The sequence below is a fragment of the Nelusetta ayraudi genome, unplaced genomic scaffold (assembly GCF_046127955.1).
Source record: "Nelusetta ayraudi isolate G7.1 ecotype Tasmania unplaced genomic scaffold, CSIRO-AGI_Nayr_v1 ptg000048l, whole genome shotgun sequence".
Lineage (NCBI taxonomy): Eukaryota > Metazoa > Chordata > Actinopteri > Tetraodontiformes > Monacanthidae > Nelusetta > Nelusetta ayraudi.
This window is the reverse complement of record NW_027466098.1, coordinates 18,308,623-18,452,801: the sequence shown is the minus strand read 5'-3', so window position 1 is coordinate 18,452,801 and position 144,179 is coordinate 18,308,623.

Genomic DNA, 144,179 nt, shown 5'->3' with positions numbered 1-144,179 from the left:
CATGTGGCCCTTAATTAAGCCCTTCGCTAAAGCAAACAAATGGCCAGTGTGTGTTTACGTGTGTTTGGCCAGCAGCCTGAGTTTGATGCTCGCTTGTTTACCTTTTTAGTGAGTTACTGCAACGTGAGCGACTCCTCGTTAGCCAAAATAATCAGGATTTATGAGTCTCGCCGTGCAGTAAGTGGTGGGGCTGGAGGCTTCGCACACACACACACACACACACACACACACACACACACACACACACACACTAGCGTGGGCGGAATAAGTGAGTTTTATCTTTACCGTCTTGATGCTCGTTTATCACAACACACACAAACACGACCTGAAACCTGAAACTTTACTTTTTTTTACCCCTCGTTTTCTGAACATTGACTTTGAAGCCTCTCCTGTGTCCTTGTGTGAGTGCGTGCATGTGTGTGTGTATGTCAGTGCGCGTGCTTATAATTCTGCTCTCCACCAAACTAGCGTGCACGTGCACCCTGACGTCCGCCGAGACGTCTCACTCCTGTCCTGTGGTATCTGTGTCTTTATTACCCCGACTCTTCGTCCCTCGTCTCCAGTTGTTGCGCACGCGTACTGGCTACATCTCTGCCTGTGTGTGTGCGCGTGTGCGTGTGCGTGCGTGTGTGCATTTGAGCACGGATCCCTGTGAAAGTCTGTCTCAAATGCAAATGGACAAAGAGCCTTTCTCATCAATCTGCTCGCTGGGAGAAAAGAAGGGCGCGATGACGGACAGACGGCCGGAGCGCAGACACACATACCAAACATGTCTGAGTGAAAAGAAATGCATTTTAATAGAGGGCCAGCGTGGAACGACGGGAGTGCAGAGATGAAGCCGAGGAGGAGGAGGAGGAGGAGGAAGATGAAGAGGAGACGGAGGAGGAGGAGGAGGAGGAAGAGGACGAGGGAGAGGAAAGCACTTGGTAAATGGGTCAGGTCTGTCTGCTAACCCAGGCACAGAGAGACAGAGAGAGCCAGACTGCACAACATGTTGCTGAGAGGAGACACGGCGGAGAGGAGATAGGGAGGAGGAGGAGGAGGAGGAGAGAGCAGGGACAGAGGGAGAGGAAGGAGGTTTTTATTGACTCTGAACGGACACAGAAACAGACAGTCGGTTATCAGCTTCAGACGTTTGGCTCTGATTCCAGTTCCAGTTCAAGGTGCAGGTCTGACTGGCTGACTGGCTGACTGGCTGACTGGCCCACACCTGAAGCCGCCACCACCACGCAGCTCCCACCGTCTCCCTTCAAAGGAGGGCTGGACAGGTTCGGCAGGTGAGCCGAGTCCCACCCCGTCGACCCGCCTCTCTGACTGAGCCCTCCATCCTGCTGCTGCCGCCGGGCTCGCCGCTCACTTCTGAAAGCGCCGCCGGACTGGAGCGGCTTCAAAGTGAAGGACAAACAGAAAGAAAAAAAGGCGGCCTGTCTGATGTGATGGCGGCGGTGGCGGCGGCGGCGGAGGTGGAGGCGTGGCCTGAGCCCACGAAGGAGTTGATCTCATTTGACAACGTGTGACAGTGAGGAATGACTCCAACAGCCCCCCCGCACCCCCCACCCCTCCAGCCCTGTCAACGCTGTGTCACCCCCCCCACACCCTCCAGCATCTCCTTGAAGCGCCTGCCCTCCGCCACGTTCGCCCATGCGGGTCGCCATTGTGTGCCGACTATGCGCGACTGGGTAAACACGGCCAGCAGCAAATCCATCGGGGGCGTTGGGCTGAACCGCTTCTCCCCAGGGGGCCCTCGGCGTCCCACTTCCTGTCTTTGTAGGCAGGTTCCTGGTTGGTTTGGGGCGGGGTGGGTCACTCTCCCTCTGGGCCCATCGGCAGGTTGAGCACACAAGTGCGTGTTCCGCCACGGCCCCCGGACGGCGCCACTCAGGGCCCTGGGTGGAAGCGGCGTGCCGGTGAGTAACCAGGAAGTGAACACCGACACTCCGTCCTTTTGTCAACACGGGGCTGCAGAAATTCATTTTGATTTCATGAGGTTGTTGAGCACTTTGTGAGTCGCACAAGACTGCGTTGACTCTGCGCTCTGGTTTCGGCGACGCTCGGATCCGCGAAGCTGGAATGCAGCTGCTGTGATCTCATCTCATCCGTCGCTCTTCCCCGGCGATGAGGATCGGAAGAGACAGACGGGATGAGACACACTTCGGTCTGACTCAGACGCTCCACTCCGGCAGCGTGTGCGACTGCGAAGGTGGGACGGAGGAGTTGACGGGTCGTTAGCTTGCGCTGTCGCGACGGCGGGATAAGATATCGCTAGTTTGATCAGCTGCTTCGTCCGGTTGTTGGAGTCTTGGGGACGTTCAGGTCTTGGTGGGATTCGAACAAGCTGCTTGTTTGTGCAATGCTGGGATGAGATGAGCTGGAAAAAGAACAATCTGACACTCTGAGGAGAGATTATTGGAGAGCGAAGGGTCTTCTACAGCCATGGAAGGAGCTGAACTGTTTTATCTTTTATCTTCAGTACAACTGCTGAAGGTAAAGAGGTGCGCCGAATGATATCATGTCGTTCTGCGACTACAACTATTGAAAATTGTTTTTGCGTTTGTCGGAATATGGATGCAAACACATTAACCTCATTGAGATTTCTGAACAACAACGAGAGCTTTATTATCTGAATGACGTCGCTTCAGACCTTCGATGTGCGGCAGACCTGAGAGTAAATGCCATCTCCAGCGCCTTGGCCATCTTCGCCACCACAGATGGCTCTCTCAGCAGCGGGACACCGGGGATTAAAGTTCAGCCGCGTCAACTGTGGGCGGAGTGAAGAGGATGACTGCATCGCCGTCATCGGCGCACAGACGGGGAGGGGGAGGACGGTGGCGGAGAGAGCGGGAGAAAATGGCACAGAAGAAGGGCGGCGTTGTAAATAATGCCCGGCGTGAAGGTTTTCAAAGTTTTCCCCAAGGTGAACAAAACAACTCCGTCACACCACAACCCCCCCCCCCCCCCCCCCCCCCACCTAATGCTCGAGACACGCAGAGAGAACGCGAGCATAAATGAATTGAGGTAAGAGTGGGCCTCTCTGAAAAGCAATAATCTTCCATCAAAGCCGGTCAGGCTAATGGAGCCCAAACAATTTCAGTCTGGACGAAACAAAGAAGCAGAGGAGGACGGCCGCTAATAAGCGACAGCGGCGATGATACTGAGTCCTTTCCAGGTGAACGAGTCCCTCTGAGCCGGACTCACCTCGAGACGACGGCACACAAGGTGAAGATCTCAATCAGAACGCTTCCTTTTCTCACAATTTCAATAATGCTGCGCTTTCCTTCTATTTCCTTCCAATACAAAGGTGATCAGTCTTACAAATTCCTCTTCAGGTTTCTGGGTTTTTTTTTTTGCATTTGAAAGATTTTGACTCAGGAGGCCCTTTTTGCATAATTTCATAAAGAAGAAGGAAGAAGGAGGCGCTGGAATGAGGAAGAATGGTTGAGGTCAGGATGAGAGGATGAGGGAAGGATGAGATGAGGAAGGACAAGGTAGGAAGAATCTGACTGGGTGTCACTCGGTAGATAATTACTATTATTAGTGTTTGTAGTTCTGCTCTACAGGGAACAGAACCGATCACAATCATTCAAGTTGCTGCTGAGACATGAGCATCTTCACACACAAAGCAAATAATGCACCATGTAATTGACTGATAAGCTAATTTGTGCATACAGGTGATTAACAATGTACCTCATAAGTGGCGAGAGGTGAGTTCCAGGACGGTGGAAAACTATTTTTCTTAAAGTTTCCTGTAAAAAACCTCTCAGACTGCCGCCGCCTTCCTTGTGTTTCTGATGCAGTTTTTTTTTGGTTCCTTTTGTTTCTCTCACGTCTGCTGTGCAAAGGTCTCACGACACTGTTGACTTCTGAAACTTCAGACATATTCTACCTCTGCTCTCTCGGGCCCCTCGGTGCTCGACCGCGTTGAACATTTCAAAAAGCAAAAACAAATACTTGTGTTATGTCAGCTTAAAATATGGATTCAGCAACGATAAAAGATAATCAAAATGTCAGAAGACAGAGGCTGGGAAATGGAATAAATTAGGCGAGGGATAAAAAAGTCTCGGCTCCCCTGAAATAAATTCCGATGCTCTTTTCCATTGTTGTTGCCGACGAGGAGCGCGGCGGGGCTCCGCGGTCGATACGTCTCTGAGCTCGACTCCACGGCGCAGATCTATAGCGCCGCTTTGAATTATGATTACAGATCCATTGCTCTTGTTGCCCTCCCCCGACAAACACACACACGCACGCGCGCGCGCGGACAAACATACGCAGACGCACAGTGTCGCCTGCTAAACAGGGTGGGTAGGTTGTGGAAACAATGAGGCTAAATCAATGGCAACAGCAAACAAAGCACGTCCCGCTGAGCCCCTGACATAGGTCAAGCATGGAAAAGCAAAAAAAAACAAGCTGAGAAAAAACACACAAAAAAATGTCGAGCATGACGAGCGCGGCAAGGTCCGATGTTTTTCTCCTCTCTTTGCTCGGGACAGGAGTTTTTACACGCTGCGGCGTCGGTGCAGGAGGAGACGGAGGGATGTTTTCATTTATCTTTCAAGAGGTGATGAAGTCATCGTCCTCAAATAGACGCGTCCTGACCCCGTCGCTTCCTGGCGGTAAGTCATCCCCTCGGTGCACAACCACACACACCACACACACACACACACACACAAACACACACACACACACACACACACACACACACACACACACACACACACGCGTGCGTGCGTGCTCTCCGCCTCTTCTTCCTCCTCTGTCCTCCACAATAAATCACAGTGATGAGACGTAAATGCATTACCGTGGACACGAGCCGCAGGATATACTGCCGGGGAATCAGGAGCGAGTGTGTGTTTGCGTGCGTGCGGAGGTGTTGAGCGAAAACGGTGCCGACGCATGCGGAAGTTATCGCGGCACCACGTGTAGCTCTGATGGTTCCTGCACGACAGATATTTATGCCTTCTCGGTAATCAGAGGCTGGTGGAATTAGAAGGCGAAACAAAGAAAAGCATCATGGATCGGACCGAAGAAGCAGGGGATTGGGATTTTATTTTGGATAAATACTCTCCGACAGGCTTGATGGGTGTCGATTTAAGGTGTTCAACCATATTGTTTGTGGTCCCATTATATTTTCCTTGCAGGTTTGAGATCCCTCAATTTTAAGTTCACGCATCTTTGCCCCGTCACTGCTGAGGATTGTGGGAAAAAAAAAATCAGCGGGCAGCTGCGGATCCCCGTGTGACCCTGGAAGGAGCATGGACACGGTCTGAACGGAGGGCTTTCATGGTGCGCGCGAGCACACACACACACACACACACACACACACACACACACGCTCAGAGGAAGCTGTCAAACGGAACATAAACACATATTAGCCACATCATCTCTCATCGACACTTAATGCGGCGGCGCCGGGGGTGTTAACACGCCGCGAGCTGCGCTAATGCACTCTGGCGGTGCCGAGCGTCAGACCGCAGCGCGCGCGGGTCTCTGCGCCGGGACGAGCGGCGATACACACATTTAGTGTGAGAAACCCGAAATCCCAAAATAGCCGCTCGACACCCTCGGCACTGGAAGCCTAATGGAAATACATGCATGTACGCTTTACGCTCTGCAATGTGGGTTTTGTGGGTCTCCAGCTGGCGACAGCGTGTGTGTCCGCGCCTTCCGATCCCATTTCCTCTCGTCCGCGACACCTGCTTAATTGAGCTGTAGGGTGAAAAGGCCCCTTGCAGGTTTTTTTTTTTTTTTTAAAGGGCATAGGGGGCACACACACACACACACACACAGACACACACACACACACACACACACACACACACACACACACACACACACTTTATCAGCAGCACATCCATCTGCAGCTCAGAGAGACCCAGAGAAACTCTGCTGACCACATGATGCCGCACGGAGGATTTATGGACGTCCCGCCGGGAGGAATCCATCACCCAGCGGCCGAGGAGATGCAAGGATTCGCGCAATGAAAAGCAGAGATAGTTCGGTTTCCCCCCCCCCTTCCCTTCACCCACACGGTGATATCTGGAAGAGCCGCGTGGCCGTCGGCCGGAACTCTCCCCGTCTCTGCTGACCTTCCCTGCAAAGTGTTTTCTGGCTGACAGTTTTTCTTCATTAAGTGAGTTTGCGTTGCTCGTCTCTTTATCTGGCCTCCCCCATTTGTTTTCCTGCCTCCAGACCGATGAAGGAGCCTCGGCGGTGTTAATTGGACGGCTTCGAGGACGGCGCTCGGCTGGCGACGGCGCTCTGATGCGGGTGCTACACCTCTGGTGAAAAAAAAGAGAAAGAGGCAGAAGGGCCGGGGCGGAGCCTCTGCGGATCAGAGCTCGCCATTGATTTTCCTTCTGTTCCCGTGTTTGTTCGTGTTTGTGCTGCAAATGAGGGAGAGAGGAAGAGAGACGGGGAGATAAAGAGCTGCTTTTAGTGGAAGTTTGCAAGTGAAGCCTCCAGACAATTATCAGGACCAACGGTAACCGTGATATTTATAACTGCATGCTTGGATGTTTAACCTATTTTATCTCATCTTATCTATTTATGCTCAGTTTGTCTTCTACAATCTTTTACGATAATTGAAAGCAAAACAAAAATAGTTATTTGTCTTGGACTCCAAAGGAGCAGCCTTGCACCCTGAATTATCCAAAAAAAACAGAACAAACCTTGAGGACCTTTGAGGACCGACAAGTGTGAAGGTCCTGGATTCTACTCGTTTTTAAGATCTGCTTTTAATAGAATGCTTGAATCCAGTCGAGCCAAACAAATAAACAAACAAAAAAAATTAACATTAACGCATTAAGCTTTTGGAAAACCTGGCTGAGTCATGTTCTCCAGTCACTGTCGACAGACTTTTTCAAATCTTTCCAGCCCTGCACTTTTAATCCGCATTTGGTAAACAACCCCGACAGGAACCAAGTTATGCAACTTTTTTCGTGTTGCACGGCGGCCCGAGAGCCCAACCAACCAGCCGGCGTGGCAACGTTCTGCTGATTTTGAGAGAAGGAGCCGCTAATGGAAAGTTGGAGGAAGCAATTATAAGTTTGGCCCCGTCGCTCCGCAGGAAAGCTGCAGGTCTGGCTGGCCCAGTCATCTCAGATGGAGAGATAAAAGCGGGTGAGGAGGGGGGAGGAGGAGGGAGGAAGGCTTGATCTCTGCAGTGGAGGGAAAGTGAGCCGTGACCACAATCAATGGACTCTGAATTAGTCTTCCCACCAACTTCTCCCTCCCTCCCTCTTCTCTCTTTTATATATTTATATGCTGGAGAACAAAGATACGACAAAACCATCAGTGTCATTTTCCAGGCCTGATCCGAGTCGCTCCATTAGATTCACGTCTGCTGCGTTTCTTTAAAGTCGCAGGTTGAAACTTTTCGTGTTGCTGCGGCTGTTTTTGTTGTGTTGCCGCCCTCACTGTCCTGATCGGGGGTCAAGGGTCAAGGGCTGTCTGTGGACGGTTCAACAAAATATAACATGCCAAAGTCTGTAACACAAACACACACACACACATACACGGAGCGTCGGAGTGTGCGATTCACACGCAACCTGTGCCACCACAAGGGGGCGACAGTTTCCTCAAGGCTGAACTTTGAGCTGTGTTTTAAAGGCTGCAGCCACTTTGGTGAGAAACTGGATCGCTTCTTTGTCGACTTTGATCCATTTTCCAAGCTCACCGCTCTCCTCCCTTCCCTTCATTTCTGATCCCTCCCCCTCCACTGTCCCCTCCCCTCCACCCGCCCTCCACCTCTTCCCCCCAGCTGCTATTGACTGGCTCCTCACAGCTTCATTAGGATTCTCCCGCTCACCTTGCTGGATGCAGCCTCGGGGCAGCGAGCGTGCGCCGGGGCTCTTGAGGGGGGAGGCACTCAGGTTCCATGTCAACTCTCCCCCATATTTCTCTGTTAGCCGACTTTGCTCCCCCTTATCTGCTCGTTCCAGACGGCCTAAAGTGCACTTCAAGGATGTTCCCGCCTCGTCTCGCTGTCACGACGATACGTCATAGGCAAAACTGAAGTCGAGGAAGACGTTATAATCGAGGAGGAGGAGGATTGTGTGTGTGTGTGTGTGTGCGTGCGTGCGTGCGTGCATGCGTGCGTGCGCGAGTGCGATTTTTCTGTATTATTTTTAATTCAGCCGTCCGTCTTTGCCCACAGCATCAATTCTTGACCCTGGCCTCTGATTTTAAATTCAATTAGAGTAGATTATTGAAAAGCCTCGGCCAGAGACTGGCGCTGGATTTTGTAGTGTTGCTTTTGCTGAAAACAAACACTCAAGAAGAGTGTTCAGCGTTGCAATGCCTTCGCCTTAGCAACCGTGTCATGACCATGGGGGGAACTGCTGGTGCAGACGGCGCTGGGTGAACGGGTTTTCAAGCATCTGCTTGTCATGGAAATGTAATTTCTGTCGCGTTTGGCGACATTGTTAGGTTTGCATTTTGTGAAAATGTTTTTTTCTTTTTTTAAATATTGCACTACTGAAAACTCTTTAGACTAAAAGGGGAATTATTGTTTTCTTTTTATGTTTCAATGATTTTGTCTTGTAACTATTTAAAACCTGTTTTAAAATGTGTTAATTTATGCTTTGCCATGATCGTAACCAAACAACTAAAGGCAAAACCACTAAATTATTCACGTATGAATTGGATGGATACCAACATCAAATCCCCAGTATGGCCCATCCTTACTAAACACGTCTCTCTAACATGGCGAACGGCGAGCGGCACCGACCTTCACGAGCCGGAGTGGAGCAATTTACATAAACATGCGGCGCTCCGTCCTGTAAATGTTTGCGCGAGAAACTCATTTGAATGTGTGCAAACTGCTCCAGAGCTGAGTGCGGCTGTTTGGACTTTGCTAGCTTTTCGGGGTCCGAGACACGCGACGCCTGGCCGCTGCTGTTTATTTGCAGTCCTTGAGTGAATTCGGGGCCTCAGTGCCGTGCAGCAGGGAGGACGACGACGACAACAGCAACGACGACAGCGGCTCCTTTGGCGGAAACCAAAATGCGACCCTCGATCGCAGCTGTTTTAAAGACCCCGCCCCCTCCCCTCTCCCTCCCCAACATCATGTTACAACCTCGAGGTTTCTTCGTCCTTTCAAGTTAATGTTACGGGCAGCCGATTAGTCATGACTTTGCCTAAATATGTCAGATTGCAGCAGAGTGACACAGAGCAGGAGAGCGTCGGCTGTGTGGGAGTCTCACTCATATGGAGTAAAGACCCCCCCCCCAGCCACCTCCCCCACCCACGATAACGCAGCGATAGCCACGAACGGCCAATCAACATCTGCTTGATAGCTGGTGCAAACACAGCTGCAGGAAGCCGTTCCTGCTCGCGTCGTTGTTGTTAAGCAGCGGTGAGGCGACGGGTTCCCCGCGTCAAGACATCGCCGCTTCATCCCTCACTTTCCCCTCTGTCAGCCTCCTCAGTTACAGCCTTCAGCTCCAGACATTTCGCAGGCCTCTGCGGCTCTGATGCAGCTTTGATTTATGCAACTGTGTGATTTTTGGTATTTTTCTTTCTTTCTTTTTTTTTTTTTTTTAACCGCTCCTGCTGCCGTGAGCCTCCTCCACCGGGTCTGAGCATGTGCTTAATATGAGAACTTTAATATATAACATTAAATATTCATATGATTTTTTTTAGTCCGTGAGTAAGAGTGGTGGTAGAGTGACGACGGCTGCGAATATCAGTTTTTCTCTGTTGCGCACACGAGCTGAGCGTTACTTTGCCTCTGGCTCAATCCAATGCTTTAAACATGAGTGTGAATCTGCAAAAACTGACGTACTAGTGAGCGCTCACAAGCCAAAGAGCCCAAATAAACGAGCCGTGCTTGAAACAACTTTAAAGTTTTAACCATAAGCATCAGTCCGTTTGTACTATAAACGATGCTCATCTTGAGGGACACGTTCATAACCCCCCCCCCCCCCCCCCATCGAGGGCTGCAGTCATCCCAGAGCGAGCGACCTCCATGGCTCCCCAGAATCCAACCTTGTCATCTCAGGTTAAAGTGATGTGTTCTTTACACAAGCTGTCGTCGGGCCTCTCGGCTTGTGGGACTCACACACACACGTCCAACCGTTGGAAGAACCAGCGATTGTGACATCACCGTCACAGACACACACGCGTCCAAACGTTAAAAAACCTCTGAGCTGCGCTGCGTTGTCATCTTTGTGAAAAAAAAAACACACACATATCGCTTAGACCCTTGTGCGTCCGCCTCTTTCCCAGACATGTATAATCGGGCATGTGAGCGATGCCAAGCGCTAAGTGCCTTTCTGTGTCAATCCCCATCTCCTCCTCCTCCTCCTCCTCCCCCACCCTCCCCCACTCCTCCTCCTCCCCCTCTTCTTCCCCACCCTCCCCCACTGCCCCCTCCTCCACCCTGTGGCTGCAGGGAGTGAGTGCAGGGAGGCTGCCTGCCCTCCCCCGGCAGACACGCTGTTTATGTGGCCTGACATTCCTCCGCTGCTCCCGGGAGGAGGAGGAAGATGATGAGGAGGAGGAGACCCGCCGCTCTGCCTCGTCTCATCCCCGACTCCCTGTCCTCCTGAGCCGCACGCAGGAGATTGGTCGAAATAAAACGGAGAAGCGCGTCTCGCACCGTCTTCACGACCCGTCGTAACCCCTGCCTCTGACGCTCGCCGGGGGTCTTCACGGGCTCCTTGCAGGGGGACATTTGGCCCCGACGACAGATTGAATCTTGCGGGGGTCAGACCTCCTCCTCCTCCTCCGCCTCCTCCTCCGCCTCCGTTCTAAAAGAAGAAACTGGCTCGGCGCGTCTGTCCTACCTCAGCTCAATGAGTTTATTTACCCTTCACTTCTCGTTAAGCAGCCGACTTTCGGCCTGCGTTTGGTGGCCCTTCCCCTCCCCCTCCCCCTTTTTTGATTTAGCCACACCCCACAAGGCGTCTCCGCACTTCCTGCTCGCCGCCGCTCACTTGCATAACTCGACCGGCCTCCTGATTGATATTAAGCTGCCGATGCTGCTTATCACTCATAATTAAACCTTCCCTGGCAGCGTGTTCGTGCTCGCCCACGCCTGCGCTGGAAACCGCTAGATTTTTTTTTCCCTTTCCTTGACGTGGAAATTTTCTGAAGCTGCTGCCGTCACGATACGTTCGCACAGCATTGCGGGTCAATTTTTTTTTTTTTTTAATTTTTTAACGTCTTTGGTGCCTCCCTCGGGGAAGCTCAATAACACGTCTCAGGCCAGTGTTGGGTCCGGAGTCGGAGGATTGCCGTTCTCATCAGAAAGGCACTCCAACTCACTGCATGCAAGCCTGTTTATTAATCTTATGTGTGAGAATGTCTGTGTCTGTGTCTGTGTGTGTCTGTGTGTGTGTGTGTGTGTGTGTGTGCGCGTGTGAGAGCGCTCAGCTTGCGGCATGTGATTCGAATCTGTCACGGGCCTGGGCTGCAGCGTGCATGTGTTTCTCTCTTTGCCCCGACCAGTTGCTTCTGGCCTGTCTCACTCGTTACCTTGTCATAACAAGCACTCCGAGCCTGTATTTCACCCAACATTTACACTGCACACACACACACACACACACACACACACACACACACACACACACACACACATGTGCGCACACTGCTTTAACTCAACCTCTGCCGAGCGAGCGGCAAGGGTGCAGAGGAAGAGAAGAAGAAGAGCAGAGCCGGGACACAGAGAGTGAGGCAACGGCGGCCTTCTGAAAACCTGTGTTTTATGTTTGAAGCCTTTCTAGGTCACGCTGCACTGACGCAACCTGTTGAGCCGTCTTGCGTCTTGGAACCAAAGTCCAAAAGTGCCAGTCGACCTGTCAGTGGGCCTCTCAAATGTAGGGCCCAGCAAAAAGAGAAGAATGTGATAGCTACGAGCATGTGCAGGAAAGTTTGTGTGTGTGTGTATGTGTGTGTGTGTGTGTGTGTGTGTGTGTGTGCTCACTTAAACTCCCCATTGGCACTCTGCTCACACACACAGCCATGCATGGATGGATACACATCAGAACGGCGCCCTCTGCTCCTCTCATCTTGCTCACTGCTCAAATTCAAAATAGAGGGACACACACACACACACACACACACACACACACACACACACACACACACACACACACACACACACACACACACACACACACACCAGCCGAGAAAAGATTATGCAGCGTGCACAGTGTTCGATTGGATGCAAGAAGCCAAAAGCCCCCCCACACCTATTCAAATTTTTTATGCGAAACGCTTTTTTTCTCTCATTTTGTTGCTAGGTGAGACGTTTGGCAGTTGTGCCTCCCTGGACAGTGGCGCTCGCCATGGGAGTGGACTGCAGGGATCAGGATAGCGACCGTGTCTTAATGCGTTAAGGCAGCGTTGGAAAAGCAGGAGGGACGGCCGGTCGCTCAGACTGGAGACTCTGTCCCTCTTCTGGCTCTGGTGTGGTTACCGAGTGTGGACCTCAGACACATGAGGGAATAAATTTTGCATTCCCCCCCCCCCCCCAAAAAAAAAAAACCAATCCAGGAAACACAGTCTGGCCCCCAAGGTCGGCCGCACGGCTGTTCGCCCACTTCCCTGTCACGCATATTGGAGGGGAGTTATACACTGGCTTTTATTCCCCAGCCGGGACGGACGTGTAACATTTTGAGGGTAAAGTTCCTCCAGAGGTACGACACGGTGAGCTACCCTGGATTCTTGTGTACCCTGGGAAAAAAAGAAATAACTTTGGCAGCTGGTCAACGCCTCATGACAACAAGACAGGACAGCGAGGGAAACACTCCTCTTAGGTTTTCAAGCTGCAGCGGATTCGCGGAGGACTTTTTAAGATGAAGAGCATAATGGCTCTAAGCTGACGTTCCATGACAAATGACCCCGGATCTAAAGAAGGGCGTACAGTAGGTGGGACGTGTGGTTCTCAGTGTTCTCCAAGTGTTCTTAAACCTGTTGCAGCCAGTCTGGTCGTGAAAAAGCCTGTTCTTAAAAATCTAATAAGGGCCCATATCAGACTGAATTTCACCAGGGTTTTCAAATTTGTCTTTTTGTGGAAATCAGCTCTTCATAATGTCACCCAGAGGTCTCCCACAAATAGCGCAATTCGCCATCTGTTTACTGATTTTTAACCTTTGGTTAAAACTCAGGCCTTTCTCGGACCTTCCACATACTGTATTGGAAGGAGACGGAAAACAAGCAAGTCCCAACGGACTGAATCAGTATTTTCAGTATTTTCCTACAGTAAAACATGTCCCCATCCAGTCAGTGAACTCCCCAGAAACTGGAAAAATGCCATCCATAAGAAAGAAGATCTGAAAATGGAAATAATATGGGACCTTTCCATTTTACTGGACAGCTTCGCTACTACGTTATCGTCCCCGGAGTGAAGTCGCTTGCATGGTTGAGAGATGAGGCGCAATGAAGAGCAATGAAATGCAACTTGTCCAGGTTGTGTACAGCCTACCGGCTCCAGTTCAAACCTCCCAGCTCCAGTTCAAACCTTCAAATAAAAGCAGAGATCTTTGTGACATTTCCCCTCGCTGCCTCACTGACAGCAGCCCCGGTTAACGCAGCCTGAAGCTCCCGGGCTTCTGACACCGACACCGGTTCCTCTGCTCGCTCCACCTGGCGGCCACGACCATGGGAAAAACAACATATTCTCCACTTCTGGCCCAGAGCGAGATAGATCCATCAAGCCCCACGGGAGTTTGGGCGACATACGGTGGGAGCTTCGTCACTGTCACTTTGAGCCGCTTTGATGGATGAAGAGCTTGACGAGTGAAATTAAACGAACCGCTTAATCGTTATTAATGAGCAGCGCTAAGTGGCAGAGATGTCCGACACACATATGGAGACACGCTAAAGACTGAAGGGGAAGTAACACTGGCAGGAAACAGGGGATGATGATGATGACGGTAGAACGTAGATTGCCTAGTTGCTTTTTGTACGTAATGATTGCACAGTAGGTCAAGTTTTTTGTAAACTCTAACTGAGGTTTCAAGAACTACAGCAGCGATGCACATGAATGGCACCACTGATGGCCTGCTCAGATTTATTGCGCACTGTTTAGAGAGGATGTGAAGTCAAGCCAAGCTGAGTTTCCACAAAATTAAGATTTGAAAGTTTTCATTCAAAGCATTCATTCATTCATCTTCCATACCCCGCCTCTTCCTGAGCTCAGGGTCACGGGGGTCTGCTGGAGCCTATCCCAGCTGTCATAGGGCGAAGGCAGGGTGACACCCTGGACAAGTCACCAGTTCATCGCAGGGCCAAGTTTTTTTTCTTTTAAATTAAAAAAATGTAACTTCTTACATTAATTGATTTGGTGCAAATACATTAATACAAAGGGGGGAGTATATCATAGGATATCTGTTGAAATCTTAAATGTGCATATTTTTCCAACCGAGCTTAAAAAAAAAATCACTCTGAATCAATAAAATCTGAATCAACCGAATCCTTCAATGCCACATCTGCATTTTGCTTCTCTCCAGCCGGCAAGCAAAGGAGGAATACAAAGAAAGTCTGCCAGACGTCTCTTTTTAATCTAGTTGTGTTTGAATGACAGATTGGCTGCGGCCATCCAGAGGAGGGGCAGGAGCCACTTTATTCACTTTGCCTTTAAATTCTGGAGAACCTCAGACAGAATCAGCAGAGAAAAAAATGTCTTTCAATAGCGGTTGCTGCTGCTTCGCCCACCGTTTGTATGTGTGTGTAGTGTGTCTGTGTGTGTGTGTGTGTGCGTGTGTGCGTGCGCGCACGCATGTGTGAGCAGAGACTGAGGCGGTCGGCTGCTGGTGTGTAGTTGGGTTTCATATAACCCACACAGTCAAAACAAGGTTATGAAGAGAAACGGCTATTGATCGACTCGGCAGGCAACCGTATGATATCGATAACAACTCTATCACACCCACACACACACACACACACACACCCACCCACACCCACACACACACACACACACACACACACACACACACACACACACACACACAAGCTCCATTCAGCATGGAATCCATCTTTTCTCTGCTATGGAACTCCAGCTGATCACACTGTCGGCACTGATTACGTTCATTTCAGAGTGTGCGTGTGCGTGTGCAAGTGGAAGTGCACGTGCGTGCATGCTTGCTCCAACATTTGATCATGCCGCCGCAAAACCCATTACGAAGCAAACCACATGCTTCCTCTCACTAATTCAGAGTAATTCATAGAAACATTTGATTAGTGAAGATTGATTTTCTGCTGCAGAGTTCGAGTCACAACATGAGGCTCGACGGAGAGCACAAAATAAACTGTTGTGCTGGGATTCTCTATATGGCAAAAACAACAATAATAATAATGCAGAACAATACAAATTAAATAAAACACATTTTAAAATGAAACATGAAAGCAACGTGCAGACATTTTGAAATGTCCAAACAAGAGAAAGATGAATTAATAGATCAAGGTGCAGGAGTCACAGAGGCTTTAATAATTCATTGAAAATAATGGACTCATGTCAGCGTTGGACAGAATCTTTCAGGCTGGATTCAAAACGTGACATGCTCAGTGTTTGGTGTGCACGGCGCCTCCTGGTGTGGTCATTCCTGACAGCTGGAAACACTTCAGATGGGATTTGTTCGCATATTTGCTCCAAGTGGACAATAATCTCCCCAAATTACAGATCTGAGTGCCCCTCCCCTGCTCCCAAACTTCCCCAGCTGTTAAATTTCCACCACGATCGATTGCAAACCGCCGCTGACGAGTCGCGTGGCCTGCAGTCAAAGATGCCACTCGGATTCGCTCGTCTCCCGGCTGCGGAGACGCCGCGCTGGGGTTGAGCGTTTTCGCAGATGCGATCGGATTTCGGGAGAGTCGGCATAATCGCCTCTGAGGCGTTCTGTCCCCGACGTTCTGTGCAAAACACACCCCACCGGGCGGTGCTGGCCTTTGTGTTCAGATTCTCTAAACACACAAAACTTTATACAGTTTTGGATGCAGGCTGAAGCCGCCGGCACACCTTTGGCGCTAATAGCAACTCCAGATATTCAGCCGAAAGGAAATATCACCTAAGACATGTTTTTCTCTCCCCCTTCTCCTTCTTTCTTCCCACAACTGACTTGTTCCTCTCCTCCTCCTCCTCCTCTATTTAATGCCTCCCACCGTGCGACCACCTCCTCTCCTCCTGCTTTCTCAGATGAGATTCTGCAGGTCTTGATTTGATCTCCAGGCCTTCATTTCTCTCCACGCTGTCTCCCCGAGCGCCGTCCTCTCCCAGCTGCAAACTCAGCTCTTTAAGTTGCTGCGTGGCCTCCCCCCGACTCCTCATAATTCATAAAGTTTGTTAAAAACACACACACACACACACACACACACACACACACACACACACACACACACTCGTGTTCAACCTTGGGATTACTAAGGGAAGCAGGGAAGTAAAGATGGAGGCTGAGGGAGGGTGAGGAGAGGATGACTGTTCTCCTGTTCTCTCCCCGGGTTCATAATTACCTGGTGGGCAGGGTGAGTGTGTGTGTGTGTGTGTGTGTGTGTGTGTGTGTGTGTGTGTGTGTGAGTGCGCGCGGGTGTGCGTGTGTGTGAAGCAACCCATTGGGGTGGTCCTGGAGCCTCTGCGCAGATTAAATGCTGATGCAGAGTGGAGACAGCTGGGCAGAGAGGAACTCGGGTCATTAAGGTTCTACTGGCAAGAACAAATACAAACACACTTGTGCGTGCGCACACTCACGCACACACACACACTCACCGCAGCAAATCAATGAGCCTTTTATTTTAAAAAACAAACTAAGCCGGCCCCTAGAATTGAATGTAGGAAAACAGAGTCCCTGACAGGCGCTGCATGTGGTCCGGGGCCGGCGGGGAGATGAAGGGAGTGAGGACAAACCAACAGAAGAGACTTCAGGAGGAGGTGAGAAGTCGTCTCGGAGAGCCAGACGGTCGGAGGAGGAGTGTTTATTTGTTTAAGTGAGAGCTTTCGAGTGGCTCCACAAAAGCAGAGTGGTGTGTGTGTGCGTGGGGGGGGATCGTGAGAGATGCCACCTCCTCCTCCTCCTCCTCCTCCTCCTCCTCCGCCTCCTACTCCGCCTCCTTACACTCTGCCCCGTCAGAGCTGACGTCCCGCATGCTCTCGCCCCCCCGGCACGAACTCTGGGCCTTTGTGCTGGGAGGGGAAACGCCAGCTGAGCGCCGGGGGACACCTGAGGGAACTCTTTCAGAGAGGTCGCGACCTCAGCTTTTCCATTCCGAAGGACGAGCGCTGATCCGTTCCTGGTGCATCCAGAACAAGGATATAAGCTGCGAATGCAGGAGCTGCTAGTTCATATTGGATGTATGTGGGATGGCACTGAGGGAGACGGACGGGGCGCCCGGGGGAACTAATGTTTTCACGTCGGAACTTTTTCCACGGCGGAACAATTAACAAAAAGTGTTCAGTAGGTTGTAGCTGAGAGAAACGCTACTCAGGTACACAGGACGGACAAATATTTGACAGGGACGAAAAGAAGAAGTCAGGAGTCCGGCGGTGGCCAGTGTTCTTTGTTGTTGGCCACTTTTGGCTGTAGAATCGTTCCACGAGTAGCTGCGGAATGATGGTGTCGTTCACGCCAGACTTGAAGCGGGGTGCACCTCTAGTTTCTTTCTAATGCGCGAGCAAAAAAGCCAGAGGACAATGAACAGTTTTCCAGCGCTGGTAGAACGTAATCAAACACCTTTGCATCAGTACGTGATCTACGCCGTGACTGGCGCCATATTATGACTTAGCGCACGCAGCGCTCAGCGTCGTCCCGTGTGGCAGGTAGAAAATGTGATGTTTTTGCATGAATGATGTTGTTGATGTGGTCAATTTCATCAAAACAAGAGCGCTGAAAGCGCGGCTATTCTCTGCACTTTGTGAGGAGATGCGAGCACAACATGAAGCTGTGTTGTTTCACAGTGAGGGCAGGATGGTGGATGTTACAAAAGTGGTTTGCCAAAAAAAGTTATTTGCACAGCAGAAAAGTGAAGAGAGTATTCTTGTTTAAAAAGTAATGTTGAGGATTGACTTCGCCCTAAGACAGCTGGGATAGGCTCCAGCAGACCCCAGTGACCCTGAATAGGAATAAGCGGGTATAGAAGATGAATGAATGTTCAGGATTTGATGTCACAAAGAGTGATTTGCCAAAGTTGTTTATTTGTACAAAATAAATGATTTCATAAATGAAGAGAAAAGTGAAATTCAAAAGTCAGATTTGCAGCTTCTAGTACATGAAGAACACCAAAACCCTAATCCTATTTCCAGCAGTAATCCTAACCCTAACTCCAGCCTTATCGCTAACCCTAATGCCATGCAAGTCCATGGGGTCAAAAGTCAACTTTGATCTAGAGACATGGGACCACTTGCAGGTTCAACGGGATCCCTCAAGACACAGCCACGTCAAATTTGGGGCTTCTAGCCCCATGAAAGATTTTCTTCCTCCGAGGTGGGCCGTGACAGAGAAAGTTTAAGAACCACTGGTCTAACTTAACAAATGTGCGAAACTGGAGGTGAGAGATGAGAGCCCCCAACAGCAGGATCTCTGATATTTGGGCCAATTTGCCAACTCCAATCGAATAGAACTAAATCATCCAAACTTCAAATGAAGACAGACTGGACTTCTGTCAGTGGCTTAAATCTCCAACGCCGCTAGAACGTCTGCTGCAAAGCTGTGCAAAGTCTTCCCTGCTCCAAATATTATCTTGGAGTGTCTTTCTCTCTCTCTCTGTTGCCATCTCAGAGGTTCTTGGTAAAAAAACAAAACAAAAAAAACCCCATTGAGGCAGTCACAATGGCCAAGAATCAGAAAAATAAACTAAAACGGTGACATGAAAAACTGCACCGCCCCAAGACGCCGCACGCCCCAACGCCCCCTACGTGCACGCTGCTAGGCTCACAGCCGTCTGCAACACATTATGTCCAAGTGGCTTTTTTATAGGACGGCCCTGGCCCCGCCTTGATTGGAACAAACCACCACACAGGTGAGCAGAAGAGTCGGTGAGCTCGGCTTATTGAAGAAACAATAAAAAAAAACATACACACATGAAATTCTTTGTGATTCATCCATGGGTTTGACTCAAGGTGTTCACAACAGGAATATAACAGTAGGAATATATAACAGTTGAATTGGCGGAGCCTCTGCATGATGCCTTCTCCCTCCATATGGCCAACGAGTTGCAGGTGTGTCCGCCTGAGCCACCTGATGCTGATTCGTGTCAAAGTGGTTGAACCTGAACAGCAGAAACCTTTTAATACTGCTGATAGTTAGTTAGATAAACTGATTAACGCAGCTGGCGGTGCCCCTGACACTGTGGGACGCTGCTTAAAAATGTGTTTAAAATAAAAGACTGCTGCATGCACCAGGGTATGCATGACACATGTTCTGTATCATATTCATTTGCATAACAATATACATATTGAGGCATCTGTTTGCAGCCTCCTGAAAAAATAACTACAACAAACAGACTGGGTTTCGCTGTTTCGCTGCTTAATTCTGATACTTGATCGACCAAAAAAGGGTTACAAACATGTGAGCGCTTTCGCTGGCGTCTCACTGCCCATTGTGACATCACTAAGAACTGATTTGCAGATTTCTTTTTTTTAATTTCCCTGTGCTTTTCTCATTTCTGTGGAGCTTAAAACCGAGAAGACAGCAGTTGCTGTTGCTTGACACGTCGGTGTAAAGTGACTACTGCATGATTTGAACATTTCCAGCTGGCCTGTCACAGCCAGACTTGGCTGCAATGCCACATCTTTAATGGACATAATACATTTTTATTGGAACTCCGATAAAGGCAGTTTGTCATGGATTGTCAACTCTGACACAGTTTTGAACAAAAGTCCCTAACAAATCCACTGCAATTTGTGAAACCGGGAGAATTTCCCAGGCTGTGCTCACCGTTTGAGCTGCAATTGCCATTTTTGGCAGCTAGACTTCTTTTTTACTGACACACTAAAACCTTCCTCCGATATGTTGCAACATTCAAACTGCGCCATTCAATATGCAGTGCACGTACTGACCGGACGATCCTGCCGCAACGAAGTCGCTGTGATTTCCAGGATTTTTCACGAAGAGCCAAAGAGACTCTGCAGCTCCTGGGCCGGTGGACTCCCAGCTCTGGGAGCCGCGATGACTCATCGACCCCGAGGGGAAGATCCCGCTGCATTTCTGGGTGCAGCGTTCCATAATTTGATGCCGCCGTCAATAAGTTTCTCAGGTAAAGACGTCACGGTCGGGCACCACTGCAGCTGCTGGAGTCGCACTTCCCCACCACCACCCCACTCGCAACTTTAATTTCATTAAGACTGTGATTTGTTTGTGTTTGTGAGCTTGCATAGCAAGAGGGTGGTGGAGGGTGGCGGCGGTGGCGGGTCGGGATGGAGAATGAGAGGGGAGGGGAGGGGAGAAGGGAAAAAATGGGGGTGGACAAACGAATGAGTGAGAGCCAAGCAAAGTACGTGTGAGAGAAACAGAAGGCATCGGAGGAGCGATTAGTGCAGTGGAATCCATCACTGGAGTGCCGCAGCTCTGGTCGATGGCCGCGGACGCCGAGGAATACTTCATCTGCTCCCCATGAGAGGGAACACACACACACACACACACACACACAGATACCATCTATTATTCTGCAGTGCGAACCTGCAACCCCAGCCCTCCTCTTCTCTTTTCATTCCTTTTTTTTTTTCATCCTTTGTCCGAACGCTGCAACGTTATACCGGCGCCCTCCCAACTTTTTGAACCCCCTGACCCTCCTCCGGGTTGAGAGCCGCGACCCCCCCCCCCGCCCTCCCATCCCACCCTCTCCTCCCATTCCCATCCTTGAAAGCCTGTCTGCAGCGTCGTCGCTCGCCCTCCTCCATTTATTTATGCCAGCATGCATATTGCATCCGCTGGAGTGTGTTTTGCATAGGGGCGCAGATCTTTGGGTGCCTCCCTCTGCGAGTCGCCGCGCGTTTGTTTTTTAGCACGGCGGCGTGCACGCACGCGCGCGCCTGCGTTCACGTGCACGCGTTCAGAGCTGACAGCTGCAGACGGATATGCGCGCGCGCGCACAGTCATAAATATCATTAAAATTACAGCGCGGCACTTTGTGCGGCTCGCTCCAGCCTGTGAAAACAAAGAGAAAAACAGACTCGACCCTGAACTCAGTTCCAGGACAACAGTGTGTGTGTGAGAATGTGCGCGCGCGTGTGTGTGTGTGTGTGTGTGTGTGTGTGTGAGAGAGGGTGAGAGACCTATTTCACCTATGATATTTAGTGGGATTTAGTGTTTTTTGTCTCCCTGCAACAAGAGTGACAATGTTGCCGAGTGTGTTTGCTTTGTGCGGCCGTCGCTGCATGGGAACAATTAGGCGGGTGCCAGTGTGTGTTCAGCTGACTCCTCGGCCAGGGAAACGGAAGGATCAGGCCATTCTGAAGCCATTAGTTGGCTCCCCCTGCTGCTGTTTTTCACCCCGTCTCTCCATCCATCCCGTCCTCTCCTTCTCCTCCCCCGCTCCCCCACATCCTCCTTTCAGTCTTGGCCCTTCGCCTTTCTCGTACCGCTGTTCCAGCAGAGAGAGAACTGGCGACCCACTGCAGTGTGTCACAAGACTTTAGGTATGTTAAAGAGCACATATTGTATACAGATAAACACACGTCTCTTGACATCCGGCAACAAACAGAAGGCTAAGTGTACTTTTTTTTGGATGTCTGTTGACACTGCGAGTGTCAAAGATATCTTCGTCAGATATTTCCTGTCAGATTTCATAGTCCCGATCTAATATCAAAGTGACACATTAAAGTTACTGAACGTAAATATGTGGGTGCAGGGAAAACATTTTTTTTTTTCCAGTTTTCATGAATTTCTTGCTGTGAATAATGAGTTAAGATTCAATACATTTGATTTCAAACCTTCTAGGGCCGGTTTATACTTTCATGATGTGTTTTTTTTCTTTACATCCCAAATGTCTAAAAGCTCAATTTCTGAAGGAAAAAAAAATAACGTTTTGAAAAGTCGCAGCCGAGTTAACTCCTGATAGGGAGACCAGAAAATACTGAAAAACGTACAACCTAACTAGAGGAAAAACTAGAAACGAGGTTATTGAAGCGAAGAAATCGATTAAAAGTTTGTTCTGAATTGTTGGTGATGGCATCTTCCGAAGGATTTATACCCCAAGCAGGCCCGGCGCTGGCAGAGGGGAAATGACAGAGGCTTGGTGGCGCTCCGGGGGCTCGGTGCCACGCATAAATCACCCACCTGGAAGAGCTACAAAGGCTGGCATTGGATGTGGCGCCATGCCACGCGCTGACGAGCCGCTTGTGCGGAACGGAGAGGAAACGGCGGCGGCTGCTAATGGCAAAGAAATCAGACGCGGCTTTGTCTCTGGCGGGGCCGCGGGAAAGAAAAGGGTCGGGGGGAGGCCAGGGATTGTTAAAATGATACCAGAATAAAAAAAAGTATTTGTTAGAAGGGGAAAGGGGAGAGGGTGGTGCAGCCTGGGATCCATATCAGGCCACGGACGACCAACAGCGCATTGCGTGCGTTGTGCTGGAAGTGTGTTTCCTGCAAAAGTGGCCCCTGGAGGTTGGGGGCCGCTGAAGGTGGAGTTGGACGCAGCGGCAGCGGCAGCGGCAGCAGCTACGTGCGGTTTGTTCCAGAGGTTTTTCACCTTCCACAGACCAGGAGACACAGGCACATGTGGAAGACATCAAAACCCTGCAGCAGTGCTGTGGAAGGAGACGAAGAAGAATCAGTGGGGAGGGGAACGGGTGTAGGCTTTGGCAAAGTTTTCCCTCAGCTAATTTCAGTTTGAGTGGCTGATTATCGTGGAGCTAATTTTACAAACGGATGATCTCGTTTGCTAAATAAATCTTGGTTTCCTGATAAAATAAACTGCAGCAAAACCAAAGAAAGAAGAAGAAGAACAAAAAGGTCAAGTTGCTACGTTCAAGCAAGAAAACGGGCGCTTTGAGCACGCTGGGCTGGTTGCGCCGCGATGGGAAAAAAAAATCCCTTCTCGCTTTGGTGCTGTGGCGCTAGCCGCGCTCGCTAGCTCCTCGCTGATGGATGGCGGCAATAATGGCAGTTACGAGGGCTCTTGTGCTGAAAATTGCTGCCGGCTGCACATGGAAACGAGGCTGATGAGGGTTTTGCGACTGTAAAGCAGAACAGCAGAAACGTTGCGACGGAGCAAAATGAAAAGGAGGAGGGGAGAGCAAAGTGAATCCACGGCTGCTTTCCTATTTGAAGCATTACGCTGGTTTGTAAAATAGACACTCTGTCAGAGCTGCTTCTTAAATGTGCTGCATCAATAGCGAAAAATGAAAAGCCTACTAAAAACCTTTCTCTTTTTCTTTCTGACCCGGTAGCCCCAAGTGTGTCGTTTGGATTTATCTCCCTGATCCATCTGGTAAAGAGTGAAAAAGTTAGCTTCACTTATAGCCTTCTGCTGTTCTGAGGGGCAACATTAGCAGCACGGGTCACTCCCGCAGCGACAGTGCTAATCTAATTAGCACCAGCGAGACTTGCAGGCACTTCCTGTTTTTTGTCTTCATGCTGGCAGCAGTTGCTTCCCAGTGCTGTCACAGGTAATGGTGGCGGAACTGTTAAAAGCTTTTCTGACCGGATTGGAGGCAAAATTTCAGGTTTAACGTCAGCAATTGAGAGCTGATTTGTTTTGGCTCCCCCCCCCCCCGCACGCACGCACAAAAACAGTAAGTCACACTGTGTTGGATGCCGACGCCCGTCACGCACGAGCGCAGCATTCACACATCAGACACATCCGCCACCTGCAAACCCCATCATCGACGTCAGAGGGGGATCTGAGTTTCGGGCGGTTCGCGTTAGCGCGACGCTAAAGATCAAAGCGACAAAGGAGGCGGCGGCGGAAGCGTGAAAACAAAGAAAGTGTCGATGGGAGACGCAGGCGGAGGGGAACAAGCGGCGGGAGCTTTCGGAGGCGCTGCTGGAGGAGGCGGCGAGGCGGAGTGACAGTCGGCGATACGGGGGAGGAGGAGGAGCCAAGTGTCAAAGTGACATTTGGATATTTCACCCGCGACAAACTGCAACCCGGGGTGCCGCGGTGACAAGCTCAGAGCGCTTATCACCACCGCCGGCGGTCACACACACACACACGCACGCACACACACACGCGCACACACACACACACACACACGCAGACATCTGCTGGAGGTTTGAGGAGTCGGAGGGAGTAAAAAAAAATCCCCCCCCCCGAAAACATCAGCGTCCTCGTCGGAGTTGCGGCAGAGAAAGGCAACGCTGGGCCATTGGTTCGACTGCTAGCAACGGCTTCTGTCTCCTCCGACATCAAAGTCAAGCACGGCAGCGGCGGCTGTCAGTCCAATTAGCAGCGAGAAAGCTCACGTGGATGGGACTCAGGTCTGCAGCAGTGTTCCGTAACAGGTGTGTGTGTGTGTGTGTGCGTGTGTGTGTGGGTGTGTGTGTTTGTGTGTCCTATATATGACAGCAGACACTCCCGCCCTCCCTCCGCCCCCCCTCCTTCCCACCTCCCACAATCCTCGGAGCCAGACTCATCGTCTCACTGTCAAACTTGTCACCCGGATGACGCCACCTGTCTGTGAGCGCCGCTGTTTGTTTGCACAGGTGAAGACCGTGCATCCCGCTGACTGAAAGAATCAATTAGTGAGGCAGAGGCAAAATCCAAGTGCGGCCGAGGCCAAAAGTTAATAGAATTCTTTGTTTTTTTCTCCCTTTTTTTTTTTTTCTGTGATTCACGCAGAATCCAAATCAGAGGAACTGAGCTGTGACTTTCAGGGATATAAATCAAAAAGGCCGACAACCAAAAAACAACTGCTGGCTACGATTCATCAACAGCGAACCCGATCAGACTTGGTGGGGGCGGAGTCACAGATGACAAAAACAAAATAAGCATGAACGATACTCGGATGCAGCTGACGTCATCCATCAAACCTCCCCAGCGTCCTCTGCTAGCTGCTGGACGGTGCTTCGGCATGCAGCAGTGTGTGTGTGTGTGTGTGTGTGTGTGTGTGTGTGTGAGAGAGAGAGAGAGAGAGAGAGAGAGAGAGAGAGGCAGAGTGGGTGGTTGGGCGGGAAGGATAAGTGATTTTAGTTGGAGGGGCTTTGGAGGCTCAACCAGCACATGTCACACAGGCAGCTGCAGCACAGCGGGGATCCAGAAATCTGTGCACGAAAGTGTGTGTGTGTGTGTGTGTGTGTGTGTGTGTGTGTGTGTGTGTGTGTGTGTGTGTGCATGTTAGGGCACAGACAGACTAAACAGCAACTGATCAGCACTCTCCACTCAGGGAGCCGACGTTTGCGTAACCTGCTATACCAGGCTCAGTCAACAGAGGGCACTGTCACACCTCCACAGCGTCCACTGTCTGCTCCCCATTTCTCTCTCTCTGTCACACACACACACACACACACACACACACACACACAGACACACACACACACACACACACACACACACACACACACCATTTTCTCTCATTTCACGTCATTGTGTGGAGGCATTGTCAGTGTTTTTAGGGTAAACAGACAGCAGAAACAATTACGCCGCGGCAGGGTTGTCAGCAAAGTTTGATATGAACGCTGGCTGCCCTTGTTTTTATTTTTAACAGTCAGACAGACTGATTTTGTTGCCGACAGCTACAACGTTTGTATTTACGTTTGCGCAGCTGGTGATAAGAGAAGCAACTTGACGTGTTTGCTGTTTTCTTTTTCTTCTTCCATTTTTTACCTCCTTTCGGGGCTATAAATAGTGACGCACTGGCAGGCAGCGAAGCCTCGTGTGGACCGACGGGATGGAAACACACTGCTGTTTGCACTTTTGCCATTACGAGCACTTTGTGTGTGTGTGTGTGCGTGTGTGTGTGTGTGTGTGTGTCCCTGCTGCGTTTGTGTCTGCTCCAGTCTGATGCCGCGAGTTGTGTCTCGCCTGCGTCGTTGCATCCGCCTTGGTGTTTACATCTGGGAGGGAATTCCGCAGCCAAAATTTCCTCTCATGCGGCGCAGTATCGCACCACAGATCAGTGGGCCGTGTGTGTGTGTGCGTGCGCGCGCGCGTTTGCAGTTTCTCAAGTGCTAGCATGAAGTGCTGGCGCCCCCTCCTCACCTCCTCCCTTGTTTTTTCTCTCCTCTTCATTCAGCGATTGTGGCTGAGAGGATCCTTCTCCCTTTCCCCCCTTTCACTCATCTTCTTCTTCTTCCTCTTCTTCCTGTCTCTTTTCTCCCCCCACCCCCCCAGCCCCCAGCCCTAATTACCCATACTCCTCGGAGTGGCCCCTCCTTCAGAGCCCTTTGAAGTTATTTTAGCGCAGATTCTACTCGGCTACAGTGAAGACAAAACAAGTGAAGGGCTGCGTTTGAGGGCCTTTTTGCATGTGTGCAACTGTGCGTACACACACACACACACACACACACACACACACACACACACACACACACTCGGTTGAGCGTCGTCTCCAGTTTCACGAGTGTTTATATGGAGGCGAGTGTGTTTTCACGACAGAGCGAAACCCGCCTGGTTTCTGTCTCCGCGTCGCACCGAGCTAGGCCTTAGCTTAGCTCCGCTAGCTTCCGCCAACATGCGATACGTCCAGATCGTAGCCGTGTGCGTTTTGCGCCCGCGTCCGTCGCCCGTGCGTGCGCGCGAATGCGTGTGTGTTCTCCAGCGCCGACATGCATGAATGCAGGCTTTCAGAGTGCCTGCTGAATGGCCCAACTGCCCGTCACGCTTGTGTTGGGCTGAATGGCCAAAGTAGAGCAGCTCAAAGCCACGTGCTGTTTCTCTGTAATCATCTGAAGTCTTTACCCGCTCACACACACACACACACTCACAGACCCACACACTCAAAGATATGCATACACACACACACGTAAATTCCCCAGACTTTTTATGCAGGCTTATGTTTGTGAATTATTTCCCAGCCTTCAAATGAGCAAAAGAGGATTATATACTATTTTTTTTTTTGGGGGGGGGGGGGGGGGCGTGCGAGGGGCGTTCCTTCAGATATGAGTCTTTCCAACCTACAGAGATTTTTTTTTTCCTTTTTCTTTTACAGCAGACTTTGGAAAATACCACAGCCCCCCCCCTATTTCAGAGCCTCTTGAAGTGAGAAAAAAAAAAAAGCCCCAACAGATGGTGACAGATGTCGCAGCATTTTGCTTTATTTTTGCTGCTGCACTCATCGGCACTGACGGGATTCCAAGAGGGAAAGTGACCAATCAGCAGCTCGCAAGGGAAAATTGTGTCAGTGCAGCCAAATGATCATCACCCATTTCTTGCTCCGGGGACTTCTTTTTAATCTTTTGGTAGAGATTTTATAAATGGAGGAATTTCGCAATTGAAAGCGTCTTAGTATCCAAATCGTTTGCACTTGGCAACATTTTTTTTTTTTTTTTTTGGGGATTTGCTCCAGAAAATCACTGCAGCAGCCAGCTGCGGTGCGGCTGCATCATTAGTTACCCAAACTGTTTTCAGTCGGATGTTTTTCCCTCATCTTGCTAAAAAAAAAAGCAGAAGAAAAATAAATACCCCTTTGCTCAAAGGATTTGGGCTGTCAGTTCAAGACAAATGTCACAAATATTTTTTTTTAATAAAAAACAAAAGGAGAGCAAAAAATTTGAAAAAAAAAAGTCACTTGGATGCTTGCCGGGAATGCCTGAGTGCTTTTCTCCTCTCGTGCTCGTCGTTCGGGCATCGTGGGATGTTTCTGACAGAACGTCAGGGTGCAAAACATTTGCCACAATTACCGTCTCATTCACTTTGTCTCTTGCAGGCCGGAGGAAGAAGCCCAACGATGTGACGTTTCCTCCTGCTTCTCCCGCAACGCCAGTGACGTCATCATTGAGGACGAGACTGGATGGAGGTGAGGGCCGGGGAGGACGAGACGGCTGTGGTGAAAGAAAAAAACGAGTCAACGTTGATGGTGAACCATCGGGTGGTGGGGGAGGGGGGCGGGGTGGCTGCACGCGGCCGATGGGTGGTTCAGAATCAGAAACGACACGGCCGAGGTGGACGAAGAGGGGGACACCGTGGATTTATGAGACAAGTGCCGAGGTGCGGCGGGAGTATCCGATATTTCCCATCTGACTCGGCTCCCACCGCAAACCCAGACTCCAATGAGAAACACAAACACTCGCACTGTGGCCCAGAATCTGTACAGTGTAAAACTGGCCAAGGTCCAGCTTCCTCTTTTCTTTTTTTTTCTGTCTCTTCCCTTCCTCTGTGGCACACACACACACACACACACACACACACACACACACACACACACGCGCGCGCTCGCTTGAAGGGGGGACCTTGGTCAGTGGTGATTAAAGAGGACGCTGCGGTTCGCCGCGCTGTATTACTGCGGAACGCTTCTCCGCCGGGTGCGATGATGGACTGAGATCCACCCATGTGTCTGCGCCGCATGGGTCCGCCCCCTCCGGCGTCCTGACGTGCTCCCACGCGGAGCCGAGCGGCGCCGTCGACGCCTTCCACATGCGATTGCGACTCCTCGGCCCCCCCACCCCCCCGCCCCCCTCTCCCTCCCCGGGAGCGCCGGCGAAGCAACTGAAGCCCGGTCCGAACCTCCCCTCGGGCCACATGTGCGTCCCACATTTCCGATACGCCGCTTCCTCGACACAAAGGCGGGCGCGCGCTGATGAGACGCAGATCCGGGCGATTGATGGAGTGCCAGAAAACGTAGAGCACATGGACGAGTCCCACCGGTGACACGTTCACCCGAGCAGCGCAGCGTGTCGTCTCGTGCACGTTTTGTTTACGTCAACGTAGCGGCCAATGTGGAAAAAAGAAACAGAAAAAAAAAAAAGAAGAATGGTGCTAATTATGAAATGAAGACCAGACCGGCTGTCTTTTATGGGAGAAACGCTGGCTTTTTGAACCTCTCCACGTGATGGTTTCGCTGACACGTCGCGTCAACATAGCTGTCAAACTGTATAGATGGATTTCCAAAAATCCAGTATCGATGTATTTTGGATGTGATCAGCTTTTTGGTTTCGAAGCTCGCCATGGTTTTACTTTACGGGGAACTCGTGCTCGCACGCTCGGCAACGTGGTTGACCTCCGCAGTCCAGTGAGAGTAGAATGATGCTATTTCAACACAGCAGAGTTGCTCATGCACGAACACAAGCGCAGAAACACAGCAGGGAGGAGACCTACAGCCAAACACCACCTCCTCGGTGGCATCACGTAATAACAACGACGACTGCTGAGAGCGACTCCAGGTGGGTGACGGCCAAGCCCAAACCCAGTGAAAAAATCAGAGGTAAATAGAACAAACACAAAATATTATCTCTCAAATATTTTAAAATGGAAAAAACAATGTTGAAAAATACATTTATTACTGATGTAAGTCCATCATGCGACTTAAGTTTCATGTCAAATTCACACAATTTTTTTCCCCCCACAAATGAAATGGTAATATTTACAATAATAACAATATTTTGCTTTTCTGAGTTTGAGCCAACGCACGTGGTTATTTTCAAATCATGTCAATCTGGAAAAGAAAGTCAATGTTTTCTCTGGAAAAACATGATTTTTTCCAGAATTTTGGTCAAGAACTTCGATGACTGACAGAGCGAGATTTAGGAGAAACACGTCAGCGACACCTCACTACACATGAGCCTTCGGACCGAATCAAGGATACAAGATTGAACGAGTGTTACGAAGACGTCCCGTAAAAAAAAAAGAAAGAAAGAGAAACCCCGCACGGCTCCCTTCACTGACCCAACGGGACTGTGAGTGTGCGTTACGAGGACCAGGCTCCTCTCGGCTCTCTGAAGTGCTGCCAGAGAGCCCGATAGCATCTTAACGGGGCGACATTTCATCTCTACCAACACTTAATTTGCTCGGCATGTCTGGGAGCCCGAGTCCAGGCCCGCTGGAGGAGACGGACGAGACGGACGAGGAGGGATGAAATGTGCAGATACGGATCCTGGATGTACGACGTGTTTAAGGAACATTTACGCTCCACTTATCTCCCCGTATCGTCGCCGCGACAGACAAGCCGCGTCGGGCTGGAGTAGCAGCCTTCGTCTGGTTCAACTCGGCTGCCTCCTGTCGCTCTCTCGCTTTTCTCCCCCCCCCCCTCTAAAAAAAAAAAAAAACATCGGATTCGCACAAACGCACCGGCGAAGGCGCTCGCCGTGCGACGCTCGCCGCATTTTGTACTTTCAAATCAAAGCGTGCGTCTCGCTGCAGGCGGGAGCTGGATGTCGCGACGCCACTTTTCACTTTTGCTGACAACATATTCATAAGCGGATTCCTCCCACCGTGACTGCACACGGCTGGGTGGGTGAGTCAGAGCGAGGAAAAAAAAAAACAAGAGGAGGGATCCCTCCCGGCCCTCGTCCTCAGCCCTAATTGGCAGACGCGAAACTAACGTGAGCGGCAGCGAGGACGAGCAGACGGAGAGGGCAACGGGTTTCTTCCTCCTCTTCTTCCTCTCCTTCCCTCTCGCTCCGGTTAAATATGCAGATGCAGCGGGGCACGGTGCTGCCAGCCAGCGGGTTTTCGTTGCAGTATTTGGGTCAGCGGCGACGTCACAGCGTTTTTCACAGCAATGCAGGGTTCCTTTAAAAACGTCCCGCAGAAGGTTTGATGTGTCTGTCTGCATCAGAGGAGAGGAGAGGGGGAGGGCGGGGGAAACGTCTGCAGCTCAGCTGTAGTCTGCAATCAGAGAGGATTCTGGTTTTAGTGATGCTCAGCTCTTGAAAAGAAAGAAAGAAAAAAAAAAAGCACGCGCGGGGAATTGGGGGGTGGGGGGGTGGAGAGGGCTCTATCTCCTCAGCAAAGCCTTAAATGCGTAGGTATAGTGCACATGGAAAAAATAGAAATGAAACGAAAATATCGCTTTCATTTTGGGTGGGTAATTAGCCTTCATCAGAAGCCCGGTCGCTCGGATTTCAAGTCTAAGATCTTGCTGGTGTGTCTTTGCCAAGTGTTATTAGGAAAGCATTTTCTGCCCGTCTTTAAATATCCGGGGATTTCTTGACCAATCAGCTTCCTTTCAGCTGTGACAAAAACCGGGGAGGCAGCTGCTTCGGAGCTGCCCGCGAAGGCTCCGGCAGGAGATGAAGACGAAGCTGAGGAGGAGACGCCGACCGCAGTCCCGTCTACCGCTCATCAGATCTGATTTCCCCTTTGAATGTGAGCGATAAGCAATTCAAATTTTCCCCTCTGTGAACAAACACTTATCAGCTTCTTTTTTTTTTTTTTTTTCTTCCAGATGGATATTCGTAATTTTGCTTTGCAGCCACAGAGAAAACACTCCACACACAACTGAGCCATAATCTGATTTTACTGCGGTATTTAAAATACGCTTGAACAAGCTGCGCAGACCTTCCCATGTAGTGCCCCTCTTTTGGTGCGCGACTGCTCAAGTACTGGAAGAATAAAAGAAAACACTGAAAACCTCAACCGGGGTTATAATTTGAAGAATTTTGATTTACTGGACGTGTTTCTGTTTGCCTTTTTAGGGTTTTTTTTTCTCCAGCTGATGTGTCAGTTGATTGACACCAGGCCTCCAGGGTTCAGCCGTAATATATTAAAAACCAACATAACATGAAGGGGATCACACCTTAGATTGCGGTTGGTCCCCACGTGACAAAAAAAAAAAAAACTCTTCCAGACCATCTCTTCAGACAAAACACAATCCCATCAAGCCAGCGCTAATCCATGGACTGCAATTGGATATTAATCTGATTTAAAGTCCAGGTGGTTGCCAAGCCCTTGGTTCTGCTGGAACCTGCTGATGGGCCCACCAAACCTCCGTCCCATCCAATCCAAACTTGAAGCTCCGCTGTACAAAGGCCGGAGTTTAGGGTTTGGTATTTGTTGATTAATTCTAGAATGAATCAATGCCTCCAGCCTTCAGGACTATGTTATACCACACAGATTTGTGCACGTGGGTCCAAGCATGTGTCTGAATTAGGAGGCGACTCTCAGATTGTTCTTTCTCTCTTTCAACCGTCCAAACGGCCGCAGCGGGAAGTCAAACCGGCCGGGCGCTGTTGAAGGCAGCTTCTCCAATGTGTCTGGCTTTGACCTGGTTCAAACTGCTGAAATCAATTACTGTCCCCGTCCACACGTGATGGATGTTGAATTTCCACGAGTCGTTTATCTAAATGATCAGAGCTGGGTCTCCTAACGACGCAGCACATCGAGCGCTTTTTCCCTTTGCAGAATAACACATTTCCCTGCCGCGCTCTCGCTTTCGCAGCGTTTGAAAGACAAAAAAAAAAAAAAAAACGATAAAAAAAAAAACTGGAGCAGAATGAAGTTGCCATGAATCAACCTCACTTGCTGGAAGCAACGGACCCCAAAGAACTCGTAGGTCACCCGTGAAGGGCTTTAAGAAATAGTATTTTTCTGGATATCTGGCATGAAATCAGTTAGTCACCATCACAATGCTGCAGAGGTGAAAGCGGCAGTGATTCTGCTGCGAAGGGGGAACGTTTCCAAGAACAAAAAACAAAAAATCTCACCTTGTTTTGTCATCACCCGCCTCCAGCCGTGCAGCTAAACCCGGCCGGGCTTTAACAGCTCACTCCCCTACCTTGGCGTCTACACCCCACACCTCCCCTGCTACACCCCACACCTCCCCTCCTCCTCCTCCTCCTCCTCCGGAAGAATGAATTATGGAGCGGAGAAATATTTCTGGACTTGTTTTTCACAAGTGCGCAGAGCTTCTGGACTCTGTCCGGGTTCTTCAGAACTGACCTGGGGGACGACCAGATGGTCCAGTGGTGAGGGGCCGGCCAAGCCAAACAGGACCCCTCCGCGCAAAACAAATCCAGGAATATATATAAATAAATACGACTCTGGGATGATAATGTGCAGGAGGGGCCGTGGCCAAAGCAAATAGAGAGCCGAGGTCCATGGACCCGCACCGGGTCGGTTCTGCGGCGGAAAAGTGCAACGCGGCCGTCTCTATTTTCTCTTCTCTCTGCTTTCTCTGGACCTTCGTTGTCAAAGTCGCTCACGAATCCTGCGCGTGCTGATAATCTGGCCGCCTTCTCCTCAGCGGCAGCGTTCTCGCCTCGGCCGTGGCTCCTGGCTGACATTTAAAGCTGCTCAGGGTGTCACCTTGTGCAGCCCCTCACTCAGCGCACCAACCCCAGCTGATCTCCAGAGAAACTTTGTGGTGTTTCAGACTGGAAACAGGTGCCTCCTGAAGCCTCACTCGACACGGCAGGAGTGACGAAGGTTTCCGCACTGAGGTTTTTCAAAGGCCCTCTCTCCTTTTTCCGTTAGTTCAACATCGCGGTTCGAGCGAAAGAAGCAGTGGGGATACAGAAAAAAAAACAAAACAATGGAAAGATGGGTGAGTTCATTTCAAACGATTCGAACGGGAGAAAAAAAAAAAAACTGGGCCACATGGAGACCTAAAAGAATGCGGTGAAAACGTGCAGGATGTCATAACAGAGGCGTTTGAGCGATCTGCCGCTTGAAAGAAAAACACGGCCTTTGATTCCCCCCATCGATCCTCCGCTCCGTGTTCCTCTCACGCACGCCGAGCCAGCTCGCCGGGAGCGGGCGGGGGCTGCGGGGTAAAACAAACATGCTAAACCCATTCCAACAAAATGACAAGGGCCTCTTGTCTTTCCTCCTCTGGTTGAAGCCACTCTCCGTCTCTGCCGTAATTAAAAAACGGGTTCCGGCTGCTCGGCAAAAAGCGGTAAACGGTGGAGTGATATTGTTTGTGTGCGAGACGCAGATGATGCACCTGCAGGATTTTCTCTCTTTTTTTTTTTCTTTTTTTACATCTGAATGTTTCTGTCTGCTCTGTGTGCACGCTTTTTATTTTTTATTTTTTTTAGCTTCGTTTTGCATAATTTTCATCCATCCGTGTGTGTGTGTGTGCGTGTGTGTGTGTGTGTGTGTGTGTGTGTGTGTGAGTGGGAGAGAGGGAGACAGGGAGAGAGAAAGGGCACGTCCCCGTCTGAGAGCATTAGCAGCGAGCTCTGTTCTCTGTATCTCAATGAGGGGATTAGAGGACTATTCATTAGCCGGGCTTTGATAGGTGACTGGCTGAGTCCATCCAGCGCTGCCGCTCCGCACACTGCCAGACACACAGACAGGCCAGAGGGGTAATGGAGGGAGCCGGCTCTCTGCTCCCTCCCGTCTTCACCTCCTTTTCTCTTTGCCTTTGGCCAGATCTGTCTCCTCCTCCTCCTCCTCCTCCTCCTCCTCTTCCCCCTCCTCAGTGTCGCCCTTGTTTTTCTAGCGTTGATGGAAAACCTGCGCTTGGATGTAATTTAAGTTTTGTATTACTCTTTTGCCTCCCACTGTACGTTAACACTACTAAAAAAAAAAACTATTATATGCATTGCAGGTAGCGGATTACACGCTGGCTGGCCACTTTATTAGGTACAATGTTAAACTGATGGCCAAGCCAATCACAACTCGGTGTCTTCAGCTTGTAGATGTGATGAAGACGATTGAAAGTGAACGTGGTTCATCAAAACAATCTCTGGGGTTCTACAGGGGATGGTCCCAGAAAGAGAAAACACCAACATCCAGTGAGCAAATGCCTTGTTGATGTCAGGGGTCAGAGGTCATAATATGGCATTCGGGTTGGAGACCATAGAAAGTGAACAGGAACTCAAATTGCCGCTGGTTCCAGTGAGATTTCTCATAATCCAAGACTTCCAACTTTTGATTGACACACGACGACTGAGACAGAATGAGAGAGTCTAAAGTCTGCCGTTTGATCTTTGAAACCAAATTTGATTTTGGATTAAACGCCACCTAATCAGCGGTAGTATTATTATTATTATTAATAATAATAAGCGCATTAGGAAACAAAGTAGTCGCTCAGATGTCCTTTTGTGTGTTTGTTTTGTCTCAGAAGTCCCCCATTTGGAGGAAACTGGCGGATAAAAACCCTCATCAGAGAGTTTCCTTTAATCACACAGAGTGGAAGTGATCTGCTGGTAAATTTTTTTCCCAACGCTTCCCTGGAAGGGATTAGGTTGGTAATTTGCCGCTGATTGTCGGGGGACAACAGAGGCGGCGGTCAGCCACTCCGGCTCCAATTAGCGGTTTTGCAATTAGTCGCTAACTGCTGCCGTCGTGTGGGCAGCTGAAGACTCGGGACAGCGACAAGCAGGAGTGGACGTACTCTTACCCAGGTGTGACTGTTTAACTACTGGAAAAAACTACTAATCACTGCTTGAAATTACATCTCAATTTGGCCTGAAAGGGCTAAAATAAAGTGAGTAAAAATTGGAAATAAATCTGATCTAATTTTGATCTTAATTAATCGTAATTAATTAAATATACGATACTAATTTGACAGTGACGATCCTCCTCTCCCCTCTCATCACTATTCAAAGAAGTCATTTTATTTCACTCCCGAACAGATTTTGATTCTTGAATGTCGTAGCGCCGACATTCTCGGTTACGGCTCAGTCGTCTGCGAAAAAAAAAAAAAAAAAATCAGGAAAAAAAAAAAAAAGACGGCGGATTGAAAAATACCCCCATCTGCCACGTGTCACTCTTCAAAAGCAGCGTGGAGCGTCACACTCGGTTGGGTTGGCACGAACCCGCTTTTTTTTTTTCTTCCTTTTCTTTCGTTTTTCTGAAAGTACAAATAGCTCGGCAAGCAGAAAAAAGGACAAAAACTGACAAGTTTGCACAAGCGAAACTAAGTGGCAATAAAGAAAAAAGGGGAGAATCACAAATATTCGTTTTCATCCTCACCACCCCCCCCCAACCTTTCCTTCCCGCGGAGCTCAAGCAGGTTTTCTCGGGATGGGACGGGACGGGACGGGGGCGGAAAAGGCTGAGGCACAACGCTGGGAGGAGAAGCTGTCAGCCGACCAGGAAGAGGAGAAGAAACGAGGGATGAACTGGGGACCCGATGTGTGTGTGTGTGTGTGTGTGTGTGTTTTTCTTGATCTGAGCTTCTTAATAAATCTGTCAGAGGGAGACAGAACGAGAGCAGGAGAGGGAGAGACGGGTCTGTCCGCAGAGGTCTTCACCAGGTGGTTTGAAGTGCAGATCTTCTCCTCCTCCTCATCACCCTCCTCTTCATCATCCTACTCTTCATCACCCTCTACCTCCCCATCCTCCTCCTCGTCCTCCTCCTTCCCGATCCGAGCCGTAGAATTATTTATTTACCTGTTGTTTTGAACTTGCTGCGTGCACACCTGAGACCCTGAAGGGGGGGGGGGATTTTGGCAGGAGTCGCTCTCTCCGACTTCGCAGAAGGAAATTTTCTTGGCTGAGATTCCGGGTTCGCGGCCTCGCTGCTGGTTTCTGCCTTTGCGTTTGGTTTCCACCTCGACCTCCATCGGCGCTCCGAGGCGTTTTCTGCTTTGTCCTTTTAAGTATTGATCTTTTTCTTTTTTTAAACAAACATTTTATTTATTTACGTGTCCAGCCATGAGTTTACATGGACCTGTCTTTAATGAATCACTACGTGTGGATGTTCTAAATTAGCTGCTCCAGTTTCTGCCCGAGTGGAACAAAGTTTTGGCCGACTCCAAAGGTTTTTTTTTTTTAATTTTATTTCTTTTTTTAAATAAATACCGCTTCCTTCTCCTCGTCATTTCTTACTTGGAGACATTATAGCTTCAGTGCTTAAAGTAATGTCAGACTTCTCATGCTGGTGTATGTTTATATCAAATCCTTTTTCCAGCAGTTGAAGAAACTCAGACCAGTCTGACTGTCTGATAAGTGCCGGCAGGCTCCTGTAAATATTCCCATCCTGCGACCTCGGATCCACCTCGACGAGCAGCCCACCGGCTCCGGTGAAGTCTTGCCGCGTCAAATGTTCCAAATAAAAACACTAATTGAGAAATTAATCAGCTGCGCTGGTGAGAGACGACTCGATTTTAAATGCAGCGTCACCGCTGTGGCCGAATTCATTCGCTGAGCTTTTTCTTTGATTTTTTTTGTTTGTTGTTGAAATCATCGTGGGGTCACACGCTTGCGTGTCTCTTTGTCTTCGAGGACTTGGCCGTCGTTGATGATCTTCGCTCGTTGTCTTCCTCTCACATTGTTTCATTGTTGGATTTTTATGCCCTCCGTCGACCCCCGAACGCAAAACCTCGCAGCCCGGCTCTGAGACCTCTTCCTCTCTGTAATCACACAGTGTTGCAGTTACCACACAGACACACGCAGACACACACAGACACACACACACACACACACACACACGGAACTTGCGATATCTGGCATACAGTGCGTTTCGGCTCCCACGGCTTTGTAGCGCGCGCTAAATAAAAGCGCACATTGAAGAATAATAAACTCCACGAGACAATAACAAATGCATTCTTCTGCCCGTGAAAGACACACACACACACACACAGACACACCCACACACTCACGCGCGCGCGCACGCAGCCCTGTGGTGTGGGAGGGACAGTATATTTATTCTGTTTCTCCTATGAATGTGTTTATTGTTTCATATCGCCGCTAGTTTATGGTGTCTGTGTGACTCCCAGCTGGAGAGTAAACACTAGATAAGACAGACGTGTGTGTGTGCGGGCGTGTGCGCATCCCTGTGTGTGTGTGTGTGTGTGTGTGTGTGTGTGTGTGTGTGTGTGTGTGCGAGGCACCTCCCGATGGATGGCAGGCTATATAAGTCAGGTTAATGTTATCTTATTTCACACAGCTCCGGGCAAACCTCGAGTGTAGATCATTTGGAGCGTTCTTATTACTTTTCATTAGGATAATATGATGGGCTTGGTGGGGGTGGGCGGGGCAGAGATGAGCAGTGGAACCAATACACGTGTGTGCGTGTGCGTGTGTGTGTGTGTTCGTCGTCTGTTCCGATCAGAGCCGACCTGCGAACTCCTCACCTGCTGCTGCTGCTGCTGCTGCTGCTGCTGCTGCTGCTGGAATGCAGATCTGCAGCGAAGGACCATAAATAACTTGCGAGGTGCATCGATCGGGTGGATCAGGGGCCCACCATTCAAAGCGCCTGCCTGGGGAGGGATTGTGGGTAGGACCCTTTGACCCTCCCAGTGGTTGAGGCCGGTGCAGGCAGTACATGGAAGAAAAATGAAAGACGAAGTTTGACACGTTTCTTCCTCCTCGCTGTGAGCAAAAAAAGAAAAAAGAAAAAAGAGGCTCTGATGCAGAAAATACAACAAGATGGGAAATATTGACTATTTTTTATTCAGGATTGTGTCAGACAAACAATGTTGTTCAAATAAGTTATTCTGCATTCTAATGAATCAGTCATTCATCTTCAGCCCTTGTAATTGTGAATGCGCTCTACTGCTGCTTATCAGGTTTTACATTTGTGTTTTGATTATGTTTCACCAATTTGGCATTTTATTCTTGTTTTATGATTGCGCATTCACTGCAACTATGTTTTGTTAGTATTGCTTTCATTCTGTTTTACTACGGAAAGAGCCTTGTGCACCGTTTGGCTGTTGTAAGGTGCTATACAAATAAAATTTGATTGGTTGATTGATTGCACTGAAGCCTACGAATAAAAACCAGGGATGCAGAAACATCCTGAAAATGCAGGCAGTTTAACTTTATCAAGGTGACACCGACCTTTGCGTGTAAGTCCGGGGTGCCAAAGAAGGGGGAAAAAAAAAAATAGGTTTAGCGTGTCAGCCACCCACACAAAAGGGCACCTTGGGCCTCTGGAGGCAGCGCAGAAAGTGCTGAACCGAGGAGACGCCGCTTGCTCTGCAGTCGGTGGCAGGAGTCGAGTTGCACCGACTGAACTGGCTCGCTCATTTATCTTCATCAGTTTTCTGAGTATATATGTTATTTCTTGATCTCCGAGTCAAGTGGAGCAGCCTTCCATGATGAACTACAACACAAAACAATCTATTGATCTTCAGAAAATAGCATATTTAGCCCTCTGTTTACAGCCCCCCCCTGAAAAATGTCTCATCTTCCTGCTAAAATGCTTTGTTCGTTGGACCTTCAGAATCATCAGGCGTCAGGGCCCCTCATGACATCACAAAGGGCCAAGAACGATGTGTTTTGACAAAACAGTTCTGAACATTGCTGAAAAGTGAAGCAACTTAAAGAAATTAAAAATGTCTCTTTTCTGAGGAGTCTGTTGCCCAAAGAGAGAAACAATCATTGTCATTTGCTGTTCCTTTTCTTTTAGGAAGTGTGCACTCACACCAGATATTTGCTACCTTCCTCGTGCACAGAACCGCAACTTCTGTTCTCTCACTCCACACACACACACACACACACACACACACACACACACACAAAAAAAAACCATCTTACTTTTCTGCAAGTTTTTCTTGCACCTTGCGGGTGGTCCGTCACATCAAGGGGATCACATTCAGATTCCGCTGATAGAGTTGCAACATCTTAACTGATGACCCACAACCTCTCTGCCTCTTCCCTCCCCGCGCCCGCTTATTTTTACTCGCTCTTTGGCCGGGGGTGTCTCTCGCCTCACTCCCCCGACACACCCCCGGCCTCCCTTTGCCATCTGCCGTCCAAACAAGCGGGCTTGCGGCCGCTTGCTTCCATCCTTTTCTTTTCTTCTCCTCCTTACAGTAAACACCTGCATGCACTCCGAGCGGCAGCGCGGCCGTGAATAGCGGCGCTGAAGGGCTGCTGACAGCCCTGCAGAGAGTCCCTTTCAAATGCACAAGCACTGTGACCAGCCACAATTGCCTGTGTGTATGTGTGTGTGTGTGTGTAGAAGCCACGGCTCTCATTTGCATCCTCAGCCAGCCCTTAATTAGCCGTGTTGTAATATTTAAATATTCAAGGTGGCAATTAAAAACCTTTGAGTTTCTGCCATCCGTCATAACTTTCACCCGCATTAAAATCTTGCACATTCATTTTTGGGATTTTGGGGATTTTTTTTTTTTTTCTGCTGCTGCTGCTTTGAAATGTAAAATGATTGCGGGGAAATCCTGCAGAAGTGTTTTCAGAGAAAATAATTCATTGCTGCGTTTAATACACAGTAAAGCCCCATGATTCAGCCTCCCCTTCGACCAGCCGCTGCCAGTGTGTTTTCTCACGTTGCAGCCCATTAAGTACAAACCGCCCGTCCTATTTTTTTTTCATCGTGGCTGACTGACTCTTCTCAAAGCAAGCAGCAACTCCTGAGATCTCCTCACCGCCCCTCGAGTCGAGGCCTCCAGCGTGCGCTTCCTTTTTGTTTTCCCCCCGTCTCGGCCAAAACAACTCGGCGAAAAGACTGGAAAACTTGTTGACACGGATAATCCATTACGGGAAGCATCCGCCGCCGCCGCGTTTGATTCTGACAAGCGTTGAAATGCTCAAACTCGCAAGACAAAAAGGTGTGCTCTGTGTGCACAGGCGTGTTTTATTTTCAGACGTGAGATAAATTAACTGTCGTGCGCCTGAGTTTAAAAAGGAAAAGCTGTCTGTTTATTTGCAGGCATCGTTACTTCCACTCACGTCAAACTGAGTTGGACCACACAAAGACAACGCAGGATGGCAAACCTGTGTTATTACCGTATTAAAACACAGTCGTAAAGTCGTAAAACGCGACACCTGGAGTAGCGGCAACGTCTGCTGGAAGTTTCAGCACCGCCGCAGTGAGACGAGGAGTTGTGAATACGTTTGATTTGCTCACGGATCCGGGAACGATGCCGCTGCTCCGGCGCAGCCTTCAAATTATTTCCAGCTAAATTCAACGACTTCACCCTCTTGAACTGAACAGAGAGGGGAAAAAAAACAGATCTTGGGCTCAGCTGGGGAGATCTGTTGGAGCGAAATCCAACTCCAAACAACAACAACAACAACAAAAGTATAAATTAATATCTTAACTGAGTTGAAGCAAATTGTCTCCCCCCCCCCCCCCCATTTCAAGTCTGAAGAAATGATTGCACTGAGCTGCTAAGCAGATTCGTCCTGTAATACATTTTCATCATGAATCAACGGCTCCCACCACTGACAGCCGCGTTAATCCTGACATGTTGGAGCCACTCCCACAAACCCCTGCAGAGACACGTCCAGCAGGGGGTGGGGTGGGGGGGGCGAAACCTCTCCGTATGAAATATGTAATAATGAGCCGGGCCGTGCTGAGTCACCTTCGGTTAAAGCCCCACTAGATGGACTCGACTCGGGCCCGTTACTTTGGCAGCCGGCCCTTCCGAGGAGTCCCAGACGTGATGTACAGCAGCTCTTAATACACTCGCCGCCTCTCAAACACGCAGCGGAGCAAATTAATGCGGTGGACTCGGACGGAGACGGCCAGAATTGAGAAGCAATCTAATCAACCTTTGTCCGTCTCTGTCATCTTTTCCCTCCTCTCTTTTCCATCAGCTGCCTCTTTTTATTCCCCCCCCCCTTCTTCTTCTTCTTCTGTTCTGCCTCTCGGCTTTCAGACGTGCAGGATGATGCCGATGGAGGGATGACAGGGAGAAAGAAGAGAGGGGGAAAAAAAAAAGGAAGCTCGCCCTTTGCTTTACTCTGCCGCCTGGAATTCTTTGCTGGATAATTTGTTAACTTCCTGCAATATGGAAACACTCTGCAGCTTCCATCTTTTGGCACAGAGTCTCTGCGGATTTCTTTTTTTGTTCATTTTTTGATGGATAGTCTTCGGTGTGTCGTAGATCATCATCGCTCGGGAAAGAAATGTTTTGGGTCTCTTGCAGGGTACAGGGCTTGGATCTTCTCTTGTGCAAAAGTCCAACATAAAAAAGAAAGAAAGAAAAGATGAGAAGATTGTGATCACCCGCCTAATATCCAACCTCTGGAACATATTACTATTAGTGTGGGATGAGGAGGAGCGGAAAAAAAGAATCCTCGGTAAATCAACAAATTTCCTCTAATCAAGGGGACTCGTGAAGGAGGGTCGAGTGTTCAATCAGGATCCAAAGTTTGAGGGTTTCACTTCTTTCTTCCTCTTGTTTTTTTGCATTGCAGATCAGCTGAGGGCACAGAAATGACTCGCGCACACACACACACACACACACACACACACACACGTTTCCCTCTCGATTCTTCTCACATGTCGCTTTTCAATATTCATCATCATCGTCCACTGGTCTCCGTCAGAACCGCCACTTTCTCATTTGTCCCCCAGTTAAACTGCAGAAAAACGCTGCGGCGCTAAAAGCTTTAGCTTAATCCGGCTAGCCAGGCCTCCCGCACGCTAATAACATGTAATAGCGCGACCCCCTGACGGCGCCGCCGTGTTAGTAGCCTGTTGCTGGTTCCGCCTTCCATCTGCTGCCCACCCCACCGCTCCCCCCCTCGCTCCCCCGCTCGCCTCTCTGGGGCGGTTCTGGGATGTCGTCCCAGTGACCTTCGCGACGAGGCTTAGCGGCGTTAGCGTCTGGCGGAGGGGCGTTTCTCTGTTCACCTGAAGGACGGCGGTGCGTCAACCACGCCGTGAGATCTTCCGCTCCCTTTCACACGCTCGTGCACGCGCACACACACAAACCACATACACACGTGGACAGGAATAATAATTGTGTCAGAGAACAAAGGCACAAACGGCGAAAAGGAAGAGTTTGGAGTGAATCACTCTTCACCGATCACAATGTGCTCACAACATGTTTGCACAATCAACCCACAAACATGTTTAAAAGATCAGTGGGCCCTTTTAAATTGTGTAAAAGGGAACCGCTAGCTTGAAATGGAATGGAGGAATACACGTTAGTTCATGAATAACTGCTGTGTTTCTTTTTTTCTTTTGACCGATAATAAAACTGGTTTGTGTCGGCCAGTTTGGATCCCTGATCAGCGGCGGCTGAGTGGAAAACTGCAGCTGTTTGTTTCACAGTTTGTGAAACACAAGGAGCGTTTCTCAGTTCGCCCTGTCGTGCACGTCCTTGGAATGTGGGAGGAGGTCGGAGCACCTGGAGAAAGAGAGAGAAAAAAACAAACCCAGGGATTAACCGCGTCGTGCGCCGTGTTTTATTAGGACCACGAGACGACCACTAAATCTCACGCACTGGTCCTTTAAAATATCCGGCCCCGCATTTTTGCTCACTTAAGCTCATAATAACTCTTCCGTATGGCCGACGCGCACTGAATGATAATCAATCACACACTCACACACACCTCTGACACAGAGACTACACACACACACACACACACACTCCTCATCATCAACACACTCGGCTCAGAAACACCATGTGACAGCTTTGTGCTGCGCGCCACCTGCTATCTTTTCCTATCAGGTCCTCCCTCTACCTTCCCTCTACCTTCCCTCTACCTTCCCTCTACCTTCTCCCCTTTTCACTCGGTTTATTTCGCATCTCTAACGGTGCCTTCAAATAGCAGAGAGAGTGATGCACAGTGAGAGCAGCGCCTCCCACTGTAATTTGTTTACAGCCAATGACTCTTCATCTGATTTTTTGCTCCAGTGAAAACCAAACAAAAAAACCAAAAGACAACCCTCTGAATGTCAAGGTGAAGTTAAGGTTCGACTGCGGAAGAAAGGGGAGATTTTAGGACAGAAGGAAGACAGGAAGTAGAAACGAGTGTGGGAAAGAAGAGGGAGGGATCACTGGGATTTCCAAAAATGGAAATGAAGGGACTAGAGAGGAAATGGAGGCAGGATGGCTTCAGCCAGTCGTTGGCCAAATCTGACAAACACGGTTTAATAGCAGCGGAACTTGCAACCTGCGCCGAGGCGGACACGTTTCAGTGACTAAACAGCGGGTAATTGTCGGCTCCAAGCACGCGCGCACGGCTTTTCCAAGTTGTGAACGAGCCGTAAAATAAGAACAGATGCGGGAAGGAAAGTCAGATTGCTCGACGATCAAAAAAGCATCATCGGACACTCGAGGGGGGAAATCTCTTTGTTCAACCTCGACCCCGACCGCCTGCGCTCGTGCACACACATAAAGAAGAAACTAAGAAGCTGCGGCTCGACACTTTGGACCGGGTGTGTCTGCGCGCTGGGCGGAATTGCTTTGACCAGCCACAGTACTCATTAGGACACATTTAAATGCGAGTCAGGCCTCATCAGCAAACATCAGCGCTCGTCCTCATTAAGGAAGCGGAAGAAAAGCCCAGCAGCCGGAATGAGTGGCAGCGTATTATTCACAAATATCATCAAAAAAAAAAGTAAACATACATGCAAACTACGCATTTGCAGCATAATAATACTAATAATTATGATAATAAGGTGACCCAGCACGTTATTCATTTGGTTTAGAATGACCTCATTTCTTGGATGGCATGAATGAATTCTGTCCAATGTCAGTTTTAGTTTTCTATTTTGCCTCCTGTTCTTTATTGATTCATTTTAGTTTTCAGCCTCACACGAAAATGCTGTGCTGTTTGAATTCTTCATAACCAGTGGGGGAAACACAGAGAAACGTAACAACGATCCGTCCAAAAACCTCTGGATTTGTTCAACTCTGCTACTTCCTGCAGCCACGTAAGGCCATTATGCAGCCTCGTGTCCCATTTTAATGGAAACGCACAACACGCTGCTGCCGCCACCCTGACCTGCACCTGCTGGCTCCAAACTCTGAAATAGATCTGAAGCCAAGTCTGGAATTGAACATTTTTTATCTCATGATCCATCCCTGTGTGAGTCTGAGCAGGTTTCTGGATTGCACTTGCACGTGTTGTCTCACTGTTCATTGTCTGCTGGAAGGAGCAGCTTCAGCCGAGCCACAGGTGTGAGGAGAGAAAGAGGGTGAGGACGGACGGACGGACGGACGAACAGACAGACGCCGATTTAATCTGTCGCCTTTTTCTCTCCCACTAAAAACCCTTTTGTGTCTCCCGTCCTCTGTTTCGCTCCGACTCTGGAGTAGTTTGACATTCTGCTCTGCCTCTCTCAGGTGTCTCTTGTCATATTTAGTCTCGGGCTCCCTGTGGGGGAGGGAGGAAGGTGGACTGGCACCACGTTGAGAGAAAGAGGGGAGACAAAAAAGAAAGAGAGAGAGAGACAGAGAGCGAGAGGGAGAGAGAGATCTCTGAAGACCGAGCCGTCTGCTCAGAGGGATCGTGAGTGGTGGAGGCAGATAGTGTTACACTGCACCCAAGGGACCCTGGGAGAGATATGACCGAGGGGACGGTGGGATAGGTCTGTGTGTGTGTGTGTGTGTGTGTGTGTGTGTGTGTGTGTGTGTGTGTGTGTGTGTGTGTGTGTGTGTGTGTATGTGTGTGTAGGTGCACAAAAAGAGGGAATGTTGCAGAAATCAAGGGCAGGTATGGGGAGCGTAGAGGGCCGAGTGTGTGTCTGACGTGATGGAGACGCTAATAAAGGAAGAAGCTCCTGGTGGAGCCGTAAAAAAACTGAAACATGTCAGCTGTCTTCTCCTCCCGGTCAGCGTCTTGGAAGAAAACACCTCTATTTTTATGCATCTGGATGTTTGAGGCAGCTCCTCCACACTCATGGGGACCCGTTTTATTTTTTTCTCTACAGCGCTGAATGGTTCCCATGCTCTGTCTCCTCCACCTCCACCACCTCCACCACCCCTGCTTCTCATCGACATGGAGTGTAGAGTGGTGCAAAAAAGAAGAAGAAGAAAGAATAGCAATGGCTCATCCTCTCCGCCTGTTAAAAGGCTGTGAAGGAGTTAAAAGAGAAGGAGAGGTGGAGGAGGAGGAGGCGAAGAGCGGGAGAAGTGAGTGCAGCGAGAGGACGGCCACTCCAGAGAGCGGCTGAGTGGAAAGTTTTTTTTTTTTTTTTTTTTTGCGGAGGGAGAGAGTTTGGGCTTGAGAGGAAATGAGGAGCGCTATTAAAATGATTAAATGGACAGGATGAGAGAGGGCGAAGCAGAAGAAAAAAAAAAATATATATACATGTATATATATATATATCTGTGTGTGGGTGAATGAAGAGGGAAGAAGACATGGGGGTCGGCTGGCTGCTGATGCCCGGTCACCATTCATCCACGATTGATTGCACCTCCAAATGCAGAATGATAAAGTAAATCTGGGCATTAATTTAGCCGGAGCAGTGCAAATAAACGGCTGTTAAGCGGTAAATCCGTCACCGCGCTTTATTAAGCAGGTTAAACGGCGGAGAGGTGCAGCCGCTGGCGGTGGATTTGGCTCAGGGCGATGCCTGCCGCTCTCATTTGACTGATATGTATATATATATATATGTATAGATTCTGGGCCCGTTGATTGCAAACTACTCTGAGACACGTGTCAAACTCAAGGTTGAAGAATTAAAAGCATGCGCCGACCATAAAGTCCCACAGCGCAGCCCCACTGAATGAGTGGAGATATTATGCAGGTAGTGCTGACTGACTCGAGTGACTCGTGAAACACTGACATCCATCAGCACCGCCTGGTGCTCCTCCATCGGCTCGGCACAGGTCGGTCACTTCTGCGGAGGTCGGGTCAGAGAAGTGAGGGAGGAGTTTTTTTTTATTATTTCCTTGAGGGTCTTCGTCCGACCGGGCGAGAGACGACGCGTTGCAGACGGGGGAGAGAGAGTCCCGCAGTGTCGGACTTGGCGGCGTGAGAGGAGGAGAGGAAGGAGGGACGAGCCGCTCTCTCCCCTCTCATCGTAAAAGTTCTCTGAACATTACGGGCCTCCGAAATGGACCGCGGCAGGCCCGGCGATGTAATAACGCCTCTGATTTCCCCTCCGGTGGGACGGGGGAGGGGCGAGGGGGAAGTTGGAGGACCTCCCGCGCTGAAACACCCAACCAGAAACCCTCTGGATTCGTTCTCTTTGTCTTCTCGTTTTATTCTCTCTTTCATCCTCCCCTGTTTTTTATTCCTCTCTTCCGCCCCTAAAGCTCAGCCTGGCTGAGCCGGCGGGTCAATTCCCAACTAATTGGGGTCAAGGCCGAATCAAATTGCGCTCATATGGGCTAATTTATACGTCTATTTCTGTTGACAGGCGGGGGAATAAGATTCTTAGCCGGCTAATCCGTCTTGGGTTTTGTGTACTCGCTAATATAGTGTGAAGTGTCATTTTAAAGTCTTCCCCTCTCTGGTGCGCGACTCTTTTGCAATTTTCTCTTTTTTTCGGGGGCGGGGGGGTGGCGACAAAGAGAATTAATGGTTTTTACGACAGCCTATTAGTTTGTTCTTTTCTCTCAAGCCCGCACAAACAACACTTCCACTTCCTGTGTTTGTGCTTTTTCTTCCCGGCCTCGTCCTCCTCTACCTCATCACCCTCCTCTAATCTCCCTTTGTCTCTCTCTCACTCACACACACACACACACGCAGAATGCATCAGGGTTTGTTTGCCATGCGCTCTCTCTCGCTCTCTCTCTCTCTCTCTCTCTCTCTCTCTCTCTCTCTCTCTCTCTCTCTGCAGCTGATTTTTTTTCTTATCCCGCCCGTGCAGCCCAGTGAGAACCCATTGTGGCAGCAGTGGATGTGGGAGAGGAGGGAGATAAATTCTAACAGGGGAGCCTCCTTTTGTCACCGCCATTAGGAAACCAAGCAAACTAATTACAGTCCATGCGTGTGTTTGTGCGTGCGTGCGTGTGTGTGTGGGCATCCTTTCCGTCTTCTTTTGTTGCCTGAGCTGCAACCACTGACGTATACGCACAACTTCCCTCTGACTTGCGTCCAAGTCGGCAGCAGGGAGAAGCCGTCCTCCGTCATCGAGGGCGGAGCTTCGTGGGTCTGATTCATCCTGGAACTTTTGTCTTTCCCTTCTTCTTTTCCATCCAGGAGCTTTAAGAGACGCTTCAATAGAAAATCAACATGAGAAACGAATCGTGATTCATCGGAGGGCGACGCAGAGGTCCCGCTTTGCTGTTTCAAACGATTCTATATTCCCACATTGGTAAACTATATCATACGTTTTATTGAAACTTTGCCCCTTTTGCAGCTTGTTTTCATGATGATCGTCTCAAAGCTCAGAGTTCAAACCGATTAAGAGCTACGACTTCTTCATTGCTGATTAACAGCTAACTAACACCGCCGTTGTGGCCATGTAAAAGACGCAGGCTGCTGCCGGGGCCTGTTTGCACTAATTAACCGCCGAGCGTCTTCAGACTTTATTGGACGGTGGCGGTGGAGAAGGATTCCGTGTCGCACTAATTACTCTAAATAAACTGCGTCGATAAACGCTCTCCGGTTTCAGGGGCGAGGCTCCAATCTGCCAGCGGTTCCGACGTAAACAGACTCCCGGTGAAGCGCGGAGCGGGTCGGCCGGCGGTGGGCCGGCCCAGATGCTCGTCAGATACCTCAGCCGGCCCCCACAGCTCGGTTGCGGGTGGGATCGATGGGAGCTGGAGGGTATTCGGTGTCGGAGTTAACACTCCTCAGTTCGTCCCGGGAGAGTGAGAGAGCGTTAAAGACGACATCCAGATTCCACAGGGTTCCCTCCTATTGATTTAAATCTGTTTGTCCGCAAGCGTGTGTGTGTGTGTGTGTGTGTGTGTGTGTGTGTGCCAAGTGTGCAGCTGTCTGCAACCTTGTTACCATCTCAGCAAATACGCCAAAAATTTGCAAAGAAAGAGGAGGAAAACAATGCAAATTTGTTGTGTTTTGTCGAAGCAGAGGAATCCCGATGATGCGGAAACATCTTTGGTTTTCTTGGCCAAAAAAAAAGACTCAAACCGTGGCTGAAGATGAATTGATGACTCGAATTTCTAGTTGAATGGAATGAAAAATAGAATGACTTGACAGTCCACCAGAGTAGAAGCTGCTCTAGGTTTTCATAAGTTTATGACTACAAATGTATCTGAGACTGATGGATGTTTTGGTGTTCATCGTGTTGCAGAGGACGGTCACTGTTGTTGCTACCAAACATATCGCTGTGGATTATGAGGACATTGAAAATGACAAACCAATGGTAATAACATGGTAATACCATGGTAATAACACACAGCTCCTTTTCGCACAAGTGTAAAAACAATTCAAGAGAAAAAAATTCACCTAATCTTTGTGAAGCAGTTCTCCAGTTGAACACCTGGTGCCGGAGACTCCTCTTAGCGAGTACTGCAGTCCTCGACATCGTTAGCCATATTTGTCAGAGCACATCCGCTGTGGCCTATTTAGACACAATCTAATTTCAGCTAATCTTCCATCATTGTCATCATCATCATCATTGCTCTTTCACTTTTTTTCCCCTCTCCCTCGCTCTCCCTCCCTCTTTCGCCCCGTTTACTTTGCTTCATTGGAAGCACCTGCCAGCCATTGGAGCTAAAGAGGGGGAATCCAAGCAGGGAGTGACTCATCCTTCTCCTGTTACCAGCCACTCTTCTGCGTTTGTGTGCCTATGTGTGAGTGCGCGCGCGTGTGTGTGTGTGTGTGTGTGTGTGTGTCAAAGTGTGAGGACGTGAAACGGGTGCCTTTGTGATTTATGTCCTCTCTCTCTCTCTCTCTCTCTCTCTCTCTCTCTCTCTCTCTCTCTCTCTCTCACACACACGCAGACGGCGTGTCTCCAGCCCCTCAGATCTATGCGGGCCCTCGTCAGCTCCCCTCCGCCGCTCAACACCGTTAAAATGCGGCGTCCGCGGCCGTGTGTGTGTGTGCACGCCCGCTCCTGCAGCAGCCCCCCCCGCCCCCCACTCCGATGGCTTCCAGATGTCCATCCGTCTTCAGGTAGCCCACGCTGACAGGTGAACTCTCCGCTGTCTGCGACGGACAGCCGCCATCCGTCATTCTCCTTGTTGCAATTAACTGTGACCACACACACACACACACACACACACACACACACACACACACACACACACACACACACACGTGCGCGCGCACATGCAAAAACATTGAGGAAAAAAAAAAAAAGTTGGACAAACAAATCCCGGATGCAGAGAAAAATCTGCACACGCCCTCAGCTCAGAATTATGACCCGCACATGCACCAATGCACTCGGCTGCAGATTTACACACACGTCAGTGGACACTTGCGAACGCCCACCTCCTGGGATCACCTCCGCTACACACACACACACACACACACACACGACAGAGCTTCACTTCATCACGTGTAAGGACGCAGCTCGTCTTTCCCCGCCCTCCCACCCTCCCTCACTCGCCCCTCACCCCCTCAGCCGAGCCCATAAACCCCTTTTATGTGAGAATAAGTGAGCGGCGACGGAGACCAATTCATCAAACGCCTTTTTAGTGGGCCTGGGCGTGCGGGAGCGGCTCAAACTCCTCCGTAGAGTTATCAGTCTCGCTGGCTGGACTCGGGACAAAAGAGAAAATCTCGGCCGGCGCTAAACGTGAGTTACGGCCCGCCGCGCCGCGTTGTTTTAAATTTCACCGGCCTCGGGAGTGAGTAAAAAAGAAACGGATGGCGCCGAGTTTTAGAGGCACTAATTTCCCTTCCTTTTTTTATGGCGGCTGGCTGGTCGCATGTATTCGGTGGTGGGGAGGGAAAAGGAGAAGGAGAGAACGGAGCTGAGGGTCGAGGCCGCGGCTGCAGGATGAAAAAGAGGGGTGCCGGTGGTGAAAGAAAACATCAGTGAGTGGTGGGTGGAACTGGGCCGCCAAAGAGGAACGAGAGGAAGGAGGGAAAAAGAAAGGAGGGAGAGAGAGAGAGAGAGAGAGAGAGAGAGAGAGAGAGAGAGAGAGAGAGAGAGAGAGAGAGAGAGAGGGAGGGAGAGAGGGAGAGAGAGAGAGAGAGAGAGAGAGGGAGGGAGAGAGAGAGAGAGAGAGAGAGAGAGAGAGAGAAAGAGAGATGGACGTGGAACAACATTAAGGAAATGAAACAACGAGCCTGGCTGATGTGAAGTGTGTGTGAGCTGTTCTGACACAGACCACAAGGGGAGGGTGAGCAAGGTCGCACACACACACACACACACACGATTTTACACAACAAGGTGCAGCTCACTTCTTCCTTTTGCACAAACACTCACAGGTTCCTGCACATTAGTAAGCCATGTGTGTGCTTTCATGTGTGTGTGTGCTTTTGCGTGTGTGTGTGTGCTTTCATGTGTGTGTGTGTGTGTGTGTGTGTGTGTGTGTGTGTGTGTGAGTGCGTGCACACGTCACTGTGTACCCCACAGCAGCAGATGCCGCCGGGGCTGCAGCCAAATGATGGAGACGATAGCTAATTGCTCAATCAGCCCAATCTAATCTGGCCGATCTCATTTTCGGTTTCGCGTCTCGCTCCCCCCCTCTTCCTCTCCTGCTTCCCGCACTCTCCTCCCTCCCTCCCGCCTCCTCCTCCTCTTCCTCCCTCCTCCCTCGCCACCGCCTCCTGCATACATTTCCTCGTGCATCAGCGGAGCAGCTGCCAGACGGAGCCAAGACGGCCAAAAAAAGAATGGAAAAAAAAAATGCGGAATATGTCAGGAAAATTATTCCAAAGTGATGAACGTTTTATTCAAATATGCGGAGAAATGAAATGTCTGCATAAAAGTAAAAGTGTATTATTGTCAATGTCACTGGAAGTAAAAATGCCCTTCCTGGTGTGTTGCTGAGCATGTTGTGGCATCACGATACTTATCAGAGTTCCTGCACGCTCCAGTCAACACACCGGATGCTTGTGAATGGAGGTTCTGAGGCGAATCTGTTAAACTGAAAACCTGACCTGGTTCTTCTGTTCTGAAACACAGTTTGAACTGGATAACTGTCGCATTTATCGGGCTTTTTGGATCCATTATTGCTATTTTATTATCATGGTTTTAAGGAAAAGAAAAGGTTTAGCCAGTTGTTGAGTTGAGCAAAAATAATATTTCTTAGATTTCTTAGTGTTTAAGTGTTTAATGTATTACTAATACATTCATTTGTGGTAACAATAATCTAGAAGTTACAATACATGATAGCGATAAAGGATTAATGAATTATTAGGGTTGCAATAAAATATCTTAGACTAATGATCCTGGCATTGTGTGGATACACTAAAACCTGCGTGATGATTTAAACCGCGGCTTGTTGTTGCACGACGGCATCGTTTGTCAGTTTAATAGATTCAACTGTCAGCAGCTGCCGGCTGATGATAAATTACACACCCAATAAAAATAATTCAGAGTCAAATATTCACAAAACCGAGGATTCTGTTTTTATTGTTGCTTAATTGTTTTTTTTTCAAGGATGAAAGGATGAAAAAATCAAATTAAACTCAAGGGGAAACTTAACGCTTTAGCGAATGTGTACAGTTTCCGCTGAATAAAAACAAAGAAAAAAAAAGTGTTCTGGCTCTCCAGGCCAACCGATCCTTTCTATTAGTGTTTAGAATTCAACCCCCCCCCCCCTCAGCAGGAAGGAAAACAACACACAGAGAGCTCCGCTTGCCCATGTTAAAAACAGACCCAACATATTTGTGCTGCACTTTGCTTCACTTGCCGAGAGATACGAGATCACTTGGCAGCAGTTGGGCCCCCAGGGACCGACTCCTCTGCCAGCGTTTCTCTATTTCTGCAGGACCCCCGGACTCTCTTCACTCTGGTTGGCTGGTTGAGGGAGAGGTGCTTGACCCCGCTCCATGCACTTTGCCTGCTAAGAGTTGAACATTTTTCACTCTGGGAAGTGTTTTTTGTGTTTGTTTCCCTATAGTCAATAAAGCTTCCGAGTTTATGCCTCTCGCAGAAAGACAAACATCATCTACTCTTCCGTGTCAAGGTGGCAGAAGATTGTGAAACTGAGTTTGTTAGAAACGATGTGTCAACAGCTACTCCGACCATCCTGGTGCACCAACCTACTCCAATGGACTTCTGAATAGCCTCCTCCTCAAATACCAACTCCCCCGGGGCTTCCACTAATGTGGGAGGCTATTAATTTACCTCAATTCACTTTGTTCTTGTGTGTGTGTGTGTGTGTGTGTGGTGTTGTGAACTCCATATGGGCAGGGAGATGGTGCGTGACCTTTCATATATCGCCTTATCACCCAGCTCCCCTTCTTTTGTGACTTGGCTATAGGAAGCAGTCACGCACGTTAACCCCGGCACACGGCAGATGCAGAGGGACTGCGGTGGACGCACACATGCACATACACACACACACACACACACACACACACACTCTCTCCTTGTTGCCAACGAGAACATGGCCTGCTAAAGCTGTAGCTTGAATTACAATCTGCAGGGAGACGGTTTGTTTTGGTACAATGAGCAGTGAAATGATTTTGCACAAACCACTCCAAACAACTCAACCATGAATGTTGCGATACGTGCCACTGCCATGTGTAACAGTAGTAGTAATATTATTCTTAATGTACAGTATCCCCCTGTCTTCTGGCACCGGTACTGCACATGAGAAAAACAAAGAAATCGCTTCCAGAACGTTTTAATGCTACTAACTTAATGAGCATAAGTGGAGTGCAAAGGATGATGGGTATCCATGGGCTATCACGGCCGAAACAATGTTTCCACTTCGGTCTATGCTGATAATATTCTGCATGTTCTGCCCAGAACAGCATCAATCCCAAACACATCCGCAACAAATCAAAATCTGAAAATCTATTCGGTAAACATTAGTTTCCAAGACACGTCTGTTGTCTCCCAGAGATATGCCCATGTGTGTGTGTGTGTGTGTGTGTGTGTGTGTGTGTACGTGAAAGAGAGAAAAAAAAAAACATAATTAAGAGGCAACACACTCGATAGCATCAAATCTCAGCGGTGGATGCGGCGCGTCTGCATACATTTCCTAGTCAGCCGGCGTCCATTTAAAGGTGTTTGCCTATGCACAGTGTGTATTCTAACCAGATTACATTTGAATATGCAAGATCGGTGTATTAAATTATGTGTGTTTCTGTATCCGCGCGCGCAGACAGGGACACCTGTCGGGGAGTATCGAGGGGGGGAGGTGGGCGTTTCCAAATGCCGCTCCGTCGGCGGCGAGCTGGAGGGGCGGCATACAAATGACACGTGTTCCAAGGCAGACAAGAGGTCTGGGGGGAAATCATCACAGGTGTGCACGTCGGCGCTGCCACCGCGCCGCGTGAGAGCGCGCGTCCCTCGCCTCGCGCGTGCCAATCTGCGCTCGTGATTGTGTTTGTGTGAGTCGCGTGCCAAATCTCCTTTGTGTGTAGCTCGTGCAGCTGCGCCGAAGAACGACTCTCGTCCGTGCCGAGTCGAACCTGCCGGGAAATGCGGCTCTGCATTTTCTCTTGGTTTATCTGTTCAAGATGTCAAAATGGTGGAAAGAATGGAGGTGATAAGAACTGCTTCACGGGACGGACACCGTTCATTCGGGTTCATTTAGAGCAAAACATAGAAATCCGAAATCTCGGAGGACCCTGGTCGTGCTGGGATGAGTGCAGCAGTACTGACGGTGGTGACAAGCAGTCATGAGCAAGCTTGAGGCAAGATGCGGAAACACAACAGCGGGAAAAAAAAAGCTTTAGGATTCAAGGCAGCGACAGAGACTCACAAAAATCATTTTGTTCGCAGAGTCAAACCCTGGAATCTCGCTCCTCCATGGTGCCGAACTCTCAAACGCAACGTTTTCCGTCCTGAAATTCCACTTATGATATTCCCAATCGGCTTCTTTTCAATGTCATCAAAACCTGGCAACAAGCGATATTAGCGGCCCTTAAAACTCCGCAGAAGTCGACGAGGAAAAATCATCTGGATGTTTACCAGCTGAGATAAAGCCGGAGGACGCTGGGAAACCTTCCCAGGTTAGACGCATTCCGATGTTATCAAGGGGCGAACCTACATGAGATATGTACATAAATGTTTTGATTTCCTATCTCAAACAGGAAAAAGTGGAAAAAGAAAAAAAAATAAAGGTGCGTTTCAACCGTAAAGGGGTTCCAGACGGCAGAATCGTCAAAAATCATTTCCTGCTCCATCTGCTGCGGCTCTGAGAGGATTAAGCAGAGGAAGTCATCCCCACCTTTCCAATCGCTTCCCGTCCAGGATCTGCTCTGATAGACAGAAATCTCACGACGTTATCAAAAATCGGACGCAAAACGGAAATTTAAATGCGTTGGTCACGCCGTACGTCCTCGTCCAGACTCAGTGTGACGTCGCTTTTGAAGTTTTGGACGGACGCCGTGGTGCCAGTTTTGTACACGGAACACCGTTATTTCAATGCTACATATAGCCTGAAAACCTGCCCTGCGATGAACTGGCGGCTTGTCCGGGGTGTCACCCTGCCTTCGCCCTAAGACAGCTGGGAGAGGCTCCAGCAGATAAGCGGGTATAGAAGATGAATGAATGAGCCTGAAAACCTCATATCAATATCACACTAACCTGGGTTGGTTCCCACCACGGTTTCCACGCTCAACCCCCCCCCCCCTCAAAGTCACCTCGAGTTTCCAAAACATGCGTGAGCACCCTTTTTCCGTCTCTTTCCACATGTATGTTCGTATCTGTTATTGTTAAGAGAAGGTTAAAAAAAAAACCCAAAAAAAAACAACAGCGCCCGCTTCACGGCTCGGCTGAGGGTTGAGTCAACACGGCCCCGGGCTGCTCGCACTACTGTATACATCCCGGGGTGACGAGGGCGTGGCGCTCCGATATGTGTTGGCGCGGCAGGAAATACCACACTTCAGCGTCAAACGAGCGCTGCTGACGGCTTGTTTGCCCCGTGTGAAAGAGCCGGAGTGTGTCGTGCACTTAAAAAAGGCTTATTTATGTGAATAATAAAGTCGGGCGCGAACCGGGGGCCCGGAGCGTCGGCCCCAGACAGCTGGCCCATCGTGCCCGTCGCTCACGCGCCGCTGCCCGAGTAAAAACAAGCGTGGGGATGATTGATTACCGTCGCCGCTGCGTTTCTCGTGAATCTGGGTTTATTTGTCCAGGCCGCGTTTGCTCCGATTTTTATCTATTATTATTTACAGCGGCCGATTTACGCAGGGAGTTACCTCATGGCTTTTTAATGCATCCGCCGTCCTACCTGGAGTTTGCCTTTAAATTTCAATAGGACATAAATTATGCCCAAGTCTCGCCTGGAGCACCTTGAAAATATTCTGCTTTGGATTATAGCTGATGGATAATAATAATAATAACAATAATAACAATAATAACAATAATAATAATAATAATAATAGTAATAATAATAATAGTATTATAATGATAATAATAATAATAATAATAATATTAATAATAATAATAATAATAATAATAACTTTAATCTACTTTGATTATATTTCCCTCGTGCATCATTGACCGAGCTTGTAATAAGATTCTTGGTGATGTGTGTTACATCATTCGACACGTATTAGCCGGGTAAAAAACAAATTCAGCCGTCGCTTTCTGCAGCTTTCACTCGGTTTTTATTTGCTTTCTGGGCCTCATTTTTGTAAGATTAACCCGCACGAGTGCGAGAACGAGACAATAACGCAACTTGTCACTCCTGATTTCCCGTGCGGCGAGGCCCAGCTGGTGAACGCGCCTCGTGTTAAGCCACACGCTGACATTTAGCTTGACGCAGAAATAAAATCTTTGCTTCCGTCTTTGTGGCACTCAAAGAGAAAAAAAAAAAGTATTACCTTAACAACTCTGCAAAACCTTTTTTTTCTGACCTCATATCCGTCATGAATAAAAGCCCTCTGGCCACTTTGGGCCACAGCGATGATTCCTTTTTTCCGTATCTAAAATGGAATCTCTCTCTCCGTGGATCCTTCTGCGTAGGTGGTTGGATGGTTTTTTTCTCCCTCCTCTTCCCGTGTCGGCATCATACACCTCCATCAGTCTCTCTTGTCTCCTTTCATCATCCCTCCACCCACCACCCCCCGCCCCCCGGCTGTGTTTGTCCTTCTATCTCGCCGACAGCATCACTCCATAACTTCCTGGCCGACCCTTGACCTCCATCCGTTTTGTGGTTGACAGGAGCCGGGGCCTCGCTGTCATCCCCGTCGCTTTGTATCGGAGCAGACGCACATTTATCCGTTTCCTGCCATTCTGCACTCAAGCGGAAGACCCGTCGCATAAATATAATAATAACGAATATGGAAAAAAAACAAATCTACCTCCTGCGACTTTTCCTGTTTTCTTCCTTATCTCCGCCGCCGCCGCCGCCGCATGGAGACGCAGGTCAAACAAACTGGTCATTGTCCAATCTGGTCATAATCAAGTCGGTGTCATCAATCATCTTTGCGATGACATGCAACAATGTTTTGAAATGCGCCCACTTCACCGCATCACCGAGGCCCCCGTTTGCTTTTCTAAGCCCGCCCCCCCGCTGGAGGGGACGGGAACAGAGAGGAACAGAGCTATAGAGAACAAGTAGTGCCAGTCAGAGCCGCAGGACGCCGCAGGAAGGCTCCCACTTCTTTAAGACACGCAACGCGTCTTGCGGCGCTGAAAAGTGTTAAAAAACGTCCTCGTCAACAGTTTCTTTTCCCTCCGAGACGGTCGAACCCGGAACCCACATCAAAAGCCTCCACTTGAGGGAAACCAGCGGCCCGACCCGACGCCGAGTTCTGCTGAACACATGGAGAACTTGAGAGCTGAATGAAATATGACTGTCCAGGCTAAGACTAAAGAAATGGTTCAAACCATGTTTGCGTGCTGCTATTTTGAACGCTAATGAATGAAACTGATTCCGTTGAAGCAAATTACTTTCATCACACTCTGTGATTCTTATTTGTCATCAGATTTTATTTTACAGTTCAGTTTAATATATTCACCATATGGCAAAGATAGAATATTGACACTGAGGCGGGGAAACAGTTGGCGGAATAACTTGCAGTCGGCACTTTAATTGGGTATTTATGATTTCTGTCTGAAGATGTCTGACCGGGGAGGAAAAAGTTACGTTGCTATCACGTTGTGCCTTGTTTGCCAACGAGCGGCGGCTGCGGGAGAAAAAGAATGAACGCCTTCACTCTTGATGAAACAGCTCATTACGCATTCCACGCTGATTTCACGCGACATCCTCGATAAACAAGTGGAGAGGAGAGACGGACTAAATCACAAGAACGTCTTGTCGACACGCGGTACGCTGCAGGATAAGTGTAACAAACCAATTAAATAATGAAATATGGAATTTTCCCCCCGTCCAGTCTCCATTTACACCAGCAAGACAAATACAAGGACACAGCGAACAAGCATATATCCCCATATATCCCGTCCCCGATGCTGAAACTGATCCCAGTGCTGCCAGAAAGTCATCTCGTAAAAGACAAAAAAAAAAAAAGCAATGAAATAAATAAAAAGAAAATACCAAACTCTCCTGCTTTTTCTCTCCCTGGTGTTAACTTAATCCCCAACAGCCCATTGTCGTCTCTCAATTTTAATACTGGCACAGATCTCACAGGTAGTTAATCTCTGCAGCAGCAGCTGTCCGGACGGCCTCGCACCCACCAACGGCCTCCTCTTTCTCTGCTGCACTTCCCCTGTGGACGCCCGACTGCAGCGAGGCGAGAAAATACAAGGAGGAAAGTCTGGTCCCCACAAAAGAAGGAAAGTCTCCCTGAATGTGGATATCCTCATCCCTCGGAGCCAAAATACAGCGAGTTGGGAAAGTGATTGTAAGTGTTAATGACATGATCAGGAAACGTGGCATCTCCCCCAATCAAAAAGCTCCTGATTGCACAGCGGAAGGACAATCAGAGCGAGACAATGCAAACAGCAGCGTTCCTGCCCGGAGCACTTAGTCATAGCCACATAAGTGCAAGCTAGCAGGAGAAAAAATAAAAAATAAATAAAAAATAGATTTCAAAGGCGAGAGTGTCCAAGAACTGCCGGATAATAATCTGACTTGGCAGCCGAGTGGCATCGGAAATAAGCCAAAGATCTGGAGTCAAGTTCTCCAGGTTGGAGAGACATAAAGTGCCGCAGTCACTCTGGGGCTCCTGCTTCTTCTTCTTCTCCTTCTTCTTCTTCTTCTTCTTCTGTACGCTGCTCTTCACTCTGACTGCAAGCGGAACACACACGCAAACTCGCACAAATGCGCAGAGACACACACGCATGTGGATACGACGACGGGTTCAAGCCCGGTGGAACATGCTAATGGGAAGATTTGCACTTGCAGATGTCGACACCTTAAAGGCTCGGATGGAGAGCGTCTGAAAGGAGTCCTGTGCTACTTAGAACCGCTGCCACGTGTGTGTGTGTGTGTGTGTATGTGTGTGACTGAGAGAGAGAGAGAGAGAGAGAGAGAGGGAGACTTGTGAGGCTGCCAAGGACTCCAATTTGGAGAGACTAAAGTATGAAATCCTTCATGCAAAACATGCAAAACTTCACAATAAATAAATAAATAAAATAAAAAGATCCACCGTTTTTCTTTCATTTACTGCCATCTGCTTCACAACACACACACACACACACACATACACACACACAATGTGGGGGTATTTGATGAAATTGTGGGGAAAACACATTTAATTGTGAAGACTTGCACCTAATGGGAAAGTCATGTCCTGAGCTGAGGCGTAACAGAATGGAAAATGAATGGAAGTCCCCACAAGACGGAAAGATAAACGCCTGAGTAAAAGTAGATGGGACCAGAACGCATGCGCATGCATGAAACTTTTGAGGAAGTGCTGCTGCCAGTGGTTCAGACTGGCTCCTTCACTCACCCTGCTTCTTCTCTCCGCTGCCGCTTTTATGGCTGAAATTAGCCTCAATTTATCGGACTGCTTTTGTTGTGCGACGCCGCCTCGCAGGGTCGTAACGAGCCGGCTGAAGGGAATCCATTCATGCCTAATGTCTGTCTTGAAGGTTGTGGCTTGTTGTTCCAATAAACAAGCGATCCATTGAATAGTTTATGTGCACCTCTGTCTCATCAGGCTTTGTTGAAAGTTTGTCAGCCGCTGGGCCGGATGTGGATCCCTGCAACATTTCAAGGTTTTAATTCTTATTTGTCCTCATTTGGATGTCTAATATTTAATTCCAACAATAATTTATTTGATCTATAATTAAACAGACTTTCTTGGAATATACAGTATGTATGCTCTGAATGAGCCATTTTACTTGTACTTTGGCAAACTGAGCTAAAAGTCACTGAGCAGTTTTACATTTAATACACTTAAATTTGCATTTTTTTTTTGTTTGTTTGTTTTTTTGGTCTCATATATGCCTTTATAAACACATATATGTCAATTGGATTTTAAGTCTTAAAAAAAAATAATCTATCAATCAATCACCGGATTCCGAAACCCGATTTTTTTTTTTTTCCAGCCATCCTGTTCAAACTGCAGGACTGAGTCCAGGCTGAGACCAGGAGGACTTGGCGGCGGAGGTGAGAACACCAACTCTCACAACGTGCGCCAGGAGTGAAAAAAGAAAATTCCGCCTTTTAACGAGCCCGCGGGGCGATGAAGTGGGACGTGCACGTGCAAGTCCGTGGGCGTGCACTGTGGTGGCTCGGTCCAGCACATCGCGTAGAGACAAATTGTTGCTCATGTGACTCTGATCTGATGCCGTATCAACCAACAACAACTAATCCAGTTCATGCAGATCTGATCAAAGCCAGGTTCTGCTGCTGGTTCACTTCACTTGAAAGGAGCGATTAGAAAAAAATAAAAAAGAAACCTCAGGAGCTGCTGGCAGGAGGGCAGTTTGAGGGATGAGCAGAAACAGCAGAGGCTTGATGGAGAACAGAGGGAGGACAGCTGTGAGAGGTGGAGGGGAGGAAGAGGAAGGAGGAGGAGGAGGAGGAGGAAGACAAACTCTCCGTCCTCCCTCCACATTAGTCACCAGTGAAATATGCAGCCGGCTGCAGGGGAGAGCGGCCCGGGAGCTAACGAGGACCAATCAGAGCCCAGGGCCGACGCTCCGCCTTTTCGAGCGGCGATGAAATTGAATTACCCACCGACTCTTTTCTCCGCCGCCGCCCTGGATTTTTTTTCCTCCCCCGTTAATAGCGCTGGCATTGTGAGTGCATCAACACTGAGACTGATGCGACAAACTCTGCCAGTGTCTTGAATTTCAATCCCTCTCTCGCTCCCGGCAGTGAACCCGAGACGATGGACCTTCTCCTTCCTTCGTTTGTTCGTTTGTTCTTTTTTTTCTCTTCTTTTCTTTTATGGTGTGCTCTAATTTGACTTGTGTCAGCTGCGATACACACAGCGGTTTAAGGTTTTCATCCTGTCTTTCCTCCTCCTTTTTTTTTTTCCCCCTCAGCCTCCTTTCTCTTTTTTGCACAGCCACGGGGTTTTTTTATTACGACATTTTAAACTGAACAATTTGTTTCCCAATAACAATGACAGAATTCCTTAAAGGTTTATGTGACGATCAATCCGTCTGCAACGAGTTGTTTTATTCTCACGTCTCTAACGTCTAAGGCAATTCACCTGCATAAAATGAATGTTGAATAAAATATGAACAAACATCCGCTCGGCAACATGGCAACATTTTAACTTCAGACACTATGTATTTCTCACTTAATCAATTCATCGTTTGACGCAATAAAATGAGATTTAGTTCCATCGTAACCGGTTTTCTGAAGCACAAAGATGCTTATTTCAAGTATCACCGTTTCTGAGTACATGATGCGATTGTTCATACTTTCTATCATCCATCTGGAAAGAGAGCAATAAAATCAGAAATACAGCTTCACTTAATGACTGGAAATAAGGAAATACCTGCCTGGCTTTGACTTCAAGTCAGAAAATCCGTCTACGAGGGGCCTCTAAAGTCTCCCCATATTTTAAGAAACGTTAAGTGAAAACCGATCCGATGCGTACGACCCTGTGAATTTCCCTCTTGCAGTACAATCACTCATCCTCTCGGCGGCCGCGTTGCCTCTTTGACGACATTCTGAAGCACTCTGCTGCATCAACTTCCTGCAGACTGAGCTGCAATTAGTGCAACAAAACAAACAAAAACCCTATTCTGCTTCCCAGACATCTTACTTTTCCTATTTTCCTTTTTTTTTCCCTCTCTTTTGGAACATAGACAATCATATATATGTGTCTCCCATCTGTGTGGTCACGTCCTGTTGGCAGAAGGCTTTTTTTTTTTCTCACACAAACGCCCCGACAAAGAATACGTTCTGCCCAGGCCGGGCCTGTAAGCGAGCCAGGTGAGTCAGCTCAAATAGCAGCACCAGGGGGAGAAGGAATGAATAAAGCAGAAGGGCCCGCGAGGAAGCTCAATGGGCTGTTATTGGGCTTTGTGGCTCTTTGCCGGCCACCATTTCAGTGGGAGGACAATTTCTTTTCAAAATGTCGGTCCAAAAACTCTATAAACTATTGGCTCGTAAATTCACAGGAACTCAGCGCTGGCAAAGAGGAGATCTGCTCGGCCGCCGCTGCCAGTTCCTGTAAACGAGCGAGGGAGTGAGCGCTCTCATTTCTTGTAACACGTCTTGGCTCGGCCGAGTCTCTCTCTCTCTTTCTCCCTCCCTCTCTCTCTCTCTCTCTCTCATGGTTTTCGGGCCGGACTTGATTGACGCGGACGGAGCGAACTGGCCCCCGTGCGTCGCTGCTGGAGCCCCTTCTTCTGTTGGCGCGCTTGCGGCGGCGGGTGTCTGCTAAGTAGTGATTACTGGCCGCGGCCGGAGCGGCAGCTGTTAGCGGCGCGGCGTGCGGAGACGTGGGAGCGGAGGAGCCGCACTTAATGGCGTCAGGAAACGCCGCCCAGGCTTTGCCCGCTGCGGAGTGTGTGTGAGTGTGTGTGTGTGTGTGTGTGTGTGTGTGTGTGTGTGTGTGTGGGAGGAACAGAGAGGGAAAAAAGAGGCTGGAAATAAGAGGGGAAAACCATTTGTGTGTTTACACAGTATTAATGTGACGGGGTTGAAAACTCAATATCGCGTGGCTATTTCTGGGTTCCTGCCGTATGACTGGTAGCCTGAGGAGGAAGAGGTTACGACGGGTTGGGTCACGACTGTGAAAACAAAAATATCCAATAGACAGAACTGGTGGAGCAGACCACATATTTCCGTGAGTCTGCATAAGCGCTAGTCCACTCACTGGGCAGAGCAGCAGTGTTGACGCGGCCAAGTTGTCTTGCGTTGACTAATGTCACGGTGCATTTCCTTCTTTGTCTTCTTTAATGAGAAATGACAAGTACAGACTGTAATGTATGACACATTAACCAAAACACACAACGTTATTGAATTGAAGTGTCGATGGCAAGCTAGCACCTGTTACCGTGAGCTAGCATGCTAACGTTCTTACTTTAGTTTCACCACACACAAAGTGCGCTTGACTTCTTGATTTTCACGCAGTTTTGAGGGCCTTCATAGTGCAGTCCATTTCTACATACTACATTTTGAAAGCAGTTCGGATGATGATCGTAATACACAGGAGATTGCAAAACTTCATGCAAAGGAGTTATTACACACATCAACAATGTGGGTCAATGCTGTTGTCTTTGCCTGTACAAACACAAAAGCATTCCCTTCACATACCTATATCCCATTATGCCTGAGTGGTCTCGTCCCTTTTCCCCACTTCACAGGCAACACAAAGAGAAAGTAGATTCATGATGTACTTCCCAACATGATGTAATCAAAACGACTCCTCTGAACTCCACACACAGTTCTGCTCTGTCGTCTTTGTGCGCCGCTGTTAACGCATTGTCCCCTTTATTTGAATCCATCCCGCTCGATGTGACAGCCGACGTCGGGGAAGAGCCTTTAGTAAGCATTATCTGTCTTGCTGTAAAGGAGCCTCGCCGCCGGCGAGAGGCTGAGAAAAAGGATGGATGACTCGGAGGAGGGAGCATCTTCCCCCCGACCCTCCCCCCCGACCCTCAGCATCTGTGGGAGCGGGCCGGGAGGAGGAGGAGGAGGTTCTCCTTTCGAAAGGGGGGAGGATCGATATCTCTCGTAATCGTCCCCTTCACGTTGACATCTCTCTGCCTCTCCTCCGGGGCTGTTTAAGCGCTGGATGAATAAAGCTGTCACGGCCCATCCCAGCCGTCCTCCTCCTGAAAGCCCTGCATCATCCAGCCACGCCACCGGCCTCCGGACGCTGACTGATGCCGCTCGGCGATTGGTCCGGTCAGACGGCACAGCTGATGGATGGCCCCTGCTGATTGGCCCCCGGCTAATTAGAGACCTTCAGAGAGGGGGTGACGGATGGGATCGGACCCGCCTCCTACCCCTCCCCCTCCCGCTCCCCCTTTCCCCTTTCGGACCGTCGCTTTCAAGCTGCCGCGGGTGATTTGTCTCCGCTTGTGTTAGCCACTAATTAAAAGTACCTCATCAAATGATCAACGTTGGCAGCTCGGTCGGGGGAAAACACTGTACCAGGATCTTTGCCTCTAAAGCTCCCTCAAAGTAGCCAAACACCATGAAACATTAATTGGATTAATTCTAACACAGTGTTGCAGTGACCGCAGCTTGCCCCGCCTGGAGTCTCTGGAGTTCTATAAGATGGACGTTAAGGCGATGGATATCGCCCCAGTGAATGTTTTGCTGTAGCGAGCACCGGCCCGCTACATTGCATGGTTCCTAATAACCCAGTGGGCTATTTCTCTGGATTTATCTCAGCAACATCCATTTGAAAAACAGCATGCAGGAAGCATGCAGGAAGAAAGGAGGCAAAACTAACCTTGAAGAATCTTCTTCTACCGCGTCTTTCAAGATTCTCCGGTGGTGAGTCAGACGTCGACGTTGAAAGACCAAATGAAATTGCCGGTTCTTTTTGGAGGTTGACAAGGTGAATGACGTGCAAAGGTGATCCATCTGAAATTCTTCCCATAGTAGTCATGTAAACATGAGTTATATAGCAAGAAATAACAAACTTTCAGTGTAAGGGATTAAGAAGCTGAGTGCTTTTCACATTTCAAACTCTTGCAGGGCAGTGAGGGCATTAAAGTGACTTTTTGAAGAACATCAGTATCAAAATAATGAAACTTCAAGCTCTAAAGTATCTAAAGTATTTTTTTTGTAACAAGCGCAAACAAGATAAGATGAAAGAGAAACAAACAAACAATTAAAATATTTAGTAAGTGAACAACTGTAAACCACATCAAACATTCCACAACATAATCTCTCATCTTAATGTTAATTATTTTTTACCGTCAGAAGATAAAATGTAATTGTGGCACTGATCATGAAAGGGACTTTAATTGAGCATTTGCGTGAGACAACGTGCCCTCGGTCCTGCCAATCAGGAGTGACAGGCTGACATCCGGAGGATTATCCACAATAGTCTCACAATTACAACAGTCGGGAGACACCTTAAAAATTCTGCACCGCCGCGTGAAATCTAAGCCTTCGGAACATAATTTATTTTTTGACTTGGAACATTTTCAGCTGTGCTTTCACGCTCCTGGAGCCTACATCAAAAGCCAAAGCGAGTGTTTTCCTTGACATTATTGGCTTATTAGCAGATCATAAAACCCTGGTGACATAATGCGGTCGGCCTGGTGGCACTGCTGGTTTCGCCCCCCCCCCGCCTCTTGCCAACCGTCACTTTATTCGACTCTTTGGCTCTTTGGTTTCCTGAACTGCCCGTGGCAATAACAGGACTGCACTTCAGGCAAACTCTCCTCGCCATAGGAAAAAAAAAAACTAACAAAAAAACCCCAACCATGCTCTTCCACCTTCTCTTCTGTTCCACCTCCTCAACCTTTAATGCTCCTTCCATCATCTCATCTCGTCTCATCTGATCTCCAGGCAGGGTTTTATGATAACCCAATCACGAAGACACGCACCGTTGGCTGAGCTCCAGAGGCTAATGCTTCCGACACAGCGATAAGACCGACAAAGAGAACTCGGACAAGTGTTCTTTCTCTCCTTTCCCCCCTGTTCTCTCTCTCTTTCTCTCCGTTTCCTCTCTCTTTCTCCACCCAAGTTACTTCAACGGGAAGAAGAAAAAAGAAATAGAAAGAAAAAGGAGAAGAAAGAAGGGAAAATAGTCAGTGCCCAGACTGTGAAAGTGAGCCTGTGGAGCATTAAGAAACAAAACAAATCTTCTATGTCAGACGTTGGTGGAGTCTGGGTCTCACTCACACACTCACACACACTTTCCTATCGCACTACCAGAAATGAAAGGACCTCCACTACTGTCTAGCGTGCGAAGTTTGGGGGGGGGGGGGGCGTATCCACCTCTTCAAAGACCCCTGCAGCTTTCCCCTCAAAGACATCATCCGCGTGTCTAACTCCCTGCAGACCAGACCAGAGACCCAGAGACCCCTCACCGATGCCGCTGCTGCGCACGCACATGCGCATGCATGTTGCCGGGCATGTGCGGCGCAGTTAGCGTGCGCTCACATCAATGGGCGGCGATTAAGCCCCCTCAAAATTGCGGACAAATTGCTCTCAGGTGCCGACACTTTGGGATAAGATGGTATTTCTGCACCGCTCTCGTCTTTATCCCAACGTCTCACCTCCCCTCCCCCCTCTGTCCGCCCCTCACGACCCCCCCCACCCCAATCTCTGCATACCCCCAGTATCCTTTTACATACTCATGCTTTTACATTCCGCAGGGTGAGAGTCTTCGCTGCAGGACGAGGGCAGCGAAACGCCTCCGTCTTTATTGAGTGGCCGACCTCCAGCTGCTCTCGGAGGGAGCTCCTCTCCGCCGATATCAAAGCCCTGTTTGTTCTGGGGAGATGCGAGTAAGAAGCTCTCTCTCTCTCTCTCTCTCTCTCTCTCTCTCTCTCTGTCTCTCTCTCGACACGTCATTGTAATTAGCGTGCGTCGTAAACACCTTGTGCCAAATGAGAGACGTTCAAGTTGAACCTTTGCGAACGTTGCCGCTCTACAATCCTGCGAATGAGTGAAATGACTCAGGATTTGGCTTCAGCGTTAAGTGGTATATGTTGCGAGCGGCACATTTAGAGCAGCGCTCTCTGAGATTTAGAGAGAAAAGACTTTAAATTGAAGATGTTACAAAGAAACTAATTCCAACATATAGGTATTTCCCTGCTGTAATTGTGTTTGTCTCAGATTTCAGTAGAGCAGCAGCTCACAGTGTGTAAATCTTTTTTTTTATTCACTTATTTAAATGCAAATTGTCAGAGTGAAGCGTTCCGCAGTTTTGAGGCAAACAAATACTCTGACGCTCCGAAAAATACAACGGAGGTCGGCTCCAGCTCTCTATGTTTAGATGCTCGTGTGTTCACGTGTCCTTCGCTGGTCACGTCCTCTCCCTTTAGTCTCGTACACTGCTCCTCCTGCTGTTGTTTCCCATCCGGCTGACCTCTGACACCCCGCTCTGCCCGGTGATGATCCCCCCCCACCTGCGGAGAGGACGATGATTGCTCTGACAGCGCTGTTTGGTCTGTTACCGGGCAGAACAGGCCGTCGGTCTTCAAAGCGGCTCACCGTCCCCCCTCTGTCTGTCTGCGTGCACGGCATCCGTCTGCGCCTTCACCCGCCACACGTCTGCCTCGGCCCCGAGTGAGGAGGCGCGATGACAGACGTCTTCGATATATTGAGGCAGAGCGTGTACCTGCATGAGACACGCTAAAGGAGTTTGAGGGGACTGCAAAAGTCCCAACCTCATTTAGTAACATTAGACGCTGAAATAACTGCAGGGCTTCAGCCTGATGAATATGAAATAGTCTCTTTTATTGCTGCAACCTCTTTAGTTTTCTGTTAAATTAAGAATCCACCGTTGAAACTGCATTCCGTTTCATCCTCACTCTGTGTGTGTTTGAGGCAGTGCGATTAGCCAGGTGTGCCTCGCCACCAAAAGGTTCAAAGGTCAAACCTCCCATGAGTTTCTCCATGGGGTCGGGGTGGGTTGCTCTTCTAAAGAGATGGAGATAAAGGCGCCATCTGATCTTGAGTGCCACTCGGCTCCCGAGCTCCGGCGGAGATGAAAGCCGAGGAGCTCGTTGAAAATGACTTTCTTGTTGCTGCTTCAACTTTTAATTTCCTTAATTGATTTTCGCTTTCCCGCAGAGGTAAAGGGTTTACAGACACAAAACTAATTGATTTCAAATTTTAATCCCTCTTACGGCGGAGCCATCCGGGGGCCTCCCCACCATCGATCTCCAATCCATCCAAACTCAATTAATGTGCTGGAGACCAATGAGAGGAGGGGGAGGCAGGAGGGAGAGATGGGAGGGGGAGGGGGTGTCTCTCTCTCTCTCTCTCTCTCTTCCTCCTTGGTTTTCCTTCTCTTTCATTTTCTCCTCTTCTGCACCGCTCGCAGATGACGTTCCTCCTCTCCTGCAGTCTGTCACACTTCAATTACGCCGGCCAAGATAAATGGCGTCGCCCGTTTTTTTCAGCCTTGTTTTGTCATTACTTTGCATCATCATCATCCGATCCTTTATTCGCAGCTTTCAAACGCCTGACATCGACCGCCGCTGCCGCAGTGAAATGGATTCTGCTGGGAAAACCCGGCATTCTGCCTTCATGTGGATGGTAATTCAAACAAACCATCTGCCCATACACTCCTGCAGATCGGGGATACCTCCCACGGCTCCGTCCTGATGACGGTTTTCCCCAGCAGGGAGGTGACAAGGAGCGAGAAGACGCACTTTGTCTTGAACCATGAAAAAATACTTCAATTTGTCACAGGGAGAACTCCAGCGTTTGGTGCAGCTGCTGCAGATGGCAGCCACAAAAATCAAGACTGCAGGACTTATTTTGAAACCGCACGCCAGTGAAGAGGCACCCTTAGCAGATGACACAACAAAGACTCATTCAAAAGTGGATTCAAACCAGCACTGCGTAGGTTTCCAGCCTTTAAACGATTGGAGCCGAGAGCATTTTTTTTTATGATCTATTGACCTGTAACAAGTAATGAGATGAACTTGGTTGCCTTCACAGCATCGTTCATCCAGAACACGATCGACTGGTTTCAATAGAAACATGTCTAGACCGGTGAGCTATGCTAGCGTCTTCCTGGCAGAGGTAAAAGATTCTGTTTTCAGTGCATAAAGTTTTGCGAAAAAGCAGTTTCTCCTGAGATGGTGCCGGCCAGGCAACCGTACTTAGAAAATACACAAAATGAGTCCAGGTGGGGCGCTGTGTTGGTGGCGGGGGTGTCGTTGAACAACTGCAAGAGGTGTAAAGCAGGACATCAAGCTACATCATCAGAAACAATGATTGTTTAAGGTCACTTTATACAACTATTTGAAGCGGTAGTTAAACGACGGGGAATTTAACTTGTTTCTAGCAGCCAGTTGGCCCTTTTAGCTTCTACGTCAAACGCTTTTTGCCAGTTCACAAATGCCACAGTTTTATGTCTTCCACTCCCAAAGTTCCATTTCACCAGTGTATTACTTTACTCTCAATCCCCCTCCACTTATGACTTTCTGTCTTAAATGTTACAGTGCTTGCAAGAAAGAAAAAAAAAAAAAAAATCCAAAATGGTTATTGGACACATGCAATGTTTTACAAATTATTCCAAGTTGCTGCCAAGTTCTTCGTCATCTGCCCCAAATCCCCCCCCCCCCCCCCTCCCAGTCTCTCCTGCTGCTGATGGGAGAGACAGACGAGATGGATTTGAGTTGAGATTGGGAATGACAGAGCCATTTTACCTCACAGTGAAAGCGCCGTCTGCAGAAGCCTCCCTGTCCTGAAGGCTGAATTCTGCTCTGATGGTAAACCAATAATATGGGCTGAAGGCAGGTTTGGGTGTGTGTGTGTGTGTGTGTGTGTGTGTGTGTGTGTGTGTGTGTGTGTGGCGTGGGTGTGGGGACGCCATTGTCTGGATTCCCTCAAATTCAGGTAGGCTATAAACTTTCATGCCTATGTGCGTGCGAGGCGCGCGTGTGTGTGTGTGTGTGTGTGTGTGTGTGTGTGTGTGCGCGTGCGCCTGGAAGCCTTTCCATCGATGGGCTTTGCGTTAGGATGTCATCTACCATTTGAACGCTGATTGCAGCTCCCTTTTTTTTAATATGAGAAGATACCCACTCATATGGAAGCCATCAAATTAAGGCCGGGCAGAACAATTGGCACGAGGTCCGATTCTGACGTTGATGGATCTATCCCCGTCCACGCTGCGCGAGAACCAAAGCGCTCCAGGACTTAAAAGAAGGATGTCATTTGTTGTTGCTGGCCTTATTTTGGAGGGCGGCGTGAAACTCAAGCTGCGAGCGCCGCGAACAGACACGGGCACGGAGGGATTGTATGTGCTCTCCAGCGAGGACGTTCTATTTAAAAGAACTCCGGGGATCCCAGAAAACACGACCACAGATGTCTTTTATGGAATAACCACTTACCCAGGAATGATGGATGGCTTCTAGTATGTCTCAACTCTGCGCCGGTGATGCTGTGGGATGTCTCAGGTCCTCTTTAAGGGATTGATTGGGTTTCAGATTTTTTTACGTGGCGTTCTTGTCAGGATGAGTGAGCACATCATTATCTGGAAACGTGTCTGTATCTGTTACACTAAATAAAGGATCTGCATGTGTATCCTGATTAGGCGGTGTGGGTGGAAGCAACTGCACGTTTGTTTGCTTTTTTTCAATCTCGTTTTCAACAAGTATAAAAAAGGAGTGGAACATTATAGTCACTGCAATGATTATAATTTATTGCGAAGCGCGTGTGTAATAGTCAAAAGGAATTATGTTCCACATTTAGTAGCAGAAAGTGTTTATTTAACAGAGCATTTTCAAGGAACAAAGTTGCTTGAATTTTAAATACTTTTCACAAGAAAAACATCAACGTAGCACCGACAAAAAAACTAAGATTCAAGACCAAGTTTCTACAGACAACCAACTGCCAGTTTCAATAAAAGTGTCTATTCACATTTTTGTAACGGTGTCAAAAGAGGCCACAGCCTATATTTTTGATGTACGACACATTCAACAGGACCAAAGGCAACACTTCAGAAGTCTCTGTCGGTCCACTGAAATGCAATGAAGAGGTGCGGGACGTCCACAAGTGCCTGCTATTACAAACGCACACAGGCTAGTGAGCTAGCTTCTCATAGCAAGGAAAGGCGTCTGAGGGTGCTGAGCAGGCAAATTAAGTTCTATTGTCACTACACCAGGCCATCAGAGTGAATGGCAGGGATGTTACTCTCCCCATTGCAAGTCAATGGACTGTAGAAAAAGGTTTACTACAAACTATAAAAAAGCAACTATCATTTTAAAATGGAAACTCTGCTTTAAATATTAACTTTCAACACACTCAGGGATAACGACTTTATGTGTTACAGCGTGACCACCGTGCAACTCTTTGTATGTGAAATAAGCTTCAGACAGAATTTTTTTGTCAATATGTGAGTCATCCCACCCCTTCCATCCCCGAAAGTGACATAACAATGTCTTGCCCCACGGCCCTCCAGTCTTATTTAGATGCACTAATCCTCCTTTGACGCACCGCAGACCCTTTGGCGTCCGCGGCCGATACGCTAAGCCCTCCCCGTAGCGTCCCCGAGTGACATAAAAAGGCCCGCATTGTTGTGCAAGTTGAGGCACTTAACTTACTTGGGTTACTGTGACACGGACGACCGCCGCCGTGTAGCGCCAAGCTACATTATCTGCAACTGAAACTCGCAGTTGCGGCTGAGCGAAGGCTTTATTTTTGGCTGTTTGTGTTTACGTGGTTGACACCTGAAGGCCTGCGAGGTTCTCCGCTGGTAGCGCAACCTCTTCGAACACCATGAACTCCACCCACAAACACGAGCTAAACAATCCACTCACCCCTGACGTTGCTATTGTTGCGCTACAACACAGTGAAGTGATGAGTCAATGTGCACCGTGGTAGTGGTGAGAACAGAGAAATGCTCCTTCTTAGTTCTGTTGGCTTCTGTTCTGTGTTGTTTGCTACATTAGCAGGTCTGTGACCTACCTCGTAATCCACTGGTAACTTGACCTTCTAGCAGAGTTTTCCCATCCTGATCTTTTATACCATTCTTTGTTGGATTATTTGTTTAGTGGGATGTTGGCTGCAATTTATTTCCCATTACCTTCTTTTTTTTCCACATTTTGGCTTCGGTAGAGAGATCCTTTTGTTGTATTTCTGCTTCTTTTTCATTGGTCAGTTTGTGAGAGAGTTTGTTGATTGTTTTGACCTCGGTCCAGCCTTAAGCCCCACTGAGTACAACATAAAACTGTGACAACCACCCTTGTTTGCATGTGTAGGAAATTGGGAAGATAGTAGCCATGTTTGAGTCATACTGAGACCTCAAAGCATCATGGGATTGATCATCATGATGTGCCCTTCAAGCCCACAATTTAACAGTCCATGCTGACCAACCACAAAACCCCCATTTATTTGCTGATTGTGCAGTATTATGATGCAATCATGAGATAAATAGGCAAATTGTTATGCAAGCAAATAGATTTATACCAAACCACATTTTATGAACAACAGTTAGAACTAAGGAAACAAGAAATCATACGTAAAAAAAATTAGAAATCTCAAGCCCAAACACGCTGGTATGTGTGAGAGTGAATTGTCTGATTCGAACCTGGTGAAGGGTGAAGGGGGATGGAGAGGGGGGGGAAGGAGGTGGGGTTGCTGGAGGACAGAAAGAGCAAAAAGGCCGAGCGGAATCATGGGAGCTATCAGCGCTAACCTTTGCAGAAAAACAAAGACATGATGAAAGCAAGAAAGAGTGGGGAGGAGGGGAAAGAGTGACAGGCACAGACAGACAGAGAGTGAAGGTTAAAACGACAAGAGGCAGGCTGGGGGTAGAGGGGGGTTGGGAATGAGAGGGTCACCCACAATGAAAGGATGAAAAGTGGACAGCTGCAATGGTGAAGCTGGAGAGCAAAAAAAAAAAAAAAAAAAGATGGAGGGAAATAAAGAGACGCGTCTTGCTATTGAAGCCAAGTGGCTTCTCCTCACTGCTTCCTGCTCCAACAGGTAGAAGAACCAAAGACGTATGGGAAAGGACTGCGGCGAAAAACGAAGCGGCGGTTCTTGTAAAGAGCGACTGCGTCGGTCGGCTGCTGGCAGTCTGGCCTGAAGCTTGGCGCTCGTCAGCGCTGCTCTTTGAAAGCACAGCTCTGACCAGCAAGGGCCACTTCACTTTCCAAACACCGACGTCTGCAGCGGAAAAAAAACACAAGAGGCTCGACAGACATTCGTAATTACGTGAACACGGACAAGGGCAGCCTGTTATCGAGACCTGAAATGATCGAATGTGTCACAGACGTTGTTGTGCAGGAGTGACTTTGAAAAGAAAACAAGGAAGCCAAAAAGATTTATTTATTTATCTATTTATTTATTTATTGCCCTGTGGGTTTTTGTCTTTGCTGAGGTGTCGCTCTTGTTTCCACAGGGGGGAAATATTGGGTAGGGACGGCCGTCTGCTCATTGCGTGCTCTGTGAGCATGTTTGTGTGTGGTCGCCCCATAATGATTATTATGGTTTAACTCCCATTTCATTACACCCCTGATTTTTTTTTTTTTTTTTTTTTTTCATTTCAATTCTCCTGGCGGTGGAAAAAAAAATGAAAACGTATTCCACTCACTCGCTTATTTCTGAGACTATTTTTTGCCCATCAGAGGCACGAAAACACAGATTTGCCTTCACTCCCGGAAACAAACACGAAGTGGGTTGATGTTTTTTTGTTTTTTTTTACAGCCATCGGGATAACTCTTCGATGCAAATTTTGGAAATAGATGAACAACTGCACACAACCAGCTGCCACCAACAGCAAATAGCGAAATGAGTCCTGCTGTGGTCAGGAACAGTCACATGTGCAGCAGGTGAGGATGAGGACAGTCCGACTGTGATGTGAGGAGTTTCCACTGAGAAAAGCAATACCGTGGTACCTCGTTGTATTACTGCAATGACAGGTGGCACCACTGTCTCCCATTCTGTTTGTAAAATCCTTTCGAGGCTGCACGTCTTAAATAATGCCAAGCTAAAATTTTCCAGCATCGCAAATAAGAGACAATATTTTTTTTTTTCCTGCACCACCGACAAATGAATATTACATTGCACGAATCCCACATCACAGAATAGTAAGGCAGTTTTGTTTCAAAGATATAAGCTAAAAATACATTTCTTAATAAGTCCAAAGATGTATAACCATGCAGGTGGAAAATAAATGCAACCAGTTAGACTTCAATCAGAAACAGTAATAGAGGCAACTTTTAACATTTGAGGAGATTGCACAGCATCTCTTTTAAGTCATCAGTAATCGTATCAAAACACATTTGGCCTGCAGTTGCACAGCTGATTCCTCTGACAACACAAGTTTGAGAGTTTGAGAGACCTATATTCCTAAAGATCTGAAAACGAACCAGAAAAAAGTGCCCCCATATGCCGATGACATTTTGTTTTACCTGTTGTTTCTGTAACGCGAGACGTGTTTTCTCGAGTACTGTACGAGATCAGAGTCTTAGCCCAAATCTACATCTGGAGACGGTTGACCTTTAGAAGCAAAGGCTCTATTGCGAAAGCAGTTAGGAGACGTTGATCACAGCCTCGTGAGGAGGTCGCGAAATGCCTGGGGAGTGACCTCAGGGGTCAGAGTTCACGCTGGGGAAGTGTCGACGCCTGACCCTCACCGATACCTTCTTTTGATGCCTGATTAGAACGACAGGGCCAAACAGAAGTTTCTCCCTCCCTCAACAAATGATCGGTGGTTCAGCTTCAAAGACGATAGTCCAGATAAACGTTGCTTTGATCCGAACGTCTGATCGGGTTTTCACAGCGAAGGGTCGACCGTCAAGCAGGTAAAAAAAACAACAACGCAGAAACAGAAACCCTTCCAGAGAGGTGAACGGCGTTCGAAGGTACACGAGTAACAAGCGACTTTGATCTGGGAGCCAACCGTCCCTTTAAAAGGCAATCATAATTTCCTTTATTATAATTGTTGTATTTTACAAGGGCTCGTAAGATGCGCCGGTAAGCTTTATGCGTGGATGAGAGGCCGTAAAACAGGCCGTTAAAATTCCCCCGTGATGCACTCCATATTCTAGAGTTGGCTCCAGCGCCGCGTCGGGGCCCACAGCGGCGCGGCTAAACGACCGTCTGGCTCCGCCCCAACACCCCCCGCCCCCCCAGCATGATGCAGGGGAAACGGTATTACGGCGCGGCAGAGGTTGTGTTGACAGAGGCCGAGACAGCGCCGAGCACGAGGACCGACCTTTCACCTTTCACCCCGTCCTCAACCTCCCCGGGAAAACACAGGAAGAAAGCAAGGTCGTCCAGATGAGGGCGTCTGTCAACGCGCGCAGGGAATTGAAAACGGCTTCAGAGAGCGAGAGGAGAGGAAAGGAAAAGCAAAATGGTTTGTGGGGGGGGGGGAAATCTGCCCCCCAAAAAAAAGGTGGAGCAGCAAGGCCGTTGACGTTTTGCACTGAGAAACGGAGCGTTTTCTCTGAAGCCGCTCGGCCGCCAGGTCTTTGTTGGAGATTTAGCGAGAGGACGGCGGCAACGGAACAGCTGGCCGCCTCCGTTCACGCTGATCTCACGGATGACCGCAAAAAACTGAAAAAAATGAAAGGTTGTGGGTTGCGGGGTGAGGGGGGGGTGGGCTCTGGACTGGATATCGAAGCTGGCACTCTCCAGCTCTGCTTCATCTCAAAGTCTGAAACTCTAATGGCTAAAGCAGCGCTGCCTGTTTTCTTTTGGGTGGTTGCGTCCGTCTGCGTCTCCGCTACCGTCCCCCCTCTTCGCCCCGCCGTCCTCTCGCTCCCACCCTCCCCCTTTAGACTCTGTCCAGAGGAGGGGGAAAAAAAAGAAAAAGCAGGTTGGCTGTGCGTTGACATTAGGACGGCTTATCGGCGGTGACGTGCAGTATACAACATCGACGCTGACGGCCGCTTGAAACGTCGCCGGCCCTCTGGAATGTTTTGGCGTCGCTGCGCCGCTCCGTCCGCATGTGATCCATCGCTTTGCAAGTCATCCGGAGCTGAAATCACTTGGCTCGCTGCTAAATCTTACCTCACGCCAACCGACGAAAAACAAAACAAAACAAAGCAGACATGCAAAAAAAAAAAAAAGAAAGAAAAAAAGAAAGAAAAAGAATCCCGTCGGTGGAACGCTTCCAAAGTCAGCGCGGCCGGATTTTGAGTAATGAGGGTCGCACGTGAACTCGGCCTGTGCGCTTTTCCATGTGCGCGCTCTCTGCTGTACTCGCTCCGCCGCCTCAGGGGTCACGGGGTCACGGCTGGCCTGATGCGGGGATGTGCGCTGCGGGATAATGGCCGCATCGTGCGCATCTGTTTCTGCTTCTGCGCAGACATCAGTGAGCAGGAATGCTTTAGTGTCTCAAGGATTCATCCCCTCCCCTCACTCCTCCCCACCCCCTCCCCCGCCGCCGTATGGACAACTCTAAGGTTACTATATGCATGTTTACCAAAAAAAAAACCAGGGCTTGCATTACTTGTGTGATTAGATTTCCTGTTTATGTTCCGCGTTATAGAAAGAAAGTGCAAACGCCTCGCTGATATGAAACAGGGACGACTTGCCGATGGGGAAGAAGAGAGAAAAACAAGGATAATGGCGTGCTTGGTTGCAGGGAAGCGGCATCATGGACGCGCACAAAGGACGTTAGCGCGAAATGGCCCCCCATCTGTTGCCGCAGCATTAGTTTTCTAGTCGAGTTTTTTTTTTTTTTTGCTCAGCGACGCTCCATTTCTTCTCCGCTGCGGTGTTATTATAAATTTATAACCTCATTTAACCGGCCCGAACAGAATGCCCTTGTCTGGCAGCCTCTCCGTGTGTTTCAAAAAAAAAAAAGCTCCCCGTCGCCGTCGCCACGTCCGAGCCCCCTCGTGCGCCTTCCGACCGCTAAATCGCATCCAAATGAGATGGTTCGGCCCGGATCCTCTCGCGGAAACACAAACGTCTTTAACTGGAAAGTCCACTGTAATTCATTCCATCAGCCCAGCGGTTTTTAACCCCCCTGAGGTTTAAACCCTGGTAACCCCTTTCTTTTTCTTACAATGCAACACTGAATTACAGCACGAGTGAAACCGGTGGGGGTGAATCACCTGAGTGACAGCTGCCGTTCGGATGCAGGCGGAGCTGCAATGTGGGATGTTTTGTTAAAGACGATTATTCAGAGGTGCCACTTATCGTCCTGACAGATTGCAGCCGCTCATGCATTCCTCTCTGTCCTCTGGTGCAAAACACTGCGACCTCTTAACCCCCCCGAGAGCCGAGGTCCCACGAGGGCTGGAGGCAGAGCTGCAACATGTGGTCACCCCGTTTTTTTTTTTTGGGCAGAGCCGAAACCCTGTTTTCTTTTTGTTTTTTTTTGCTTCAATTGGCCGTGCAGTCGGCCGCAGCTGGGCTTTATTACAGGAGAGGTGTCTTCCATTGAAGAGTTGAGGGCTACACAGTATCTCGTGGTGGTCTCATAACTCACCTCTGAGCACTCACCTGAGAACTGCTGGAGTTTTGCCATAAAAAACAAAAAACAAAAAAAAAAACAGAATGCAAAAATGTTTGTGTTTCCCGTCAGAAACGAAATGCTCTGGTGAATGTCGCATTGTTCGACTTGGAGTGACTGAGGACCGCCGACAGACTGAGTCAGCGGGGTCTATGACACAACCGTTAGGGCGTAGTTTGACATTTCAGACGGAATTTTTATGTTCATGTTCGAAGTGTGGTCAAGTCTCGGTCTGCGATTCAGTTTCTGTCCTCTGTCAGGGAAGAATTACAGCGGAGGAGCGTCTAGACTTCGCTGGGCTCCTCTTGTCCTTGTCAGGGAAACCTAATCTAATAAACCATATTTGTGGTCCGACATAATTACGTTAATGCTAATTTGACAGTGTTGGAGCAGGGTGACAACAAGGTGGAAGTAATTAAGGAGAACAAAGAACAAACAACGTTAAAAAACAAAAACAAAAGGACCCGGCCGTCACCCAGTCACCCCGCTAACTTAAAAGTGTGTTGATCACATTTCTGAGCTACTGTTCAACGGCAGTTCACTGTGATGTTCGAGAAAACAACGAAGGAGGAAGAAAACGTGGCGGACACATGAGCTTGGAACAGTAAGTAGCCATGAACACAGGAATAGAGAAGAGCAGACGGAGGATTTGGGAACCTCACTGAGGGAAGTGGCCAGATGTTGCTGGAGATCAGAAGCAGGGCTGGAATGTGGAATCGTCCACCTCATCTGTAGAGACGTCTTCATTCACTGGGGTGGGCACACATGCACAATCCCATGGTACAGTCAGGCCGCTTGCTCCCTCTCAGGTGTATTTGGGTTCAGGTTAGAGTGCTGCAAAAAATTCAATCGGATCAGTTCTTTTATTTTCAGGTGGTCCTTGACTACGTGATGCGTGACAGCGTCACACATTAGACTGCATTTGCATATTGGAATCTCAAAAGTAGCCAGAAGGAAATTATTCCTGGCTGCTCTCAAGCCAGTTTTGCTCTCGATTGAATAGAGAATTTGGACTTGGCTTGGACTCCCACCGGTGCAAGAAAGCGTGTCCAGATATCGTAAGTGAGATTCCCAGTCAGAGAAGAAACATGTTCAGTGCCAGCAGTGCAGCTAGCTAGCTCAGGAAACAACTGAGGAACAGAGGTTGCCAGAAACTTTCACCCGCCAACAATTCCTCATCCTGAGGCGCTAATACCGAACGCCGAGTGAACCCTGCGATAATTTTTTTTTTTTTTTCTGGGAGTGTGTTTTAAGAATAACAGTAATACGTTTCTTCACAAAATAACAGGCACTAGATACTCTATTATCTGCGGGGGCGGTAAGCTAACCCTTAGGCTAGCGTTCTGCGTGTTAGCGCCAGGAAGGAGGAGGAGGAAGTGAAGCGTGTGGTTTGCGGCCTCCGCTGCCCTCCCGCCAGGTAACTGTCACTTTACTAATCACTTTTGCGTGACCGACAACTTGGAATCGCTGTGTTTTGGGGCCGGTCGAGTGTTTACATGAGGCATACCGCGGCTTATTAAGGTATTTGCCCTCGCTCCGTCCTCGTCTTTATTGGATTGCCCGTCAAGTGTGCATGCGTGACATTCCCAGCTGTCTGCCTCCATCCCTTGGACAGTGTGTGTGTGTGTGTGTGTGTGTGTGTGTGTGTGTGTGTCAGTGTGTTCTGAGTAGGCTGTGCAGGATATGTACACTTCATAATTTCCTGAGCTTATCTACTCTTGATGGGTGTTTTTTTCTTCATCTTCTCTTTGGCAGGGCAGGTGTATCAACAGCAGTGTACATCAAATCTGTTTACTGCTTTTGCTGAACTGCGTGAACGAGAACTAACTGGACGTTTTTCGCGAGCTTTGGCCGTGAGGTTTTGTGGTGGTTGTGTGGCTGGCCGGCTCCTCTCTATTACCCAGATTGATTAAGGAAGTGCTCAAGCTCCCACTTAGCCATCACCACTGACACCGAGGTGACCGGCTCATCACAGACCGACAGGAGGACAGAGGGGGAGGGGGAGGGGGAGGAGGAGGAGGAGGAGTGGGAATTGATGATTTGAGAGAGGATGATGAAGGGCGGCGGGATAAGAGGTATTTCCACTCATCAGTGTGTCTGAGAGAGACCGCCGCACTCTCCAGCTCATACGAGGGGGAATTTTTAGTCTGATAGATGTTTAACTGAGTCGGTCTGCTCATTGTCAGGCTCTTTTCTCATCCACCAACTCTTAAATCTCAGCAAGGAACCCGTCGCTGAGCCACCACACGGAAAATCTCCCCTCAGTTTCAACTTTGGATTTTATTTCTTTTCCTTCATTTAAATTTATTTTCACCCGTGCACATCCCATCCCCTTCCCGCTCCCAGCACCGGCGTGACCTCTCGGTGGATTCCGCCGTTCTTAATCCTGACAACTTTCATTAAAATTGTAGGGATAATCCGCAGATTTCCCAGTGAAAATTCCACACGACGTGCCAACCCCTCCACGCCCACCGCTTCCTTTCGCGACTCTCCCGCTCCAACCTCTTCTGGGCCCTAGCATTTCTCCCTCGGACTCTGCAGGAGCAGCGTCATTTACATAGTTTTCCCCTCATCTTCCATAAATCCCCGAGTCGAGGCGAGAGCGAGGGACCCAAGGTACGGGCTCCCTGGGAGCAGAGAGAGGAGAAAAAAAAAGAGAGAGAAAATAACAGGACAGAAAAGGGGCTGGCGGCAAAGAAAATATTTCATTTGGGATTTTATTACTCCTGGGCACTTATGGGTGAAAATAAGCACAGATCCTGCTGTGAAACTATCCAAACAAAGTGATGGGAGCATCGGTGTTTTCAAAGTATACACACAGCAAGATTCTCGCCTCAGAGCCGCGAGGCCGCGTGTGTTTTTTATGAATAAGCCGCAGCTTTGGAGACTTATTGGAAAGGATGTGGTGAGCCAATTCAAACCTGTTAGCGCAGGAGTCCCTTTGACCTCTATTAGACTCGTCAATATTATTACGCTCGGGCTGAGGGTGTCGGATGTCGCCGGCGTCTCTGTGTCAAAGAGCAGTGTGGTCCCGATTCCCTGTTTGCAAAACACGGCTGCCACTGTCTGTTTGGCTCAAAGAACTGTGAGCTGCGTGGCGGCGGGATGCTCCAGCCTTGAAGCACTCGAACCCAACTTATATCTGTGCGCACGCGACTGTAGCGCACAGCGGGATTCCTTGATCTAATGGAACAGGAGTGTCAAAGTCACTCCCACTGAAGTCTGGCTTCATGAATGCTGTGAACTTTATCTGCATTAGCAGTGTGTCAGCATATGTTTTTAATCTATTTATTATTAAGCTATTATTAAAAATAGTTAAAATTAAATCTTTAAGGAGCAGCACCTTGTAAAGTTGCTATAGTTTTTTATATAATGACATCAAAGCTCATGGTTCAATTCAATTCAATAGTGACCCTCTATCTTGGGGTAGAACCCTTGGAATCTTTCTGGAATCTGGTCGTCGTCATTTTGTGGCTCATGAAATTGCTGTGCATTATGGGAGATGTAGTTCATGGTCCATAAAGCAGCTTAAACATTCATTTTAAGACAACGCTACATCTTGTTTGGCCTCGCTAACACGTTGACATCTTTAGCCTTAAGCACAAGAAGCAGTTTGGTGTAGCTAAACCCAGCGTCCATCACAAGGAATTGTCTACGTCACAATTTCGACCGGAACCGGAACTCCACTCGCTTGGTTTTGTGAGGATGTGGAACGGTCCGCGGCAACTCCTTGCGATCTGTTTGTAGGCTTTGGCAGAGAAACGAGGATCTCCAGCCAGATTCTCAGATTAGTTTCTACCTATAAAACCACTCCAATAACAGAACCCTGATAAATATGACAGGCCTCCGGCTGAATTTACAACGTTTTGCCACTCGCACCATTAAACTACTACTTAAGTTAACATTTAAGCCAATTGAGGCAATTCCAATCCTTTATGGTCAGGGTGCTCACAGTTCCTTCCCGGTATCTAAGAAAAGAAAAACAAAAACACATTTTGATCACAATTGCTAAGACTGGTTCTACTTCACTCGTCCTCTAACATGTAAATGTTTTACCTCTAAATAAACAGAGAAAAATCACACAGTAATCAAACGACGATGATGAAAGTGGGACATCAACGATCAAACAACGTCAAATTCCATCATGACAACAGAGTCCAGTGTGTCGGTGCAGCGTCGGCCTGCTGGCCGGGAACGCCGGGCGAGTCCAACACACGAGCAAAGCAGGCGGAACAAGTCGAGCCTGGCCGATGACCCCGTCACTAAAGCAAGGGCACTAATGGAGGTGCAGCGGCTGAGAGCGGACCAGCTCGGCGCTCCGCCCACCTGCGCGCTCTCACGGTTTGGAGTGCAGGAACAGAGCAGTGAAAACAGGCTCGGTGCCGTGTGGAAGCATGCGTGTGTGCAAATGAACCGAACGGCTCGGCTGTCTGTTGGAAAAACATCCAAAGAGATGTGAGAAAGACGCTTTTCACCTCCCCCCCCCCCCCTCACTCCTCCGACTGTCAGCAGTCTCTAAGCTGCAGGGTGTTTGTTTGCTGTAAGCGATCGCACAAATAAGAAGAGCCAGCGGAACCGGTCGCTCCTCCGCCTTTTCAGATGTTTTAGACATCACAGACATGTTTTTAGTCTCGGGTGTCGTCTTTTTTGTTTTTTTTATTGTTCCCTGTCGTTTCCTCGTCTTCCTGCTTTCCCGGTCAGCTTGAAATGTCGGCCATGTGGTTTTTTGTTTCATTTGGAACGTCCTGTAATTAATAAAATCTGCTCGATGCAGCGTCGAGCTTAAAGGGAAATAAAAAAAATGTAGTCTGACAGTTTGCGTCTATCTTCACCTCCTAGCTGTGCTTTCCCCCCCCTGTTTTTCTGTTATTGGGCAGCGTGCCTTGACTTGGTTCATTCATCGCCCTGCACGGAGCCGTCCATTGTAAATAGAGATAGCGCGTCTATTTTACTTACCGCCAATGGAAAGTACAGGGAAGACAAAATTTGGAAGGGCTTTTGGAAGAAGCGAGTGGGTTGTTGGAAGGAAGCGCTCGGCTTTTACACAACTGCCCCGCCGCAGACTTCACACAAACACAGATTTTCGTTCAGGCTCTGAAGTCAATGTGCAACACTGGTTCATTTATTTGGGAGCATTTGTTGTTTTCGCCTTGCAAATTTCTTTTCTTTCACTGCCTAAACTTCCATTTATTTCAATGCTGTCAGTCGGTCTTCAAATGCTTACAAAAATTTCCAAGGGAACGTTTCAACAATGAAAACCAGCTTTATTATCCATTTTTTATTTCTATTCAATCTTACAAATACAAACGAGCCAACCCGAGCGACGAGCCTTGGAGTCATTGCTCACAGTTGCATGTTGCATCACCGATGCCCGGAGTTGCTCTTGTGAAAGGTTCAGATGCAAACACAATAACTTTCAAACTAATGCAACTACCACATTTATATATTAATTACCACTTTATTTACCTTTCGTACATTTGACTGCTTACTCTCTGTTTGAGTTTGCATTGAATAGGCGGACGCACACTGATGACACCGGACGGTTTGTGATTACACACCAGCTGACAAATGGACCCGACGGTGGATTACAACTTTTTTTCAACCTCGCCGACAGTGAAACATCAACACACGAGGCCTCCGCACTTCATTTTTCAAATCGGACGTTCCCCGTGCGGCACGTTATTTACATTCGGGGGTCATCCCCGCGTCTGATGCCGTTTGACCCCGGCTGTGTTTCTTGGCTGCACTCGCAGGATTGAGAAGCCAGTGGGGGATGTTGGGGGTGGGGGTGGTGGTTGTGGTGGTGGTGGTGGGGGGGGTCGGGAGGGTGGACAGTTGTGTGTTTAGGGCCCCAGAGCGAGTTTCGGCAGAGAGGAAAAACCGTCCAGGGGTGCAAGTAAACACGGAGGAAGCGGAGGAACGGGTGGCGAGCCCTCCGCGGAGAGAGAGACGCTCTTCACTGGGTCTAAAACAGACACCACTCACAGCCCATAAAGCTCTCCGGACCCCTCGGCTCCGCTCGTCTGTCTTTGCGCATATGATGTCTGTGTTTGGACTCTCGTACCATTAAAGGGGGCCGTTGTGATGTGTGATTTATGCGGCGCTGCGGTCCGCCAGGCTACGCGGCGCTAGATGATGACAAATGGGCCGAGTGCAGTTATGACATGTTTAAAGTCCACAGAGCTCCGCCGACAATCCCGGCGCTGCGGCTTCAAACTCGGCGTTCCTGCTCCGTGGTGTCAAAAGCAGCGGCTTCGGCGTGCGGTCTCGGGTGTTCCGCGTTTTCCTTGCACTTTTAATGCGGAGCGCGAAAATGTGTAACAGATTCACTGCGATCACAGTCTGCAAATACAGGCGGAGCTTTACAAGCAGGTGAGGATTAATGGTTAACGCCTCGGATCGCTAACGAGGCCCAAGAACTGTGGAGCAGATTAAAGAATTGGTTCTAATCTTATCACACACACACACACACACACACACACACACACACACACACACACACACACACACACACACACACACCGGGTGGTCTTGGCCCACTTCCCTCCGAGTTCACGGTGTTTAATTTGTGGTGCAACGTTAAAAGAAGTGACCTCAGATCAGAAAGAGACAACGTTTCTAGTTCATCTGCTAATATAAAATGCAACACTTTGTTTCAAGAAGGCCACAGCCCCTGATTACAAGGCCAAAAGCTATTAAAACTGCCATCGCAGTTTCCTTTAATTTGATGCTGACCATAAAATGTGCACAGACGATCCTTCCGAGCTTTGAATCGTTTTTGCGTCCACCTGTCGGCCTTCGTGCGACAACATCTGGCGCCCATATATGGACTCGCGAACCGCTTATTCCCTTGGGGGTTCTTTGTCATGGAACCAAAACACGCATTTGCAGATCAGAAGCAACAAGGAAAGAGCCGGCTCAAGGAAAAAAAGATGGATTAGTCGTCCAAAGTGCAATGAGATATCCTAAAGGGCGTAAGCGGAACTGACAGAGTAATGGAACCGCATCCACTAAATCTGGTCCTGATCAGAGTCTGGACCTGGACCCCCTCCGCCCCTCCATACCTCCCACCCCTCCTCCCTGTCTTCTCGGGAGCCAGCGCTCTTGACAAGTTTTGACAAGCCGCCGTTATTGCCCCATCAGAAGCCGCCGATTAAAGGCGAGCGAAACGAAGCGTCGGTGAGTCGATCATTTACTGTCAGGGGAGTCGAGTCGACCGGTGACGACGACGACTCCTCCTCCTCCGCCGCCGCCTCCTCCTCCTCCTCCTCCCCATCCTCCTCCTCCTCTGCATTCGAGTGAGTGAAAGCTATTACAAGCATCGTGACGAGAGGCCGATAGTCCTCGCCAACCGCAGATGGGTTTCACATGTTGGAACTTTCTTCCTTTTTTCCCTTTACTCTACTTCTTCTGGCCACGCCCACCTGCGACTCCTGCGACTCGGCTCCTCATTACAAGCGCCACACAAGGTGTTCCATATAAAGGCCAGCGCTGGGGGACGGCTTATTAATATCTTTGCCCTGCCTCAACTTCTCCACCTCACATCAACCCTCCCACCCCCTTGATTTTTTTTCCTTCCGACATCCTCCTCTTGGCAGAAGACGAGTGTTCCGCTGACAGAGCCCCGTTCTCAGCTCCCAGAGAGAGATAACGCTAATGGAAGACAGACCTTCTGTCCCCTCTCTCCACCCTCCCTATCCCTCTACGGAAGCCCCGGGAAAAGCTTCCTTGGTGGGAGGAGCTATAGATGGGGAAGGTCCAATGGTCTCTTTGTAAAAAAAAACAAAAAAACAAAATGTCATAAATAAATGTGGCAGTGCTTCTGTGTGAGCCAGCGAGACGTGTCTTCAAGTGCTCTTTGTAAACCACCGACGTCTAAGTTTAGAGGCAGTTAATGCGGCTTTATTGTCCAGCGCTGGTGGAAAGAGTGACAAATAGATTCTGGAAGGGTCGGCCTGCCGGCCTGTGTTTGGTTTCGAGGTCGCAGCAGCAGGCGAGCTGCCTGCTCCGCTTGCAGAGAGACAACAAATGCAAGAGGCAACTCTTCCCTGCCCAGTTCATTTGCATTCATCCATTTTTGATTTGATATTTTCTACTCGTGTGCTGCAGCTGAAATAATTTCGCAAAGCACGGCCGACAGTGAATGCATGAAATTCACACTGGCATTTTAGCAACTCATTATCATTAAAGGTCACCTATTATACTAATTTTCGGGCTTTTGTATTTGAGGTCTGGCCCCTCCAGAGCAGCAAAACACGGCTGAACAAACCTCCAACATTTTCTCTGTTCGTTCCACTCCGACGGTTGTGGTCCTTGGTGCTTCGGTAGTCGCTCGGTATTTTTTATTCTATATTGTTTAATTTCCCTGACACTGAAAAAACATTTTCTTGGAGCAGCGCATTGCGGAATCACTTGTGGGGCAGAGCGGGGGCGGGCGGAACCAGTCCGAGAGGGTGCCAGACCTTGGCCATGAAAGGAGCTCCGGCACACAGTGGCGTCACTCCGTGCCCAGTGTTGAAAAAATCTCCGTGAACAGAGCGTTTAGAACCATGCCCAACAATTTGCAGGGCTCACGTCCAAACACATGAACGATAGGGTTCAACATTGCAACGCCATTGTAAGTTTTAAAGTGGAAAAGCATCATAGGTCCCCTTTAACTTCTCCTTATGTTTCTAGCGACTGTACGTTTTTGAATCCATTCTACTAGTCCCGGCAAGAATCCCAGTAATGTGTTTTTTTTTGGGTGGAGGTGTTTACTCGGGCAGAGTGAGATGAGCCAAGCTTCCAGCGGGATCCAGCAGGATAACAGCCTCCGCCGCAGCATGGTGCGCCTCATCTTCTGCCCTCTCAGCCCTGCTTTTTCGATGCTAGGTCATCACCTACTGATGTTTCCCCCCCCCCCCCCCCCCCCCATGTATGCACGAGGTTACACTGCTGCCTCCAGTTTTTCCAGCCTTCCCCCCAAAAAAAAAACACATCAAGGGCTTTTATACCTTTTCCGTGACTAACAACGTCAAGCTTCTCTCCTCGACGCTCGAGGAGCAAAAACAAAGAAAAGCCTCCCGCATCATTTATGACACCTCATGATGAGATACTTTCGTAAAAGTTTGGGCTCAAAACCACCCGGTTAGGTTTACGAAATGAACTGTGATTGCACCAGCAACACCATATATCACATTTTGGGTGGTGTGAGATTTGGCGCGGGCCCTAAAAATCCTCCTGTCAAAGTAGAAAAATGTCTGACCACAGGCGCTGGTTTTACAATGACGGAGGCCAAACACTTCATAAAAACACTTCAACTGGATGCGCCAACCGAAAACAAGTTGGTGAAGCATGAAAGTCGTCGCTGATTCGAAAATCCCTCCACATTATAATGATTTTCCAAGTTAACGGGCCGTAACCGGGATTTTTGAGCGACGCCCAAAAACAAATAGCCTGAAATGAAAAGCTGCGTCCGCCGCAGCTTCAAAGAGGAGCCGCTCGTCCCTCCCTCTGAATTATGGCCACTGCGTTACCACTTCCAGATCCCTCCAAAAGCCATTCCGCACCAGAGTGGGAAATTCCAAGGAAAACTGGCACAGCGGGGGAGAGGAGTGTCGGGCTGTAGCAGCGCAGAGATGTTAAACACACAAAGATCCCGTTTCCACAGCGCCGCGCCACAGTCGTTTGAGAGATTATAAAAAAAAAAGAAGAAAATATTTGGTTTTCAAAGGAACCTTTCATAGCAGAAAGATTATTGTAATATTTGGGCAACGGGGGAGGGAAGTTACGGCCATCTGACCACGTATTGGTCAACAAGTGGGTGCACGAGCGTGAAAAAATGGAAAGAGCTAAAGTGTGAAAAAAAGAAGAGAAGAGCTATTTTCAGTCCCGCTTCTCACCAGAACTCTCCAGCAGGGCTTTTGCACCCCAAGTGTGTGTGTGGGTTTTTTCTTCTTCTTCTTCTTCTTTCATCCCAATGCCTGCCAAGAGTTTTTGGCCTGCCACACAATGAAAGCGAACAGAACCGGGCTCAACAGGCACCCTGGGAGCAGAAGAACACATCAGGTCCAATTAAGATCAGGAGGTGGAACTCATTGTGACCTGCGACACCCTGGACCACAAACAACAGGGAAGGGGGCTTTGAGCAGCGTCCGGTCCTGCATGCTAAGATAAAGTGAACCACATTAAACCCAGGGACACATGAATGCAAGTAATGAATAAAAGTATGAACCGGCAAATCAGTAAATGAATGATTGAGTGTATTTGGCTCTTTGTTTTATTATTATTGTGCTTGGTTCTGCATGATGGCTCCCGCAGTGATAAATGACTAAACTTGCTGTGTATTGTTGGTGCTGCATTCGTAACAACACAACATTTGACAACCGTCGCTGGTCAGATTAATTGTTGTTTATGAGATAAAGTTCAGTCCGTGCGTGACATCCATCCAACCACAGACCACAGTGTTTCTCCACGCCACGCCAACTGTGGCTGTGCGACTGTCCGCAAACAAGAAAATTAATCTTCGTTTTTGTTTTTTTTTTCCATGCACATTGTCAGGCGCAGATATAAAAGGACACGGAAATGAAAATCAATGTTGAGTAACTTTGAGTCACTCGAAGAAAATCAAAGATTTGAGTTTGCGGAAAACCCTTATGTGCATGCAAGCTCCGCCCACTACCAGGGTTTGTGAGTGGGGCAAAGCTTACTGCAAGCAACTGAGTGACTTGTTCGCTCACAGCGCAGCCTCGTCGCGGCGGGAAAAGGGGTTGCAGGGCGGAGACGAGTTCAAACAGGAAATCTGAGCGTTTCCCACAGGGCCAATACAGACATTAGCTTGATAAATGTATACAAATGCCGGCCTCCTCTTTGCTGTTAGCAGGCTAGCGTTAGCAAGGACGAGTCAGTAGGTTAGTTAACAGAGATGAGGAATCGTGACCCAGGTGTCGGTGGAATGACATGCTAGCTTTGACTCACTGAATCGTTTAGGCCTCGGCAGTTAAAAGCTCAAAAAAGTTTGTTATCTCTATCGACTGTGTTTGACGCACGTTGCTGACATCCGGCCGGCCGGCCGGCGCAGACTGACTGATGTCCTTATCAGAGGCGGGTGGGCGGAGCTAATGGAGTGAGAACAGACAGAATATGACAATGCTCACATGAAAGGGAGGCCTTTCAAACTCAGGAGGGACATGAAAGACTCCCCCTTCTGTCTCCCCCTCCTCCTCACCTCTGCTCCTTTTGTTCACCCCCCCCCCCCCCCTCTCTCCCCTCTCTCTCTCCTTCTCACTGTCTCATTATTGTACATTCAGGCTCAAACTGTGAATGCTAACAAGGCTTTTAGCCACACTGAATTAATGTATCCAGTGCATTTCACTAATGTGCTACCTTTCAAATGTCACCTTTTATGTTGTTGCCGTGAATACATCTCAGCCACCGGGCTTTTTTTTTTTTTTGAATGAGGGTACTCGGCCTAAATTGCCTTCGGCTGCCTTTGCAAAGTTCATATATTGACAGACATCTCATGACGCTGCATTTTAATAGCTGCTGCGGGCCGTCCCTCATTACAGGGACATTTCGCCCACGCTCCTTGGTCACGTTCCTGCCCTGCCAAGTGGACGCCGGGGTCAAACTTCTTCACCTCAGCTTATCTTGAGAGTCACAGTTGGAGAAAAAGGGTTCCAATGAAGGTCAAAAAAAGTGAAATTGTACCATAAAAAAAAAACAACATTGTACTGAGCTAAATCCCTTTAAGGCCCCAAAGTGTAAGACTTCAGAAGGATGTGTTATCTTTCAATGCAGCACAAGACACAGGGAGTCAGCAAAAATTGTACAGCCTATGTTTGCATTGAAAATACTTGCTGAAAGGAGTAATATTTACATTAAAGCAGGGCCACTTTGAAGGAGGCATCTACATTGCACCACCACCATCTACAGGAACAGGACCTCTGATTTTGTCAGGACATCACAGCTCATATAAGAAAGATGCGGGCTGAAGTGTTCGGTCATAAAACAGGGAATAACATTGGGGATATTTGCAATATATTGGCTTTCCATGAAAGGACATAGATACTACGAAGGTAGTTCACATTGCGCCTTAAAAAAGGCAAATTATTATTATTATTATTTTTTTAATCAAGATCACAAGTTTGGCAAAGCCTAATTGTTCAGGGCCTCGAATCAAGGAAAGTCTTGCATCACATTCTTTACTTATTCCCACTTCACAAGGTGGGAAATTCAATCAGAGAGCCTCCATCATCGGAGAATGTGTCAAACTGAGTGATCTCAGCTTCTCGAACACAGTGTCTTTGGTTGGCGATCGGTCCATTAGACAAGATTAAAAAACAAATATATATATATATATATATATATAATCTTTATTCATCAAACTACTTCTCCAGTCCAGGAAGCACCATGTCGCAAAAAACCTTTGTGGTTAGACATAGAAATGAGCGAAGGTTGGACCAATGTCATGAAGCCACCCACACCTGTTTGTTACCTGAATCCACCTGCGGAGGAAACTTCAACCCCTCCCCCCTCCAGGGCTTCATGTCCAGGGTTCAAGGGTCAGAGTGAGCTAATGAGGGAGCAGAAGGTCATAGGTGGGAGGCAGCGGCCCCTGGAGGCACGCCTCTGTTCTCCCGACTGTATGGGAATATGCGACTGCTCCTGCAACAGTGGTGACCAGTGGAGCGAATCCCAAAATCAAAACCAGACAGGAAGAAAATGGGAAGGCGGCAGCTCCTGCTCCTGCTCCTTGACACGTGTGCTGGGGAAAGACGAAGGGCAGGTGAAGGAGGGTGGGGTGGCGGAGGTTCGCGGGTATGGGAGGGCGAGGGGGTAGAAGAGAAAAGCGCTGTTTTAATCTTTTGATCCCTTCACTTCCCATCAGGCCTTGTATCAAACAAATTACCCAGAACGCACCCCTGCACACATCACACTCATTACCCGCCTCCCCCTACCCGGAGACACTGGGTAAATAGCACTGTCTGCAGGGAGACGGAGAATCAACAACATAATGAGAGCGCTGATGATGAGCTCGCCGTTTGTGTGTACGTGGCAGCGCGCAAATGTCGACTTTGCAGCGGGGGTTTTTTTTTTTTTTTTTCCTTTCCGCAAAATTCACTTGTGCTCAGATCAGAGTCTGGACTGGAAGGAGCGAGCGGTAGATTTAGGATGGCAGTTAAGGAAAATAAATATAAATAAAGCCAAACAACCCAAACGCAGCTGGAAGGCAAATCATTTATTCCAACTTGTTTATCATTTGGAACAGAGAGTCGTGCGGAAAGATTTTTTTTTTTCCCCTCTTTATGCGCGACGTTAAACTTTCCACACGTCCGCTCCTCCAGTAAGATGTTTTATTTCCCTTCATCCCCTCCCTCCTCCTCCTCCTCCTCCTCCTCCTCCACCGCATGCTTCCATTCGCACAGACGTCGGACGTTTTCATTTCCCTCGCCGCCGCTCCGCTCTATCTGCCGCATCCATCTTTTTAAAAGTTTCAAGTCACAACTCCTCAGCGTCCACACTATGGCCCATTGTCCTCCGGCACAAGAGAGTCATTGTCCGCTACGCCGCAGTGACAAGGGGACCTGGATGTCAACGCCAACAGCGCGGCGGCGGCGGCGGCGGCGGCGGATCATTATGTCTGGCCACGGGCGTTTGGTCAAAGGGGAAAGGTCGGAGGTCAGAGACGGGGCCGCCATTAAGGGAGTCTCCTCTGTCAACAGCTTTGTATATAGCGGGAAGAGTCCCAGTGTTTCCCATCGCGACGTGCTGAGCAGTGCGCGGAAATTAGTGGTGGTGAAATAAAAATGACCGCTCCGCTCAGCTGTTCCCCCATCGTTTCATCCAGATCTCGTTCCCCTCCCCTCCGCCCTTCAGCACTAACAAACAGGGGTGGCGGATAATTTCAGGTCATGTTCCAGTTGAGCGTCGATGGTCATCCAGCCTGCAAAACACGCAGGAAAAAAGAGACAAATACTGAAGGCAGCAAGTCTTTAAAGTCTATGGAACTTTTTTTTTTTTTTTTTGCTGCCACCAACCACAACTATATAAACTATATGATGCAAGTTAGAACTATAGTTCATTATATGTTATTATCCTTGCTAGCCATGTTTATCAGCTGGGCTTCCTGTTTGTCCATCTTCTCCTTCCTCTATGGTTCAGGACAGCGACCAGCAGGCGCTTCCTGTTTTTGTCACGACTTGAAAGAAGTGCACTGGCTCCCCGGTAGTGAGGCGGACTGAAAATGCTTCGTATTGGCCCCTGGCAAGGTGTTTGCACGAGACTCTTTTTTTTTTTTAGAAATGGAATCCTTACAGACGCACACGGTGGTAACGCTGCTTGACATGACACAAATAATGTGCAGGGAGAGTGACGCAGTCTCTAGATTTCTTTTGAAACCCTTTTAAAAGCAAACTATGTTTGTGTTCTCCTTCACACGTCACACCTGCAGGGGTGTTCATGGCAGGAGCAGCTTAAAAGATTTTAGTTGTGCGTCAGGAGCAGACCTATTGTTTCGTAGGTAGGTAGGAAAACTACAGCGTCACTTTAAAAAAAAGGCAAACGTCAGGCTAATCGATTCATTCCAACTCCAACTCATTTATGGAAACGCTGAAATGGAACCAGATTTTTTTTTTTTTTTTTTTTTTTTGAATACACATTCATTTGAGTTAATTATCTCAGTGCCTTTTTTTCTAAATGATAAATCTTCAAATGTCTGTTTTACTCCTGCAATCTCTGGAAAAAGTCCTCGTGTGCGACTGGACCTGTCAAGCCCGCGGTGACGTCATCCACTGCGCTCCCAGGGTGCCGGACTGAAATGTGTCTAACATCACTGCGAGGTGAAGGCCGACTCTCCCCCGGTGGCGGAGTGAGGACGGAGACTCTCGCTGAGAGAGGTAGGCAGGCAGGGAGGGAGAGGAGAGGAGCGGGTGAGGATGGGGGAGGGAGGAGGGAGGCGAATGTGATAACCTTGTCTCTCGTTCATTGCTGTCTGCTCAGTGATTTAATTTGGTCGCGCCGTCACACCTGAGCTCCAGCTCATCCATCACGGGCACCGCAGACCCCGCCGCGCTCTCGCCGCTCTTTCCTCCGTCTCCATCCCTCCTTTCTTTCTTTCTTGCCGCTCGGCTCCCCTCCTTTTTCGTTTCGCGGCTCCCTCAGTCTCTCACCACCTGTCCATCCAGATCTGCCGTCCGAGCGCTCTCGCTCACTCGTTTTGATTCCGTTCTTTCGCCGTCTGCCTCGGCCGCCTCTGCTGTGCGGCGCAGACATCAATACGCAGAGAGAGAGAGAGAGAGAGAGAGAGAGGGAGAGAGAGAGAGAGAGAGAGAAAACAAGCTTGAGGGACGGCGCACATTAGATGTCTTGGAGATGAAGCCTGAGAGGAGGCCAGGCTGAGATAGTTTGGACGTGTACAGAGGAGGGAGAGCGAACGTGTTGTTGGAAGGATGCTGAGGTTGAAGCAGAAGGACGAGAAAAGAGGAGATTCAGTGAAAGAGGACAAAGTTTTAACTCCAAAACTTTAGACTTTTTGTTTTTTGGGATCGCAAAACTGAAGAGCACCACAACGATACGACATCATCATCATCATCATCATCATCATCATCAGCATCATCCAACCTGTTGATACCCCAACCCTCATGTCACTTCCTCTTGTTCTCCTTTAAATGTGGAAATGCCATCGATCTGATGCGACTGCTGCAATCAGCAGCGTCCACTCTGGTCACACCAGCTTCCTGCTTCTCTTTGAGCGCGTGAGGGAGCTGCAGCCCAGCAGCAGCAGCAGCAGCAGCAGCCGTAGCCGCCACCGCCACCGCCGCCGCTTCCTGCTTTTGTCTCCTCGGTACCAAGACCGGCGAGAAACGCTCATGGTTGGAGCTCGGCGTGATGGATGCGCTGGAGGTGGCAGTCGCGCAGCCGCTTGGCGAGGTTAAAAAGATGCTTTGTATAAATAGAAACATGATGCAATTAGACATCACTTAAATGTGCACTTTAAGTTTTATAGTGCCCCGTTAGCATTAAAATGTTTTGACGGCATACAATGTTAGTGTTCATAAGAAGTGTTTGTGCTCTTAAGAGCTTAGTTTTTGGCAGCAGCGGCGGCGAGACGTTGTGAGACGCCTGTCAGGAGTTGAGAAAGTTGCCTGTTGTGTGTTTCCCACCTCCCCCTCCACAACCCTTCTGCCGCAAAGCCCCTCTTCACTTTGTGCCCTTGCGTGGCTTATCCACAGGCCTCCATGTTCTGATAACACCCCCCCCCAACACACACCACCACCACCTCCTCCACCCCATGTGACTTTGGAACAGTCCGCCGAGCGTCCCCACAGCTCGAGCAGAAACTAATCAATGCGTCCTGTGGGGGACACGGTCGCTCCCCCGCCAACACGCGGTGAGTAGAAGCTGCACACCTGAGCCCGGCAGCCAAGTGTGCACACGCCACACGCTCGTCCACACACACAGACACAGACACACACACACACACACACACACACGACCACTCACACTCGAGAGCTCTCGCTGATTTATGGTGGTGCAAACACAACGCGCTGTGTGTTGTCGGCACAATCAAACGGTGGCGGCGGCCGCAGGAGGCTGCCTGCAGATGAGAGCGAGAGGAAACTGAGTTTAGAGCAGCCGAGGACGGCTTCCTATATCTGTGGTGCACGTGTGCTCAGAAAACAAGCATGTGATATGTGTGGAAGTTCGTGGACGAAAAAAAGAAGGAAATAAACAATTTCGTCAGGTCTGACGGTCTGGTTATGTGATGATAATCATTGAACTCCATGAGGGCGGCGCTATCGCACCATTTTCGGGGTTGCAAATCTGCACACAAACTCACTGCATAATGCTGAAAAAAAACCCAAACAAAACTCATTAAATGTTGTGTACCGGAGTCCACATCAACGCCGTCGGTTTTCTCCGGCGAGCCGACGCGGTGAAGATGCTAATGTGCTCACCGCATGCAGCCCAACTTCACCCTGGGCCAGAAACACTGCGGATCACAAATCATTTCCCTTACATACTTTTCCTCCACGGCACCCAGCTCACATGGCCATCACGCACTCTGCACTATATATATATATGTATATGTGTATATATAATGCTGTTTGCCACACCAGTCAGTCAGCTTGTGATGGTTACATTAAAGGACAACACTCGGAGGGAAAGGCAGCGTCTATTGATCAGACGTCTGCGAGTCTTTGATCAACTCATTACCCAGCCGGCCTCTCGGTCCTCTGCAGCCCTTTGACAGCCTCATTCAGCTGACTGGTTCTTAATTAGCAAATACTTTGCTGGAGTACGCGCACGCACACGCACACACACACACACACACACACACACACACACACACACACACACACCTGTGTGTACGTGTGAGGGTGTGAGGGTGTGAGTGAAGGTTAAGCGTATGCATGCGAGGTGGCAGCAGCAGCAGCAGCAGCAGCAGCAGCAGCAGCAGCAGCGTGCGTAGGTGAGGGTGTTTGTGTTTAAACGGACTTGGCAGGCGACACGGTGGGCTGGCTGGCAGGACGCTGACCCGGTGGGCCCCCGAGGAGAGAAATCCGCCGACGAAGTCCCTCCCTCCTCCTGGGAGCAACTCACGCCCCCCCCCCACACACCCTGAAAAAACAGCTCAATAAACAGCAAAAGTGAGATCTCCGCTGAGCCGCAGCCCTGCCTCAATATGAATCCTTTTATCCCAGCAGCCCAACGTGCTTTTCCACCTCAGCTCGTTTAAAGTTAAGAAAGGAGCTTCTCTGCTAAAAATACTCCTCTTGTGTATTATACCCACCGAGTTGGACGTGGCAGGTTTTCGAGGGAAGAAAGAAAAACAAGAAAGTTTGCAAAGAACACTTGCAAAGTGCAGACAAAAGACACGGTGGAAGAGTTGGTGGAGGGTTTGAATGGGGAGGGGAAAAAAAGGGTAAAAAGTAAAAGAACAATCTTTGGTGCGGCCTACTCGCTTCAGTCCTGCTAGCTTCCCGTCACGATCTGCAGCTAGTACCCATTTTTTGAGTTAGCCTTCAGGTTAAAATGAAAAGGGGGGCTCGGGGGTCCTTGTGAAGCGGGTTTATTGGTGCCAGCTCTCTAACAAGAGGACTTCTCTCTGCTGTTTATCCCTCTTTTTCCACATTCTGCCCATCCTCCCCTGAGGACAGAGCTCGGCACATCCCCGCATCACCACATCAAAGAGGCTGAGTGAAGGACGGGATAGTGGAGGCGGAGTCTACCAAGGTGGAGGTCAGAGAGCGTGAAGAGAGAGAGGGGAGAGAGAGAGAGAGGAGGGGCGGCAGCGGTGGGAGAGAAAGTGCTTTGGAAGATGTAAACATCCGAGCAGGGAAAAAAGGCTAACAGAGTGCAGGTGTGTGGTTTGGTTCCAAGTGCTCTATACAAGTCAGACAGTAGGCCAAAATGCAACCTACTGTGTCATCAATACAGTCAAAAAAAAAAAAAAAGTGTGCGAGATGATGAACACAATTCTGACAAACTTGGCAAATGAACAATTGCAAACATGTTAGCAAGTGCCTGTGGCTAGCAGATGTCCTCTGAGCTACATCAGCATGTTTTGACCAGGTGTTTGGTCGTAACGACAGTTAAGCGCTTCTTTCCTAACGGCGTTGCACTGCGTAAGGAAAAGAGTCCAGAACGTTTCTGGTCTGTCGCTGGGCTCTTACAGCGCGCAGCCGCTTATGAGCTAGCCTAGCTTGCTATGAGGGGCAGTCTGTCGTCAGTGAGTTGTAGGAAGAGAGGGACAAGTGTCTCATTTCAACAGATTTATTCAACAAGTTGTCAGTACTCCTGCCTCATTTAAAAAAAAAAACCACACATTCACATATTCTTCGTCTAAGGAAATCTCTTTTTTTGATTTGCAGAATGGAAAAAAGATATGAAAGCCTTCGCAGTGCATTTGATTTTTCTGATGACACTCTGTCATCTTTCATTTTCTACAGGTTCCTTCGAACAAGCCACTGTTGTTTTTTTTAAGAGACGCTGAGCCCCTCCTTTTATTTTTCAAAATCTCTTGGTGCACCTGAGTCTGCGCCACCAGCAGGTGTGCGGGCAACAACCGGGAGTTCAGAGAGGGGCGAGCAGAGATGAGAGGGAGGACGAGAACCTGCTCTCATGTCTGGAGGGGAGCAGATAGGAGGAGAGGTCAAAGGTCGGCTGGTCAGGTAAGGTGAGCCTTGGCTGGAGTGGGATGAGAGGGAGGGCGAGAGCGAGATAAATGAGAGTTTGGAGGCGAGAATGAAATAGAATCAAACCGAACTGGGGGGTTTAAAATCAGGAGAGTAAAAATAACAACAAAAGAAAAAAAAAAAAAAATCAGATCAGATTTTATTTAGTTTCGCTTCAAAGTCCAAAACCTCTTCCATCCAACACCGAGAGCCAAAACTGAAGAGCATCTGCGGGCCATGTTTGTTACAGCCTGCCTTTCCAATACGCGTCCCCCTTAAACAACATCATGTGAGTAACCCGGTTTGTGCCGGATTTGGTCATGGGAAGGAGCAGCGCCGCTCCGCCAGGGGAAACACAAACACAGACACACAAGAATAATGTGAGCTGCTTTTGTCGCAATCGCTTCGTGTCTCTGATGTGAAGCCCAGGAGAAGCCTTGGCAGGGTGCGTGGATGTGTGCGAGTGCGTGTGTGTGTCTTTCTGTCTGTGTCGGTGTGTGTGTGTGTGTGTGGGTGTGAGCGCGAGCCTGTGCGCGGCGTTGAGAAGATGCCGATATGGGTGAAACAATGACAAGTTTGTTGCTTTTACACCCGTTTCCCTCCTCTGCACACCACTGTGGAACTGAGACAGCAGTTCTCACAGCTCGCACACACACACTTTGTTGCGCAACACACTCACACACACACACACACACACGGGTTTCAGAAACAGACACACTCGCACGCAAGAGCCTCTAATCCTCGTACACCATGTAAATCACAAGAGGAAGCTGTCATTATTCTCCCGGAGGAGCTCGCAGGGTGTAATTTAAAAAGATAAGGGGACAAATTAGCTGAGAATTCATTACGTGTTTATATTCGGTGAGTGGGCATTATGGGGAGGCTTTTAAACAGCGGCTATTATGGGATTTACTTCACAGGATGGAGGAGCGGCGGTGGAACAAAAATGCGTTCTGGTGTTTTCTTAACGGGTCGTTTAATCCGAATGGCATTTGTTTAGCCCGAAATGTGGGAACGCAAAGCATTTTTCTTTTACGCTTGCGGCAACGTTTTGTTGCACTTGGCAGCAGCGCTCGGCGTACGGGAGGCTCGTGTAGCGTTTCCTCGATTAGGGAGCAGAGAAACAGGCAAATCTGATCTGCAGTAAATAAATAAATAAATAAACAGATAAACAAAAACAGGCAAACAATGATATTGACACCAAACACTGTTTGCATTCCCTTGTGCGGCTTCACTTTAAAGTAGAAGATGCGACGTTGACGCGGGTCTGCCTTTCTCACTGCAAGCCAATCGGAGCAAAGCGGACTGGAGCTGATTTTTAACCCAGCTCGCTTGCGGGGTTGTTTGGGGTGAGCTTCACTTCACGATGGGCCACTTTGCTGGTGATCAGGAAATGACCAGATTAAGCTCAGATAGAAAATGAGATAAATATTAGAAATTAAATATGATTTATATATATGTATATATCCATCACTTTACAGAATGTTGCTTCTAAACACAACAGTGTAAACTGTGTGATAAAGTGAGTGGAAGGAAGCAAACTCTCATGTTTTGTGACCGAGTGACCGGACAACAAAACCAGTGGACAAGAGGGAAACAAAACAAAGGCTCTTGAAAGAAGTCACACGTCCCAAAAGAAAGAAAGAAAGAAAGAAAGAGCAAAATAAACTTAAATGTCCAAACACACAGGCAGCCAACTGAAGGTGTCGACCATCTGCGCACACTGAGCCGGCAGAACCTGCCTCCCTGTCTCAGCTGCCAGCCTGCCTGGCCACTGACGAGCAGCAGCTGAGCAGAATCATCACAGGTGCAGCCACTTCTCCTGATTAGCAGGGAAAGACTGGGACCTGGATTTTTGGGAACTTCATATTTCACTGCGTAGTGGTCAATAATATCGCTACGTTATCCTTTAAATAAATGGATTGATATGGATTCAGAGCTGTCACTGAATCCATATCGATCCTCAACATTAAAGAAAATCTGCATCTTCATATTATTCATTTGTGTCATTTGAAATGCTTCAACTCAGTAATAATAACTCAGCACAATGTGGATGGAGAGACTCTGGAGTGACATTTTGTAACCCACATAACCAGTGTGAGGTTTCACAGAAAGGAAGGAAGGAATTTCAGTGCGGACCCGATGGAACCCTTTGAATTCTGAAAAAAAAGCCAAAAACAAACAAAAAATAAGGAAAACATCACGTCTCCACAATGCTCGTGTGCTACAAGACACACCCCTAAGTACCTTAGCAAACATCCACTGCAAGCCTGATGAGTTGATTAGTTCCTAGAAAGGTTGTTTGGATTATAGAAGTTCACCACCAAGAAGCACATGGGTGAAATTCCCAAATAACCAATCCGGAGTTTCACATATCTTCACAAAGAACTGACTAGAGTAACAACAAACTGTCACCGGTCATAAATTATAGCGGTGCATGAAATATTCTCTGTGGCTGTGAAAGGGTTGTGTTGGTTTCAGACACATCACAACCTACAGTATGAAACCCACTTCTTCTTCTTCTTCTTCTTCTTCTTCTCCTTCTTCTTCTACTTCACACTTTCTGTAACCTTCAGAGCAACTTTGTCCACCCCCCCCATTTGGTTGGTCATCTGTCTCGGTGTCAGTGCGTTTGTGACCCACCACGAGAACAAAGAGCAGCGGCGGACGTGAAACCCGGTTTCGCTTAATCATTGCCCGATGCGAGTGTAAACACGGAATGTGATTTAAGCTAATTAGGTTTGTAGTCGGTGTAAATAGTGTAAGAGGAAACCGCGGGCTCATTCAGCGGCGTCTGTGCCGCGCACACTGACTCCAGCTTTGTTCCTCAGTTTACCCAGAAGGAAACCAGGTTAAACCAGTGCCAGACATTCACTCCCCTGTTCCGCTGATCAGAAAGCCCAGCGTCGCCTCGCTTCATGTGACTCAAGTCCCAAGTCGTAGGAATTTCCATAATGTTGTTTGGTCAGACCGTGAGTTTTTCCTGCTCGGGTATTTAGCTAATTTGATTTCCAAGGGAAGTAAGGGCAAAGGAAAGGTAGGAGGAAGGAGGGATAAAATTTTAATAGATTTATTTCAAGAACATTCTAATTGATTTTCTGGCTTTGGTTTTTTGGAGGTATTTCACATTCTGCGGTTATGGATTGCCTTTTCCTCTTAAGCGTTGGCAGCGCAGCTCTGCAAGAAGGAAAAAGTTTCATTCATTTATTTATTTATTTTTGTTGCCGTCCAGCGTCTTGTCACGGCCGCCTGCCCTCCCCTCCCCTCCCGTCTCATCACGCTCAGTAATGTAGACACGCTGATTGCATTCTGCCGCTAATCTAATTCTTCCCTCTTTGAGCTCCCCGAGAGACTTGGAGTGCATTCACTCCACATCCATTTCAATGACCCCCCTCACTCACGACAGCACAGACTAACTTTGGATTGGAAAAGGCCCATAAGCCTCGCCTGGCTTTACCGCCGCGATCGCATTACCGCCTGCACCAAAATAAGAAAACAAACAAGAAAAAAAAAACCTGCTGTGTCGGCTAGCAGCTTAGATCTTATTATACGCTCACAAGAAAACGGTGTTCTTAAGTGATCCACATCAAAGTGAAACCCAAAGAGGATCCGGCAAAGCAATCAAGATAGCATCTGTTTCCGGAACCCCTGATCGCAGATTCAGTTTTTTGCACAGAAAATGTTTCGTTGCTGCTAAGCAAAGCTAATGTACTATAATTTTAATTCTTTTATGCAGCATTGCTGATATTTTGCCCAGAGCGTTTTATTCCTTTGCAAACATTCCAGACTTTGGCAGTTCTTTTTTTTCTTTTTCGTTCCGCTTACAGACACCAATTCCCATGATTCATTGCTAATCCCTCTGTTTGATTGATCAATGGCACCAGGGGTCACAGGGTCAAAGGTTGCCGACTGGACTTGTTTGGGCGCAAGGGAAAGGGAGACAAAACAAGCCTTTCTCTCCCCAACCGGGGAGCGAAAGAAAAAGAAGAGGGGAAATCAAGCGGCGTCTTTAAGACATAACAAATCAATCCCAGCCCTTCCAGCGAGAGATCAAGATTGATTAGCTGGATGCGCGCAAGCCGCCGTGTTTTCCCAAGGCTGAAATGGAAAGGTAAACAAAACAATTCGACGGATCGGAAGACTGAAAAAAAAAAAAAGAAGAAAAATATAACGTAGCCCGCGAGACGCGAGCGTGAGACGGGCGTGTGCACATTTCTGCCAGTGTTTACCTGCCGGCAACACGAACATCCTCTGCGCTAATCCCCAGCGCTCGCAGCTCACAGCCGCAGCTGGTTCACCTTCTCGCCGCTGCTCCTGCGGCCCCGGGGGCCACGTTCGACGGACGGATGGACGGTGGTTGATGGGAGTGTCAGACGCACCAAGACAAAGAGGTGTAAACACAGACGCATCGATCCAGCGATGCTCCACATTTCCTCGGCTTCAAGCCTCCACCTCCCCCAACACACACACACACGCACGCACGCACGCAGATGATTGAATGCAAATTGATCACACACAAAAATGATCCTCCCTCGCTGCCTTGATGAGCCGCGGCGATGGACTGAGGAGGCGCTGATTGTTTGTGCGATGCTGCAGGTATTTTTTTTTTTTTCCAAGCAATCATTTAAATGAAGGAATTTGAAATTCTCCACACTCGGCTTTCACCAAAGGTCCAATATCATAAAACTTCAGTTTACCGACGTCTCCGGACGGTAATATGTGTCTTCAGCCTGACAGTGACCACCCCAAAAATTGACAAAATACATAGTTGTGGAAATTGGCCCTTTCTGACATCACAAAGGGCAGTCATACATCTCCCAGGTTAGTGGATGAAACCCCAACCAGATGTCGGTCTCACCGTTGGAGACTTTTACCTCGTCTTCGTCCAAAACAACACGGAAAACAAAACAGAGCAACAGTTTTAGCTGGAAACTAAAATCTAGCGAGGATTTTGTTGGAGGCTGCACACAAAGGGCTAAATTACCTTTTTTTTTTTTCTGTTGAGTTTTTGGGGACATTTAGTCATGCAACGCAGCTCCACTTGAATCCAACGATTTAAAAAAAACAAACACACAATAAAATAAGCTCTAAAAACGCAGCCTAATGCGGGAGCTCGGTAAATAAAGCCTCATAAGGACCGACCTGACGGCGCACAGCAGGCGGAGAGCGAGTGACTTGCCAGTTATTTGTACCAGGCGCCGACGATACATGTGCTCGTCAGCGTGTGAATAACGCGGCTGTGCTCACCTGAGCGTGCTTGTTTGCCAAATTGCACCCGCAGAGCCTGGCCTTCGCTCTTTTGACGAGTGACGGCGACAATCTCGCAACTTCCCGGCCAGTATTTTGTCAGTTATTTTGTGACTTTGAAGGTTTGACATCGCGTTTTTTTCACTTAGTTCTTCGCCCTCAGTGCGACTTGGTGGAAGTCTTCAGGAGCTCACCTCTTGCGTCTGCACTCACGGCTGGGCGAGCGCCCGCCCGCCCGCCCGCCCGGTGCCACAGGTAGCCCCTGTGCTCAGTGGAGTGTGTGTCACTACACCTGTTCTGCCCTCAGGGAGGCGCTGTCCGCGGCCAGCTGGCAGAGCGTTTGCCCGGACAGAGGACGGGGACAGATTGGACAAGCGGTGGGAAGCAGGGACGAGCACAAGACGCGGCTGAAGGTGAGGCGGAGAAGGAAAAGTGCCGACAAACGATTTGCGGGGGAAAGGAGGAGACGGCGGATGACGCAACAGACTGGAGGAGGGCAGTCGGAGGACAGCGAGGCTACAAGCCGCTTTAATGCTTTAAAGTCGAGTGTGCGCAAAACTTCACTGAAGGAAGAGGCTGGAGGTAACCAAACACACTTTGATGTTTCTCAGCGTTGCAAAGACACATTGAGGGCAGAAAACAAGGCTGCCCGAAGGAAGCAAATCAACTAATGAATGATAAGGTGGAGGAAGTAGCTGAAGAATGCCACGACGTGTCATTATCATTTGGGTTTGGCTATGAATAATTAAAATAAAATGAGAAAAACAAAACAAAACATTTTGACAGGTAAGTTTTCATTTGAATGTCAAGAAGAAAAAAATAGAGTCTCTTTGCAAAATGTACAAAACCTCACAATTCAATTTAGTCAATTTCATAAACGTGTGTGTGTGTGTGTGCATGTTTGTGTGTTCTTCCAAGGACACATTATGAGGACCGGCACCAACAAAGTGAAGACACTTAATCATTACATTTTAAATTGACAGAGGTAAGATATGGAGTTCGACTTAGGCTGTACAACAGAATCGCAAATTAAGTCAGTGTGTGTGTGTGTGTGTGTGTGTGTGTGTGTGTGTGTGTGTGTGTGTGTGTGTGTGTGTGTGTGTGATCTCCAGACTGCAGTCAGTCAGGGGAGCTGGATGTCTTTGAAGTCCCCCATGTGCGCCAGAAAAATAAAAACCCTGCTAAAACCCCTGCCAGTCGGTCCTGGTTGCCAGCGCCAATATACGCCGACTCGTAAATGCAGAGATGTATACACCACTGACTGTTTACACACGCCGACATACAGGCGCGATAAACACAGCCCACTTCTTAGGCCGCCTGCAGCAGCCTCGTATTTAGGTTTCAGCTCATTCAACAAAGTAGTGCCTTGTTGGGCCGAGACGGCACACACACACACTCACACACACACACACACACACCATCCCTCCACTCTCAGATGTTCACACAAACACTGTGTGTTGCCGTTGCTGTCCTTCGCTTCGGTCCGGCGGGAATTAAGTGCGATGGCGGACGGAAGGTGGGACAGGAAACAAAGCGAGAGCTGAAAGTGATAGCGGGTGAAATATAGACGTGGCCCGAGAGGCGGTGAAAGAGGAGAAGAGAGCCGGGCGGGGAGGGAGGAGGGGGAGGCGAGAGGAATGAAGACGGTGAAAAGGCGCGGCGAGGGAGAGGAGCTGGGCAGCGTGGAGCCAGGACGAGGACGAGGACGAGGACGAAGAGGCGTAGAGCAGCCGGATGGAGGGAAGGTGGAAATAAAAGTGGGTTACCGCTGCACACTTTCCAATGTATCAAACCCAATGTAGGCCATTCCCCGTATTTTCTTTTGCTTCCTATAGGGCCAGCGTGTGGACGACCACATTTGTCCCACCACAAACGGGAAGCGTGAAATGAAGCGAGTCAAAGCTGATTCTCCGTCTGAAGGCCAGAGTCTGAGGCCAGCGTGACTGCCGCGCCGCCCAATGTGTTTCGCATTAAATTCCTCCTTCGTTCCTATTTGGATCCACGTTGTTGTTTTTTTCTTCTCTTCTGAAAGGGGGAGTGGATGTGACCATTTAAGATGAAGGCCGTTGTACAAAATTAAGCCCGTACATGTTAAAAATCTTGCCCTGCGTGTTTCACCCTCATCTCTGGATTAAAGCGAAACAAACATTTTTTGGCTCCGAGCGATTTCCGATCCGGCCGTCGAGAGAAAAGGGGGTCACGATGTCTGCCCGAATATCCATCCACCTGCATTCACTTTGCTGCGAATGTTAAATAGAGGTTTCACCACAACAAAAAGAAAGAAGGAAAAAAAAAACAAGCCAGTGAGTCACGACTCGACTGTAAAAACACACTCGCACACAAAAAACCCTGTTATGACCTTGCACGTCTGGATAGATTTTGATTTGCCTTATTCAGATGCCCAAAGACACATGAGCTCATTAATGCTGCATGAGATCAGAAGTTGTGCATTTTGCAAAAAAAAAAAAAACAAGAGGAAATAATTTGAGGGTGGTTGGGGGGCGTAGAGGTTTTTTTTTTGTTTTGTTTTGTTCCCCTGTTGACAACAAAGAGCTGCAACAACCACATTATGTGTTTAAATGAACGAAAAAGTCTGATTTAAAAAAAAAAATGAAGGTTTCCTCTTTTTTTCCGAGGCATTTTTAAACAAATTGTGTGAATGTTTTAATAGGCAGGATGGTCAAGGCTGAATGAAAACTCTTTGGATGGGGAACATTGAATTAATTTAACTCTCGGAGCTCAAGGGGGAAAAAAACATCCATTCTCTTGACTTTTACCTCTCGCAGGGCACCAGATCATCAAGATGAGACACCAAGTGAGCCATTTCACAACACTTTTCTGCCCTTTCCTTCATTATTATGCATTATTATTTTTTTCAAAATAAAATTATGACATTATAGATGTCTAGAAAACAGCATATTTAGCCTCTTTGTTCTTTTGTTTTTGTTTTTTTTTTAGCTTCATGCATTAACAGATGCTTTATTGGACCCTCCAGATGTTGATGATGCGGGATAATCACCCTTTGTGACATCACGATGGGCTTATTTCCAGCCGGGTTCGTTTTTCCACAGTCTCTGCAACAAGCAGCGAGATAAAGCAGTAAAATGCTGGACTTTTTTCTCATTCCTGGGGAGTTCACTGACAGGTTAGAGGCACGTATTGTTAGGAAACTGCTAAAGTGAATCTGGCATCACACGGAATCTTTCATTTTACCAAAAGACGTGCAATCTGATGCATTTCAATTGACAGTTTGGCTTCAGTGCAACAGGACAAGTTGAGTCTGATGGATCAAAAACCATCACATCCGTGTTTCACCTTTTGCATCCGCGTGTGCCGGCGCTACACACCCGTGTTGTCGCACACAACAGTCGGCTCTTCCACGCTCCGCCACTCCTCCCGCCGCTGACCGAGCGAGGAGTCGGGACGTGACGAAAGGCACCGTGAAAACAGCTTTATGTGCGCGAGGCGGCTAAACTTGGCGTTCGGGGGGGTTTTCGGGACCCACGGGGAGAAAAACGGCTGAATGGGAACCAGACGCGGCGGCAGAGAGACAAACCTCAGTTTCTACAAACACCGGCTCAGTTTGGCCTCCCTTTGCATTAAAACCCGATGCCCCAGGAAGACGGACGCACACACGCACAGACACACACACACAGACACACACACGCTCGGCCCGGCTGTTTCTGTTTGCATCGGCTGGTGTCCGTCCAAGTTCTGCAGGTTAAACGTGTGTCTCTCTCCCCCCCTCCCCCCCGTCTCTGTGTCTCTTTGTGTCTCCCTGTTGCCCTTTGACCTTCCTCTACCGTATGGCCTGTCACCAGCATACGGTCTTGTCATGCGTGTTTATGTAAGTCGGTGACACGTGATCCCGGCGGGGCCAAAGGTTAGACACATTCAGTGCGGTTCCGCCGCTGCTGACTGTAAGTCGACCGAGGACAAAGACTTTGACTGTGTCCCGACTGGGCGCGCCAGATGGAACGCTTCCTGCGCCCTTTGAGCTTTTTCAAGTATCCGCTGGGTAAAGAACCCATTGGATGTGCATGCAGGAAATGTGGCAAAGGTGACTGGACGTTTTTTTTTTTTTTTTAGAACTTTCAAAAAATATTTGGTAGGTTGTAGCTCAGACTCTTGTCTCTATCAACATCGATTATGATCATGACGCTTTTTGCAGGGAGTCATGGACAAAAGTTTAACTAAACTTGTAGATAAGTCAGTCAAAAGTGAACCAAAGGCAAATCACTTGGTCATTATTTTAAAGTGAAAAAAAAGCCTTCCAAACCTGATGACATTGTGTAAAAAATAACATCCTCTTTAGCAGCAGCCGAGCAACATTTTTAGGTCCTCTTTCTCCTCCTCCTCCTCCTCCTGTGGTTTTCCATAGCAGTGTAGTGGAGTCAGTTCTCTTCAGCTTGTTCACACATGAAACTGTGATGGTCTGGTCATGGTCTGATTGGTATTTTTCATTTTTCAATTTTCAGGTTGTGAAAGCCCAAAAAGCCGCAGCCACAGATTCACAGACAGGTTCTTTTTTTTTTTTTTTACAATGATTTAAAACTGAAAACCTGTGAAACTGCGCAGAGGACAAATTTTTTTTTGCGACAGTCAAATGAACAACTTTCTCATGTGAGGAGCAGTGACGCATGCAGACAGAGTATTTTAATTACATGCTTGGTGAAATAGCGAGAGCTTAATGAAAGGCCTGAGACTATGTGTAGTGCGTGTGTGTGTGTGTGTGTGTGTGTGTGTGTGTGTGTGTGTGTGGATGCAACAGGAAGTAAACAGAGAACCCAGTTGTCAGTGTCACAGCCAGTGAGAGAAGCGATTTAACTTTCACCACTTCAAACTTCTCACTCTTCTCTGCTTTGTTTGTGCTGATGAAACCTGCTAATGCCACGTGATGACCAACAGAACAAGTTCCCCAGTGCGTGTCAGAACAGCCTGGTCAAACCGGGGGATCATTTTGTTTTTTTAATGTGTTCGTACGTTTGCAGACAGCTGCCGGCGGCTGCACCGTCTGCGCAGCCTCACGTTTCGATAAATCTCCAGCTGGGCCGCTCATCATCAGCGAGTCCGCAGAGATTCTGTGTCGCACTGATGTTCCCGTGATGCAGCTGAAGATCTCGTGCTAATGGTGTAGAATAATGCTACATCACTCCTGCCCCCCCCCCCCCCCCAACAATGAGAGAGAGAGACAGTGAGATTGAAAAATGAAACTAACAAATGAAGTTAACCTTTAACATTCTCACTGTCGGCACAAGAGCACTTTGCCTTAATTTAAAAAGGGAAAACCCTGAAAATATCATCCAGCATCGCTCTCGTTTCTGAGCCGAGGGCTCCGCTTTGTCAAAACAAAAGACAAAAACACTCCTCCTTTATATCTATGACCCACTCTGAGAGGGATTCATAATGTGTTGTTTTGCTGGTTTGCTCTTTCGCACTTCGTCAAAATTCACATTACCTGTGTTGTCTAACAGCTAATCCATTGATTTTGGGATGAAAAATAAAGACATTCCGCTAACTAACGATCCTGAATGTAAAATTAAAAACATTGTTTAGATGCACAAATGCTGAAACACAAACATCCCAAACATCTTTTCCGCATTAAGACAGTGAACCTCCCTGTGTGTACCCTCATAGCCAGTGGCAGGATGTTAGGTCAACACAGAGGCTGTGTGTGTGTGTGTGTGTGCGGATGTGTCCCCCTGGTGTCTTCTTTCTGTGGGATATTAGGTTTCAGCCATCGCTGAGTCTTGCTAATTAGTGTCACAACCTGCTAGCCGTGTCAGCACCAATTTGCTACATGTGCACACGCAGACACACACACACACAAACTCACAGAGAGCCGATCACACATGCACACACACACAGAGCAACTCACCCACCTGTCATTATTAATGCTATACTTTCGCCCTCTCTGTGTCACTCTATCCGCACACTCTGCTTCCTCTCCGCCATCTTCCCCGCTGCACTTTCTCCACCCCTGTCCCTTTTCACCTCGCTGTCACTGCCAATTCCCCCACTTCTTTCTTTTTCCCTCTTATTTTTTTCCTCCTCTCCTCCAATCTTTCCCCATATCTTTCCCTCATCTGCCCCCCCCCGGCATTCATCCATCACTCTCTCTTTCTGCCCGTCGCTCGTCATTTCCGGCACGCTCTTGAAAGAAATGACACATTGTACAAAATGGGCCGGGAACAGCCTGGTAACGTAGAGGATTTCGCGCGAAAATGACATTAAAAGATGCTAAATGTTGATGCTACTTTTGAAGCTAACCTTTAAAGTCAAATAGCAACAACTGAAGTTGTGCACAAAACATTTACACTTTGAACCCTCTTTACACCGCTGCAGTGAGCCTCAGCCGTGAGAAGCTCTGCTCCGGCCCTCATCGGCGCCCTCGGCGGGCTCCCCGTGCAGCTTTCCGATAGAGTCGTGTGAAAAAAACGTGACCCCGTGTTTAACCACATCGCTCCCTCCGCTGCCAATCAATACTCTGACAAGCCGGTCGAAGAAAAGCCCCAGTCGACCTTCTCACTGCTCCGCTGCCGCGTTGGTGTGCACGTCGCGGCACGCAGGTATGCTAATGCTTACGCCAGTGTTTTGCCCCCCCCCGCCCCTCCCTGTCATTAGCCCCCAATGATTGACAATGTCTTCCCATTTCCACCTCCGCCCTTCCTTCCCTTATTGACCCTCCTGTCAGCGGCCTGTCACCGGGACTTCCTCTGTGCCATCAATAGCGGGACTTTATCTAGATGGACAGTCGGCCTCCTCTCGTGCACCTCCAGCCTTATCTGGGTTACTGTATCTGGCAGCGAGGTAAATTGAGTGAGCGTCCTCGGGTGCATTCTTAATTCTCTCTTTGAAAAGGTCAGCGGCGGCCTCGCAGGGAGCACAAAAGGTGAGGACAGAATGTTTTGCCGCTCGCTCGGTGAACTGGAATTTCAGTCAGACTTGAACCAAAAGGGGGAAAAGTATGTGTCTTCCTCCAAAAAAGGATGGAAAAAAAACTCTTAACGGTTAAAAAATAGCACTAATTATGTTTATGTGCGTACAAATGCCAAGTGGCATTAAGCTGAAAAAACTGCAATAAAAATTACAGCAGACAGCAGCGGCAGCAGCAGCAGCAGCTGTTTCCAAGTGTTTTTAAAGAGGAAACCTGCTGGATAAATGTGGAAAACGTTGAAAAAAAAGACATTACTAAAAAAGTCACAATCCCAGACATTGTTCAATACATGTGTTAACATTAACCAGTCTTTTAATGCCGTCTGAACAACACAAACCAAAGGCAGTTGAGTAAAGTCGTTGAGACTGTTCATTACTCTGCTGCTTTAAGTCACTACGTCTCACTGTGAGCTGCTCTGTGTCCAACACGGGTAGCGATGTCTGCTTCTGCTGCCACCTCATTAAAGTTTGGTTGCAAATTCATCACATACAAACCAAACACACTCCATACTCTTCACGTCTGTGTCCCAAAAAATAGGACACAGTTTGATTGATTCATTCGGTCCAGGCAGACGGACTGTAAGAGTTTGAAATTACCTGAAGATGGCAGAGAAAAAATGTCAGAAAACAGGAAAGAAAGCAGATCACAGTGCTAGCGGGGATAATAAAGTTCAATCCTCTCAAGCAAAGCACCACAGGAAGCACGGGAGCTTCTTTTTTTTTTTTTTCAACTTGACAGTAGTTTTAAATCTCAGCGTTTGACACCAACCCTGAGACTCTCCCACTCCCGACCCCCTTCTTCTCTCTCAATCGTGCCTCTTTCATGTTGGGCTTCAGATTTTTCTTACTTCAAGCGGAGGGTATAAAAATACAAAGACAGAGAGGGGGAGAAAGAGAGCGTGAATGAAAGGCGCGGAGGGAGACCTGAGGAAGAGCGAGAGGAGACGTTCAGAAGGTGGAAGGAGGAGAGGACGGCGGACAAAGTGAGACGCTGAGACTCGGTGGAGTGACAGATGGGCCTGAAGAACAGAAGGCTGCTGGGTTCAGCGCTGCAGCAGAGCCCAGCATATGACAGCGTGTGTGTGTGTGTGTGTGTGTGTGTCTTGGTTCTTCTTTACAAGTGCAAATGTTTGCGGAAAACCTGTGCGTGTAAGCGTATTTGTGTGTGCGTGTTTGCGTGCGCGTGCATGTGTGTGTGTGTGTGTGTGTGTGTGTGTGTGTGTGTGTGTTGATGTCCGTGCCTTGGCGCGGTGCCAGTATTTACCTTGGGCGTTTTGCAGGAGTCGAACGTAGCCTGAGGGAGCGTTTCTCCACCTGTTCATCCCTCCGTTCTCCTGCTCTCCTCTCACCAGCTCCTGCTGCATCCATCACTGTATTGACTTTAGCAGTGATAAATCATTGCGCGGCTCTCCGCCTGTGTGTCTCTGCCCGTGTTGTGTATGCGGCTCCGCTGCGGAGCGTGTTGCCTTAGGTCTCGGGGAAGGATTTCACTGCGTCGCCGCTTCTTTCCCGCTACGTTTCCGGAAACCAGCGACAAAGCAAACGTGTTTGAGCAAGTGATGTCTCCGTTTTTTGCTCTTTTGCCGTCCTCGGCGGTGCGTTCCTCCCGTCCCTTTTTTTCCCCCCACCTGCCAGGTGTAATTTCTGCGCTTCCTGTCTTCCCCTGGCGTCGGCCGCCGCGCCCGCAGCCAAGGTGAGAGGTCGGCGAGAGCAGGTGCGGTGGCGGTGGCGGTGGCGGCGCTGGCGCCGAGCTGCGCGGCTGCTCGGCTACCTTTGTCCCTCCTGCTGCCGCTCTGGCAGAAGACGCAGGCACATTTTGTTCCATTGTTCTCGGGCATGAATTGGCATTTTTTTTGCTGTTTTTTTCACTCAGCCGCTCATTCTGACGAGCCGCTGTTCTTTGTTTTCCCGAGACGATCCGGAACCTCGACGGCAGTCGCTGCCGAGATATCAGCCTGCGCATGAGCGAAAGCGCTCAAGTCGCTCCCTTTTCATGCAGGGTTTGCAAGTTGCATTTTCACGGGCGATGGTGGAGGGATTCAGCAGCATTCCAAGGGAATCAGGCTTCATCTGCAAACTGCATTTATCTGTGAAAACAGCCGCAGGAGCGAACAGATTAGCGAGGTATGACCCCTCCACACTCCCCCCCCCCCTCCCCCCCGACCAGCCATACCACTGCAATTAAGACTTTTGAAGCTCTGCTCTTCCTCTCTGCAAAGCATCTCTCATGATCACAGGGCTGCTTTCTTTGAAGAACCAGTACAGAAACAGAGAAAGAGGGAAAAAAAAAAAAAAAACTCTGTAATTTTCCACACATAGTTTTTTTTCCGTTCCTGATATTATTATTTTTTTTAGTCACTGGCATGCTGTTTTATGTCACGGCCTGCACATTTTCTTAAAGTTGCCTGCTTGAAAGGGATCAAAATGATTTACTTTTTTTTTTACGTGTGATGTTTTGCCCGATAAAAGGACGAGCAGCGTTTTTAAAGAGATCCGTCCCACGCGCTGCCATCCACAACCTCCACTTTTTCTTCTCAGCCCTGACGCATAAAACTATAAAAGAGCCGTGAGCTTCCTCTGACATATGTCGGCCGTGACTTCTTCTTTTTTTTTTCCCCTTCTTTTTACGGCTGACGGGTCAGAAAGCAGATCCGACTGTGAAAAGGGAGCCGGGGAGAGCAGACGGAGGCCCGGTGCAGGAGCCCAGAGCTGCCGGTGAGGGGCCGATAAAAAAAGGAAGAAGCCAGATCTCGCCTGTCACACACGCCATTGAAAATGAGTCACGAGTGACTTTAACTTTGAAAAGGCATTGACTGCACTGTCTGGGCCACACACGAGTCCTTCGCTGGTGACCTGGAAAAAATCTGGGATATTAATCAAAACATTAGAAATGAAAGAATCTGCGGCTGATTTGTCGTCTGGAGGAAGAAAACGCTGTGTTTCCCGGGACTCCGGCTCGTCGTTAGAACGGCTGAGGTGCCAAAGAAAAGTGCAGAGGGTGTGATGCGTGGCCAAGCCAGAGAACTGAGCCAGCCAGGGATTAAAAAACAGGGAAGTGGCAGGAATGCTGGGCATGCATCGGATCGCTGTCGGGGAAAAGTTGATTTAATGTTGCGTGTGACATGTGGACGAGCCGCTCGGCTGCGAGAAGGTTTTGGGACGGAGGGGGGGGCGGGGGGGGGGGGGTTGACGGAATATCAGGGAGGGGATGATGGGGGGAACGGGGGAGGGGGAAATCGGAGATGGGGAAGGGAAGTGTGTGTGTGTGCGCGCTAACTTGTGGCCCGTGACATGCCATTTGTCAGCAGGAGGGGTGGAAACCACAAGGCTCTTTTCTCCTTCATTCGCTCGGAGCTGTCATCCTGCTCTTTGCCCCCTGCTTTCACTGTTTGTCTGATTAAAAAAAAAATTTGGCCTTTGAGTGTGCATGTGTGTGTGCGTGCATGTGTGTGTGAACAGCTCTGGTTTCCTGACTTTACACGGGAACTCCGGCCCGACTTTTTACATTGTCCCCCCCCACCCCCTTGATAAATATGCTGCGACAAGTTTTTGCAGTCCGTCCATGTGTGTGTGTGTGTGTGTCTGTGCGTGTCTAGTGGTCCGCACAGGGCTGCAGGCCACACTGTGAGCCGAACACGATGTAAATGCCAGACCGCGATGCGCTCCAAGGCCTCCGGGGGGCCACACGGGGTGGGGTGGGGTGGGGGGCGGGGGGCGGACCGATGCGGCTCTTCGGGGCTCCTGCTGCTGCGGAGGCTGGAAGCACCGCAACCCGGAACGACACGCACCATGTGACACACATGACATTTTTTCTTATTTTATTTTTTATTTTACATGACATATATCTCCAATTAGTCCTCGTGGAGCAGCTTTTGATGGGTGCGCCACACGGGGAGCGGGCGCGACTGTTTCTGATTTATTATTGAAGCGCAGCGAGAGCGTTTAAAGGACAAATCTGAAGAGGAAAAAAAAAATCTCTGGAGCCCAGTGAACACTGAATTTAATCACTGAATGAATTATGTGCCAAACACAATACTCTCTCGCTCTCTCTCTCTCTCTCTCTCATCACTTGGCTGCAAAGTCAGCCGACATGAATTCAGGCTGATCAGCACATGATTAAATTTCCAGCGTTTGGCCAGTGTTACTGATGTGACTGATGATATTGATGGGGCTGAAAAACAATGAGGTCACAATCTGGAATGTTCCCACAGCACCACATTGTTACCATTTATTTATTCATGCAACAGAAATGAATATGTTAGTATTTAACTTTTTATCAGGAATTCAGAGATTTCTATCGTATAAACCGGGACAGTTCTTGAGTTTCTGTGTGTTCAGTGTCGAGTTTCCGTTGTAAAATCACTGACATTCTGGAATCAGGTGGGCTGCAAATGAATACATTCCAAATATAGATATGATTAAGTTTTCACTGTAGTTAGTGAATCCTGCCAGTCGCTGGGTGAAGCTACACACATGCCAAGCAATTTTTCCGCCAAAACTTTCTTTGTCTTTCTTCGAAAGTTTAAAAGTAGTACCAGAAGGGGGCGGGGGGATTGGCGTTGAACTACCCCGTACTTTTGAGAAACACTGAAACGTGACATTCACCCAAACACACGTCCCCCAAACGCCACCTCAACACCCCGGCCCGTCCGTCTCCGCCTCCAATCCTGTTCCGTTCAGCCGCTCTCAATTAATCCAGGAAGTTCCTCTGAGATAAAGGATCTGCCCCGCCAGTCCTCGCAGCCAATTGTCACTCTCTTGATGAATCCACTCACCTGGTTGGCTAGATTGCAATCAGCCCGCTGTTGATTGAAAAGCAAGGACACAAAAGGACAAAGGCAAAATCACTTAGGCAGCCTATTAGGCTGCCAGAATGGTGTGCCTGTCCGCGACAATACAGTAGGCGCTGATAATCTGCCGCTGATAAGGAGGAGGAGGAGGACAGTTTGCAGACCTCAGGGGGAATGTCGAGAAGGAGAAGACGTGCGTGGAAGGAAGTGTCGGCGGCGAAGATTCGGATCTTTGCCGCCGAGTATCGTCCCGGTCGTGCGGTGGGGATTTAAATCTGAAATCTGATTTCATCGACAGGTCCGCAAAACTTTTTCCGTCGTATCGCCGAGAGGGAACAGTGAAGGACGAACCGTCAGTGTTGACGCAATAGCTTTTGGAGGATGATCTGATATTTGTCGAAGTGAAGGCGGCGTTAGATGATATTAATTTGACAATTCTCTCATCATTTATTTTTTTCAACTCAAACAGTAACGGAGGATCAATGTTTTAGGCACAAATCATAGCCGGTGCATAAAGTAGTTTCATTATTGTTCATTTGCAAGCCTTGTTCCAGAGCGTTCTACCTTGATTGTGGGCCCACGCCTTCGCCATCGCCCGCACTAATTGTGCTCTCGTCCCCTGATTCGTAATCAACATTGCACATGGATTACCATAATACACTTCCTCCCAACAGCAGGAATACGGCCGCTTTAGCCGAAACCGCAGTGAGCTTAAAGCTTAGATGGCCTGAGTGGGAACCTTACAGAGGATTACGCCTCAGCCCAGAGGTCCCTTATTTTAGTTCGAAGGGCAAAAATGTTCTACATCGCTAACACCCCGCTAATCCCGCCAGTGTACTAATATACTGTATTTGTGTGTGTGTGTGAGAGAGAGAGAGAGAGAGAGAGAGAGAGAGGACACAGCCAGCAACTTGAGGATCTCTGGCCTTGTGTACGCATCAACAATCAGGTGGAGGTCAGCCGGGTCTGTTAACAGACGGATTGACGCAGGGATCAAAGGGTCACTTGTGCATATGATGGAGGGGGAAAGTGTGTGTGTGTGTGTGTGTGTGTGTGTGTGTGTGTGTGTGTCAGCAGGGAAGTGCTGGAATGTGGCTCTCTGCCGAACGCAGCAGCAGTCGATACCTGGACAAAGGTTAGCAAAACCAGCGCTGCTCAGCGGTAGCTGGAAAGATGGAAGCTTGCCACGACGGCGCAGCGGTTTTTCAGCTGAGCAGCTCGAGCAGGGAAATGTCAGAGTTTAAAACTTAAAAAAACCAAACAAGAAAAAAACAAATCAGGCTTTGGATTACTCCAGACAAGTAAATAAAATTTTCATTATGACATTTTAGCATTTATTTGACGCTGTTTGTTTACATCTGTCACCTGAAGTCACCTTACAATGAATCAACTTATTTGAAATGCTGCTGTTTCCAATTCAAATAAAGACACAACTAAATATTTGGAAGAAGGTTTAAGACAGAATCTTACATATGTGTCTGGTCAGTTGCATACGTATTGTTTCCTGTCTGTCGGTCTATTTTGCACAGTTAACAATGCTTATGTAGAACATTTTTTGACAACAAGAAATCATATGGAATGCAGGAAGAGGCAAGAAACCCAAAGAGGGCTTTGTGAGACCTTGTCTCTCTCCCTCGCACAGGAACGAGCAGACTTTGTTCTCCATTGCCGGTCCTTCGCCTTTCTCGCCCCTTCTCGTGGTTGTGCAACCCCCAAAGGCAGCGCCAAGGATGATGGGCGGTTCCTGCTGCTTTTTGCTCCGCTTTACTGCAGCCGACAAACTAGGAGACTGATCCTCTGAAACATCTTGCCGTCGGGACGCTTTACCAAACGTGACAGTCGCAGTTACATCTGTAACTACGACCTGATCTAATTTCCTGGTGTTGTCGATCCAGCGGGGCTGGATACAGACACAGAGCCAATCAGAGGCGGGCGGCTTCATCTTTGTGTTTGCTGCCAAAAGCTCCTCCGGCGTGCGGGCTTTTGCGAATCTGCCTTTTTGTGGGAGGTTAAACCCACCGCCGTCTAATGATGCTTTCATGTTGCCCGTCTCGCTGCCTCCTATCCTCTCTCGTCTAATAAAGAGAATGGGGCCAATATGCAGCAGACATCAAACGACATCAAAGTCCACGCGCTGTTTACCTTCCGCGCTCGTCTCTCTCCTCGGCGCTGTCACTCGCTCGCTCCTCTTTAGCATTTCATCCGCCGAGTGTCTGCAGACTGCCGTTTGATGCCACGCCGGCTATCATCATGTGCATCTATTACACCCCGGCATTGTCTCTGTCGAGCAGGAAAATCATCCTGGCACGTCTGCGCTGCCGAAAGTGGATCTGTCGCAGCGTTGCATGTTACCTGTGGCTTTGTAATGTCAGATTCCCGTGGAGGGGTTTTTCATGAAACAGACGAGGCAACATGGGCAGAAGGCAGAGTGCTTTTTATCGTCCCCGCTCTGTATGTCAGAGTCATTTTCACCGAGGGCCGCAGCCGCATCGTGGCCGCCTTCAAAGGGTGTAGCTGAGACTGTATACATGAGTAGTAGTGACTGTCTCTGATGTTGTTTATTCAAGTTGCCAGTGTTTTGTGTGCATTTGCTTGAACAAACCCCGCATTGGCTACTCCCTAATCAACGATCAAAGGTTTCAAGTCAACAACAAAGACAAATGTGATCAAACACGAGTTGCTACGTTGCCTTTGTTCAAAACTCTCGTTGAATTTTCTTCATTCTGCGTCAACTTTTCTCACCTTTGACATCTCGGGATTATTTGAGCTGATTCCTTAATTCTGAGTTCCAAAAATGACGCATTTACGGTTAACGTGGCTTCAGAGTTTTAGACTTTATAACAGTTACACACCTTTCAAGCTCTGGCGGGCCACACAAATTAACACTGAGAGGCCTTGACTTTGGCAGATTGAGTCTGCTTTTTCTCACAACCCACAGTGACATAATCATCTGCAAGGCCTTCAATCTTAAAAACAACTATTAAGGTCAAGCATACGGAGGCTACTTGGGTCTGATAATCCTGCCAGCAGTTGCTGCAACCAGATGGATCGACGCTGGATTTAGTGCCTGGTGTATTCCCTAAAGACGCTCAAGGAGAAAACCACCACCAGACGTGGTGAAATGCTTTTTTTCCCTTTTGCATCTGAGACTCATCTTAAATATTTACAATGAGGATTTATGATATTTGGGTTTTTTGCAGCAGCAGGGTTTGCAGAAAATGGAGACGGCTCCCCCTGTGGACCTGTTGGCAGGCAACACTAAAAGATAAAGATGTCTGATGCTGTTTGATCTTGCATTAGATGGCTTTAAGTGTGTGTGTGTGTGTGTGTGTGTGTGTGTGTGTGTGATAGCGACAGAGTTATAAATCATGTATTACCTGAGATGAAACCATCTTTTTTTAGACGTGGCTCCCAGAAAGAGGCCTGTAGCATTGTACTGGAACCCGACTTCAACCAAACACAGTTGAAAGAATCAAGAGCAACGATCCAGACACACAAAGATCACACTGTTATTTTGACACAGCGCACCCATTCCAAGGAGCCGTGTTATACCAAATTCTTCCAATGTTCATCTAGCCAATCAGTGAACTCCCCAGAAATGTCAAAGTCTATCTATCTTTTACTTCTTTTGCTTCTCTTTGCTTCACTTTTGGAAACTATTTGCTGAAACGCTCACTTCTGAAAATTACCTATTTGGGATGACACAAAAGGAACAGATACCCGTACTTTGTAACTGAACCCCCAGACAGGTGTTGTCTCCACCCTTCCTGCTCGGGCCTTGATTCAGATCCGTTCCAAATACATGGAAGCATCATTTTAGTCTGTGGCTGAGGTCTGTCTGCGACGCCTGTCGTGGACACGAACAAGTAGCAGAAACTGAAGAATCCTGGTAACAAATCACAGACAATCCATTCGCCACAATCAGTGGCGATAATCATTCCAAAGTGTAAAACGATTCAAGTCTTTTCAAATAATAATGAAAATGGAGAGAACAAATTATTCCTTTTTTGCTCTAGCACATTTTTATAACCGCCGGAGTGGCTTCAAAGCCAGGGCTGCATCAATACGGCTGGGGGAAAGTTCCATTTGAAGCCCTGAAAAGGGTTCATAAATAACTAGTTCGTCCCCAAAGCTCTGCACATCATCAAAGTTATTTCGTATCGCCAGATCGTAACGCGGCGCTAGATTTTCACATTGGAACCAAAAGTTTTAAAAGTGCCCCCTCGCCAAGAACTCTGGCGGCGGAGCGTGCCGAGGTTAGTCTGGGGTCAGTCCACGGATGGACGTTTATGGGGATGGATGTCTCCCTGCCGCCTCGTGAGTCATTTTCAAGGTGTCTGCGGGATCAAAGAGTTCCGAGGGTGTTCTCCGGACTTGAGCGCTGACAAAAGGCGTGTGTGTGCGTGTGTGACTGTGATGGAGTGAGCCGTCCCGTCCACCCTTCAAGGGCCTGTGGCTCAGGGTTTTCATCAATTACTGCCTCCCCTTCCTGCCGCCGCTGACCTTTCAGTCCGTCTCGCCCAGCATCTGCCACATTCCTCAATCAGGCTGTCTGGTGGCTTCACTGGGCTGACTCATCTGAAACCATTGAAAATTAAACACCTTTTTTTTCTATAAAGACGTCCTGTATTACAAACATTTTGTAACAAACAATGTCTATCAAAAAAATCTTGTCTTTAGTCTGTCAATGAACTCCCTGGAAGTGACAGAAGTTTCTATGCTTTACTAGTTTGATCTGCGATGGATGCTGGTCTATCAGATTTCAGAATGGGAAAAATGAAAGTAGACGTGAACAGAATGTGGCATTTCTAAAGATTAAAAGGGAGTGAAACAATACCTTTGATCCACCTCAAAAAGTCAATTCAAAATGCAGTTCTGACACAGTACCAGTGCGAGGCTGCTGCTCCCCAAGAACAACAAACAAACTAAATAGCTGAGAACAGAAAGAATAAAGGACCTTCAGAATCTCTGACAGTCGCTGCTGTTCTCAGCCCAGAGCTCTCTGTTTTCTTTCCCCCTCTTATCTCCTCCCGCGTTTCCCTTTTCCTCCTTATCTGTTCCTGCCATCACCGTTGTCCTCATCACCCTACACTTCAGCTCCAGGTGAGTCCCACCGTGGCCGTCTGCCGTGTACGTGCGAGCGCGAGCGAGCAGCCGAGGCCTCCCTGAACCTGCGGCCGTGATTTATGAGCACTCTCGCAAGCAGCAATGTTTGTCTAACAGTCACCTATCAAGGAGAAAACACCTTCGTCCGAGCTCCTTTATTTCCTCGCGGACCTCTCACAGCTCCGGCCGTCAACTCCATTATTCCCACCGACACTTCAAATAACAGCCCACGCAGACTATACGTGTGCGCCTGAGTCACACAAATTCATTTACGCCGGCAATTCATAGCGCTTGGGGGTTGTGACTTGTTTGAAAAAGGAAAATCCCAACCCCTCGACGCCTGTCTTGCTTCCCCCACCTGCCAACATCGCCGTCCTACCTGCACATGAGCTGCTACATCATCTATATCATCTGCGCTGCTGCTGTAGGAGAGGCAATGCAAAACTTATTCAGGACAAATTTGATCAGCAAATCCCGACTCTAGGTGAGTGCAGCGGCTCTGAAATCAGTCCTCCTTTGAGTCTATATTTGCATCTCTGCCTCCGTTTGAAGTGCACACACACACTAAAAAAAAAACAGCCAACAAATCCCAGTCATTAGGCGGAAAACAAGCAGTCACAAATGAGTTGGTTTTTTTTTCCTCCAGAATGTCGACTCGAGCAAAACTAGCGAGGGGAAAGTCGTCCCGCTGAGTTCCCTTGTTAGTCAGCAAACAAAACGGTGGTGGAGGAAGCTGAAAGGAAACTCCGGTGAAGTGAAATAGAACCTCCACCGGGGGGATAAAACAACTGGTTTTCATTTGCATCCTTAAGTAGGATAGGAGCAAAAAGGTAAATGGGAAAGAAGGGGTGGAGATGAACAAGAGGTGAGTGGTTGCAGAGAGAGCCTGATTCTGTGGCCATCTTGACTCACTCACTGAGTCAAACGCAAAGAGAATGAAAACATGCATCACCTGTCCGACTACCAAGGTTTGTTTTTATATCAGGATTTTGTTCCGTCGGTATCCCGAAAAAGACTACTGAGATTATGGTTTCGCGCCTTTTCCATTTGATGTTCCTTCAGCAAGTTTCCCCTCCAGAAGTTGGAAGTTGAGCTCCAGTGTACTGTGGCTTCTTGTTACGATCGTGTGCCAAACAACACTGTCAGACAAAATTTCCCACCTCTGTTTGAAAGAGGCTCTAAAAACGGATGAATCCCTTTGGGTCACAAGGTACCTTCGAGGCTAACTAGGTTTTCCCGACGTGTGTTTCCCAATTGTCGAAGCACACGTAGTGTGAAAAGATATTTAAGGGGTCCAAAGAAGCTCGAGCCACACTTTATTAGATCAGCAGCTTTTTATTTTGCTGCTCAGCCTTGATTAATGGGTGAAAAAACATAAAACGAAAAACAAAAAAAGAACAGCTCTCCATTAATTGCGGCGCTTTGGAAAACATGTCAGATTTAATTTACAACAAATTGTAATTACACCCGCCACATTCACTTCACTGACACTGCAAACAAGCTTCCATTTGTACACAGAAGTTGTTGCTACTGGAAAAAGTAAACCAGTTGTCCAAGTTGACCCACAGCATCGGAAGGTTAAGTTAATCATCCAAATCACTTGAAAACCTTCAATTATGTCCTGATTAGGGTGAGTCAAGAGTGCATAATGAATCCATCTGACTCAAAACAGCATTGTTGCGTGCGAGTGTGTGTCAGTCTCTGCGTGCATGAGCAGGTCGAGGTGACTGAGCCCTTTGTCAGCAGCCCCCCCCCCCCCCCTCCCCCCCAATGTGTGGTCGCTGGCTAGTTTCACGCTCGGAATCTTAGCCGTCACCTGAGATGCCCTTGGCCCCGCCCACCTGCCCTCAGGCTTCAGGTGCATCAGGCCCATCATTGACTTCCTGCCAATCATCTCGTCAATAGCTGCCAGTCAAGCGGCCACCACTAACTCCTCCGCCCGTTCCGCCTTTTTGGTTTCACCACCTCTCTCTCTCTCTCTCTCTCACTCTCTCTCTCTCTCTCCCTCTCTCTCTCTCTCTCACGCACACTTTTTCCCCTCTCTGATTGCTGTTGTTTTTCAATTTCATGGCCGTTTTCTGCCCTGTAATCAATTCGCACAACATACCCATTACTTATGACTGTTGGCCTCAGTCGCAATTGTCTTGGAATTCAATAATCATTTTCGTTGCTCCTCTGCTTGGTAATTGAGCCAATGGACTGTGTGACTATGTGTGTGTGTGTGTGTGTGTGTGTGTGTGTGTGTGTGTGTCAGTCTAGTCCAGTCAGCTCTGTCTGTCTCCCCTCTCTGAGTCGTCTTGCTGGTGGTGTGTGTGTCATTGTTCGGTTGTCGCGGCCAAACTGTGCACAGCTTGACGAGGGGAACCCACAGAACAGCACATTAAAGTTGATAAAGAGCACGCTGCCCCTCCGCCCCCCTTGTCCTCCTCCTCTGCATTCTTAATTGAAAGCCCAGAAACTCGCCGTCAAAATGAATGAAAATGACACACGCGGTCGTTTCCGATATTTACAATCTGGCGAATGGCGGCGATAAATCACATTTCGTGTTTAACGTGGGAATGAAAACATGACAGAGTTTAACTGCGGCTTCTCATCTCCGAATGGCCGGGGCTCCGACCCTTCCTCCCTCTCCCGTTCATTCAGCTCGGTTCCCCCTTTGTCATCTTCCATCACTGTCCCCAACTCCTCTTTCTGGTTCTTCCACCTTCTGAAATTCTTGCCAGTCTCACTTCTTCCCTCACTCTTTTTTTTCTTTTTACTTCTTTCCTCCTTCCAGACGCACCCTGCTTTTCTCCCTCGCCCCCCTCTCCTCTCTTTGGGAATAGGGAGGTAATTTAGAGTGATGTAGGTTAATGACAGCGGAGACTCGCGACAGCCGCAGTGGCCCGGTGTCTGGGAACACGCCTGGAATTCAGACTAGGACATCTGACATCCTCTCCCTCTCGCGCGCCCTCAGCGACTCCGACCTCGAATTATATCCTCTTTAAAAGTTGAGGAAAAATCCTGAGAGGACCCGACTGGAGCGCCTTAATTCTTTTTCAGACGCGTTATTAGAAGAGAATAATGAATGTGGAAAAGAAAAAAAAAAATGTGCAAGCCAGAGTCTGTTTTTTTTTTTCTTTCTTTCTTTTTCTGCTGCCACTTTCTATAGGTGATTGGTGAACCCCCTCTCCACCCCCCAACCCCCCAACCAAGCAGGCCCCTCCAGACTCCCCCAGCCCATCTGTCATTACAGTACACAAGAAGGCATTAATCAGACAGCTCCTGACCGTAGCAGGCCTCTCTCTCCGCCACCCCCAGAGCATCCCTCTCGGTTCTCACACAGTTGTTTGTCAATGTCCAGACCGCTCCGTCGAGACGCCACAAAACCCCCCTTTGTCTAATTGGCCCTTTCGGACGGCCCCGGCGATTAAATAAAATCTCTCTGGTGGCAGCGGTGGCTAAAGCGCCCCCCCCCCAGACCCCCTAACCTCCCGCTGCGCCGTGACAGGCTACTGTTTACCAAAACTCTTCGTCTGTGCCCTGCTTGTGCCCCTCCCCTCAATCTTTGCTTTCTTTCCTGCGTGCGATTATCGCGTACAAAAAGTGGGGAGGCTGCTCGGAGCAAAAGCAGGGGGGAAGCAGCCCCGAAGGCAAACAGAGGCCCGGGCTGGAGCACAGAGCGCCATTGAATGGCCTCCGTATTGATGGGGACCCTGGAGGACGACTCAGATGAATGGGAGGACAAAGGAAGAAATAAAAACATGAGCTGCGTGGGCACTGGCCCATTCACTCAAAGTTTAAGCTGAAGCGACGTGGCCGGCTGCTACTTTCCTGACGACTCCCAAAAGCAGCTTTAAACATATCAAATAATGCAAACATTTGCGGAAATATTAGCATAACAAAGCGCTAAGCTCAGACACGGTAACGAGGTGTAAACCCAGGACATATTTTGCGGAGAATGGAGAAGCTGTGCATACACAATGAGCTGCAGTCTTAGCTGTAGTTTTTTGGGGCCCAAGTCTGGCCAAATTCTGTTTCATCAGGCGCCATTATCCAGTGCAGTGCACAGGTGGGAACAAAAGGAGTTTCTGCTCCTGACTGACTAGCAGACGATTGGTTGAATTCCTGGCACAGTTCAGGCAGAGCCACCGGCAGATTCTGTGCCACTGTGAGTGTTGCAGTAGTCGCTAACTTCAACGAGTCACCCCCTGACAATGTGACAATGACATGGCAGTGTAGCCGCTAGTCAGATAAGGCCAACGAAAAGTGACCAACAATAAGAAACTAACACAGCTAACATTAGCTACAGCAGAAAGTAGCTAGCTCACCTGCAAAATGCCCAAGCCAGCAGGAGGTTTCAACAAACTGGGTACCTCGTACTTTTTCCCTGTTAGCATTTGTGTTAGTAAGAAAGGCTAACTCTTTCAAAGAGATCTTTATCGACAATTGTTGACAGACAAGCCAGACAGGAAACAACAGGTCTTTTTCACTCATGAAGTCAGTTCAGCGAGAGCACTTTAATCCCGAGCTTTGGTTTTCCATCATAAACAACTGCAACAAACAGCCACTGCCTCGACCAGGGCTCAACGGTGTTGGGTTCCATCTGTGGCCTTTATCCGTGTAAATGACAATTATCTTCCAGCAAAGCGGGAGAATCAGATAAGACAAGCTGTTAACATTGTATGCCCCATGTAAAACCTCTCGAGGCACAATTGGCTAAGTAAGAACAGGAAGCCGATGCTAAACATGTCCTGATGCAAATAATTTATTTTTGCACAGAAAACAGGCTTTATCTTGGACAAGCGTAAACACTGAGTCAGTGTCCATTCTGCTGAGACACAAGGAAATAAAATCTCCATCGAACAGCGTCTGCAGTCAGATCATTCTGCTGCCGTGTATTTCTGCACTCTTGCCTTTTTTTTTTTGAAGCCCAAGGCACATTTGAAGCATATTATCTGTTCAGCAATTAGCAAGCAATCTGCTCATTATCAGGCCAATTATCCCACACGAATAGCATGCTTAATCAATCTCATTTTATCAATTATTACCATTTAGGGAGGTGAGTGTTCGATAATGATGCAGTAATTTGGAAGCCGCAAAGAGTTTTGAGAGATAAGAACTAAGTTGTTTAGACTGCAGCAATGCGTGTGTGTTTCCTGCAATGCATTTGCCCTTTTTGTGTGTGTGTTTGCGTGTGTGTGTGTGTGTGTGTTGCACCGGAACTGAACAAGGGGAGGAAGAGGAGTGTGAGAAATCTTTGGCAAGAATTTTCTGCATCTGTGATTCTGTGTGTGTGTGTGTGTGTGTGTGTGTGTGTGTGTGTGTGTGTGTGTGTGTGTGTGTGTGTGTGTGTGTGTGTGTGTGTTTGTTTGTGCATGCGCGTGCATGCATGTTTGTGTGTGCACAAACTGCATGTCTGAGTCAAGCTGAGCGTGTGGAGATGAATGGCAGCCTGTGTGGAGCAGCAGTTTTCTCCGTGTGTGTGTGTGTGTGTGTGTGTGTGTGTGTGTGTGGGTGCGTGTGTGTGTGTGTGAGCGGCTGCTCTGAGTGCAACATTGTCCTCTGGAGATAAGAGGACGGAGGGGTGGAAGGGGGGGGGGGGTGGCACGGTCACAACTGTAAGACTTATCAAAAGGGACCACGCACCATTACACAGGTATTCTGACAGCCTAAACCCCACTATTACACGCTCGCGCACACACGCACACACACACACACACACACACACACACACACAGCCCATATGGCTATATGCTCAAATAGATCTGCTTGGGCACACACAAAGTCTATCCATATACACAACCCATATGGACTCACGCTTGAAAAAGTCAGCAAACACACCCACACACACACACACACACACACACACCTTGCTCCTTTCTTTGTAATATCTGCGATAACCTGCTGGTGCAACTGATCGTACCCGTTTCACTTCCATTGGAGGACCACACACTGACAACAGCGCGCTGTTTTCCTGGCCGCTGCCCACAGTCGCCCCGGCCAGCCGCCACATCCTTCAGGGGAGCCGAGGACGGGGTATCATTTTCAGACCCACTGGCCCGTGTAACCCCCGGGACCCCAGAGGGCGGCTGTGCATGTGCGCCGGCCCCCCCCCGCCCCCGCGGATGAGGAAGAGAAAAGGGGCGGGGCTGCGGAGCATTAATTACCTGTGTGCTCCTCCAGCCGGCGGAGGCAGAAAGGTCGCCTCCGCTGAGAAGATAATTATTAGGAAAAGAGCTTTTCCTTTTTCTTTTTTTTTTGTTTCATTTACCGCTGTCTGTCGCCGTTCCGGGGAGGAAGAGAAGCGCGTCGCCGAGCAGGGGGGGCACGGCGTGCGCACTTGTGGTGGCGGGGGGTATTGCAGTAAAAAAAAATAAAAAAAATGGGCAAGCTCAACACAAACAGGTGGCCGACATCGTGTGACCTTGTGACCCCTGAAGGACACGCACGGTTTCTCAGCAGCTCAGTGTGTTTCTCTCTCTCTCTCACACACACACACACACACACACACACACACACACACACACGAGCTGTAAAAAGAGGTGTGAGACGGAGTGAAATGGGCTGCGATATTTGGAGGTGACTGGCTGGATGGTCGAAAAGTGATTCAGAACTTTGTATCACATCTCGCCTTTTTATTATCATCTCATTACGTGTTGCTGCAGGGGAGCCTCGACATAATTGGGAAGATGGTTTTATTAACACCGCAGCTCGGCTTGCCACAACCCCTGACGGATTCAGGACACGGTGCTTCGCGATGAATTAATAATTGAAGAAAAAAAACATAAAAAAACCCCGCTAATTATCCACGTTTTTATTACAGAAAGGAGGAGGCGGGTGCCGTAGACTTTACAAGCCTAGAAATGTTGTTTAATTCAGACTCAGACTGAACGTGTAAACCATTTGCGATCCAAAAGCCAGAGCCAATGACGAGTGTGCAAACACTGTGGGCTTCGCCTTGGCTCACTGGACCTTCGAAGGCCCTAAAAAGGTTTGATGACGCGCCTGTTTACCTGAGTTTACCGACAGTTTTGACAGATGGTTTGGAAACAAAATGACTATGATGGATGCAACTATATTGTTAAAAAAAATAATAATAATAATAATAAAAAAAAAAAAAAACAGAAAAGAATCCATTAGTCACATGAGCCAGTAATCAACATGTTATTCTTATCACCGCTCACAGAAATTGTTTAAGCGACAGTGCTGCCGGCTATTTCACTTATTGGTTTCCAAGATTACTGTTTATTTATTTTTTTTGCTCCCCTTTTTGTGAGAAACCATTTTGTTCCCCCCCCCCCCCCCAAAAGAAAAAAACAACAACATTGCATCGCTATTGTTCCTAAGCTTCAGCTTATTAAAAATTGAAATAGTCGGGAGCCATTTACCTCCAGCAAGCGATGCGGCACCGGGAGCTGTGAGGACGGACAAAGGAAGCGAAGCCGCGGGACGTTCAGTTTGTTCCGGCTCCATTTGGCTCCGGTGTGACGTTAAGAAAGCTTTGACGAGTCACATACAGACGCATTCAAATCTGAAACTATTCTGGAAAGTTAAATCACTTTTCTGCTGCGTTGCCTCTTTTTACTGACGCTGCAGGCTCGGGCACACACACACACACACACACACACACACACACACACACACACACACACACACACACACACACACAGGCATGCACCTATTCATCTCACATTCCCTTTGACACCTAAACTCACCCCAATTCTTCGCCAGTCTTTTTAACATGCGCCACCGCAGCTGCGCCCTCACAGCGGGAGGGGGAGTGGGGAGGGGGGAGGGAGGCGGGGGAGGGAGAGGGGGAGGGGGGGAGGGCTGAGGAATCTGTGGATTTTTCAATCAGCAGCCGCTCGGCGGGCTCCTCCTCTGCTTGAGACATTCTTTTTCAGGTTGCTGCCTTCCTGCAGCCTGTCAGATCCCGCTTCCTCCCGTTTCTCCACTCCGTCAAACCCGACGGCTCACCCATTCCGTCTCCTCCCCCTCCTCCCCGCCTCCCAACCTCAATGCGCCCCCCCTGGCCTGAAAGCCAGCATGGGGCACCGGTTTCTTTGACACACAATGATCTCTCAATTTGAGGGGAAGTAATCCATTTAGCTGGTGCACGCCGCTTCCAGTTATTCATTTTTTTTTCTTCTCATGTGTGTGACTCACCCCCCCCCCCCGCCCCCCGCCCCCTCCCAGCCCCACCACACCAACCCTCTCACGCCTTCCACCCCGTAGTGCGCCCTTGTCGCCGCATCCCACGCCGGCGCCATCATTGGCTTTAAAGTGGCGACGGGGACTGAAGCCGATGTTTTCACGGCTGGTTCGGTCTTTTCAGACGACCCGGCGAACCAATTTGGTCCGTTTCTGCTTCTGCGCCGACATCTGCCGGCTTGCGTCATCTCTCTTAAAAAGGCGTCTAATCTGCCCCGGCGACGGAATTCAAATGAGAATTCCCACCAGGCGGAGTTCTATATTTTCCCCCTTCCAGTTCGAACTGCTTGTATTTACATGTCCCGGGTGGAAGGTGGCTGGAACGAGCTGTCTGGTTTATTTTAATAGAGAGAGAAACGTTTGTCTGCGAATCTTCGAGGGATGGAGTGAGTGGCTGCTGCAGTCGGCTCATTGGAGGTAGTTTTTTTTTTTTTTTTCTTTTTTCCCCTTCCAGAAAAGTCCCAGGAACTCGGCAGAGTCCAAGTAATGTTTTGTGTCAGCGAGCCGAGCTTCGAAATGAGTAGCGGCCGCTCGGCCGCCCTTCCTCTGCAGCGAAACTAACCGGCTAAAGGTGTCAAGCTAAGAGATCATGACACGCGCGTGCGTACAATGAGACCTGCACACACTCACACACACACACACACACACACACACAGAAAATCTGGTAGACGGGGGCCACTGTTGCCATGGGAACAACCTGCCAAATCCTGAGTGAGACGTATTTAAATGGAAATCTATCTGCACCCCCCCCCCCACACCCCCACCCCAACCACCACCACCACCACCGTCTCCTGCACAAATCCAGATTCATTTCAGACACCCCTGTTAGCCTCCTCACACACACACACACACACACACACACACACACACACACACACACACACACACTCCTCTCCCGTGTCTCGGTGTGTTTGGCCATGGATGGCAGCACTGCAAAGGCAGAGCGGCAGCCCTGCAGCCCAGAGGTTTTAAAGCAGATTATGGAACCCGTGGTGAAACCGGTGGGGGGGGCAGAGGGCGAGCGGGGCTTCTTTTCAGCGAGAGTCGGCGGGAATCGGAGACGATGATTTCATTGAAATTGTGGTGTTCCTGCTCGGATCGGCGGCAGATTAACTCTCTACCGTTTTTGAAATATGGATTTTTGCTAAACGGCTCCCGCGGGGCTGCGGACGCCTGCTGGAAGGTTTGGGGCGGCAGGCCCTCCACGTTGCAATTCTTATGCAACAACATCAGCGCTACACTTTATCTGCATTGTGTTGACGCACACAATTTGTGGGTGCCGGGGCAGCGTCTTTGCATCCATTTTCCTGCTGCACGTACGCAGAGTTCTCCCTATCCCCTGTAGTTTGCAGCAGGCGCAGCCTTGAGCAGACCCTGAAAACTCGGCCCGGATTCCTCGGAGGGATCCCGGAAGAGGAGGATGTACTCCCCTCTCTCTTCCTCTCGCGCTCCCGCTCACGACCTCACGCCGTGGTGTTTACCATTTACGTTGTAGCCCGACAGACGGAGCAAATTAATCAGCGGACGCTATCTGTTAGCGCAGCACTTGTGACGAATGATAGTTTGAGGTTAATTTGTACACCTCCAAATGCATCTTCCACGCTGCGCGAATGTTAATGTATGGGTGTGTGTGTGTGTGTGTGTGTGTGTGTGTGTGTGTGTGTGTGTGAAGACACACCTGCCAGCCTCACTGTTCTCCTCGGGGCTAAAAATGTGCTGCTCCTTGGAGGAACAAATTAATCTCTTAGCTAGCACTTACGGCTGCTTTAGCTCATATAAATAGGTACCTCAGCCCGTTTTATATATTTAATATGCACCAATTAGTCCCACTTTACCCCTCGCACACATTACCGCAACTTTAAGGAACGTGTGCTCTTTGAAATTCACACAAGACTTGGCAAATATTATGCAGGCCGTACAGGAGAGAGACAGCAAAAGCAGAAAAAAAAAAAGTGGATAAAGGTCCATCAAACATTGAAGTTTCACCCATTTGCAAAAATACAGTGTAAACAGTTTGACTTCAATTGAAGATTCCAGAGGAGGTTTGCATTGCATGTGTTATGTTCATACTGTTTATCATATGGTTTAAGGACAGAATAAAAGCACATTAATAAAAAAAAAAAAGAAAAATTACAATACATTTCCGTCAGCAAAATGCACCAACCAACAATCTGTCTGTACAACTTGCTGTCCAAAGGTGTTGTAAGCATTCTAGCAACTTCCTAAAGAGTGAACATCCAAATGTCAAGCTTCTTATTATGATGTAATTCTGGTGGCAAATCTTGACGTTTGCATGAATTAGATGTAACATCTGGTCAAGGGGTAAAAAAAAGAAAAAGAAAAGGGGAACAAAAAGCACCATTCCATCATCTCTCCATAAAGGCAGTTCACAGTTAACAGTGGCACTAAATACATAAGTGCATATCCAGGCACCCAGCGTGAGACACGGCTGAGCTCATTAGCCCATTTAATAAGCATAAATCTGCATAATGGCAACTTTATCCCGTATGACTCCATCACAGATTGTATCACCTTTCCGGGAGGACCTGACTGCCTTTACTCAGCTGCCAAATGCTCGTCCGTCACCGTGTCGCTCCATCTCCAATGGCAGGGCAGGACGGTGTTAAGAGTCCGTGGGCGTTTTATTGCAGGACGGGGTGACGTATTGCTACTGTAGCAAAAAATGGAAAAAAAAAAAAAAAAGTCCCGCTGAGTGCATCTGCTGCAGAGTTTAAGTGGATCAAGAGGCCGACGGGGGAGGAAAAAGAAGTAAAAAGATCTTAGCGGCTGATTTTCACAGACAAATGAAAGGCGTTGGATGATTATACTTTACGCACAATTTCTTTTTTTCCCCCTCTCCATCAACTGCTGAGAGTAACCGAGGGGGGAAAAAGAAAAAAGACAAAGAAGTTCTTGTGGTCGTCTGAGAAAAATTCCCACAGTTTTGTTGTCCTTGTAGACGATCTCTCTCCACACACCAGAAAAAAAAAAATACCCCAATTATAATGCACCCCAGAGTTATGCTGTGTATTCAACGCACAGGATTTATTATTATTTTTGCCTTGTTTCCCCTGCCAAACACTTGCTCTCCGTTGAGCATGTTAATGAACAGCCCAGATGGACGGCATCGCTTCCTCTGAAAGCAGCCGGCGACGGCTCGCAACAGAGAGAAAGACAGAGAGCGAACGAGAGACTGACAGGCAGACGGACAGGAGGAAAAAAAACTGAGGAAAAGGTAGTTTGTGCTTGGATGTATAATTTTCACTGGAAATTTCCTCTGTTTCACAGCACGCTGGGAGTGCCGAAACTCTGCAAGTTCAACTTCTCAAGACTTTCCGACGGTGGAGTTCATGAACAGTTGAAGAAAAAACAAAAGGGGTTCGTTGGTTGGTTGGTCCTTTCAGCGTCTTGGAATTAGTCGAGGAAGCGGATTCACCAAGATGAAAATAATTACGTTAGGTTCTTGTAAGTCATCTCAGGGTGTTGGTCAAGAGCATGCTTTTATTGCCTGCCGTTCCCACCAAGAGTACTGAGACCACAGTGCCAAGAGCAAAACAACTTCTGAGAGGACGGAAACCTTCAGCATTTTTCTCTCTCTTTGAAATCTTCATTTTCAAAAAGCCAAAAACAAACCCAACAAAACCCGCTACCCCGTCTAGTTATGCTGCAAATTACTGAGCTAGCAGCTTTGACCGTGAACATGTTAAAGATAACTTTCAACGAGTAAGAGATAATCTATTTTATTTTTGAAAAATTGGCTCTGAAATTGTTTGAAAAGCGCTCGAGTGCAGCGCCATCTTCGGTCAGCCAATAAATTGAATTTTTTTGATCGGACTTTGCTCACCTATAACACAAACAGATTTGTTACTCGACTGCTTTTGTTTAGCTTATCATGTTTGTGCAGCCTCCCCCTCTGATCCGTCTTGATTATTGAAATATGCAAATAATATGCATCGTTCTCCAACGTGCGCTTGGCTCTTACCAAACCACCATAGAAAAAAAACATTTGACAAACAAAAATGAACTCTAATTCATTTTAACAGTTTTTTTTTTCCATTAACCAAAATTAATGAAAACCACAGAGGCATGCAAATACAGGTGTTCACACACTGCGGAGGCCGACGCGCTCCAACGCAAACACGGACTATGCAGCCGTCCGCCGTGTCCCAGGGTCAGTAAAAGTTAACAAGGCAGAACGCTCTCCAGAACTCTCACCTCCTCCACCTCCAGACGTCCCTGGCAGTTACTGTAGACCCGGAGGACGTGCTGATTATTAGTCATTCACACTCAAGCCTCAGGACCTTCCGCTGCGTCTGAACTTTGATTCTCCCAGCCAGGTTTGCTGTTGGACGTGTGTCAGGATGGACTCGGGCCGACTCCGTTTTGGCCGACTCGGGAACAAGCCGAAGCTTCCAAACTCTTCCTGAAATCCCTCTTAACTCAATGTAAGAAACTCTTCACCTCAGTTCTCCCCACGCAGGCGATGAGGAAGACCTCAGAAACCTGAGAACCCAGTCTTGAAAGTCTCGGTGTCAAGGGTCAGCAGTCAAGAATTCACGACTCAGAACTTGAATTAACGGCTGATCTTGTCTCATCACAGACTATTTTTATATGGACAGCAACCATGACAACCAATCTTACAAATCTGATACGTCCATTTAATGATTTTCAACAAAGTAGACAGCCGGTCTCCAAAGTTGGGGTCTGTTCAAGGTTTCTTCCCATTGAGGAATTTTTTGAGGCCACTGTTGCACCATGCTTGCCCTTAGATTACAAGGTCATCAAGTCGAGCGGGTCTTGACCACACCGTTACAGCAGGTGTTCCAAGTGAAAGTTAAGAAAACTGGCTTTATTAAAAAGGAGAAACCTTGAGCAGGTCCCTCCTGTCACACTGAGAGCTCATCCATTATACTCATAAAACAAAGAGTGACAGTAAACTAGCAAAGAAAGAGCATAGTAACAGTGTCACGACAGAATGTAGTATAGTACCAGAATAGTGAAGACACACCCACGCAGGCGCACTACAGTCACCCACATCTGCATCTTCCTCCTCACTAAAACTACTGTGAGAGTCGTGTGCGACGCCCGAGCTGAATGCAGATCAGTGTCAGCGAATTAGAATCAATCGATCTTGTAAAAACGCCTGCGTGTCATGCCGCCGCCGCAGGCCGAGTCAGCAAATGAGTCACTTTAGCTGTGTGTTAGACTCGGTGCTGGCAGCCGGCGAAGGCTTGAGGCGGCGAGACGTATTTACATCCGCAGTGCGATTGGAACGGATCGCTCTCGACTCGAGTTTGAGAGAGCACCAGTTGGAGTTATCAAATATATGTACAGAGACGCAATCTGTTGAATGTTTCCATTGCCGGGTCGCTGCGGGTGAGGAACAAAAATTGCCCCCCCCCCCACCCTGTCATTGAAGTTTGGCGCTGCTCTCCGTCACGGTAATCGACCCTGTAACGTCCCGCCGTCACAGATGTGAGCTGACTGAACTCCTGCTCCCGACTCCCGACACTTCCTTCCTGGGAATTATCCCGCTCTGTCGCTGGCATTAACGCACACCTCCAACTGTATCTGGACACTGTCGACTGGGAACCGAACTACCCTTTGACTCGACGTCCCAATCTGCTTCCAATAATTACATTCTTTTCTCTTTTTTTTTTCCTTCAAACTAAAAGATGCAAGCAGTTTTTTTTTTTTACTGTACATGCACCACGATGACAAGTTGTTTTCACATTTTGTTCTGGATATTTCAACTGCAGATTAATATTTTTGACATTGATTCCTGGTCTTTAACAGGTAACTTGCTTTGCATCGTCGCACTGAAACTGTTTGGCCAACGAGAGATGCTTTTCCATATTTGGACAACGCAGTCCAACAGTGTCCTTCAGACCGCTTGCAGTGTGGAATTTAGATTTAGTCACTAAAATGAGTTCCTGAGCTACTGTTCTGTACTTGACAGAAGTGACCAACAGTTTTAATAAATTCTACTTTTCAAAGCAGATATTTACAAACAGAGGGTAAAGATGGCAGCTCATCACCAAGAAATCAAACAATCACTCGAAGCACATTAGCTAGCATGCTAACAACATTGCCTCGAGTATTATTTGACACCAGTCTGATGGCACTCGAGCTACTTATCCACAATATAAAAAAAAAAAAAACATTCTGGCTCAGGGTGTTCAGCACTAAGTGATGTGAAACACTACTCGTGCATAAGCCAGTGTTGTGAAATCACAATTACAATGTTTTCTGTCTTTTGCAATCAGCTCGTTTCATTGGATGACAACTCCCAACATCTGGACCCGCTCCCTGTGACCGCTCTCTGATCCTTTGATCTAATTTTTCCACTCGGGACATTTCTATTTTTTAATTCGAGTCATCAGAGGCAACCAATCAGGCGCTGACGTGGAGCTGGATTCAGCGGCGCAGCGACCTAACGTGACTCAGTTCACCTTAAATCTGCCTCCGACGGCACTCGCACTCGACGAGGCGCACGGCTCCAGTCATAATTGAACTGGCGTCGGCCCAACCTGCGATGAGCACAGCTTATTAACTGGAGTCGATTCGCTCGGAGGAACGGCGGCCGTGTATTCCCCCGTCTCGGACGCTCGCCGCCCACCTCCACCGGCACCGCTGCTGCTGACACACCTGTTTGTAATCACCTCCTATTAAAGCAGTAATGTCTTGCACCTGTGCCGCCAGGCGACACTCAGTCATTTGGCCAATCGGGAGCGGGGGGCCGTAAAAGTCAGCCTATGAGGGACGAGCCTTGTAAAAGTCGCACGGACATGAAAGAGGTGGCCGGGGATGGATGCCGGGCCCTTCAGGGGGAGGGACCTTTTTTTTTTTTTGGTGAAAGGTTCTGAGAGCGGCAGCAGCTTGAATTTATTTCGGCCGTGAAAAAAGATATGCGAGATGGGACAGATAAGTGCTTTGTCAGAAGGATGTAGCTGAAAGAAAGATAGCGGGATGATCTAGTATTTCATGGCGGGGAGTCGGTGTTTACGTCTCTCTTTTGGCAACTAACTTTGTGGTGCTGAGGTGTTCTGTGTGTGTGTGTGTGTGCGTGTGTGTGTGGGTCACGGTTGCTTGACCATCGCCTCGCTGACAGCATGCTGACAAGACTCACCCGACTCGCACTTTGATCACTACTGCAGAAAAACCACACGGAGCCGAAAGCCAACCGAAATATCAGATGTTAATGGACTTTCACCAGGGCAGATAGTGGAGGAATGTTTCGCCTGCTCACACACACACACACACACACACACACACACACCCAGGCTGACGAAAAAACTGACCACGCAGAGATCACACATCCTCCTCCCCCCCTTTTTTCTTCCTCTCTTCTTTCTTTCCTCCCTTTCCTGTCCTCCCCTCGCTGCTTGTCCTCGCCCCCAGGACAGGTTCAGGGTGAGGGCAGCCGAGAGGAGACGCAGGAAGTGAAGGTACGGTGGGAGGAGGAGGAGGCGCAGCAGCTGTCGGCTAATGAAGTGCCTGGCTCCCACTATAAACCAGCGCTGACAGATATAGCCAGAGGATGGCTGCGCTGTGTGCGCACTTATGTGCCTTTGTCATGGGGTTTGTTTTGGTAGAGAGGTTAGTGGGCGGAGGAGCAATCAACAAAAAAATAAAAACTGGGAGTGAACTGGTGGGACTGTTAGGTGGGGGTCACCAAATAATATAGTAAGTAATGAGATTATTACCGGAGATGAATCAAAACCTTCAACTTCCACATAAAGTGTCTGTGACGCTAAGCTAGCTACTCCATGATGGTCAGATCGCTGCAAAAAGTTACATTTACCGCATTCAGCATATGGGAAAATAGAAGATGTAGCATAAAGTACAGGCTTTTTATTGCAAATATACATAATCCAAAAGTTTTGACTGACTCAGTTAACAACAACAACAACTTTGGGTGTGATTACACAGAAAAGGTACTAAACGTGAAGACCATGCTTATTAAGCAGTTTCTGTGTAATCCAGTCATTTTGATCTTAATACAGAAAACTTGATAATTATTTTTTGATGATATATCCTGAATTGGTGCCATTTGCATCACAAAAATTCTAATTCATCTTCAGCTAATCCCAAAATGGTAAACGGCCGACGCTGATCGTGTGTAATGAGGCTGAAAATAAACCGTTTTCTTGAACGATCTCGAATGATCTACAATGGCTTTTTGGAAAGTGTGAAGATTTGAGCCCCACGGACACTTGAAACAAGTCCAGCGTTTGGCGTGGAACATTCGCACGGTGCCGAGGGTTGATCTCACTCCCTTGCTAACGGTGAGCAGATGCGGAGACCAAAGATAAGGGGCAGAGATCAGGGTTCCAAGATATTCACGTGTAAAGCATTCTGGCAAACTTCTCCGTCAATAAAAGAAAAGACTGGCTGAGAAAAAACAAGTGGCGCAAACGGTTGGACGCGTCCTTCCAAATGCCAGGAGTCTGAGCCTCAAGAAGAACGTTCAAGAGATTTTCCCTTTATAGATCAGAGAAAAAGAAAACACGTTGGGACAGAAAATCAGATAATTTGATTTTTGGAACTTTTCAAAACTGGGCAAAAGCGTGAACGCAGACGTTTACTGTCTGTTCCTTGACGTGTGTATGTTGGAATTCTTGTCCTCCGCGAAACCCGAGAGCCGTTATGGCAGATTAGAAAATGTCACCAGAGTCTCCGTCGACATCTGGGTCAGTAGTAAGTGGGAGAAACTCCATTTTTTTTTGTTTTTTTTCGCCGTGCTGCCTCTTTTAAAACGTTGCGTAAAAAACTCAAGCTGGAGGGAGGCGACGGCAGTCACAGGGTTGTAGATCAGCGCGTCTCGCAGGACTGCGTGCATGTGAAATTTACAGCACGAGGTCTCTGGCTTTAAGCGCAGATATCGCAATCCTTACCAGAGTGTGTGTGTGTGTGTGTGTGTGTGTGTGTGCGTGTGTGTTCGCACAAGCTTTTCTCCAGCCGAGCCAAAGTCCGAGAGTTTTATGCCTCTTTTATTCGCTAATCCGCTGCGGCCTCGGCGAGCCGCAGGTCCCCAGTTCTGCCCGGCGTCCCCCCCCACCCCCAACCCCCCCTTATCAAAGGCTGCCATTGTTAGCGAGCCCCTAATCCGGTTATCAATCCTGGCACCTGGGAGGGAAAGAGGCACGTACAGTTAGTGGTGAAGGTCAGCGCACCGGGAAATTGATTTAGGGACAATGGCAAAGAGACGGACGGACGGAGGCACTGGTGGAAAAAGGAAATATTGTGAGCCAGAAAAGTGGAGCAGCAGAGGAATCACACACACACACACACACACACACACACACACACACACACACACACACACACCTTGTCCTCACTTTAACAGCCTTGTAAAGACTGTATATAAAAATGTGATAAATTTAAAATATGTGTGAGTGTGTGCGTGTGTGTGTGTGTGTGCGTGTGTGCCAGAGAGACAGACAGCAGTCAGACAGCAGATATGAGCCGAGAGCCTTTTTTCCCCTTCTTCTTCTTCTTCTTCTTCTTCTTCTTCTCCTTCGTCCTTCCTACATTCCATCCCGCTCCGTAAATACTGAGTCAACGCTGAGTTCCGTGTCGGTCTGCAGAAATTCATTATGTCTCTTATCACGCTGTCAGGGGTTTTGTCTGGGTCGGCAGCACAAACCCACACGTGTGTGTGCTCAGTGTTTATTAGTGTGCGCTTACATTTACGGCCCCGCTACGCTAGTTTATTTTTTTTTTTGGGGGGGGGAGGTTTCACAGCACACGTGTGCGAAGGCTCAGGCTGAAATGTGTCTGATCATTAAACCGGCGGCCGTGCAGGAGACTGTGAGGAAATCTTCACGCTGAACACAAACAGGAGTTTGTAAAAGAAAAGAAGGAGGGAAGTAAAAAAGAGGACAAAGCGTAATCATTTGCTGGAAACACGACGTTAAATGAGTTTGGGTTTTTTTTTTCTTGTTGTCGTTTTTTATTCCAGCAACAAAGAAGCCGCCGCCGGCTGGGCGTTCCGGCAACATTCCAGAGTAAATAAAAGTCTAAATCGCACCATGAAGAATGTTGGCTGAACCCAGCCATTCCTTAAGAGCGAGCCATTTGTAATTATCTAACGGGAATGACAGACAGACAGGTTTTTGTCGGAGACGCAACGCCCTGTCATTGAGAAAACAACACTTTGCGGCTGCTGGGGCTCCTCGCACTCTCCCGACTGAGCAGACTGAGTGAGGCTGGTAGCTGCGTTTCCATTACCCCGAGAAAAACCAAATTATCGCGATAAACAAAAAGATGGTCATGGAAACGCTTAAATTTCTAAAAAAAAAAAAAAAAAAAACTCTCAAATATCACTAAGAGGTTTTGACGCTCTCATGAGGTGGTTTTTCCAGACGTGTCCACGTCGAGGTGTATCGCAAAAGTGTCATGAATGTGTCGAGAACTACGAGGATTCTCGCAGGACGAGATTTTGCGGCTCGTGCGCTTCGCAACATTCAATGGAAACACCTGCAAATCGCAATTGTACTTTGTCATCATTTTAGAAAAATCTTTTTTTTTTTGTTGCGAAAAACAGATACGAGAAAATTATTTAAAAAAATATATTGTAGTACAGTTTATGGCCATTACATTATTACGTGAGAAAAACAGAGTTTATTTGAGTTCCTGTTGCCACTTCATGGTCCCTGACCTCTCTGACATCATTCTGACGCTCACTTTGGACTCCGGTGAGTCGTCTCCACTATGTTTGTCCACTAACCAGAAGGATCGATAAGTTGGCCCCACGTGATTGGCTGACGTGTGTTCATGAGCAAGCTGGCTTTGTACCTAATAAAGTGGTCAATGAGAGTACGCTGGAAAAGGAAAAATTGTTAAAGTTTCCCCAGAATTGGAGTATTTCGGTCGGTACCCTAACCTTCTGGGAGAACGTTTGGAAGGAGCGATGGTGGAAAGATGTGGAGGCCGCTGAAAGTTCCTGACAGCCACAGTGTGGGTAACACAAACAGAGTTCCACACTCTCTCCTTTCAACCTGGAGCAGGTTTCTGAGATGGATATCTCGGGTGCGCGGGTAAATAATCCAAAACTGTATTCACCGGCGGTTCCCGCTTTTTTTTGAGGTTTTGTAACTGACCCAAAAAGGAGAGAAGAAAGGAGGCGGGAGGAATACGAGACGGCGCTGAGAGTGAGAGAGAGTTTATTTCTGAGAGCATTCCAGACGTACCTGTCTGCTCCGCCGCCATCCACTCTGCTGCACTTCAGCCTTTTTCAGCAGAGAGAGAGGGAGAGAGAGAGAGACAGAGAGAGAGAGAGAGAGAGAGAGAGAGAGGGGCGCTCAAGGTAAAAAAGGAATACCTCCTCATCTTCTTCGACCTTACATTTTTATATAAATATATTTGAAAACGCCCCAGGATGCGTCTGAGCACCTTGAATAGTCTGATTAGCGGCGTCCCGCCTCCCTCCGGGGTTCCAACACATCCTGCAGCTGGTGTCAGGGATCGAGGCCCCGGAGTTTCAGAGGCTAAATAAAGATCGCGCTCGTTCAACTCACGCATTCCCGCTTGGACTTGTTGAGGTTTTGCCTCCCCCCGAACAAAGGCCGGCTTGTCGGAGCCTCCTCACCTCCCGTCCTGCACGGGCTTCCACCGAATCCGCTGTCTTCCCTTCGCACGCGCCGATAACTCGGATGGCCTAGAAATCAGCCGGGCTTCCCACCGCGGCACGAAACGCACCCTTGGCCCAGTTCGTGCGAGGCTCATTACGAGCGCGTCAACACGCACGTTGCCGCGTGCCGCCGAGCCGGCCCGTTAAATCGGCCCGTGGTCTCCTTTAATTAAAGACACCTACAACACGGACGAGCCGCCTGGCCGCCAGGTGGAATCCTTGATGTGCTCGTCGGCTAATTAGCGGGGGCGGAGGCGGCGGCTCTTTATCTGGCCGCGCACGGCTCACTTTGGGAGGAAGTGGGAAGCTGGCGGACGCTTCGTGGCCGAGGAAGAGGAGGGAGAAGATTTTGAGTATCATTAATGTATTCATGGATGCAGCCCTTGCGATGAGCCATCCCGTTTTCACAGGTCTCTCGGACACCATCGACACATTGTTCCGCCACATCCCACTCTAGCCATACACCAATGATCAGTCTGAATTGTGAACTCCATAAAATATGTAGGATGGCACTCATTGAGAACAGTTATCGTAATAATGGAACTCGGTTTTGATGTTAGCAGCAACGTTATCATAATAGTAGTGACAGCATTTATAAATTGCATGTATTAATTATGCTGTATCATGGAAAATGTATTTTTACATCATCCAAAGCTGTCGCGACAGCATGCCAATATTACACAGTTATTACATATTTCCCTGCCTCCCCGCCTGCTGCTGTGGACCGATGCGCCCTGCTGCACCGCTGATGCTGGCCAACCTCGGGGCCCCCCCCCCCAGACTGACCCCCCTTACCCATCCCACCCCCCCCGCCGCCAGCTTGGCTTGGCCCTCATTAGCCCGACAATGCCTCCCTCAGCTCCAGCTGACCTTCGCCAGGCCTGATGTTGCACCATGGCCTGGCAGAGGAACGTCCGTTTTTCATTTTACTCGTGATGACTCACAAACTGGTCACAGACCAGTTTGACCGACAGGATTAAACAGTCTGAACGGTCAAATCCCAGCGGGGACCCCGCAGGCTGCTGCAGCTGCCGTCATCAGCTGAGAGAGGCAACGACCGTTTGAAAGCAGAACTTCGTTGCCAAACACAAAGACTCCAAAAAAAATAAAAATAAAAATGGTTTAATTAAGGTTTAATGAAAAACTTTCCGAACACAAACATTCTTTATCACAGAGCACCGTGTTCCCAGTCAGCTGATTGGAATGTGGAATGTTTTTTTTTTTTATTGATTTAATTTGGGATTAACCGTTAACCTCGAAGTCTACCGTCGGTCACCTCGTCAGCTTCAACTCTAGCAGGAGACGGTGCGAGTCGCAGATCATCGGCATACATTAGAGTCCCAGTTTTCCACCGAGATGGCCGCCAGCATAAGGAAGCCCCTTCCTTGCCTTTTTTTTTTTTTTTTTTTTTTTTGGGGTTCGTTTGCCTTGTTTTTCCTCTTCCTGCTGCCTCCCTGCTCCTCCTCCTCCTCCTCCTCGTCCGTCTCCGTAATACGTTTACGTTCAAGGTCGGAGCAGTCGTTTGCTTCTTTACGGTCGAGAGGAGTCGGCCTGGAATGGCGCTTTGTCCCACTTTGTTCGGATGTGTGTGTGTGTCTGTGTGGGAGCATCGGAGAGAAAAGGCTGTGTGTGTTTTATGGTGATGGTGGTGGGGGAGTTGCAGAGCTTGCTGAGATCGACGGTAGCGGGTGGGGGGAGTGACGCGGTGAGGTGATGGTCAAATTTAGTGAAGTGCATCAGGGCAAAACGCTCTTTTGAAAAATGAAGCATTGTCCACTACGGGCTATTAAACAGCCGCTGCTGCCCAGTTCAGGGGCGGGCGGAGTTTGTGTTGCGTTGAAAAGTGAGACCGCGCAGCTGAATTCTCCTTAAAGCTTCGCCACCTCCGTCCTCGTCCTGTCACCTGCTGACTGCGTTGCTTTTGGCTGATTTAGTGAACAATCCAGAATGATAACACAACGCTTTTTCCACTCTTCTTCCCTCCGTGCGCAGACATAGCTCAGGCGCTGTCCTTGTTCCGTCCCCTCTGGGTTCTCCACACATACAGTGCGAGCCAGGCGATCCTCCTCGACGTGGCTCACATGCCTCGGCTTTATCGCATTTTTTTTCAATCTTTCAAAACCCATAACTCGAGCGCCCTTCAAACCTCAGGTAGCCTTCCACACACTATCCAATGCACAACCATCTTCACAGGGTCTGGGGAGCAAAGAAATGAAAGATGGCGGACTGTTTAAGGCAGGGCGCTGAAATGCAAAAACAGAAAAAAAAAAAAAAAAACACAAAAGAAAGAAAATTGGTTGAAGGAAAAATCTGCAGGTCTCCAGGATTTGCAGATACGAAGCCCCCTCATGGGTCCACTGCAGGTGAAGCTTTATTAAAAAAAATTAAAAAAAAAGGGTCCACAACGCACTCCCACTTGATTCATGGCTTCGCTATCCGCATGAATGTGGACGCGCACCACTAAGCGGAGGCAGGGGCTGAACATTATATCAACCTAATCTCCGCCTCTGCCGCATCCCCAACTTCCTGGGCTAACCATCCAAGTTGGCCGAGAGCCGAGAGCCGCGCTGCTGCTGATGAGCAAAGTGAACATATTTATGGCTCTTTCATAGGTCCTCGCGCATGAATTATGCATGAGCTTGTCATTGCAGGCGCGGGGCTGCAAATCGATAGGTGCTCGCCGGCGGCCGTGGTATCTCCGCGGCGCAGCGCCGGCTCCCTCCCTGCGTCTCCCTGTCATTTTACACCACCGTCCTCGGATATTAATGTTTGCCGACGACACAGCGCTCACGCTCACAAAGGAGCATGTGAGCAAAACACAGGATTAGATGAACGTTTTCTCCGCGCCTCTCAGAGCACGTAAACAGGAAATCCGACTCATTGTTCGACGAGTGACAAAAGAGAACAATGTTTAGCGGAGCACTTTCTCCCACTGACACGGTGGTTCTGAAAGCGGAGAAACCGATCGAAGAGTGGAGAAAGATGAACTTAAAATATTACGTCAACTTTGCCCCTTGGGTTTTTCAATGAAACGTGAGCGGAAGGTGCGTTCTTAACCAGCAATCTTGCGCTAACTGAGTTTGCACTGATTTTATGTGACGGTAGCGACAAACGCTAGCAGCGCCGTTTCACAAACATGTACAATGTACAGAGATTCTAAACTCATCAATGTTCTAAATCCACCTACATCAAACATAAAAATGCAAAAGACAACATTAATGGCAGAAAACACACGACGGACTCAATGACTAAAACACAATGCACTGTCTGCTCGCTAGCACGTTACGAGCTACAACGTTAGCAAATGAAAACATTTTCTGGATTGCTACTGTTAGCAGATTACTACAGAGCCAGCAAATGTTACAGACGTCGAGCACATGATACAAATGTGTATTTGTAAATATAAACGTGCGTGTCAGGTCGACAGCGTTCCGTTGACGTGGTGGTCGCTGTGCTGCCAAGATCACATTTGTTTAGGATTTTGAAGGGTCCAAGTGAATGTTTCGCAAGTTGCAAGAAGCACGCTGGAGTCAAACACATTTCTCCTCATATTTCACACCCTCCCACGCCCGTAAACTCGAGTTTTTCAGTGCCGAAGAATGCAGATTTTGGAACGGGCCGAATTTCCCTCTTTGATCTTCAGTGGCTGTCATTGTGAATCCGTTACGACCACGTTGACCTTTGAGGAACTGGCGGTAATAAACAGAGACAATTGCAGTTGCCGCGACACGCCATCTGCAACGGTTTAAGCTGAGCTTTTGTTTAGAGCATGTTATACAGCACAGACAGTTCCACGGTCAACAAAAAGACCACATTTGACCCGCCAACGTTATGTCTGCATCTCGCAGAGCCGCTGTCCATCCAACGTTATTTATCACAGAGGGGCCCGGCTCTTCCCTTGAGGTGATCGGCGATTATCCCGCGGAACGTCGGCAGTGAGCTAAGGCCATAATTCAAAGGTAACCTAGATTTTTTTTTTTTTTTTTTTTCATTCTGGTGTCAGAACTCCCAATTCCTTGGAGCCGGCAGCAGCGCACGCAGCCTTGAAACTTTTGAGAAAGGTTTCATCTGCCTGCTGCACCTCTGAGCCGACACTCAATTATTCTACCGGTTTGTTTCTTCCACTGAAAAAAACAAAACAAAACTACTCGTTGATCAAGCTCCTCTTGGCGACAGAAAGTGGATAGCGTATTAATGGCCCACTAATGCCTAATATTTTACACGCAGCGTTTAAAGTCTGGGTATGTGTGCACTTCTAGAGAGGTCTGGAGATTTTTCTTCTGGCCTCTGACCCCCCCAGCTGATATTTTATGTGAGGCCACGCCCCCCATCAGCCTCCTGCCCTCGTTTTCCAAGACCAAAGCCGTCTTTATTTGTTTCAACCGCACATGCGGGCCTCGCTGACGCACCTGTTTCAGAGGTCAGAGGGGTCGTGACCCGCCAGTGAAAGGCCAGAGGAAGTTTGTCGATGTGAGGTCGGTTCCTCCAGAACACGACCAGAGGGGTTTTATTCCTTCCCTTCTCATTTTCCTGCTTTAATTGCATTCCACACAGACAGGTCTGGTGGGGTGGGGTGGGAGGTGGGGGGGGGGGGTGCCTGTTTTGCTTTGTTTTGCTCAAGGTGGCCCTTTTTATACCCCTGTTATATATTTCTGCACATGTGCACGACGCACTAACACACGCACACTTTCCTGAAACCATTTTGAGCATTTTTGCAGAGGCGAGTCGCCCTGATCCACCTGGCTTTGGCTCTCGACATCCCAAATGCCAGCATGAGAGCTGGTCATAACTCATGCACTGATGCACACACACACACACACACACACACACACACACACACAGAGTGAGAGAGAGTCACACAGTGAAGAGTACTCCAGAGACTTTCCTTGGTGAGCCATTGGCGCCATATTACATTAAAGGTCAGTTACTGTGTTTCCATTTTAGCTGCGCCTTCCACTGGCCGCCTGCTGTGAGCCAAGTAAAATTGGAGGATTGTCTGTCAGGCCGCCTGTTTGATTTCTGCAGACGGCAGGGACTGTTGGTTTAGAGGGAATAACCTCTCCCTCCGCCTCTGAATTTTTTTTGCCTATTTGTTTGCAGTACGTGTCCTTATGGACACCAAATAAAATGCTGCAATCATTTTTTCTTTCTTGTCTCTTTGCCTGCTCACCGCAAAATAATCATTTTTGTTCCATTTCATCATAACTTTTCAATCTCGCCTTCATTATTAGATTTTAGACTTTCTTTCTTTTTTTTTTTTTACTTGTCTTGACATCCTCTCCCCAGATACAGCTGCCTCCTCCCGTCCTTCACGTGTAAGGTCGACCGTCCCTAATGGAAGAGCGGCGGATTTATTAGCCCACCGCCGCTTCTTTAAGGTTACTTGACCTAGTTTAATTGCCAATTAATAACAGGCAGGACTTTGGTTTCCATGGCGATTGTCGAGCCACAAATTCTGCGGATAGATCATTGACCTGCGGTAATGTTGGTGGAGGTACAGTAATAATAGTTATGGATGGGTGGGTGGCAGAACCTCAGGAGTTTTAATGACCACGTGCGGAGCCGTGCTGGGAGTGAAGGATTCTCTCGGCTGATTAGCGGCTACCGTCACTGAGGGACATTAATGACTGGTTATCCCTCTGGGGCTGGAGCTTCTTCTGCTTGTACCTGTTGAGGAACAGTTTGTGTTTTGTATCGGCTCCTTAAGGCTTCCTAATGAACCTGAACGATCCCGGTCCTCTTGCTGCACGGGACATTAGTATGCCAACCGGCGGGCCAGCGCACGGAGCGCTTTATTCACTTAAGTTCAACTGTAACCTTGTTATGAACGAGTCGCGGCCCGTCAATACCAGCTGTGTGTGTGTGTGCGTGCGTGTGTGTGTCTGTGTGTGTGTGTCTGTGTGAGATCACATGCGCCGCAAAGTCCCGCAGGAAAGACAGCCGTTCTATTCTGCATGTTGGGATTAGTGGGCAAACAAAATCAGAAGCTCTTGTGGGGCCTTTCAATGGTTGCTCCACCCGTGTGCTACTGTGACGACGGAGGCTTGCTCCTCTAATCCACGTGACTCGTATTTCATGGAAGAGATGGTTTGAGTCCAGTCAGTCCAGCAACATTCATTCATGCAGCCACCCAAAAGGTGACCAAAGTGCTTCGCAGATTAAACTCAACGGGAGGTTTGTTCCGAGGTGTGGGCGCAGCAACGGAAAACACCGTCACGCCGTCGCTTGCAACTCGACTAATGGATTTCATGACCTCCGAGGCTTGTCTATATTAAAATCAATAATGAAGAATAGTAAACAGGTTTATCTTGAATAACAACGGGGTTTTCACCACAA